The sequence below is a fragment of the Odocoileus virginianus genome, chromosome 13 (genome assembly GCF_023699985.2).
Source record: "Odocoileus virginianus isolate 20LAN1187 ecotype Illinois chromosome 13, Ovbor_1.2, whole genome shotgun sequence".
NCBI classification, from domain to species: Eukaryota; Metazoa; Chordata; class Mammalia; order Artiodactyla; family Cervidae; genus Odocoileus; species Odocoileus virginianus.
The window spans coordinates 1,437,611-1,581,789 of record NC_069686.1 but is presented as its reverse complement, the minus strand read 5'-3'; the positions used below and the strand labels follow the sequence as shown (position 1 = coordinate 1,581,789).

The window sequence follows — 144,179 nt, the reverse complement described above, 5'->3', positions numbered from 1 at the left end:
TCAAACCAGTCAATCCTAAAGGAAATCAATTCTGAATATTCATTTGAAGGACTGATGCTGAAGCTGAAGCTCCTTAGAAAAGACCCTGATGCTGGGAAACATTGAAGGCAGGAGGAGAAGCAGACAACAGAGGATGAGATAGTTGGATGGCATCACCAACTCAATGGACATGAGTTTGAACAAGCTTTGGAAGATGGTGAAGGTCAAGGAAGCCCGGTGTACTGCAATCCATGTGGTCACAAAGATTTGGACACAACTGAGCAAGAGAACTACAACAACTAAAAGGGAACTTACTGGAAAGATGCCCTATTTTACTACGTCAACTAACGGGAATCTAAAAGAAAGTAAACGAAAAATAGATGTGTATTTGTCATTTTAATTAGTATTTATTGTAAACCCTTAACCCTGGAACGTACATAGATATGTATATATGTACATACGTTACCTGTGCATATATTGGCTTTATTGTCCCTTCATAGCTTCTGAAAGTTGATATATTTATAGTTAAAACATATCAGCCTTGGGATCTGACTCTTGATAGTGTCCTAGGGTCAAAGACTAACTTAGTTTACTTTTGAAGATTTTTAAGCCTCTGAAGATCATCTGCATTTGCTGTGTCTGTTACATGTTGAATTTTATTCAGTAAACACTGCACAGCTGAGAGCAAGGGTCCGTCCGACCCATACATGCCCCTCATTCTCAAACCTCTCTGACCTCCAAGCTTAAGTACCCTATTTTTAACAAAGCCAAGGAATCAATTTGCTTCTTTCCACCTTTCTTTACCAACAACAAACAGTCCATCCTCTGCAGTGAAGCTGGCAAACCTCCCAACAAGGCAGCCAGTAGGAGGAGGGTATTCTGTCCCCATAAAAGAAGCAGTGGTTTTTCTATCCACCCTTGGCTGACAGATACGGGGGCGGGTAGGCAGTCCACCCAGAGCAGATCCACAGTGTGTGTCCCCGGATATGTGTACACACTTCTCTCTCCCCCACTCCCTCTCTGTTTCTTTTCTGGGTGGCCATTAGTCTTTAGTAATCTGGTTCATGAGGCAAAACTGATTTCAGTACAAATGAGGGAAAACCTAGTAAGTTAATGAGCTCAATTTTGATACCTAAAGAGTTTAGCCAAATGTTTCTAAATTTTCCTAGTCAATTGTACACATTACTTTTCTCTTTCATTTTTCTCAACCTAATCGTGCTGATCTTTCATATACCAGCACTTTTCGGGGGAAGAATTTCTATTATCACTGCCTCCTTGGTGAAAAGTCCACATTCTTAAGTCCAGACTTCTTTTCTTTTTTAAAGTAGACTTTATTTTTTTTTCTTTTTTTTTTTTCTTTTTTTTCCATTTATTTTTTATTAGTTGGAGGCTAATTACTTTACATCATTACAGTAGTTTTTGTCATACATTGAAATGAATTAGCCATGGATTTACATGTATCCCCCATCCAAGTCCCCCCTCCCACCTCCCTCTCCACCCGATCCCTCTGGGTCTTCCCAGTGCACCAGGCCCGAGCATAAAGTAGACTTTATTTTTAGAGCAGTTTTAGATTCACAGCAAAATTAAGCAGAAGGTACAAACATTTCCTATATACCTCTGTCCACCGCCCATACGTGCATAGTGGCCGCCATTACCTGTATACATTCCCCACAGAGTGGTATATTTGTTATAACTGATGAACCTACATTAATATATCATCACCCAAAGTCCGTAGTTTTATACTAGGGTTCACTTTTGCTGTTGTACATTCTATGAGTTTGGACAAACATACTTGACATTTTAATCCTCAGTAACTATTCAAGTTATTCACCATTACAGAGGGAAATTTTTATAAATATATACATTTTAAGAACTAATTCTTAAAACCAAGTTAATCATAATCAGATTCCTTCAACTTTTGGTGGATTCACAAAAATTCACATTGCTGTTGCCGATAACCTGTTTTCTAGTGCCTCAAATTTTTTGACAGAGTTAACTGAAAGGCTTAGTATTTATTTGGAATTTTTTTGTTTGTTTGTTTTGGCTAATTTTGTTTACATTTTTTAAGAATAAATAGTCAAACAGAATAAAATAGAATAAGACAAAACAGAATAAAATAGTCAAATTGAAATAATATTCTCCTAAATTAATCATTTACTTAGTTGAACTAATTGACCAGTTTTAATAGTGACAGTGTTATTAAACATAGTATAAAGTACCCAGATTGAAAATCAAATTTGCTCAAAATATGGAAATTCAGAAAATGTAACTACAAGTATTCATTGCCTGTGTACAGCAAAATTTGCATATCATTAATAGATCTTCATCAGACAAAAAAGTAACCATACTGCAGGAGTGTTTAAGTGACAATAGAGTGTGCTTTAAAAGCTTTGAATACATGGAACTATACAGAATAATATTTATGTTACTAGACAATGTGTAACAAGGTGTGGCTCTTGAGTGCCACATCAATTGTTACTTAGGTTCTTGAGCTTGTTCAGACATCTACCATTTCTTACAAGGATCAGGAAAGAAGCCAGACTGAGATCATGGCAGGCTGCTGTTCGGCCGGGCAGAGTGTCAAGTAGGTTGCTGTGGTTTTCAGAGCCCCCTTCCCTTTGCCTAACCTTCCCCACATGAATCTCCCACGTACGCCCCCCTCATTTCTTCTCCCTTATAATCTTCCTTGCTCTCAAACCAGCCTCCTCACCCCTCACCTATACTTCCTCCAGGAAATGATATGATAGACTCACTTTCGTGTATAAATAGCTGACAAAGCTTCAACTGTTATCATTCCTGAATTATATAATTTTAGATAACAAATAAGCAAAGAATAAAAAATGTACTTCTTGAATTTCAGGATCCTGGCAAATGAAGAAAGTATTTTTGCAGGGTGGTGGGTTGGGGAATAGGGTTGACAGAGAGTGGGCATCTTCTCAGTAAAAAGAATGGAAAAGCTTTGTAATCTCACATTATTTTCAGAATTGCAGTAAATACTCTTATGTACTTAGGTCAGGTGAAACATTTCCCCATAAACTGTGTCTGCTAGTATTTGCTTATATTAAACACCTGAGTAAGAGTCCAACCTACAGGCTGGTAACTTAAAGTATAATTATTTACATATAAGTCTCATTTTATCCTGAGTCATCCAGAATTACTGCAATCTACAGAAAAATATCTGGTTGTCCACTGCGTATGGATGTTGATTTGTCATCTTTCACGCTATCCCTGGTAACCTGTTTCACTCAGTCAACCCCGATGCCTTGGTTCATATACAAAAGAGAGGAATTCCTTTTCCTCATCCTAGTATTATTAATAGAAGGATGAAAACAGTACCTTTGTATTAGATAAGCAAGGAACAGATCAAGAGAAAAAGGGCATGAAAATATGTGACAGTTAGGAGAACTGCATGAAAGTATTGATGTCGCCTGACATGATGAGGCTGTTGGCTCAATCCTCCCAATACTTCGTGAACTACACAAAGAAATAGCAACTTCCAGAGCAGCATAATCCAAAATTCCAGTTCCTGTGTCTTGTCTCTGGCAATGGACATAGAAAATAGCGTAAGATGCATCTGTCAGGTTTGAGAGCAGCTAATAAGAGATGCTTACTGCATTTAACCTTATATGTTTCACGAGCACCAAGGGTCACTGGCATTTTAGGCTGCACTGCTGTGATATAGTTTCCTTCCTTCCGTCCTTCCTTCCTTGCTTGCCTACCTTTCTTCCTTCTTTCCTTCTATTTCAAAACTATTTTCTATTTATTGGCTTTCCACCTCAACCCAGTGGCCCTTCAGTGACCCCTACTGTGGTTCGGTTTCCCAGGAGAGGCCACATAAACAGGGCAAGAGTTTCTGGAGGCTCCCAAGAATTTATGCGGAGAGAGGAGCGTTGCCTTGGCTGGGCAGGACATTGAAAAATGAGCTGTGTGTGGAGGAGTCTAAAGGGTTCTTCCTAATCTGATGCCACTTCATTCCCACGATGGAGGCCCCACAGGTCTCAAGGTAAGAATTCAGATAAATCACACATGGGCAGATCTCCCGGATGAGGCACAGAAAGGTGTTTTTTTTTCTAACAAGCCTCAATAAATAAAAATGTAATTGCACAGACTAACAGAAACAAACAAAACGATGTTTACTAGAAGGCAGGACAGTGCAGCAGGAAGAGCTGGGGAAGCAGGAGGTAGGCTTCTGATTCCTCGAGAGTCCTGTGGCCTCAGACGTGTTGGTTACTCTGTGGCTCTGTTTTGCCAGTTTGTAAATCAGGTGCTGTGTCCCAGGATCATGGGGTTTTTTTAATTGCTTAAACATTTCATGCTACTAAGACTAGAAAAGTTGAATTAAACATCCTATGTGTATTACATTTTTATTGCTGTGTAACAAATGACCACAAATTTAGCAGCTTAAAACAACACATTTAGTATCTCATATTTTCAACAGGTCAGGGGTCAGAGCTCGGGGCTGCAATCTCGGTGTACAATCTTGATTCTCCTCTAGAAGCTTAGCTCTCATCTGGAAGCTCAGCTAGTGACCGCTTCCAAGCTCATGAGGTTTTAGCAACACCCGCTTCCTGTGGTTGTCGGACTGAGGCCCTGGCTTCTAGCTTGATGTTAGCTGGAGGCCACTGTCAGTTCCTAGAAGCCAACAATAGCTCTTTGCCACAGGGCTTTCTCCATAGGCCCTCGGATAGCATAGCAGCTTGCTTTCTCAAAGCAGGCAAAGGAGAAAGAGAGAAAGCCTTCTTATATAATGTAGTCACAGAAGTTACATCCCATCACCTTTGCCATATTTTACTGGTTAAAAGTTATTCACAGGTCCCAGCCACACTCCTATGGCTGATTCATGTTGATGTGTGGCAGAGGCCACCACAATATTGTAGAGCAATTGTCCTCCAAACATTGTACTTTGTCCTATACTTCTCAATGTTGTACAATCTTAATATTTGATAATTTTTTAAAATACGGAAAAAAACAAGCAGAAAAGTGGGGGAAGGGAATAAACAAGCACATGAACACCAAGATGCAGTGGTCAGGGAGACCATCTTAAAGTCTGTCTGCCACACTTTTGCATTTTTTAATTTTTTTTGTATTTTTCCCACTCAGTCTTTCAGCAGATTCTGTCAGTTCAACATCCAGGACATACTCCATCTGCCACTTTTCATCACCTCCGTTTCCAACTCAGCCTCCCTAGTCTATGTCATCATTTTCTCTCATTAACACTTCTGCTATAATCTCTTAAGTCGTCTCCCTCTCTGTTATTCTATTAAGTTAGAACTTTCCAGTGGACTTCCTGTTATATGCGGAATAAAACCCAAATGCCTCACTTGCATGACCTGGCCCCTGACTACTTGTGTGACCTCATTCACTTCTGTCTCCACTTTTTCTCATTCCATGTCTGCTACCACCAAGTCCATTCCCAACTCAGGAACTTTGCACATGCTTCCTTCTAACAGAAATGTTCTTCCCTAAGTCTTGACTTGGTGGTTCCTTCTCGTCATCCATTCTTCACTCAAATTCTGCTTCCTCACAGACCTTCCTAACCACGCTAATCACTACCCGAGTTAGCTTACCTTTGTCCTACTCCAGGCATTCTCTGTCCTGACACTCCACTTTCTTTTCTGCATAGAACTTACTGCCATGTGAAATATGTGTTTTAATTGTTCAAAACTTGTGTCCTTCACTTCGAATGCAATGTCCATGAGGACAAGTCATTATGTTTCCAATAGTCCCCAGTGTCATAAACACTGAATGAAGAAAACAATGAAAAAAATCCAAACTCAAATTTCAAAAATTAATTGAATAAAATTGGCTATCTGAAATTTGGACAATTTTATTGGACAATTTACTATATTGTCCTTAATTTTTGCAGTTTTCCATGAACTAATGGCAGGTTTATCAATAATTACCACCTATTCCTGTCCAAGTTTTTGGAGACCATTACATTATGACACCATCCTTAAGGCAGAAAGTGAAGAGCAACTAAAAAGCCTCTTGTTGAAGGTGAAAGAGAAGACTGAAAAAGCTGGCTTAAAACTCAACATTCAAAAAACGAAGATCATGGCATCCGGCCCCATCACTTCATGGCAAATAGATGGGGAAAGAATGGAAATAGTGACAGGCTTTATTTTCTTGGGCTCCAAAATCACTTCAGACAGTGACTGTAGCCATAAAATTAAAAGATGCTTGCTCCTTAAAAGAAAAGCCATGACAAACCTACCAGTGAACCAGCGAAGTTGCTCAGTCGTGTCCAACTCTGCGATCCCATGGACTGTAGCCTACCAGGCTCCTCCATCCATGGAATTTTCCAGGCAAGAGTACTGGAGTGGGTTGCCATTTCCTTCTCCAGGGGATCTTCCCAACTCAGGGATCAAACCCAGGTTTCCTGCACTGCAGGCAGACACCTTACCATCTGAGCTACCAGGGAAGAGCATATTAAAAAATGCCAACAAAGGTCCGTATAGTCAAAGCTATGGTTTCAGGAATCATGTATGGATGTGAGAGTTGGACCTTAAAGAAGGCCAAGCGCTGAAGAACTGATGCTTTCAAACTATGGTGTTGGAAAACACTCTTGTGAGTCCTTGGACTGCAAGGAGATCAAACCAGTTAATCCTAAAGGAAATCAGTGCTGTATATTCCTTGTAAGGACTGATGCTAAAGCTGAAGCTCCAATACTCTAGCCACCTGATGCAAAGAGCTAACTCATTGGAAAAGACCCTGATACTGAGAAAGACTGAAGGCAGGAGGAGAAGAGGACGACAGAGGATGAGATGGTTGGATGGCATCACTGACTCAGTGGACATGAGTTTGACCAAACTCTGGGAGATGGTGATGGACAGGGAGGCCTGGCATGTTGTAGTCCATGGGGTCACAAAGAGTCAGACACAAATGAGCAACTGAACAACAATAGTATTATTTTATCAACTCAATAGCAATTGTTTCCTTAAGAGAGCCCTGCACCAAGTCTAAATATCTGGTGAGTGCTTGGGAAATAGATACCTTGAGTGATAGACTGAAAAAGGATGCACAAGCTTTAGAGCAAGATGTATAGGAGGGGTCTTCCCTGGCGGTCCAGTGTCTAAGACTCCATGCTCCCAATGCACGGGGGTTCAGGTTCAATCCTTAGTCATGGAACTAGATCCCACATGCTGCAACTAGGAGTTTGCATGCTGCAACTAAAGATACCACAGGCCACAACAAGGACTCAACACAGCCAAAAAAAAAAAAAAAGGTGTACAGACAGCATACTTCCAGGCATTAGGAAGAAACATCTTTTCCTCTTGTAGGAGAAATTCCTAAAATTGGTCACTTCTACCTGTAGAGAGTAACTGAAACTGATCTGCAAAGGAGGTACGGTGGTATGGGAAAAAGAAGATTGATCCAGAAGCCAGGGGACCTGGAATCCAGACCTCATTCTGCAGCAAAAAAAACCCAATTTAGAATGTCATGTATCTGCCCTGAACCTCATTTTCCTCATCTATAAAAAGTCAGAATTCAGCTAGATTTCCAAGGTCCTCCAATATTAAAATTTTTTGAAATATATAAGTTCTATCAATCCATGAAAGCCTATAAAAGGATAGCTGCTGAGTTGAGCTATTGAGCACTAATTACAGCATCTGTAGAAAGGAAGATAAATGATCACCAACAATAACAGTTAACAGCAACCAAAGATGGTTCACCCTGTTCCTCGGAAATCATTCACATTGTCTTTCCATTAACAGTCCTATTATAGAGCTGACACTTGTCTCTCAGCCTGGTCATATGTTACCATCTCAACAATAAACACCTGAGCCAGACTTCCCTGGTGGCCCAGTGGTTAAGACTCTGCGTTTCCACTGCAGATGGTATGGGTGCAAGTCCTAGTCGGGGAACTGAGATCCTACATGCCCCATGACCCTCCCCCAGATGAAATAGAATAAAATAAAATAAACACCTGAGCCAAAGGCTAGGAGCTGTCTCAGCTCTCCACATTGTATTCTAAAAGCTCCGTACACTCCAGTTACTCAGCTTGGCATTCTGGCAGCATGGAGGAAAAGTTTCTTTTATCTAGTCCACAGAAATAACATATTAAGACACAAAAAAGATTTACCGGTTTGAAGGCCAAGAAACTAGTTGGGTGACGTAGGCATGGCTTTCTAGAAAGCTCTGGGAATCTCATTTTTCTAGTAATAATATGTGAGGGCTTCCCTGGCAGCTCAGTGGTAAAGAATCCTTCTGCCAATGGAGGAGACAGGTGTTCGATCCCTGAATCAGGAAGATCCCCTGGAGAAAGGAATGGCAACCCACTCCAGTGTTCTTGCCTGAAGAATCCCATGAACAGAGGGGCCTGGTGGGCTACAGCCCATGGGGTCACAAAAGAGTCAGATACAACTGAGTGACTAAAAATAACAACAATAATATGTGGCCTATACATTAATTCATAGCACTTCAAAGTGGTTCCAGTTGCCATGCTAATTTTGTCTGTCATTTCCTAAAATTGTACTATTTAAGGTCATTCGTAGTCCATACTAAAACATTGCATGATATTCTAATTAATAGTAAAAAGTCAATTAAAATTACTTAAGAGGAAATTCATCATTTTTTAATTTTTATGGGTTGCCTAGTAACTGAGTGAATTAAAGAAATGCTCTCCTAAAGAAGTTAATCTTCAATTTGCTTATGCTTAATTTGCTTAAGGTTAGACCAGTTATAAAAACAACCTACAGTAGTTTCCTCAAAGATAAAACTATCAATTCAGTCTTCTACTTGAAGATAGCACTGTGGTTTGACATAAATAATAGACCCTACAAAAACAAACAGGAGAGACTGACAGAGAGAGACTGACAAAATCTGGCAGACAATGCAAAACTAAAGCTTCTCAGGAAAAAGAAGAATAAACTTGCTTTTTAAAAAGCCCTTGAAAACAATAATAAAATAATAAAATAAATAATAAAAAAATAAAAATAAATAAAATAATAAAAATAAAAAAATAATATAATGAAAAGGCAACTATTTTATTTCACAGTCTCCAAATATTTCATGACTGCGTCATTGGAGTTTCTGATTCATTCCGATGCCCATCTTCCTCTGCCTCTGCCTTCATTTGTAAGGCTTCAAAGTGTGTACAGACCACTCTGGTGCGGTTGATGGTGAAGATGTGGAGGACATTGCCCTGCAGGCTGCTTCAGTCTGTCATTCATGTGCTAATGAGAAACTATGGCAAAGTATATGAGGCCTGAGAGAAAAACGCAAGAAAAATTACAAATATAACACGTTCCCGCTTCCCTGGTAGCTCAGCTGGTAAAGAATCTCCCTGCAATGCAGGAGACCCTGTTTCAATTCCTGGGTTGGGAAGATCTCCTGGGGAAGGGATAGGTTACCCACTCCAGTATTCATAGGCTTCCCTGGTGGTTCAGATGATAAAGAATCCACCTGCAATGCGGGAGACCTGGGTTCAGTCCCTGGATTGGAAGGTTCTCTGGAGGAAGGCATGGCAACCCACTCCAGTATTCTTGCGTGGAGAATTCCCATGGACAGAGGAGCCTGGTGGGCTACAGTCCACGGGGTCACAAAGAGTCGGACATGACTGAGTGACTAAGCACACATGTAACTCAGATGACAGAGAAAGAGAAGGGAATAGATGTGGGGAGAAGGCATAAACATGAGCTGACCCGGTCATAAAAGCCTGTGTTGGCAGTGAGAAGTCATGTGAAGTGTGTATGTGCTTTCATCACTACCAGGTGAGCAGATAATAGCTTCCATCCTCCTGTTCCTTCTGCCTATGTGTTCACAGGTCGGTAGCTGAAAGTGTGAGACAGATGTTCTCTTCCAGAGGATCATTTACAAATCACAGCTCATTCATTACATGGAATGATTCTAAAACACTCTAAAAGGTTATGATTTAATATCCCCAACAAATGAAAATGCTTCAGCCCTCTCCTAAGGGCATCAAGCACTCTTGCCATGGTAAAACTACTGAAGCTGGAGGTAGGGGCTCCGCTGTGATGATGTGGTTATTTAAGGCTGTAGAAATCCACTGTCATCTGTGCCCCAAATTGTCTGGGTGTTAAGATTATCTCGAAAGCTCTAGAATGTGCTGTTGTAAAACTCCCAGTCAATTTCTGCCTTCTAGATTGAAGACCTAGAATTTGTTTTTGTCCAAAAAGAACCACTCCTAAGAGTCTTTTATTCACTTAGCTGTGCGGCAGTAGGCAGAAATTTCTACCATCTTTCTCTGGGGCCTGGACTCCAAGCCATAGAGGTGCCAAGGGCCAAGGGTGAACAGGTCCCTGCTCTGTGAAGCATGCCTGAGATCGAGTCGTTTAACCAACTCTGGCTTCATGCTTTGGGGTTCATGCTTAGACCAGTGACCTGGCAGCTTGACTGTGTTTCTAAGAGAAGAGCTGAGAGAAGGAATAGCAGTGTTTCTTTTCAAGACCACAATGAGGGGGTACACAGTGTCCGAAGGACTCCTGAAGCTACTGGAGCAGTTAACCTTCACAAAGGTCATTAGTGATGAGGAAGCAACACACTGCGATGCCAAAAGGCTGAAGTGGGAGAATCTAAATTCTTACTCTGTGGCATAAGTGTTGTGGCGCTTCGGGACTCTCCCACTGGTATTTGCAGAAAGAAACCAGCTGAATATTGGACTTGGGCCAGTCACATAAGTTGAAAGTTTGTGTTGTGAAAGCCTGTATACAAAGGGGGAATTGTGATCTTACTTTAGTAACAGGTTGGAGAGACCGGGGACATATAGTCCAACATCTATATAAGTTTCTTGAGAGCAGACATCTCTGTGCCTTAGTTGATCTACAAATATGGGTAAAATGTGGGTTTGAGGATTAAATGCATGTATAATTTATAAAAACATAAATTTTATATTTAAATCATATATAAATGTATGTTATTGTGTTTATGATGTATTGTTGTTGTTCAGTCACTAAGTCATGTCCGACTCTTTGCGACCCCGTGAACTGCAGCATGCCAGGCTCCCCTGTCCTTCATTATTTCCTGCAGTTTGCTCAAACTCATATTCACTGAGTCAGTGATGCCATCCAACCATGTCATTCTCTGTTGCCCTCTTCTCCTGCCTTCAATCTTTCCCAGCATCAGTGTCTTTTCCAATGAATCGGCTACTTATAAAAAGTTTTATGTGATATGATACATATTTCTATATGAAATTAAATGACATATATATAAAATCATGAAGTATCTGGCCACAGTTAAGAGATCAAAAATAAGTAGTAGCATAAAAATGTATATATTTACCCCCATGCACAGAAGGAAAGAAGGGAGGTAGGAAGAGAAAAAGAGAGAGAAAAGAGAGGGATACAAGGATGGAAGAAGAAAGAATGAATGCATGAACAAGGGCAAATATTCCCTTGATGTGTCTAGAGAACAGTGAGAATGTGCAGGGAAATATTCTTAGCCAAATAATACAGAAAGTACACATGTAACTAAAACAGCTCCATACGACACAGATTAACCCACCTCCTATTTTGACTGTGGACAGTCCACATAACACTTTAGTGCCTACATCCGCAAAGAGTACATGACTGACAAGAGCTGCGCAACAGGAGCAGCGAGGGCACCCCAGACCAGAGGGGCTGCCTGGTCCTCTCAAGGGGGCAGGCCTGTGTTTCTAGTCTCTGATGTGGGCCCGGGAGGCAGCTAGTGGGGGAAAAGATGATGACTCTTCAACTGAAGGCTCCGTGTCACTAATCATCTGGTCAACATACTCCGAGGAACTCTCAAAAACACCCAGAAGGGAAACGAGTTTCATTTGAGCAAGCCAATGGGAGTTCAAATAATTTTGATTTCTATATTAGGAGGAAGGACAGTCACAGAAGGTGGAAAATATAAGGCACTCCAGCTGCCCTTGGGTCATCTTCAGTGTTCTTCTCAGATTCCTTCTCGATGACTCCAGAGTCACATCACGACTAAGTGTAATTTTCTAAAAGCCTGACGAATGCTAAATTTGCTAAAACCAATCTACTTTCTTTACTTGAGGAAGAGAAGATAACTATTTATAACTGGAGTCCTTACATGTTCAGTACTTCTTTGTAACCTCAGAGAATGATGGAAGGGAGCTCAGAAAGAGAAGAGAACTAACATTTACTGAGCACCTGCTAAATTCCCTGGAGAAGCAAATGGCAACCCACTCCAGTATTCTCACCTGGAGGATTCCATGAACAAAGGAACCTGGCAAGCTACAGTCCATGGGCTTACAAAGTCGGACATGACTGAGCGACTATCACTACTAGGTTTCAAGTGCTTTATAAACTTTGTCCTCATTTAATCCATAGCAATCTTCTGAAGGAGGCCTTATAAATCCTATTTTGTAGATCAAGAAATTAGGGCTCCTGTTAACTCATCTGCCCAAGATTATAGTGTTTCTCACGCTTGAGTAAAGAACTGTTGTTGTAGTTGTTGTTTAGTCACTAAGTCACGTCCGACTCTTTTGTGACTTCACGGACTGTAGCCTGCCAGGCTCCTCTGTCCATGGGATTCTCCAGGCAAGAGAGAACCTGGAGTGGGTTGCCACTTCCTACTCCAGGGGATCTTCCTGACCCAGGGATCAAACCTATGACTCCAGCGTTGCAGGCAGGTTCTTTACCACTGAGCCGCCAGGGAATCTTTAGTAAAAAATTTTTATAAGAATCATCAAGAATATGCCAAGTCCCTGGTTTAAAACATACTGATCCAAGATATGTTTTTAAAGGGCTTTTTGGTTATATATTACAACTGTGAAAAAAATATTTTACTCATGTATGGGTAAATAATAATTTTAAATGTCACCATGGAACTAAAAACACATACCACAAAATACAAGGACCTGAAAATAATGTCTTTAGACCTCTAGGTGTCCACAGATTCTTGAGAAACATTACTCTCTCTTTTACTATATTCTCATCATTTCAGACATCTATGAAAGAATTGTATGGTGCTCTATACCAGAATAAGTAGAATGTTCCATCATTAGAACTAATTTTTAGTTCTGACATAAAAATCCATATTCTTGATTTTTAATTTGCATACAAACTTGTACAATATATATTTGCCATCTCTGCAAAGCTTTGTCAAAATGAGTCAGCCTCAGAAAACCAAAGTCATGACAGCCTCATGCTGGGTAAGGCCATTATTTTTGGACCTGGTTTTCCCCAGGGTGCAACCTGCTCCTATGAGCCATGTTCAACTGGTCTGAACAACCTGAGACTCTTGCTGCCAAGTTGATCTGGCCTTTCTGCCCCTCCTGTCACAAGTCTCCTGGTTCTGGGCTCAATTTGAACAAACCAGTTATGACTGGCTCTCTATATCTCTTACTCCTGCAAAAGCAATTACATACACAAATTCCAAGGTTCAGCTCACATGTTGCAAACTTAAGTCTAAGAAAAAATGGGTCCCTTCAAGCAAGAATTTCCTTTATCCCAGAAACTGTGCCAACCACCACAGCAAAGATGTGACTTGGCCATCTTCCAGGACTCCAAGATGATCCTTTTTGGCACTGCTGGAGACAGACATCATAGCTGAAGGCGAAACATCTATGTGAACAGATAGAAAACACATCGTGTGAAACAAGCCCCAGGTCAGTGCCTTCTTAGGAATTCAGACTTTATCATCTTGAATTGCTTTATAGATATTCATTAATAACTTTTTTAAAAAAAATACCTATGAAACCTAGATGTTAAATCCCATTAAAGAGAATACAGGGAGAATAATTTCTAATTGGGAATCTGGCCCCTTTTCCATTTGAGATTTCATTTGCTCCCCTTAAGATAACTAATTCAAGTGGATTGAAGAACCTGATCTATTAGTAGACATTTGAATCACAGAGAAACTAGGTGAACTAACCTAGAGAACTATTAATAACATTTTTAACGTGCACCTATTGCCAGTTGGGGACTAATTAGACTGGACGCTTTACCTACTTATCTCATTGAATCCTCACTGGTCATGTGGGGTAGCTATTACTGCACAATCCTAAAATCTCCATTTCACCTAGACAACCAAATACTGCAGGGCAGGGGAGCTCTGGAATCTGTCTATGTGGCCTTAGGAGACACAATAGAGGGGAATTGATGGACTTGTCTTGAAACTACATAGCAAGCACAGTTCTGTTTTTGTTTTTTTAACATTTTTATTGGAGTGTATACTTGCTTTATAGTGTTGTGTTGGAGAAGGAAATGGCAACCCACTCCAGTCTTCTTGCCTGGAGAATCCCATAGACAGAGGAGCCTGGCAGGCTACAGTCCATGGGGTCACAAGAGTCGGACACAACTTAGTGACTAAACCACCAAGCAGTGTTGTGTTCGTTTCTGCTGTACAGAAAAGTAAATCAGCTATATTTATATATTCCTTGGATATTTAATTGTAGCTGGGAGAGGTGGCTTATAGTGATGTGGGAGAACTCAGTGGCCCCCTCCCCAGTCCTCCAGACTGACCTGTGAGTAGTACTACTGTCTTGTGAAACAGTGACAACCAGTGCCTGGGAGGACAGGCTCATCATGGATCTTAGGATACACATGCTAAAAATGCTGAAATACACATGCTAAAACTATAGGACACACATGCTAAAAACTGTAGGATACACATGCTAAAATACACATACTTAAACTATAGGATGAACAGTCTAAAAATGCATGGGATAACTTTTAAAAGAAAAAAAAAGGAGTTAGGAGAAAGTCTAAATTGCATTTTTCCAAAAGGAAAGAGCTGGTCGTGATACTGGAAAGACATGAGGTTTTCACCGCAGAATGGGAACTGTGGCTTACGTTCCCCAAGGGTATTTTTTTCAGTTGCTTTCCCTGCATTACCGAGCAACTTACTTTCTGACCTAGATCTTTTCCATCTAAAATGTCAAGACATACCAATTTAAAACATGGTGTCAGCAGAAAATGAAGTCCAAGCTGTCTATTTTTTTTTTTTCCTCTCACCATCAAGAGCTGAGCCAGCTGTTCTCATGTGCCCACTTTGGCAGGGAAACTGGATGCAAGTTTGTGGAAGAGAAGGATTGGTGTCAAAGTTCACATAGACCTGCAGAGGCCGTGGTGCTTTCAACTCGCTTCAATTCCCATGTGAATACTGGAAACCTCACTACTATTAAAACTACACAAAGAGTTTGGATTATACATGATTCTTGGACCTCTGTCTAGGGAAAAAAATAAACATTAAATCAGTCCTGTATGACATTTCATCTCTTGTAACGCTGGCAGAGCAATTTACAAAAAAACGCAGAGCTAATAGCTTTCTTTCTTCCCCTCCCTTCTTCCCTTGTCTCTTCCGTCTCTTCTTCCTTTCTTTGAAACAGAGTCCCAAACCATAAATGTGTTGTCCAATACCCACATACTGATTATTAAATTAGTTAAGAAAGATGAAACCGACAAGAAGTTTTTTTCCCTGAATACTGAAGTCTAGCCAGCGTCTGAGCTGTTTTCGGTTCGGGGCGTGTTTGTTTTGATAAGTGTGAGTCTGCAGTCTCTGGGACTGCGGCTGATATCTGGCATACGTCACTGGAGGTCTCAGATAGTGAGAGCCCCAAGCCCGTGGAAGGCTGAAGCGTACAAGGCCGGATCTCCTCTCCACTCTCCACCAGCCAGCTCCACTTCCTGCAATTCTTCTCTCATGTGCTTCTTTGTTATTTTGCAAGTGTTGACCAAAAATGTCCAGATTGTTTGCTATCTCAAATCCCAAAATACCCATGACCTTAAATAGAACATACATGATTTCTGAAAGGGAAATGGTAGCCTTGATGGCAAACTTTTCTATATGGTCTTTTCCTCCCACAGAATCAGAGATATCTTGAAAGAACAACTTAACAAAAATGTTATGTTTTATTGGGGAGTCAGATAATAATAATTTGAATAAGACCCAGTTAAATCAACCAACTGAAAAATATTAACTTCAAAACTGCTAGGTTGAATTAGAAATTAGATTTCTAACTTCCCGTCTCCTTTCCCCCAATAAAAAAATATGAGGCAATACATGAGCCAATTATAAAATCAGAAACTTACAAATGTTTATCATCTCAAGCAAAATCTCAACAGTTTAAACATTCACCAAAGGCAGGCAATTCTGTAGTGAGAAAGATGAAGCTGTTGCCCACTTAGAAATATTAATAAAGTAAGTTATCAGACCAGGAGCTGGTCCTAGAAATGATTTTCAAGTGTGCGTAGTTTTGTAGACTTCTTTCCCTGGGTTTCGGGTCTGTGCTTCCCACCCTCTTAACTGCAGCCCTTCCCCCCTTGGCCAGCTGCTGGGTGGTTTGCACGAGTTTCCTGCACACCGCTCAGCCCTCTCCGGAGCTGCTCCCAAGGAGGGCTCATGGAAGAAGATTTCACCACTGGGACAGTTTGAGTAAAGTTGTTAATCTCATGACGTGTGTTTTGAAGATAAGAAGAGTCTTATTTATGGAATAAAAGGCTTTTCTTTGTTAAAAGAACTTTTGGCCTCACTGTCCAGGTTTGGGATGGCGGTAGTTAGCGGGCGGAGGATTCCCTACGCTCCTGTTCAGAATGACTTCTGTTCTTAGGGAGATCCAGGCCCAGCAATGGCGATGAGTCTACAAAAACATGTCTTATACCATTTGCGTTTGAGAGAAATGTATGTGTTTAGGACACTGGTACTTTGCAAGCTTCCATTTCCCTGGCAGTGTAAAACCATCTTTTACAAACTGCCTTTTCTTTAAAACAAGGATAGTAAAGCTTTCACCAAAATGTTTTCATAGTCAGCAACCTCATAATAACCAGTAAGGCAGACAGAGCAGGTCTTGTTCACCATTCTACAGACTGGGAAATCAGTATTCAGAGAAATTTAAGACCACGGTAAGCATCAAAAGAACCCAAGGATTCTCAGGATTCTTCCCTTTGCAAGGGAACCTAAACATAAGACTCAGATTCCTGGATCCCACTTCTAAGAGGCCTGGAATCAGCCTGGGAACCCACATGACTATAAAGATTTCCCCAGTGATTCTGGTGCTCAGACAGGTTAATTAATGAGGCAATAATAAGCAGGTGGGTATGTAGAGGGAAAATGATGCAGCATGGGTCTTCTGCAGTCACTCCTTGGTCAGCTCTGTGTTCAACTGGATGGGTCTTCGACAGAGCAGACCTCAAAAGGGTAGAAGAGAGATATAAAGAAAAACAGAGAATCCAGATTTGGTGAGAGAGCAGAGAGCTGAAGATTAATTCCTATTTGTAGTCTGCAGTCCTATCTGTACAAAACATTGATTCAGATTCTCCCAGCACACCAAAGGAAGGAGTCCAGAGTTGCTATGTTGATCCTTCACACAGTACTAGGGTAGAAAACCTGGGGAAATTCCTTCCAGAAACCCTGAGAGTCACCTTGGAAAACTGAAACCCCTTCCTTCAATCCACTGCAGAGCCACTCCACATTCGGAAAGCACAAAATGCTCTCCTTCATGCCAGTGCTTTAATAAACATATAACTTCAAGTCATCTGTTGGATTGTGTTAGATTCAAAAAGTAAAAATCATCCTGAGAATAAAAGTCACTCAACAGCAGGAAGTCACCTGCAAGGTGGCTTTTTCAATCAGTTAACAGGGTGTTTTTGTCCCAAGGAGAAATCTGATGAAGAGCAAGGAACTGGGAGCCAGACTGCCCAAGTGCAAATCCCAGCCCTATTACTATTACGACTTAATAGTATGTAAACTAGAGCCGGTTACTTTACCCCTCTGACCTTCAGCTTCTTCATGTCATAGGGCCACTGTGAGGATTAAATAGGCTATTCTAGAATGAAGACAAGCACTTAGTCAACGTTATTTATTAGCTGTTACAATTACTACACCTAGTTTTAACAGGTAGTAAGAAAACAATAGAATGCTTGTTGTTTCCATTTTAATGAGACACATAATCAGCAAATCTATCACCTAGTGTTCTCCAGGTACAAACACCATAAATCTACATTGTTAACAAAAGGAAGTTTTCTGAGAACTTGGAACACATTGGAAATCACAGGATAGCTCACAGAATAGAAGGCAAATTGAAGAACCTGGTGTGAGAAAGGAGAGGACCCAGGCATTTATGGAGGTTTAGGTGCCAGGAACCAGCTGGCAGCCTCTTGGGGGCCCTGACCTTGGGATGAACGAGCCACAATCATTATTTCAGATGGTGTGTTGCTCCTTTAAGTTCCAGAGCATCTATTGGCTTAGTTGGGGTCATATGCCATTCCCTGCCTAGGAAACAATGAGACATTCTAACTAGAACTCCCACTAAGACTCCAAGGGCAAGTAAGGAAAATCAGAGTACGGTTAACCAGATGCAGAGATGCAAAGAGGACTGATATCCATCATTTTACCATCTGGTTATATTCAGAATAGTCTTTTCTACAATGGTGAGTTGGAATCTGCTTACATTTTGCTTCCCTGGTGGCTTAGATGGTAAAGAATCCCCTTGCCACACTGGAGACCTGGGTTCAACTCCTGGGTTGGGAAGATCCCCTGGAGAAAGGAATGGCTATCCACTCCAGTATTTTTGCCTGGAGAATTCCATGGACAGAGGAGCCTGGCGAGCTAAGGTCCACAGGATGGCAAAAAGTCGGACATGACTGAGTGATTAACACTTATTTTTCACTTTAGTTGGAATCTGCTAACATTTCACAACAGATACCAAGATATGTGTGATTAAGTCTTCTGGCTAGCCCCCAAAGGAAGCCGGTTTAACTTACAATGTGCCAGAAACATTAATAATATTCTTTATCAAAGCTCCACAAAGATTCTTAAAATTAAAAATTTAAGCCCTTCCCTTTCAAACCTATGTAACTATTGAGGAAAACAGGGTTAGGAGCACATAGCCCACCTGAAGGTCCTGGGTACTGGCCATATTAATTCCATATTGATGTAGCAAGGTAATAATACCCCTCAAAAAGTGTGGGCAAGGCCTGGATTCTGTGCCTCATTGGAAATAGCAATAGAAGCTTCCAAAGGGATATAAAGTTTTCAAAAAGTTAAAACTTGACTCTTATAAATAAAAAATTAATACATCTCAAAGATTTTATTCAACTCTTTAATTAATGAGAGAACTAGGAAACTGGTAAAACTGGTGCACAGAGCATTTTGAGGAAGAATGTTAGAATATGATTTCTAGTTTAAATATTAAACTGGTGAATGTCTCACAGAAAAATGATAACTTAATCACCATAATCATAGGACTGCCTTTTATACTGGACAAAAATCATTTGCATCTTTACTGGAAACAAATCTATAAATAAACATGTAGCTTCCCAAAGTCTGAGCCTTTAATCAGTAGAAGAGTGAGCTTCAAATATAGGTGCATGCCTCAAAAATAACTAGGGAATCCTTGATGTGAACGAGAGCTGGAGGAGGAGACATGTTCACTCCCCTGGATATTTTTTTTTAAAACAAGGGGATGTCAGCAGAGAAAACAAGAATTCAGTGGCAAGAAAAGTGCTCTGATTGCGGGGGTATCACAGGTAGAAAAGGTCTTTGCCCAGTGTCAGGGGACAGGAGGGGAGGCCTTTTATGTGTTATACGAGGAGTCAGGAACACATGTCAGCTGTTCTTAAAGGAAAAACCATAATGAACACTTACAACGGTGACAAGTTGTGGGTGGGTACTGTATAAATAAAGAAGACCACTGAAAGGCTTGTGTGGATTACATACTAGAATAATTGCATTATTAAAATGTTTTGTTCCCCATCCCGATCCCCCCTCCCACCTCCCTCTCCAATCGGAATGGGGAATACATGTGAATCCATGGCTGATTCATGTCAATGTATGACAAAAACCACTACAATATTGTAAAGTAATTAGCCTCCAACTAATAAAAATAAATGAAAAAAAAATGTTTTGTTGATTAAATACCGTTGCTATGTGTCTGATGCTACTCAAATTTTACTGTCTACTAATTAATTATTTAGGCTTCTGTCCCTTTCTGGGGGGGACAGAACATCGAAAGCATTTTTCTTTCTTAGCTCTTTTAGGTTTTGAAATTCCTAAAAATTAGTCTTTTGTCTTTTAAGTCCTGTAATTGAAGGACAGAGCAGCAGAATTCCAATAATATCTGCTTTAAAACTACCATTTTAGTTTTATTATCCTAGAACAGAAATATCTTAATATTTAGGAAGTCATATTTCTCAGGACATCAAAATGGAATGACTTTTTACTTTCTAGAATTGCTTTCTTCTGCTATTTGACACAAGGAATGGATTAGATGAATTCTAGGATCCTTTATGTTATTGCAGTCCCAGGGTTCTATATCAACTAAATTTCCCAAATAGCCTTATAACGCATGTCAGGGTCAGATAGTTAAAACTGTGCACTGTGGCAGATTCAAGCAATTCATCTTTAAATTTCCTGTTATCAACACATTTTTTTTCATTTATTTTTATTAGTTGGAGGCTAACTACCTTACAATATTGTAGTGGTTTTTGCCATACATTGACATGAATCAGCCATGGATTTATGTGTGTTCCACATCCCGATCCCCCTCAACACATTTAAAATATAAAATATGTGCTAAGAACATTTACCATACTTTGTCGGCTAGCATATAGGTACCTTAAGAGCTGGAATCCTGTCATCTTGTGCAAATATAAGTCTAACATGATGCTTAGTATACTGTAGGTGTTTAATATTTATTTTTAAGTGAATTAATGAATATTGCTAAATATCCAGAGATAGATATATTCATTAGAAAAATTAGTAAAATTATCACATTGCTAACAAGTGCTCAGTTGTTCCTGACTCCGAGACCCCACAGACTGTAGCCCACCAGGCTCCTCTGTCCATGGGCCTTTTCCAGGCAAGAATACTGGAGTGGGTTGCCATTTTCTTCTCCAAATTGTTATGTTAGTCTCCCCAAAATTGAAAAATCACTCTGAGAATATTGACAAAGTTCATGTTTAAAAATTTATTTTTTCCCATTTAAGACTAGTTTATATTTTAGAATATGAAAAAGAAAAGACAGAAAATAAAATCCTTTGCTATTAACTGCTACATGACCAGTAAAGCAATGACTCAAATATTATCTGTCTATATATACACATGTGGATTTCCCTATATCTCAGATGGTAAAGAATCTGCCTGCAACGCAGGAGATCCAGGTTCAATCACTGGGTCAGGAAGATCCCCTGGAGAAGGAAATGCAATCAGCTTCAGTGTTCTTGCCTGGAAAATCCCAAGGACAGAGGGGCCTGATGGGCTACAGTCCATGGGGTCACAAAGAGTCGGACATGACTAAGTGACTAATACACACATATATGCACATAACTGAATCACTTGGCTGTACACTTGAAACTAGCAGAACACTGTAAATTAACTATACTTCAATAAAAAAATTTTAAGAAAAAAATAATAAAATGGAAAAAAAAATAATAAAATGGATAAACAGTAAGATCCTCCTGTATATTCAATATCTGTAATAACCTATAATGGAAAACAACATGAATATACAGTAGGATCTTGCTGTCTATTTTATTATTTTTTTAATAGTTTATGTTTTAGAATATCTAAAAGAAAACACAGAAAATAGAATCCTTTGCTATTAATTGCCATGTTACATGTAAAGCAATGACTCAAATATTATCTGTCTTATATATATTTGCTATATGTCAGAAACTAACACAATATTGTAAATTAACTATACTTCAATAAATAAATTAATTTAAAAATAACAAAAATTTGAAAAATTTCAAAAATAAAAATAAGTTTAAAAATTACTAATAGGGTTAGACATCTACACAGTAATCTTCTCCAAGACGTTTCTTCAGCATATTTCAGAGCACCTAAACTATTTTTACTATGTTTTATCTCATTTATTCCTGGTCACTATCTGCAACTATCACAAAATTAAGAAGTTTTTTGTCTATTTTTTTCCTGTTTTTTTTTTTTTTGTTTTTTGCCTAAAAGTAGTAAAAAATTAATTTCCAACCTTCTGGGTCATCGTTCTGTGGTAAAACATTATGCTCCTCTTCTAAAGCTACCTAAGTTCTGCTTTAACAACCTTTCAATGTGCATCTTCTGGAGAGCCATTTCAAAATTAAAAGCAGATGGTGAAAAAAATTCTTTGAGACTAAACTATAAAACTTCTGGAAGTCTAACTGTGGTTAGGTAAAACAATAAAATTTCATGTTAAAAGCTGGCTTCCAGGAAAATTATTCCATTTTGTTTGGAAAATGCTGTCAGAATTCATACTGATGAACTCAGGCAGTGTATTTATAAACTATCTCTTTTCTTGCTTTTAAAGAGGGGCATAGAGCATGAAATTGGTGGGGGGGGGGGCGCGCTAGTGCACTTTTGGATCTACAGAAAATTTCCTAATTCATTCATCCAATAAACATAATTTCCATCTTCTCAGACATTGTTTCAGGTGCTGGTGATAAATAGTGAACTAGATATACAAGTGCCCAGCCCTGAAGACTTTACAGTCTAATAGCTGAGACAGATAATAAATAAGTAAACCAACAAATCAAAAAATTTAATTTTAATTGTGGAAAGTAACATGAGAGAAGTAAAAAGAGTTCATGATAAGTAATAATGGGGAAAGAGAATCACTTTAGATAGGTTCATCAGGAAAATCCTCCCTGCACAGCTATATTGATCAGAACTCTTTGTGTTCTAAATAACAACCACAAAAAAAAAAAAAGCAAAACAGAAAAAAAACTTGGCTTAAAAAGAACTTATTGCCTTGTCTGGGAATAGGCCCCATTTCCTGCAGGGTTTGGTCTAGCAGCTCAAAGTCCTTCCAGCAGATTTTCAGCCGCCTTCCATCTGTGCTGTCCTCACTGATGAGATCATCCAGAGGTCCTCACAGTCACTGCTTTCCACTCCTAACCCCAACTCTCCCCTCCTACAGGAATGCACAGATGAGCTTCCATTCCAGAGCAGAACTACTGTTCAAGAAACCAGAGGAAAAGGGGAGTCTCTTTCAAAAACTCTCAATGAATAGGAATTAAATTTTCTTTCTCAGAAACCCTAATAAACGTCTTCTCACATCTCCTTGGTTCTGACTGGGTTACAAGCCCATCCCTAAAGCTCTCATGGTGGCCCAGGTAAGGGAATATGCTTATGGACTTACACCAGTTAGGACCGCACCTGGAGCTGGCCATGGGGTCCATCCCAACTAAACCTCAAGCTTGAAAGTGGGATCAGGGTGGAACTCCAGAGGAAAATTGGGTCACTCTTTTACCAAAAGAATGATGGATGGATGTTGGGTGCAAAACAACTGATGCCTCTATAAGGAGGTAACCTTTAAACTGAAAGCTGAAGAAACCCATCATGTGCTAAGTCAATAAGGCAGGATTGCATGCACTGGAAATAACAAGTTGAAACATTCCAGGCAGAAAAGAAAGTGGCATCTTTAAGGCACAGACAAGTATAGGTACTTATAAAATATGTAAGCTAAGATACTTTGATCAAGAACTCATCTAACTACAAAAGATAACTGCTTTGAATTTGCTTTCCCATAATCAGATATTACCCCTTGTATAGTAAATAGCTTAGATGACTACTTCAATAGTACAAAACCATAATATGTCACAGAGCCTATTTGCGGCAAGATTTTTTGGTCTTTTTACTGTGATTATCAGGGCTTGCCTGGTGACTCAGACAGTAAAGAATCTGCCTGCAATGCAGACACCTGAGTTTGATCCCTGGGTTGGGAAGATCCACTGGAGCACGGAATGACAACCCACTCCGGTATTCTTGCCTGGAGAATTCTACGGACAGAGGAGCCTCGTGGGCTACAGTCAGTAGGGTCACAAAGAGTCAGACCCGACTGAGCGACTAACACTTTCACTTTCACTGTGTTATCATAAAAAGATAGATGGTAGGTAGAAAGAATACATATAAAAATGTAGTTATAAGAAGATCAAACTGTCCTATAGCTTACATTTTTTCACTTAGGAAAGCAAATATATTCCTCTATCTCAATATTCATTCATTTATTTAACAAAAATTTATTGAGCTCCTACTACATACTACATGCTATTCTGGGCACTTGAGATAACATACATTTAGATGAGTAAATCTTCATACCTAATAAAAGGAATTTTTCAAACTCAAACTGATGACTTACCTATGCCTTATGTAAACTTTGTTTTGTTGACTTTGGGAACCTGAACATTCTCACTTGATATGGGCCAGTATGGTTAGAAAAGAAAGACTTCCTTGGAGGTACAAGTATCAACAGGAATCTAACAGAATCACTGGCATTAGGTCCTCAGAAACAGTGTATTTTCTTGCATATTGCAATTCCAAGATCAAATTGATCCTGTTTTATTACCACTTTCCGCCAACTGGAGGGTCAGGGGGTATATAGGGAGGATCCATTGTAGAACCCTCAGATCAAAGGTCATAGGATTTCCTGGTCCACCTCTGAATTCTAAACACAAATAGGAGAGGAAGTACAGTATAAATTAAAACATGTAACTTCAGAGTTAGAGGAGACATAAAAACTCAGTTAGTTCCTGTCTTTTATTTTCTATATAAGGAAACCCACAAATGACGCAGAGGTCCTGACAATCTGTATTCGTGTAAGCACTTGGTTTATATTAAATTATTGAGTCATATTTCCTCACTAGACTTTATGCTTAAGATTACAAAGCATGCAAATTGGGTCCTCTGTGACAACCTAGAGGGGTGAGATGGTGTGGGAGGTAGGAGGGAAGTTCTAGAGGGAGGGGACACAATGTGTACCTACGGTGATTCATATTGATGTATGGCAGAAACCAAGACAATATTGTAAAGCAATTATCCTCCAACTAAAAAAAAATAAATTTTTAAAAATTATAGAGCATGACAACTGAGACAATATGAGGATTCCTAGCCAGATCCCTTCTTACACAATGGTGTAAGGAGGTCAGGACCTCAACCCAGACAATCCAACTCCAGAGACAAAATGCTCAATTACCACCTTCTCCACCATTCACCAATTGTGATCTTTGCAAATTTCACCTCCCTAAATCTGTTTCCACATCCCCAAAAGAATTCTTCCCTCATGGGGTTTTTTTAATTATTGATCAGACACATATAATACTTTATCTAGAACTTCAAAGAATCTGAGATTTCACCTTCCTTTCAAGTCAACAAGTTAGCCATGGAGGGTGGCAGAAACCATGAGACTCCTGAGTCAGAGCAATGAACAGCTTCTTGCTCACAGGAATAGTAGTGCCAGAATATTAGCATTTGCAAAAGTTCCCTCAGCTCTAATTCTGCAGGGACGAAGGCCAGGTGTCACTTACAAATGCAATGGGTTATGTTACAGAAAAGGAACCTCAAATACAGTGAAATGAATTATTTTACAGTGGGCAATAAACCTGATTTCTGCTCAGGTTTTTGTATTAATTCAGTTCAGTTCAGTCGCTCAGTCGTGTCCGACTCTTTGTGACCCCACGGACTTCAGTATGCCAGGCTTCCCTGTCCATCACCAACTCCCAGAGCCTACTCAAACTCATGTCCATTGAGTTGGTGATGCCATCCAACCCCCTCATCCTCTGTCATCTGCTTCTCCTCCCACATTCAATCTTTCCCAGCATCAGGGTCTTTTCCTTTGAGTCAGCTCTCCACATCAGGTGGCCAAAGTATTGGAGTTTCAGCTTCAGCATCAGTCCTTCCAATGAATATTCAGGACTGATTTCCTTTAGGATAGACTGGTTGGATCTCCTTGCAGTCAAGAAACGCTCAAGAGTCTTCTCCAACACCACAGCTCAAAAGCATCAATTCTTCGGTGCTCAGCTTTCTTTATAGTTCAACTCTCACATCCATACATGACTACTGGGAAAACCATAGCTTTGATAGACGAACCTTTGTTGACAAAGTAATGTCTCTGCTTTTTGATATGCTGTCTAGCTAGGTTGGTCATAGCTTTCTTCCAAGAAGCAAGCATCTTTTAATTTCATGGCTGCAGTTAGCATCTGCAGTGATTTTGGAGCCCAAGTCTGTCACGGTTTCCATTGTTTCCCCATCTATTTCCCATGAAGTGATGGGACCAGATGCCATGATCTTTGCTTTCTGAATGTTGAGCTTTAAGCCAACTTTTTCACTCTCCTCTTTCACTTTCATCAAGAGGCTCTTTAGTTCTCCTTTGCTTTCTTCCATAGGGGTGTTTACTCGATTCCATTTCTCTTAGGTTAAGACCTAGGGGTAGGATTGCTGGGTCACGTGGAAAGTCTATGTATAAATACCTTTGAAGATAGTCAGGAACAAAGGCAGGCAGTGCCTCTGCTTGCAAGACTTGCACAAATGTGAGAAACCAGTTAGATGGCATACAGTGAGTGTTCAATAAAGAGTATTTATTACTATAAAAAAACATCGTTGCCTAAGACTAGTAATGGACAAGCCATGAGGGCATCTATTCATTCCAGGGAAAGAATCAAGGCCCCTCAAGGGATGTTATTTCCTACCTACTTTCATTCCTTTCAGTTGAAATCATCATTCTAATGGGAGATATCCATTATGGGTAGAAAGAAAAATCTCCTAGGAGATCACAGATATAAATCAATAGATAATACCGGGTTGATGGTGGCCACTTTCCTGACATTTGATTTCTATAATACTTCCCCCACACAGAGCTACTTAGTCAAGTGACAAAGTTGAGGATGTCTCTGATTACAAGTTATAAGCTTCAGCTCAAGCCATACTCATAATCTTCTGTTCCCAGTTGCCTGCAGACAGCAAGCTTCTGCTCATGCCCGTGAAACTCCAGCCTGCTCCAACCTTCCATTTCTGCCCAACCAGTTTGGGGCATGCTTAGCCAGCCCCTGTGGTGATGTCAGTCAATTTCTTGTAAAAGTCCATATAGGTGCATATCCATGTCCATATATAAATATATACCCTGCTAGTTATGCTTCTCTGGCCAAACCCTGAATGATGCAGAACTTAGTACTAGAAATGGCTCCAGGGGAACAGAATTTCAGGAGGGGTTCTCTGAATCAGTCCTGGGTTTTCTGGAGTTGGTTCTGGAATTCTCTAATATAATTAGGTGAACGACCCTGCTACCAGTGGTAAAGTGGGCATGAGGAAAGATTAGTAAGGAGAAGGCAAGATAATTGGGCTGTTCAGGGTATGAGTTGGAAACTGGACTTTCAACTTTACACACAGACTTTCAACCAGTCCCTCAGTACTGGATTCATACCTACATTGCTCCTCATCTGGTCCCGCAAATCCAAAGTCTCCCAAAGTTTGCAGAGTGAAGCCCTCCCCACAGGAACCTGAACTGGTGAAGGACCAGGAGACTTCTAGCAGATCAGCAAGGTGGGCCTGAGGGAGCTTAGCCCCCTAGAGATGGGGGACACAAAATTCAACTGGACTGTCCCTCTGCTTGTTTAAGGTGGCATTGTCACAAATGGTAAAATGACAGTTTTAGGGTAGGCGGTAATTATATTTTTCCTCTGATGTGTATGTTTGAATTTTCCATAATGAAAATTAAATAACTTTAGTAATAATTGAAAGATGATGTATGCCTCTTGATGAGAGGGAGACAGAGCCAATGGGCCATTGTTTTGACTTGGGAAAATGATAAAACCAAAAGAAAACTTGCATGAATATACATCCATGACCCCAATTTGCCCTCTTTTAATCATAGGACTCCCTTGCTCACTCATAGTCTCTTTGTCTTTCTCTGCCCAGATTGATGGATAGAAAAATAGATTTTTAGGGTAGGCTGCATACATTACAGCCTTTTTTTCCCCTAGAAATACTATAGTTTGCATCTGGTTAAAAGAAAAAGATACTCTCTTTTATACATACCGTTCACTTAAACTATAATAAATGAAACACTGCTACAGAATTTTATCTATTCTGTCAAAATCTTGTCGGGGTACACACTAATGCCCATGAAGGTACTTTCTTTGCCATCTAGAGCAAAGCTCTCAGAATCACGGGTCAACCACAGTGCCTGGGTCACCCCCATTCCCTGAGCCCCTGAACCCCCATCCAGGCCCTAAGGGTGAGTGAGCAGGTGAGTGGCTTCCTCGGGCCACTCTCCCCACCACCCATCTTTGTCTTCAGGGATGCATTTTACTGAGTCAGCAAGAAAGCTTTCTCTTCTCCTCTGAGCAGGAAAATTTCTCTCAGAGAAATATTTCAGTGCAATTAGAGAAAATTAATTATTCCGCAAGCTACCACATGTCCTGAAGAGGTGGTCCCCAATCTCTGTTTCCCATAACCAAGGATATTTACCCTTTCTAAACTTCGTCACTCTCCTAGTACGCTCTCTTCTGTTGGTGCTGTGGTTGGGTTTTGTTTAGGGACTCTCCGAAGTTTGGGCACTGAGGAAGGAGGGAGTCTGCTTCAGCGCTTATAGTCCTGCTCTGGCCTCTCAGAGGTGACCAGGGGCTGGAAAGAGGGTTGCCCTTGGCTTAGCTCTCCCTGCCAATTCAGAAGTATGCAGACAGACAGCAGGGAACAGGAAGGATACTGGGTCTTGTTCACCCCTCTGGAACAGATGAAAAGAAACTAGTTCTCAGAGGCCCTGTTCACAGGTGACAGACCTCCCCTTTCTGCCTCACTGCAGAGAAGGTGAAAGAGCTCAGGTGAGAGGTCCAGGTGTGTGAGCATGTTCACGGTGACCTCAGCTACCCGACCACAGGATTCTCTGTACTTGGGGGGTGGGAGTCGCGGAGGGGTGAGCGTGGTCACGCCATATCCACATCTTCTTTCCTCTCTCTATCGGGAGGAGGCCAAAGAGAGGGACCAACATATTCTGGAGAAGCAATCTGTATATAGTTTCATGTAGGACTCAGCTCACTTTCCACCACTGGAGTGTGGACTGGATTCCAACCTTGATCCATAAAATTGACTCCTGTCCTGGGCCAGCTCTTCCCACCTCCTCTCCACTGCCCTACTCTGCAACAAGCCAGCCCAGCTCTGAAATTGTTCAGGGACAGGATATTTTTTCCTGAAAACTCTGGCTTCTGCATTTTAGAGCAGGTCTCCAATATTGCTGATCCCAGAGCTGTGTACACAGAGGGTAGGGGTTACGTGGCAGGCAGTATTGCTATGCTGGATCCTAGGAGCACTCAGCCTAAGATTAAGGTAAATTCACCTAAGATTCTGTCATGTCTGTTGTGTTCATCTGTCTGGGGAGCACACGTTAAATATGACAAATAGGTCTCCCTCTGAAATGAGCACCCCAGAGAAGGAAAATCCCTCTCAGGGGAAGCTCTTCAAGTTGCTTGATTTGATGACACAGTGCAAGGACTTCCCTTGGGGCTCAGATGGCAAAGGATCTGCCCGCAGTGTGGTAGACCCAGGTTTGATCCCTAGCCCGGGAATATCCCCTGGAGAAGGAAATGGTAACCCACCCAGTATTTGTGCCTGGAGAATTCCATGGACAGAGGAGCCTCGAGGGTTACAGTCTATGGGTCACAAGAGTCAGACATGACTGAGCTACTAACACTCACGCACTGCGAGGGTGAGGACATTACTCTGTAGGAGTGCTCACAGTGCAGCTTCTCTGCCTGGGGGAAAAGGAGGCAGAGAGTGAACAGATGGTTTGGAATTTAATAAATAAGGAGGAAAAAAGAAGACCAGAAAGAGGGATAATCCGAGGCTAACAGACACTGTGAGCACATTGATGTCCTCCTGGAGGAAATGTGCATGGGTTTCATCTTTGAGGGCTTCCCTGTGGCTCAGACAGTAAAGAATTTGCCTGCAATGCAGGGGACCTGGGTTCAGTCCCTGGGTTGGGAAGATACTCTGGAGAAGGGAAAAGCTACCCACTCGAGTATTCTGGCCTGGAGAATTCCATGGACAGAAGAGCCTGGCAGGCTACAGTCCATGGGTTTGCATATATGAATATTATTGTGCGTGGCATGGCCCTCTCTCCTCTCTGGAGAAGGTGGCCTTGATGTGTTCCTTCCAGTTACACTTGATGACAAAGTGCAGGGTGTGCACATAGTTTCGTCATCAGGTTTCAGGCTCTGCCTTGTGATTTTCAAGCTCTTGGTTGATTCCTGGTAGATCTCCAGAGATACCTACAGTTCACGCCGGACAGGTTAAGCCCTATTCCTTGCTCCCCAGTTTCAGCGGCTGAAAGGTTGCGTTGGGCCCCTGTTCAATGCCGTGAAGCCAAAGCAGTCAAAGGTACCAAGCAGGTCCTCATCTCCGTGCATGTCCATGTCATCTGATCGAAGCCACAGAATTCCAGAGAGTGTCTGCAGTCAAAGGAGATATCAAAGGGATGGAACCACAAAGAAGGAAGCCAAGGTGGGGCCAACGAAAGGTAGAGAGAAAGGGGCCTGTTAAGACACCCTCTATACCAACACCAAATGGAAGGCCTGGGATGAGGAGGTGGAGCAAAGTGCATCATCTTGTCTCCATCCCATCTCACCACCCCGTCCAAGCTTCCAAATCATGGGCCTAAAATAGCAACCTTTATCGTTATAGAGAGAGACAGCCTCAGAGAGGAAGTAAAGCCTACAGGGTGGCATGATTAATTCCAAGTCTTAATAATATAGCAAATAATACTGCACATCCCTCATTTTGTTTGATGCTCATAACCTGAAGTTCAGAAAGGCTGAGTTACCCAATAAGTGAAAATTGTAGTACTAGAGAAACTCAGACATGACTGATAATCTGGGAACCTTTGCCACAGATTCACAGACTAAAAACATCTAACCAAGGGCTGAGTGACTGGCCTGGGGACACATTCAAAGTCATCCTTGGACCAGATTTTTTCTTATCTGTAGTTGATACACAGGAGATGAAGCAATCAGACAGGACTGAAAAACACAGGAAGCTGGTGAGGATCTCCTAATTCTCTCTCTGCTCCTAACACTGCTGCTCCTTTCCAGGATTCCACCCCAGATGAGAAGGCAGGAAGGCAAAACTCATTAGCTGAATATTGGTGGGAGAGACGAGGAGTCATTTCTCTTTTGAAATAAAATTTACAAATACTTTGTACTCACACCTAGGTCTCGTAGTGTTGCTCAGTCCCAAGGGTCATAGGTCACTTTCTATAGAGATGCTCTCCAGATGATATTGACATAGAATACAATGGGAATGGGGCTCCCTGGAGTTCCAGATCCCAAACTATATCCCACACCTAACACAAGCCAGTCAAAATGCATGAGTGGGCTGGCAGCTTGGAATGAAGTGGCTCTGGTCTATATATACGGGGGGCAGGGTGTGTGTTTTAATGTTACAATGTGCCATAAATTTAATGGGCAAAAAATAATATGTTGGTGTTTTATAGTTCCTGTAAGTTTATTGGCCATTTATACTTTTTAATGAATTTCCTATTCATTACCTTCAGCTTATTTTTCTACAGGATTTCTTTCTTTCTTTCCTTCCTTTTTTCTTTCTTGTTTTTTTTTCCTGTTGATGGGCAAAATGATGAGAATTTTAACCTTTGTCTCTTAAATGTTCAAATATTTTCCCAGTGTTATTTGTAGTTTGTTTCAGAGGTCCTTTACCATATAGAAATTTTATATTTTTACCTACCAAGTCTGCCAAACATTACCTTTTTTCCTGTTTACTTATTTTTTAAAACTTTTAATTTTGTATTGGGATATAACTGATCAAAATCCCATGGACAGAGGAGCCTGGAGGGCTATAGTCCATAGGTTCGCAAAGAGTCAGTGACAGCTGAGTGAATGAGGAGGCCACGTGCAGGCCAATCAAACATTATCTTTTTGACATGGTTAAAATGTTAGAAGGTTTAAAAAAAAAAAAGTTAGAAGGTTTTAAATACCAGACAGATTAACACAAATAAATGAAGTGGTCCAGGACAGGGCTGGGTGAACTAGAAAGCATTACTTCTTTCTAAAAAAGAGGAATCCTCTAGATTATGGATATGGCTGATTTTCATGTGCTCCCAGAGCTCTGGCCAAGGTGCCACAGGCCTTGATGGAAAGGTAGGTGCAGTCACGCTGGGCTTGAGGATCCCCACAGCTCCCACAGCAAAAAATGCACTTTTCATAATCATAGCATTTATCACTTCAGAGGACAAGCATCTGCTTACCTGTCTACCTCTCTAACTACATCACAAAGACAGATGTCTTGTTCACTATTATATTCGCATCACCTAGCCAAGCACAAAGTAGAAGCTGACATTTATTTGGGCCTGAAGGAATAATGTGTGGACAGCTCCATGATAGGTACTGCATGTGCCTTGTGTTTTCATTCTGCACGGGAATTTAGAAGGCATGCTGGATGAAAAGTGGTCTTCCACGCTGGGCCAAGAAATGCCTTCTGCTTTGGCAGTGATTCAGCCTATGTCTTTAACAGAAATCTGAGAACGAGGAAAACAAACATGTGGTCATTTGAATCTGTATCTCCCTGTTAGCTGGGGCGGGCTCAATTTTCATTCCAGAGGATTTTACATGTTACTCCTATTGTTTATTTTGGGCTTAAAAAAAAAAAAACTTGAAAAGGAATTGAATCGTTAATATGGAACACAAACTGCTAAAAAACATCAAGGAGCGGGGGCAGGGAGGAAAAGATGGAAATAGAAAAAAGACAGTGAAAATAAACTGAATAAAACCTTGTTTCAAAGCACATTCTTCATCTGAAACAACAGGGAGCTGTCTGATGCTGGTTCTCATGATGTAAAACACTTAACAAGTTTGTTGATCTTCAAGAGAGAGAAAAAGAAAAACAGCTTCTTGATTTGAATCTGGACTTTTTCTTAGCTATCAAGTGGAAAACGAATGTTATCGTTCCTATTCCTCAGCAGGGGAAAGGAAAAGGAAGCCAAAAAGAAAAGAAAAAATTCTGACAGTTTTCATAATCCAAGGATTAGGACTGCACTATATTAACTAAACATAAATACTAGGAAACAGCAAAAGATCGGATGAACAGAATTTCAGCTTCATAATAAAAAGCAAAATTTTACCTGTTAATCTTAATGATTTTTTTTTAAGTGTTTTTAATGCTCTTAGGAAGTAAAAAAAGCTCTTTCTTCTCTGTCCCCACTGTGGAGTTACTACTAGAGGCATTTCAGGGCTATCTGTGTGACTGCCTCCTCCCACTATCTCCCTGCCCAGCTCTCCCACGGGTATACGCCTGCTTCCCGCATTGCCCCACAGGAAAGATGAACCTCAGGAACATGTGATGCTCTCTCCCTGACCACAGTTGATTGAAACAGGACCAACATCTTCCCCCACTACACCAGTCAAATATATTCTCTCAATTTGAAACAACAGGCAGATACTGACATCATTTGACTTTCATTCATCTGTCTTTACAGTTAGGATAAATCTCTGTTGCTTGAATCACTAACTTAAATACAATTCTATTGTAATATAGCAAAGAAATAAAGAGGAGGAGAGAAAGAGAGGGAGGGAAAAGAAACATACTTAGGGTTTCCATGAGTTGAGATAAATGTCCATTAACCCTAGATAGGTTCTCAAACAAAGCGATTCAATACATTTTGACCTACTGAAAGTCAAATCTCGTTATTAGGACTGAGTGTGTATAGATTCTGAACATATGTATTGCAAAGCAATTTATTAGTCTTGAAGTTTCTAAAATTTTTTTTTAGAATTCAATTTAAAAATTGTATCATTTCAGCCATTATAAAATTATTCATGAATTTTAAATTTAGATATGAAACCAGACAGAAAAAAATAATGATATGGCAGACAACTGAATTCTAGATGAGTCAACATAATTAATTATAAAATTTATACTCATTTATTTCAAAATCATTTATTGAAATCTGATATATGCCAGGCTCTCTGGTAGGCAGTGGGGAACACATCAATGAATAAAATAGATATAAATCCTTGCCAAATAAAGCTTACATTCCAGAAAGGGAAGAAAATAAAATTAATAAAATATGCACACAAACTGTTACATGGTGATAAAGGTAAATGGGGGAAAATGAAATAAATAAGCAGGTGGTCAGGGAAATCTTCAATGAAAACTTGCCTATGAATAAAGATCTGAATGAGCCTTTAAGTTTATCTACATAGCCTAAGGACTTCCCTGGTATCTCAGATGGTACAACGTCTGCCTATAAAGCAGGACACCTGGGTTCAATCCCTGGGTTGGGAAGATGCCCTGGAGAAGGAAACGGCAATCCACTCCAGTACCCTTGCCTGGAAAATCCCATGGATGGAGGAGCCTCGTAGGCTACAGTCCACGGGGTCACAAAGAGTCGGACACAACTGAGTGACTTCACTCACTCACAGAGTCTGAGCTTAAATCAAAGTGATGAACTGAAGTGATACATTTTCATGAAAACAAAAACATGAGGGCTAAGAGTAAACATTCCATTTCTAACACGAGCACACCTCCAAGGAGCTGTCACCAAGCCTTTGTCCATCTGCAAATGCCATCCAGGCCCTGACCACCAGACTCCCTCAGACAGAGTTAAGTATTCCTCCTTGTCTGAGGACTCTTCATTACATACAGACTTGTTTTCTACACTAGGCTTTCTTCTCTAATAAATCATAGTCTCCTGGAGGTCTGTTTTGGCTGTTTCCCCAACATGTGGCACAAGGACTTACTCATTACAGCTACTCATTCATTTATTTTCAGTTGGACAGATCACATGCCCCAAAGCTGACAGCAAACACAATTATAAAACAATTATAAAATTTCAGAATTGGCCAGGTTGTCACTGATTCAGAGAATAGGATATTCTGGCCTATAAATCCTTCCTGGGCCTCTCATGGCCAACAGGAAAAAGGGTCAGAGATCTTTACCAGGCACTCAAGACCTTCAGCAGCTCACCCTTGCCCACATTTCTAGCCTTATGTCCCACCAGTACCCCATACTCTCCCAACTCCAATTATGCAGACAGGCTTATCATATCTTGAAAACCATGTCTCTAAGCTTCTGCTAAGGCTGTTTTCTTTGCCTGAAGTTCTTGTTCTCCTCTTATGCCTCGTAAGTTCCTACTCATCTGAAAAATCTGTCTGAGAGGAATTCCCTGGTGGTCCAGTGGTTAGTACTTTACACGTTCGCTTCGGGGGCAATGGGTTCAATCCCTGGTCAGGGAGCTATGAGTTTTGTTCCTCTGAAAAGCTTTTCCTGATTTTCTCAGATAGAACTAGGTACTCTTTCCTCTGAGCCTCATTTTGTCTTTTTCATTCCTCAGCCACAATATTCATCACATTGTGGTATAAGTGTTTCCTTGTCTGGCTTCCCCACTTGACTGAGAAGTCTTTGAGGTTAGAGACAAGTTTTTCCCTCTCTGTTCCCTCAGTGGATAGCAACAATGTCAGGGACATAATAGTTACCTAATACAGTCTTGGTTGAGTGAATGTTGAACAGATTTCAAATACTCGCTTAAGAACATTCAGCAAGATACTGACAGAAAGAAGATAAGAAAATAAGTCCCCAGTGTACTTGTTATTATATATATATATATACACCACCCTGCATACAGAGTTGTACCTCACATTTCAAAATCATGCAATCTAAACCAGGCATATCACTCACCTCAGAAGAAAGGATCTTTGAAATAACTGATGTCAGAACATATACAAAGCATGAGCTATTTCATATAGCATCAAGACTTAAATTATATTCAAAATTAGCAACATAAACAACTAAATGGAAGACTTAAGCAAGTGGTTTTGACCGGAGACATTTAGCAATGTCTGGAGTTGGTGCAGAGGGTAAAGTGTCTGCCTACAATGCAGGAGACCTGGGTTCAATCCCTAGGTCGGGAAGATCTCCTGGAGAAGGAAATGGCAACCCACTCCAGTATTCTTGCTGTAAAATCCCATGGACAGAGGAGCCTGGTAGGCTACAGTCCATGAGATTGCAGAGTCAACACAACTGAGTGCAAGCTAAGAGGCTAAGAAAGAGAAGTAACTGGGGGCGGGGCGGTCACAATCTGGGGGTGGACCTGCTTCTAGCACCTAGTGAGTGGAGGCCAGCGATGGGGTTAAACATCCGATAAAGTACAGGACAGCTTCCCATTACAAAGAATTATCCAACCCCAAAGATCAATAGTCAGAGGTTGAAAAACTCTGATCTAACCCTTCCACCTCAAGAAATTATAATTTTTTCCTGAGTCACTATAATAACATTGAAAGTTATGATGGGCTCTTATGTAGATATGACTTCTCTCCTAGTCAACTGCTAGGAATGTATAACTTCTAAAAATAATTGTAAAACATTGTACTCTGAACTAAGAGAAACGTTGATCTCAAGGAAGAAGGAAGGGCTGCTTTTTCATGTTCCACATTTGATCAGTAGCAATTTGAACTCTGCTAAAACAATTAGACGATAATAATCACCATACTCAATCTCAGAAACATTTGGATGAAATATTAATAAACATTAATCAAAGTATTATTGCTGATAAAATGGATGATGACTTGGAAAGAACCGCTTGACTACCTAGCAACAAGATTACCAACCTTTGTAACATTTCAGCAATGCGTGGGAGACTAGAGTAGTTTAAAGATAAGGAAATACATCAAAGCAGAGCAAGACAATCTGAAAGTACTCTAAATGATGGCACCTAAGGTTAACTAGCCATCCAAACCCCAGAATTATGTCAAGAATCTGGTGAGGGTGGCACTACACCAACCCTCCCTATTTTATTCCAGTGACACAGTTGCAACGTGGTGCGAAAGAAAGTCTCTACTTCTGTCTCCAACTTCTTACTGACCATGTATTTGATTGTCTACAGGTGATCTTCACTTAGATTTCCCTTTGACAAACAAAACACAACATTTCAAAACATGAACTTGTCATTGTTCCATAACAAAATGGAAACTTCATTATTTTCAACAGCATCACCCAACTTTTGACCATCTGAACTCAATCCTGTTATCTTACATTCCACTATCTATACTTCAGGCTCATCATCCAACAATCCCCTGATTTGTATTGCACCTTGTCTTTTGAATTTGGTCCTTTTCTCCATTTATTCCCTTTTGTAAAATCTATTTTTAAATCACTGCCTTAATGCAGGTCTTTATGTATTCCTAGATTTCTGCAGCAACCTGGGCTGGTCTCTCATATTTATTGTCTCCTTGACCCATTGCTTCACATGCTATTGCAATAACAACCACCACAACAATATTGATGACAGTTCTGGGCTGCTGTAGCTTAGAGGTGTATAGCTCAAGTTTTGGAGTCAGCCTGCCAGGATTTTGAGCACTTCAGGATACTGAGATTTAATCAATCCTTGTGACAGTTCAGTGAAGCGGCTATGATTATCTTCACTTTAGAAACTGAAATGTAGAGAGTGGAAGTCAGCTGCCAAGGTCACACATCTGGTAGCACTGAGTCAGGATTTGGTCACAGTGCATGTGGCTCCATAGGCTGGGCCCTAACCTCTGTGATACCCTGCCCATCCTCCATCTGTTACTACCTAGGACTTGCTGTGCCCTCCACTCATATCAGAAGGCCACTCTTCACATATCTGTATCCTATGAACCCAGCTCATTTTGTTTTTCTGTATCACTTTTGCATGTAAGGGACTAGTCACCTTTATTTTATTTTTATTTTATTTTATTATGGTAGTGGATTGTTTTGCAATTATCCTTATATCACTCCATATGTTTATATTTTGTCTCCTCACCTGAGTTTAAGGTTTCTTAAGAACTTTCTTATTCTTTAACGTTCTTCCAAAGTACCTATTAGAACAACCATGAGTGTGTTAAAACTAACAGCCATAGTACCCACGAGCACTAAGTATTTTAAGATTAATCTGTTAATTATTTATGTGAAAACCCTTAACAAATAAAAAAAAATAATGAATGGAGGTTAATAGCTAATTCTAGGTATTATTATGAGTATTAAAATCAAGTTGGAGATTTCCTAAAAGATAATGAAAACTTTGGAGGCCCTGAAAATAGTGATGTCTTCCAGCTTCATCTGTTAATGAATGCCAAGTACAGGGGCTGAAAGACCAAAGGCTCTGCTTCTTTGTTCAGTAAAACTGGCCTCGTCATTCCAGAATACTCCCTAGCTTGGGGCATAACAGCTTCCAGTACTCTCAATCCCACATGACACTGAAAATTGCCAGCTAGATTAGAAGTCAGCAGTGGTGGCCAGTTCTTACTCTCATATAGCAACTGAACTTGATTGAGAGTCCCGGAGAGAACACAGGCTAACACCGTGTTTCCCCAAGCACCACCATCACCACTGTGGCCACCGCTCGGAAATCTTTCATGGGAACAACAGTTGCAACAAGCCTTTGGTTTGGCTTGTCCGTATTCAGAAAAGCGAGAGAGACAAGAGGCTTAGCTCACCAATCAGTCTAAGCTCAGACTTGTTCACTGCAATTCATACTTGTCTGTCTCGTGTACCTAGAACAGACCTGACTCAGAGGTACTAGATTTGTTGAATTGATGGATGGGTTTAGAACTTCACATTTGCTTTATGTAACAGTGATGAAAACAATATCTATCCTTGTTAAATTGACAGCATGGTGGTTATACACCAGCTCCCTAGAGTCAGAGTGTTTGAATCTGCAGGTCAGCTGTCTGTCCTTGGGAGAGTTACTTAATTTCTCAGGCTCCCAGTTTCTTTACCTGTAAAGTGGGCCTAATAAGAGTAACTACCGTCAGGACTTTTAAAAGGATTAAAGTAGATAATAATGTTATATACTTAGTATACTGTAGTCTTACACATTTTAAGGACTTTAAAAATTGTAGCTATTTTTGAGAGCCTGCTCTGTGTCAGGCATTCCAGGAGGGTTTCTCAAATTTTGCATGGTTGACATTTGGAGACAGATAATTCTTTGCTGTGGGGAGTTGTCCTGTGCCTTGCAGAACATTTAGCCTGTACCTGGTTTCTACACAGCAGATGCCAGCAGCATGTCCCTGGTCAGGGCAACCACAGCTGGAGAGCAAAATCAGCCCTGGTTGAGAGCCACTGCCCTAAACTGAGCTCTTTGCGGATATTTTACTGATTTCTCAAAATACTCTGACAATGCACTGTGCCAATGGAGTCTTCTCTGTTTTGTAGGTAAGAAAAGGACATCTGTCACCAACTTGCCTGGGTGGCCCAACCTGCCCAGCTTCAGCTGACTCCACAGTCTTGACTGTGCTTTATGTCTCCCAGCTGTAGTGATATTTGTCTTCATGCCCTCCCTTCGCTTTCTCACCCACGAAAGTACTTCCTGTAAGTAGAGTTCACAGCAGGACTTTTGGAGAGTAAGAGTGGAACCAAATCTCACCTTTCCAGAGTTGTGAGGTGGTCTCAGGAATCCTCATCTCGTGCCCACAACTCTTGAACCACAGTATTTCTACTCAGAGCTACAGAGTTTTGGTAAATCCCATATGGAGTAGGTAAATAACCAAGAATGGCACTCCTCAAGAATGTGAACTAGGACTTCCCTGGTGGTCCAGTGGCTGGGACTCTGCCTTCCAAGGCAAGGGATGCAGGTTTGATACCTGGTAGGGGAGTAAGATCTCACATGCCTTATGGCCAAAAAAAAACCAAAACATAAAACAGAAGCAACACTGCAACATACTCAATAAAGGCCTTTTAAAAACTGTGAAGTAAAACATTATAAGGCCTCATTTTTAATTCCTCTCTCTCTGTTTCCCTGCCAAGTCCCTCTCCAAGTAACATGCATACTTTTCTACTCCTTTGTGTTTCTATGAACTCCATCTTATTCTTGGACCTCACTAAACGCAACAGCCAAAATGCTTTAGTGGTCCTCACTGTACCGCTCCAGCTCATTCAGCGTCCTGCTGCCTGATCAATCTGCAGTAATTAACTCACCAAGTTAACTGTTCTGCTACATGCTGTGCTTAGTTGCTCAGTCATGTCCCACTCTTTGAGACCCCATGGACTGTAGCCTGCCAGGCTCCTGTCTCTGTGGGGATTCTCCAGACAAGAATACTGGAGTGAGTTGCCATGCCCTCCTCCAGGGGATCTGCCCACCCCAGGGATCGAACCCAGTCCCCTCATTGCAGGTGGATTCTTTCCTGTCTGAGCTACCGGGGAAGCCCAAGAGTACTGGAGTGGGTAGCTAGCCCTTCTGCAGTGGGCCTTCCTGACCCCAAGAATTGAACCAGGATCTCCTGCACTGCAGGCAGATTCTTAAAAAGCATGCATGAATCCTTATTTCCTAAAGTATCAGCTTTAAACTTCATTCAGTGACATTCAAGTCCCTTGAAATACTCTCTCTCTGCCCTTTGTCATGCTGTCTCCCCTCCTCCTGCCAAAATCCTTGCTATCCTACTAACTGGCCGAGGGGAACCCTGTTTCTCTGTTCCCAGAATCCTGTGGTTTCCTTACTCTCCCTTCTCTGTGCCTCTCCGTCAAAATTCTGAGCACTCTTTGAGACCCCGTTCCGGCTGAAGCCCCTTCATGAAGTGTTCTCTGACCACTATAGCCTCATCAAGACCTTTCTATTTCAAGGTGTTCTCAGCCCTAATAGTCCATCCCACACCACCTAGCACCTTAATGTAACTCACTGCTATCTGCTGAAGCCTCGTGTTTGCCCAAATGGACTACAATTCTGTGGCATTCTGGTACCGCATTTCACATTTACAGGCTGTTCTCAGAGAAGATCTCCAGTGAGTCCTTACAAGCTGACTTCTGTGGAAAGCCTTCTGCTGCTATAGAAATAGAGGCAGTTTCACAGACGTGTGTGCCCCTGACCTTACCGTGACATCTGGGGCTCCACCCTACATGAGGTCACCTCGTATGGTTCGCTGCCGCCTGGAGACACCATTGCCAGCACACCTGCTTTCTGCCGCTCATCTCCAGCCCGAGCCCCCTGTTGGCTCTTTGCTTTCAATACTCTGGGGCTCCTTTTCCTATCACACACCTTGACTTACTTCTGCAGCACAGCCTTTAACACTGACTTTCTTCCTTGGGAGTAAACCCCGATCACCATGCTGAAGTTAATCTTTATGGCCTCTTTATTGGAGTCTTGGGAAATGGAAATTATGACATTATCTAGGCCGATGATTCTAAAACAGAGGATAAGATCACTTGAGTGCTTATTAAATATTTTGACTCCTGGGCTCTGTTCCAGACCTACGACATCAGAATACCCAGGATATTGGCCTGGGAATCTGAATGCTTAAGAAGCATCCCAGGTGATTCTCATCATCTGATGAATTGAGGAGACACTGATCTTCAGCTACTGGGTAGTATTTTACCAGCTGATCTGATGAGATATTCAGGCCTAGTTGACAATCAACAATTAGGCCTCCTTGGAGAAATAATTTCAGGGACTTAGCAGTATTCTTCCTTATGAGTTTCCATTTTTTCCCAGCTATTAATATAAGGAGATATGTTCTACTAAATGGACCACTAATACAGAAACTAACAGTGTGACCTTGAAGAAGTCACTTAAGAACTCTGAGCTTCAATTTCTCATTTATAGAAAAAAGGAAAGTTAAGCCAGATCAGTAGTTCTCTTTCATGGATGAACATTAGAATCACTTTAAGAGTTTTTAGAATACACTATCCCCAGAGATTTTCATTCAATTGATCCAAGTGATTATGTGGTACAATTGAGATTAAAATAAAGTGAACTGGGTGATTTTTAAGACACTTTCCAACTCCAAAATAACTCCATGATTTAATAGTCCTGCCATTTCTAATTCTCATGTTGACTCTAGACATCATTTATTTCATGCCATATGAAAAAAAAATACATACTGGTTTTTTTATTCAATTTTTTCAGTAACATCTTTGTTAGGTATTTGATGTTCATTATGAAAGAGGCTGAATAATTTTAATATTCTTATGAGTTATTACTACCATGCAAAAATATTCAGGAGTATAATAAAGCCTTTAAAACTTGTCAGGCATAAAGAGCAAAAATCAGCTGCTAATTAAATCAAATAAGGATATATCTTTCTGTTCCTTCAGTGTTCAAAGTAATATTGATTGCTGAGTGCTATCTGTCAGCCACTGTGCTAGTTACTGGGGGTACAGCAGTGTGTGAGAAAGGGTCCGAGCCCACATGGAAAAATAAACATTGTGTAAATGTTACAAATGCGATTAGGATCACAGTGGCATACAGAGAGCTACAAGAATGCATAAAGAGGACTTAACCACTCTGTGCAGAAAGGCTTACAGTAGGAAGTGTGAGTTAAGGTGAAGCCTGATAAATGAATTGGAATTAAGAGTGCTTGCTGAGTGAATAGCAGGTTGGAAGAAACTTAGGGTAGAAAGAGCTTCCATGTACTGGAAACAGAAAGAAGACAAAAGAGGCTTGAACTAGTATGTGAAGAAAATGTGGTACAAGTGGAAGACCATATAAGAGAGTTTAGAATTTATTCTAAAATATCCAAATAGCAGAGTTTAGAATTTATCCTAAATAGCATAGAGTTTAGAATAAATTTTATTCTAAGATGCCCAATTATGAAAGCTTAGAATTTATTTATTCTAAGAGCACTGAATACTTTAACTAGGGAACTAAAGTGATCTGATGTACATATTTGAGAGTCCCCACAGTGCCTGGAGCACAGAGATGCCCACAGAGATGTGGGAGCAGAGAAAACAGGCTCCTGGAGCGTAAGATGGACTGCAGTAATGTGAGCAGAGGTGAAGGGGAGTAGATTCAAGACATCCATCTGAAGAGACTCAGACAGGCTCAGTGACTGGTGGGCTGTTCGACACGGGGGGACCTAATGAGTCAAGATTTCACTAAGAACTGGGTGGATGACCACACATTCACTGAGTTAAGGGACGCTGGAGGAGGAGAAGGTTCAGTGGGAAACAGGGGCTCAGATCAGGACACCCTGAGTGTGAAATACCTGTGGGCCAATCAAGTGCACATCTTTTTTTGGCTGCGCCACTCAGCATGTGGGATCTTAGTTGCCCAGCAAGCGGTTGGACCTGGGCCCCAGCAGTTAAAGCACCAAGTCTTAGTCACTGGACAATCAGAGAATTCCCAACCAAGGAAGGGTTGTGATCAAAGTGGGTCTGAAACCAAAACAAAAGACCTGGACTAAAGTTACAACACAAAATCACAAAAGTTGTCAACACATAGATGATACCTGAAGTCACTAGGGATGGTTGAAATCACCTGCTACATGCTGGGGACTGCAGTAGGTGCTAGGGCAGTAGAATCTTGGTGCTTAAGTAATTCACAGTCCAACAAATAGAACCACATATTAAGAAAGCCTGAATTTTAGTTCGACTGCCATGGAAATTATACTGAAACACTACACTGAAAATCCCTATTATGGTCATATCAGGTATACCCCCTTCTCTCCTTTACCCTCTGTAGGTTTATCTCCCAATTCAATCCCAAACTATAAGTTCACCTAAAAGTAGACTAGCCTATACTTTGTCCTAATAAAGTAGATTTCAAAAGCTTAAACCATTAAAAGATACCATTTAAATCTTAAAAATAAAATGGACCAGTTGAAATATCTTTACAATAATATAACATGCTTTTAAATATCATTAAACATGAAAATCCAAGGAGCAAATTGCAGATTTTGAGGTTTTGGTCATTCTCATGGCAATGTCAACTCTACAGTTTACAGGGTTATGATCACAAAGCCGAAGGTCTGTTAAACTTGTGACACATATAAACAAGTCCACAGTCTAAGGGGTTCAAGGGACACGAAAAATGTACTTTGCAGCTTAAAAGAGCACTGCAACCAACAGTTAAGGCTTCCGTCTGAAAGTTCACCCAATACCAGAAATGATTACAATGAACCTAATGGAGTTGGAGAAGGTTCAATTATCCTTTCTCTTTCTTCCTCCATTTCTTCCCTCCCTCTCTTTTTTTCATTTTAACCTCTTCCTCCCTTGTTTCCTTTTTCTTTCTCTCTTTTTTTTTCATTTTCCTTCTTTCCACAATATCTTCTGCCTAAAAACTTTTATGGAATGAGAAAAAGCATACATATATAACCTAAATGCCAGGTTCAGTTCAGTTCAGTCGCTCAGTCATGTTTGACTCCTTGCAACCCCATGAACTGCAGCACGCCAGGCTTCCCTGTCCATCACCAACTCCCGGAGTTTACAAAAGCTCATGTCCATTGAGTCGGTGATGCCATCCAGCCACCTCATCCTCTGTCGTCCCCTTCTCCTCCTGCCCTCAATCTTTCCCAACATCAGGGTCTTTCCAATGAGTCAGCTCTTCTTGTGAGGTGGCCAAAGTATTGGAGTTTCAGTTTCAGCATCAGTCCTTCCAATGAACACCCTGGGCTGATTTCCTTTAGGATGGACTGGTTGGATCTCCTTGCAGTCCAAGGGACTCTCAAGAGTCTTCTCCAACACCACAGTTCAAAAGCATCAATTCTTCTGTGCTCAGCTTTCAGTCCAACTCTCACATCCATGCATGACTACTGGAAAAACCATAGCCTTGACTAGACGGACCTTTGTTGGCAAAGTAATGTCTCTGCTTTTTAATATGCTGTCTAGGTTGGTCATAACTTTCCTTCTAAGGACTAAGCCTCTTTTAATTTCATGGCTCGCAATCACCATCTGCAGTGATTTTGGAGCCCCAAAAAATAGAGTCAGCCACTGTTTCCATTGTTTACCCATCTACTTGCCATGAAGTGATGGGACTGGATGCCATGATCTTAGTTTCTAAATGTTGAGCTTTAAGCCAACTTTTTCACTCCCCTCTTTCACTTTCATCAAGAGGCTCTTTAGTTCTTCTTCACTTTCTGCCATAAGGGTGGTATCATCTGTAGATCTGAGGTTATTGATATTGCTCCTGGCAATCTTGATTCCAGCTTGTGCTTCCTCCAGCCCAGCATTTCTCATGATGTACTCTGCATATAAGTTAAATATGCAGGTGACAATATACAGTCTTGACATACTCCTTTTCCTATTTGGAACCAGTCTGTTGTTCCATGTCCAGTTCTAACTGCTGCTTCATGACCTGCATACAGATTTCTCAAGAGGCAGGTCAGGTGGTCTGGTACTCCCATCTCTTGAAAAATTTCCCACAGTTTATTGTGATCCACACAGTCAAAGGCTTTGGTATAGTCAGTAAAGTAGAAATAGATGTTTTTCTGGAACTCTTGCTTTTTTGATGATCCAGTGGATGTTGGCAATTTGATCTTTGGTTCCTCTGCCTTTTCTAAAACCACCTTGAACATCTGGAAGTTCATGGTTCCCGTATTGCTGAAGCCTGCCTTGGTCAACTTTGAGCATTACTTTACTAGCATGTGAGATGAGTGCAGTTGTGTGGTAGTTTAAGCATTCTTTGGCATTGCCTTTCTTTGGGATTGGAATAAAAACTGAACTTTTCCAGTCCTGTGGCCCCTGCTGAGTTTTCCAAATTTGCTGACATATTGAGTGCAGCACTTTCACAGCATCATCTTTTAGGATTTGAAATAGCTCAACTGGAATTCCATCACCTCCACTAGCTTTGTTCCTAGTGATACATCCTAAGGTCCACTTGACTTCACATTCCAGGATGTCTGGCTCTAGGTGAGTGATCACATCATTGTGATTATCTGGGTCATGAAGATCTTTTTGTACAGTTCTTCAGTATATTCTTGCCACCTCTTCTTAATATCTTCTGCTTCAGTTAGGTCCATACCATTTCTGTCCTTTATTGAACCCATCTTCGCATGAAATGTTCCCTTGGTATCTCTAATTTTCTTAAAGAGATCTCTAGTCTTTCCTATTCCATTGTTTTCCTCTATTTCTTTGCATTGATTGCTGAGGAAGAATTTCTTATCTCTCCTTGCTATTCTTTGGAACTCTGCATTCAAATTTGGGGTATATCTTTCCTTTTCTCCTTCGCTTTACACATCTCTTCTTTTCACAGCTATTTGTAAGGCCTCCTCAGACAGCCAGTTTGCTTTTTGCATTTCTTTTTCTTGGGGATGGTCATGATCCCTGTCTCCTGTACAGTGTCACAAACCTCCGTCCATAATTCATCAGGCACTCTGTCTAGCAGATCTAGTCCCTTAAATCTATTTCCCACTTTCTATGTATAATCATTAGGGATTTGATTTAGGTCAACCTGAATGATCTAGCAGTTATCCCCACATTCTTCAATTTAAGTCTGAATCTGGCAATAAGGAGTTCATGATCTGAGCCACAGTCAGCTCCCGGTCTTATCTTTGGTGACTGTATAGAGCTTCTCCATCTTTGGCAGCAAAGAATATAATCAATCTGATTTTGGTGTTGACCATCTGGTGATGTCCATGTGTAGAGTCTTCTCTTGTGTTGTTGGAAGAGCGTGTTTGCTATGACCAGTGTGTTCTCTTGGCAAAACTCCATTAGCCTTTGCCCTGCTTCATTCTGTACTCCAAGGCCAAATTTGCCTGTTACTCCAGGTGTTTCTTACAACAGTGCTAAGTGGCTCCTCAATGCAAGGTGCTTGATAGAACCATAGCATTAATATCAGAAATGGAAGAAACCATTTCTCACATTAGACCACTTTATGCAATTCATTCATCTATAAATCAAGCTAAACTTCCTTGACGTTCCACTGTTGTGCTTAAGAATCATCTTAAAGTTTATTTGGCCATATCATGTTTTACTTCACACAATAATGGCAGACACTTTTTATTATTTTTTATAATTTTTATTAAGTCGGCAGACGTAGGAACTGCATTAACCAATGCAATTACTAGTTATGTGGCAATTGAGCCCTCAAAATGTGCCAAGTCATAATTGAGAAGGCTTGTAAAATATACAAAGAATTCTGAAGATAGTATGAAAAGTACCTTATTAATAATTTTGTATTGATTACACGGTGAAATGATAAAGTTTTGGGTATATATGTTAAATAAAGTATATTATTTAAATTAATTTTACCTCATTTACTTATTTTAATGTGGCTACTAGAAATTTTTATATTAAATGGCTCACAACATGGCTCACATTTGTGACTCATGTTGAACAGGACAGTTACAGAATAATAGTTGATAAATTTTTAAAAGTTCATTCACATATAAAAAAGTGGATCACATGTCCTAGAGGGCTGAGAATTTAGTGGTCCTAGCTCAACAAGGCCAAATATTTAATGAACCGTCCAAGGTCACATAGCTTATTAGTAGAGATGATACCGGAACCCAGTTTGTTTGCCAGTGGACTTTTTATCATAGGACAGTTCAATGAAAAAAGCTGAAATGGTTTTCAGTGGCTAAAAAACTGATTTCAGTTGAATCCAACAAATATTTGAATGCCTCGTCGTAGGTGTCAGGCATTGTGCTGGGCAATAATAATTGGGGGGCTTAAGTTTTATCACTTTAATGTCTGAGGAATTTCCTTTCAGTTCTAAATGAAAAGCAAAGTTACTTTCATTATGTTTTTTTCACATTCAGAACTTAAATAAGACTATCTGTGTGGGCATGTTTTCTTGCTTTTCAGATTCTAAACTGAATATTTGATCAGTGTAAAGAAGTATTAAAAATTCTCTAAAATGCAAAAATATGCTAATGATACTTATTCTGACTTAAAAGAATATACATTATAGCCATTAGCAAGATTTTTTCCCACAATAAATAGTCTTATTAATTTGGTTATAATTTAGTTAGCTTAAAACTGAAATGTACTATCTGAAATGCAATATTATTTTCTTAAATGGTCAGATTTCAATATATATTGATTTTGTTATCTGATTATGTGACTTATAAATGCTTACCTGTTACAAAATAGTAAATTTTAGCTTTTCACTATGAGCAACTCTTACAAATATCCTTGCTGAATTTAGAGTAATTACACCTTATCAAGAGTAATTGTTGGGACCTCTGGACACTGTTGCTTATTTCCATTTCTCCATTGACATCTTGGCTTCATCTATTTGTCATTTAGGTGATTAAGAAGGAAACCCACCATTTTAACCTTGAAATGAATTCCACATCGCTATGGTCTTCCAGTTCAATGATGGACTTGATTTGCTAACATTTTAATTAAATATTTGCATGTATATACATAAGTTTAGGGAACTTAACCAGGTTTTGGTATTTAACCAGGATCACTTCATAAATTAGGACTTTCCACATAATATTTTATGAATCAGACTAGTTAAAATACAGGAGTTGTCTATTTCTTCTAGGTTTGAGAGAAGAAAAATCACTCAGTTTTGGTGCCTTTTTAAATAGTATTTCTTCAATAATATTTTAAACAAATTGTTTCTATATTTACAAGTTTTTTTTTTTATTTTATTCCTTTTTTGGGGTCAATTTTGTTCATTTACATTTTATCAGAAATAGTTTTCTCTAGACTTTCAAATATATTGCCACTGAATTACAGATTATATTCTCTTTTGATTTCTTTCATGTCTGTACTCATATTCCCTTTCTAATTTCTAAATTTATATCTTCAATTTTTTTCTTTTTCTCAATCAAGCTTATTAATCTTTTCTGACAACTCAGTTTTTTATATTTTTTTAATTAATTTAAAACCTGTTTCACAATTTCAAATTTTATCTTTATCTGTTCCTATTTGCTTTTGGTTTGTTTTGTTATAAGGTATATTTGTTATTTGTGATTTATTATCTGACATCCCAGAAAAATCGTGTTGAGTAGGGAAGGAAAAATCTAGATTCCACAATCATTCAATAATGACCTGACCACTATAAAACTTGTCTCCACTCTAACATCTCTTTTCCTCCCTAGAATATATCCTCATTAATGAAGGATTAGCCTCTGGCTACTGGGGATGATGGAAGCACTCAATGTAAATATACAAAATGAAAATGAATTGCAAAGTGGTACTACTAATGGTGCAAAGCTGCAAAGTGATGCATCATAGATCATTGGAAAAGCCTTTGACTACACAGAAAATCAGCAAAACTCACTTATATCACAATAAGTGATTCAAGAGAAGATGCTTTGAATACCAAAATATTTAGAGTCAACTTTGAGAAAATGGATAAAGCACGAAGTACTCAAATATGTTTGTAAAATTGGCCATCTTTGACCAATTCAGGTAAATCAAATGTGAAATGAAAGATGTCAGGTTCTCATAAAATGTCTCATAGGGTATATTGCTACACTAGGTACATATGTGGGTGTACATTAGTCAGTAATCTGATGAATGATAAAGCAGTATTGTTCATACAAGCAAAACATTCTTTAATGATTAAGGAAACTGTGATGTGTCAATCTGGTGCCAGGTATGTAAGAAAAACAAAAATTATATGAACTACATACGTATACAGACATTGTCGGTATATGAAAAGTCTATATGGGAATAGTTTCACTTTTTAAAAGGCTGAATATAATAAAATAATTTGTGGGCATTATCTACAATTAGTCAGTTCATATATTATATGACTGTGTATGCATATACATTCATATATATGTTGTTCAGCTCAGTTCAGTCACTCAGTCAAGTCTGACTCTTTGTGACCCCATGGACTGTAGCACGCCAGACCTCCCTGTCCATTACCAACTCTTGCAACTTGCTCAAACTCATGTCCATTGAGTCGGTGATGCCATCCAACTATCTCATCCTCTGTCATCCCCTTCTCCTCCCGCCTTAAATCTTTCCTAACATCAGGGTCTTTTCCAATGGGTCCGTTCTTCACATCAAGTAGCCAAAGTATTAGAGTTTCAGCTTCAGCATCAGTCCTTCCAATGAATATTCAGGACTGATTTCCTTCAGGATTGACTGGTTTGACGTCGTCAGTCTCTCTCAGGGACTCTCAAGAGTCTTCTCCAACACCACAGTTCAAAAGCATCAATTCTTCGTCACTCAGCTTTCTTTATGGTCCAACTCTCACATCCATACATGACTACTGGAAAAATCATAACCTTGACTAGATGGACCTTTGTTGGCAAAGTAATGGGCTCTGCTTTTTAATATGCTATCTAGGTTGGTCATAACTTTCCTTCCAAGGAATAAGTGTCTTTTAATTTCATGGCTGCAGTCACCATCTGCAGTGATTTTGGAGCCCAAGAAAATAAAGTCTGTCACTGTTTCCATTGTTTCTCCATCTATTTGCCATGAAGTGATGGGACTGGATGCCACAATCTTCATTTTTTGAATGTTGAGTTTTAAACCAACTTTTTCACTCTCCTCTTTCACTTTCATCAAGAGGCTCTTTAGTTCCTCTTTGCTTTTGCGGTAATAATGGTGTCACATGCACATCTGAGGTTATTGATATTTCTCCTGGCAATCTTGATTCCAGCTTGTGCTTCACCCAGCCTGGCATTTTGTATGATTCACTCTGCATATAAGTTAAATCAGCAAGGTGATAATATACAGCCTTGATGTACTCCTTGACTACATATATATGATGTTATACTATTTAGAATATGCTCATTAAAATGCTAAATGTTCTAAGTATTAATTAAATGTATCACTACCTCTTCAAATTTTACACAAAAATTAATAGAATCATAATTCTAATCATATTTTGACAATAACTGAGCAACTATTCAGTGCTTTTGGGTTTCCCAGGTGGCTCAGTGATAATTTTGGGCTCCAAAATCACTGCAGATGGTAACTGCAGCCATGAAATTAAAAGATGCTTGCTCCTTGGAAGAAAAACTATGACCAACCTAGACAGTATATTAAAAAGCAGAGCCATTACTTTGCCAACAAAGGTCCATCTAGTCAAGGTTATGATTTTTCCAGTAGTCATGTATGGATGTGAGAGTTGGACCATAAAGAAAGCTGAGTGACGAAGAATTGATGCTTTTGAACTGTGGTGTTGGAGAAGACTCTTGAGAGTCCCTGAGAGAGACTGAGGACGTCAAACCAGTCAATCCTGAAGGAAATCAGTCCTGAATATTCATTGGAAGGACTGATGCTGAAGCTGAAACTCTAATACTTTGGCTACCTGATGTGAAGAACTGACCCATTGGAAAAGACCCTGATGTTAGGAAAGATTTAAGGCGGGAGGAGAAGGGGATGACAGAGGATGAGATAGTTGGATGGCATCACCGACTCGATGGACATGGGTTTAAGCAAGTTCCGGGAGTTGGTGATGGACAGGGAAGCCTGGCGTGCTGCAGTCCATGGGGTCACAAAGAGTTGGACACGACTGAGCGGCTGAACTGAACTGAACTGAGTGACTGCGCACATACACTTGATTCTTCGGGATATTTTTAATGCTTACAGAAATACTATTAAGTAGGAGTTATTCTGCCCATTTTCCAGAGAAGAAAACCTAGGTTAAAGAGGCTAAGAACTTGCCTAAATTCACACAGCAAGAAAGTCAAAAGGGATGTAAAATGCAGATTGAGGTCTTTTTGGTACCACAAGCCCCCTTGATTTTCTGTACCACATTGCCATGCATGCTGCTCTTTCTAAAGTTGCTGCTTTCCCATCTGCTAATATAAAGCTATAGTAACATGCTCTTCTACCAAGGTGTACATGCTCCCTTCTCTGAAAACATTATATTTACATTATGACTTTAATCTTGCCAATAAGAATTCATCATTCTGCTTTGTCACTCAGTCGTGTCCAACTCTGCAGCCCACCAGGCTCCTCCAACCATGAGGATTCTCAAGGCAAGAATACTGGAGTGGGTTGCCATGCCCTCCTCCAGGGGAGCTCCCCAACCCCGGGATCAAACCCAGGTCTCCCTGCATTGCAGGTGGATTATTGGCCATCTGAGCCACCAGAAAACCCCAAGACTATCTGAGTGGGTAGTCTATCACTTCTTCACGGGATCTTCCAGACCCAGGAATTGAACCGGGGTCTCCTGCATTGCAGGCAAATTCTTTACCAGGTGAGCTACTAGGGAAGAATTCATCATTACAGTGCTTAACTGCATTCCCTGATATGGACATTTACAAATAAAAATAAATAATTCCTCCGGAGGAAAATAAAAGATTCAGATTTCTTACTCCCTTGAAGTATTCTCTTAAATGAATCACTGAATTTTTTGAGCTATAAATTCCCTATCTATAAAACAAACAAAATAATACCCACTTCCCAGGGTTGCTGGAAACTATATGAAATGTCTTATGTTAAAATACTTATAAGCTGGAAATCATCTTACAAATAAACTAAGATTAGTACTTTAGTTTCCAAGATTATTAAATTCTATGTCTGCCAAGATCACTAAAGTTTTCTTACTCCCACAATTCAGCTCTTCAAAATAGCATTGTAGCAAGATATAAATGCAAAAGACTTCACTTAAGGTTAAAGTAGGGGTGTGTGCCTGTGGCTGATTTATGTTGATGTGTGGCAGAAAAATATTGTAGAGCAACTGTCCTCCAATAGTTGCACTTTGTTCTATACTTCTCAATATTGTACAATTATAATCTTTGCTAATTAAAAAAAAGAATTGATACCAATAAAAAAAGAAATATGTAAAGCATCAACACATATATAGTAGGTAATCAACAAATGTGAGCTCCTGTGTAAAGACTGTTTCTTTGAGAAATGACTTCTTGAATTTCAAGGAACTGACTTAAAAATTTCATTTATAAGTTGTAAAAATAAAGACGATTCAATTCCACTAGGACTGAGAAGTTTCAACTCCCATGTTAAATGTACACACCACGTGAATCATGAGCAAAGTGCCAAGTAAATCCAATACTATAGGGGGATGCATTTTATGTAAGGGATAAATTACTCAAGACCTCACATAAATCAAAACTTGTGTAACTCATGACTAATTTCCCCACTGGAATAAATACAATGTATGAAGATGCTGGCACATAAATCTTCAACCATTGTAGAATATTTCCCTTTAATGTTGCCTTTTATATCCTTGGCATTGTCCATAATATTTCATGAAGTGCTCTCCCTGAAATTAAAAGCACAATATATCACAGCAAAAAAAAAAGGGGGGGGGGGTATGTGGGGTTAAATATATAACACTAAATGAGTAATCATCAGAACTAAGATAATTTCTGGATGTAATGTGCTCTCACCTAAACAACTTTACATTTTTCTGTGACATTTTCCAATTTTTATCCTTTTATGTATGCAATTTTCACATAATTCTAGTAGCATCTCTACACTAGTCTATGTGTCTAGATATTTTGTGTATATTATAATGGCTGCTAGTGATTCACAGAAATAAAACCTTAAATCAGCTAGTCCTGACCTACAATTTAAAGTATTTTAGGCATTTTGCAACTAAAATGATTCTGCTACACATAATCTCTCTATGCATAGCTTATTGCTTCATTTTTAAATTATATCCAAATCAGAACAGTGGTGTGTCAATCATGTTTAACAATTGCCCTCTGTGCCGATGGGAAAGGGAAGGAGGTGGAATAGAGAAGTCCCCATATGTCTTATTTGCCAACTCAAGTGGTACACATATTCCAACTATGGCCAATTTCAAACTCCAGTGGGCAAAAACTGAGACAAATCAGAGCAAGAGCAATAATAAACACCAAGTAAAACTTAAGAGGTAATAACAACCTAATGAAATGAACACAAGCCAAAAAACCCCCATGCCATTTTAATATTCTTTAATTCTAGTATAGTTGATTTATAATATTATATAAATTGCAGGTGTACAACAAAGTGATTCACAATTTTTAACAATTATACACCATTTATAGTTATTATGGAACCTTGGCTATATTCCCTGTACTGTATAGTATATCTTTGTAGTGACCCTTTAATTTTTTAAATGAAAATTTATCTATAGGAAGAGTGGTGATTGAAACCAGCTTAAACTGGCTGATGGGTAAATTTTCAGGACTTTTTTAAGCTTGCTATTAAACATGACCATTATTTTGAATTAATTTACATAAATCTACAGTTAAATAAATTCTATTTTAAACAAAGGCAATAGATGGTGAAAGCTCATCGTATCCTAATTTTTTTTTTTACTATATTTTACTATTATCTATACCCTTTAGCTTTTTGCATCTATAGGGTACAACTGCATATTTCTTTTCAACTCTGCATTCAGTGATGTCATGTGGTCATTAGGAACAAGGTATTAATAAGATTTTTAAAATTTAGTATTTTAAATATTGAATTTAAGAATTTAAAGAATTGTCAATAGAGATACAGATTTTATTATTTTCCGGTGGAATGAAAAAGTGATTATGTAGATAAAGTTAGAAGATGGCAGGTGATTTTCTACTCTAACAGGACAGGCTCAGAGTTGGGTCTATGAGGAATAATATAGTAGAAGAATAGTAATAAGAAATGAGAAATGAAGTGTGACCATAATGATGTGTTCAGAAAGTAGAATCTGGTTGTTAAACTGGGAGAAAGCTAACCTGGATGCAGAGGTATTTATAGGTAACAGATTTTTTAATTGTCTGTGGTGCTGATAGCAGCAAGATGGGAAGGCCTGGGATTCTGACTGTGCCTTGTGATGCTGCGGGGTGTCCGTGAACTCAAAGGACACCATGGGATATCCTAAATTTTGAGGGAAATGCAATGGTACTGACATCTGTTGGACATGGCTTAACCGGTTGCTCAAGGTATTCTCAGTTTCAACATTAGATTGTACTACATTTATTTTGACAATGATGTCATATCTTTGCAAAGATACCTGGTGGTTTCTGAGATGAAAAAAATACCTCATGAAAATCACTGAGGAACAGAAACGAAGGTGGTGATGTTCAATCTTATTCCAAGGTTTGAGAAGCTATGCAGTGCCCAGCAGGCATACATACCCCATTAATGACTATGGTTACTTAAGAATAAAATGTAAATGTTATTTTCCATTTCAATTTTATGTGTATTATTTTTTCAAGTGGCTACTAAGTTGTTCAAATGCAAATATTTCTTAAGTTTTTGGACCTGATTACTTAGTAAAAAGAATTACTCAGAATTTTTTTGCTCATTTGTTTTTTGGGTTGTTCTCAGCTTTGGAGAGGAGAAGGCAATGGCACCCCACTCCAGTATTCTTGATTGGAAAATCCCATGGACAGAGGAGCCTGGTAGGCTACAGTCCCTGGGGTCACGAAGAGTCGGACATGACTGATCGATTTCACTTTCACTTTTCACTTTCATGCACTGGAGAAGGAAATGGCAACCCACTCCAGTGTTCTTGCCTGAGAATCCCAGGGACAGGGGAGCCTGGTGGGCTGCCGTCTATGGGGTCACACAGAGTTGGACACGACTGACGTGACTTAGCAGCAGCAGCAGCTTTGGAGACCATGAAAAAGTTGTGGGGACATTTAGGGTACTCTGAACTGAAAAAGTATGGGAATGTCTGGAGGGGGCCTCAAACTCATGAAGAAAGGATGAGTGGGATTCTGGGTGCAGAGCTCCTCAAAACATAGCCATATTAAATTCAGGAAGGAAATACTGTGTTAAACATATAAAAAGGGATTAAAGGTCAGAAGTAAGGTGCAGAAACAAGAATAATAAGTGATAAGGTATGCAGTACTACTTGTAAAAGCAAAGGAATGGAAATAACCACAAAGTCCTGAAATAGAAGGATGACTGAATCACCTAAGGGACAGCACATGATGGGGTTCTTACCGGGCAGCCGTGGATGGAAATAAGCATGCATTGCCTTACACTGTTGTGAAACCATCTCCAGGATATAATATTAGATAAGAATGTCAAAGTGCAGGAAAGCATGTACAGTATGCTACAGTTTATCTAAAAGAAGGGAAGAAAATATGAATATGCACATAAGCATTTGTTTATAAGTGAAATTTAAGTTCAATTTTAGAAAAACTAGCATTAGACTTCAAGTTCCCCTTCAGGTTATGGAAAACCTGAAAGAAAATCATTCTTCCATTTGCGATAACAAAAAATGAATGATCTGCAAAATCACAACTTTCCTTGCACACGTCGGAGAACTGAGCTCACTAGGCTGAAACGAAGGAAAGTCAGGAGCCCTCAGTGACAGTCAGGACACAAGCATTTCTTCCCTGGGTCAGACACCCGCAGATGCCAGACAAGCCAAGAGGAAAAGCTCAGCTGATGTTTTCAATGAATTGCTGAAAAGCGTGAGGATACAATGTCTGGGTGGCCATAGATACGAGGGAAATTCACAACCACTGGTGCTCACAAGTAAGATGTGAGCAAGACTTCCTTAAGGTGCAGGCCTGAGGAAGGGACAAACTCTTTGCAAGGCACAGACAAACCTCAAAAAGAAACATATAACTTGTCTTACCTCTAATAAAGAAATCGAAATAATTGTTTTTAAAACACTGTCCAACAAAGAAAATTCCAGACACAGATTACTTTGCTGGGAAATTTTACATAACATTAAGAGAAGAAATAATAATATTTATACAACCTATTTCAAAATGCAATTAGGAAGGAACACTTCCCAACTGATTTCTGAAGTCAGCATTACTCTGATGCCAAAATCAGAAGGGAAAATAAAATGCATTGCAACAAAATAAAGCTGCAGACCCACAGCTCTCATGAACCTAGATGTAAAACTTTTCAAGAAAATATTAGCAAATTGGATACAAAAAAATATTAAAATGTAATTCATCATAACCATCATAACCATAATTCATCATTCAACATTTAGAAAGCAATCAAGCTAATTTCTCCTACCAATAGACTAAACAGTGTCAGGAAGCTTAGGCAGAATGAAATTCAGAAGAAAGATCTGAGTGTAGTCAAATGCAGCCTGAAGATTTGTTTGTTGCCCCAAAGAGTCCAGCAATAAGCTCTGTAACCCAGAAACTCCTACAAATATTTCAGAGAAGGGACAACTTGTTGTACTGGATAAGCTAAAGGTCTATATAATTGCTTTGTAGTTTAACTACAGTTGGCTCTCCTAAAGAAAAATTAGGCTAGGGGATTATAATACTATTATACCAAGTCACGCAGTCATGTCCAACTCTTTGCAACCCCACGGACTGTAGCCCACCAGGCTCCTCTGTTCATGAGATTTCCCAGGGAAGAATACTGAAGTGGGTTGCCATTTCCTCCTCTTGGGATCTTCCCAACTTGGGATCAAACCCATGACTCCTGCACTGCAGGCGGATTCTTTATCACTAAGCCATCTGGGAAGCCCCAAACATTTCCAAACGTCATCTCTAATCCTCAGGATTAGAGGGGAACTTCAATAAATAGTGTTTGGGATAACCGGACAGCTATACGCAAAAGAATCAAACTGGATTACTTTCTCACACAACACAACGACAAGCTCAAAATGAATTGAAGACTTCAATGCAGGACATGAAACCATAAAACTGAGAAGGAAACAGGCACTATGTTCTTTGACATCGATCTTAGCAGTATTGTTTTTTTGGATCTGTCTCCTCAGGCAAGGGAACAGAAGCAAGAATAAATAGGACTGCATCAGACTGAAGAGGTTTTGCACAGTGAAGAAAACTCAACAAAGCAAAAACCTGCTTAATGAATGGGAAAAAATGCTTGCAGATGATATATACAATAAGGGATTATATCCTATATATATACATAAATATAAACTCATACAACTCAAAAAAAAAAAAAGTAGGCAGAGGACCTGAGAAAACAATTTTCAAAAAAAGAGATACAATGGCCAACTAACACATGGAAAAATGCTCAGCACCACTAATTACACAGAGATCAAACTCGTCCCCTGCAGTGGAACGTTGAAGTCTTAACAATTGGGCCACTGGGAAGTCACAATTTCCAAGTTTTTGTTTTCTGTTTTTTTTAACAAAATAGTCTCCCAAGAGTTCTAACTGCCCAACATCCCTCCTCCTCTCTCATTTCCTGCCTCTTCCCCTGCCCTATACGTATATTTTCTCTTCTACAAAGGCCATCCATGCCCCTTTTTTCAAGAATCGTCAGTCACACAAACTTATATTGATAACATTAGACCAGCAGTAGGTCTGGTTTTAGTCATCCAGAATATAATCTCAGCCTTCCTTGGACACTCAACATCCACCATAAAATCAAGAAGTACAGACACATACTCATGTTCTATTTTGTTTTATCTCACTAGGGCAAGCCAATAACCACTGCACTGCAGTGCTTTTAACACCAGAACAATAGGCAAATACATGCAGGGAAACTGAACAAACTTGCTTGTTTACACTGTGATAGTACAAGTGGTATTTTCCTGGCTAGTGCTTCATGAAACACAATAATAAGATACACAAAGTCACGTTGTTGCCATAAACAGATTTTGGTTAACAGCTTTGTAAAACTGCATGAGTGCTAACAATCAGAACTAGAGTAAAAATACCCAGCTATGAAAAATCCTGCATTATAATGAGGGCGTTTTTATAAAGAAAAACATTATCTAAATATACATGTTTATCACTGAGACATCTTAGCTTCAGTTGTTTTTGTTGATTCACTCAGGCGGACTCGTTTCAACAAGTTGTAAAACATCAAAATGCAAATTTGGCAACAGTAAAGGCCTAATCACTATTTGCAGCTCTTTAGACATCAAACATCCATAACTATTTCATTTAACTGACTCATGTCATTCACTGCAATCTAATGCACAGAGATGGCTATGCTTAATTCTGCCTCTCCAATAATGTAGACCAGAACTGTTAAAAATGTCCTTTGTTGTTCAGTCGCTAAGTCGTGTCCAACTCTTTGCAGCCGCCTGAACCAGCCCATGCCAGGCTTCCCTGCCCTTCACTATCTCCCTGAGCTTGCTCAACTCATGTCCGTCGAGTCGGTGATGCCATCCAACCATCTCATCCTGGGTTGCCCCTTCTCCTGCCCATGATCTTTTCCGGCATCAGGGTCTTTCCCAATGAGTCATAGTCTTTGGGAAGGTAGGTGGGCTGCGGCACTGCATGCAGAAGCTCTGGAAGCAGCTAATTTTGATCAACCTTCGACACAGCTGTCAAGCACGTGAAGATCCACCAGGCATGGGCAGCATGTGAAGCGTTTATCACTGGTGCCGTTCACAAGCCACAGTGAGCGCTGCTTTTAAGACAGACCCACCAACAATGAAGCCTCCAAATCCAGTTGGTTTAAGAGCAAGTTGGAGACTACCATGTGGTGTTTGAGGTGCCTAGGGTGAAAAATTTAAAGAGACACTCACTTGCAGGGCCCTGAGAAGGACGGCTCTTTAAATAGTACACACCCAAGGTCCTCATTTACCTCATCCTAGTCCCTATCCTGCAGAAAAGCCCCAAAGTGATGTTGTCTGTATGAGTCAGGAGCACCTGATCTCCACTTTCCATGGCTGAAGCGAACTTACGTCAGGTAGTAAAGTTTACTCATCCCCCGCCCAGTGCATGGAGGCTCAGCTATTTCCCTTGAGGGATCGACAGCAACCTGATACACTCACTTCTTCATTAGGACTAAGTCCCTGAGTCTTGCCAATGCTGTGTTTTAACGGGCTAGTGGTGGTGGTGGTTATAGTTGCTAAATCGTGTCTGACTCCCGAGATCCAGTGGCCTGTAGCCCACCAGGCTCCTCTGTCCGTGGGATTTCCCAGGTGAGAGTAATGGAGTGGGTCGCCATTTCCTTCTCCAGGGGATCTTCCCAACCCCAGGGATTGAACTTGCTGCAGCATTGGCAGTCAGATACTTCACCACTGAGCCACCAGGGAAGCCCCGTTCCACTAGTCCAGTATCTCAGGCCATCATCTCCTGACATGATTCCTGATGCAAGTCACGAGCTCAGATTGCATCACTTCTACTTTGATTTCACCTCCGTGTGCTTCGTCTCAGATCCATCCGTATTCCCACCCTACTGGATTCCAGGGCCCCTCATCTGCTGCCAGAGACTGCCCTTTGACCTGCTAGTCCAGGCTTCTTGGCATCTGTGGGTCAGTCTCCTTTCGACCAACTCCCAGTTATTTCTGCCCTCATCAGCATTAACAGAACCAATCCAAATATTGTGACAACCAAAAGTTGTATTTTGAAAAGAATTGGCTGGGGCAGTAGTAGCCCTGTCGAGAACCACAGGAAGTAGATGAAAGGGTATATCTTCAACGAGAACAGGTCAAGCATTTCAGAGCCTCGTTCTTTCCATTCCATTGACTCATAAATCTGCTTGTGTTAAAATCATCAAGGGTAACTTCTGATTTATCTATTTAATACATGCTTAGATACTGCTTAGTACATGCCTGAAACTGTTTTAAAAAAATACTCTACAACTATTAGCTCATTTAATCCCCACAACAACCATCTGAGGTAGGCATCATCATTACTCCCATTTTACAGATCAGGAAACTGGGACTTGGGAGTTTTAATGACTTACCCAAAGTTTCACATCTAATATATGTAGAGGCCGAAATTCAAACCCAGACATTCTGGTTACAGGATATATGGTAAGCACTTTGCTCTGCAAGAGACAATCATGTCCCATCCACAAAGAGTTGATTTACTAAATCTGGGGAAAGGATTGAGAAATCTATATGTAACTGAACAAACTTTCAGGTGGTTTTATATAGTAAGAAGGTCACCCATCTACTAACTGATATTTGGAAACTACAGCATTACTCCACAACTCATTTGGGAGAGACAAGACAACGGAAACTTGCATGGCTAGAAACAAATCTGTGTTAGATTAAACTGAGGAAAAACAATGTTTGGAATATTATTTATTCAAAATCTTGAAAGCCAATCTAATAATATACATCAATTTTACAAAATGGTCAATATTGAACTATGTGTTATTAAAGCAAATGAAATATATTAAGAAAGTAACATCAGAGGAAGAGTATAAATAGCATTAATAAATATGAATTATCCTATGAAGCAGGGTATACAGCAGCAATGTACTCAAGTGAAAGATGCATGAAAGAAGGAAGAACAGCCTGGCTATTTGTATCCTAGGCTCCAGACAGACAGCCCTGAACCAGTCAGGCAAGACAAATGATACCAAGTAGCCCTAAAGTATTATTTCAAGCAATACAGGAGCTATAGCAACTGAGGGGAAAGATAACAGCAATTAAATAAATGAAGAAAACAAAATAAAATGTGAAAGAACTTTGAAAATAGTTTGTCACCATACTAATATGATTACCACTGTATAGTTTAATATTACATTATCTTGGGGTGACCTCAGAAAATAAACATAACATCAGAACCAAAGCAGACCCATAAGCAACAACTCTCTCAACACCATCCCTCCCCCAAAGAGGGATGAAAAACCATAGATCAGTCAGCAGTGCTGCTGGCTACTCAATCCAGAAACAACCGTGAAAAGTGTTAGTCGCTCAGTCCCACTCTTTGCAACCCCAGCGACTGTAGCCTGCCAGGCTGCTCTGTCCACGGAATTCTCCAGGCAAGAATACTGGGGTGGGTTGCCATTCCCTTCTCCAGGGGATCTTCCCTACCCAGAGATGGAACCTGGATCTCCCACATTGCAGGCGGATTCTTTACTGTCCGAGCCACAGGAAAGCCCCTAGAAAAAACTGTAGGTCAGGGTCAATTCAAATGTTAATCAGAGCTCCCACTACGCCAGATTCTACCACAGGAGGTGAGTTACAGAGAAGACTAATACCCTGGGAAGCTCATTCTCTAAAGCTTTACACATAAGTGCTCCATCACCCCCAAACACTAATTAAGATGACATCCTTTCTTTGTCAGGAGAAGCCCCAGATAAATTGTAGTGAACCCTAAAGGTTTTGGGAAATGGAGCCAGATGCTGGGTTAAGAGAATGTCAAATTTTAGTTTTTAATTAATATACAATTTGACAATGTTTTAAAAAAAATTATTATAGGTGAATAAGACTTCACAACTGAATGTACTTTACCAAAATTTTAGCATATTTCAAAATTTCTTTTCAGAGCCTTGTATTACAAACCAAGGCAAATAAGATCCACTTTCATCAAAACGTCTCCAACTTGCTATACTTCCTCAAGTTTTGTCTTTCACTGTGCTCTTTCATATTCTGAACAAGGTGACACTTTAGGACTCTCTCCTTGCAAAACAAGACTCATTACATTACTGTGCATGCTGTCTTATTACCTCCCTTAACGTGGTCTTAGCCCAATATTAATTATAACTTTCAACCAATTTAATAACTTCTGTTTCACAGGGGACGCTGGAAGTAGATTATTGAGAGCTGTTACATGCAAGCATTTCAGCAGGTGAATAAAACTCATAAGTTCACATAACACAACTGTCTACAGCCACATACATTCCTTTCACACTTTCTGAAAGTGGCAAAAATAAATGCATACATTAACACAACTCAAAAGGATAGCCATTCTGTCACATATAAAAGAAAAAGTAAAGGTGAAAAGACAGCCCTCAGATTGGGAGAAAACAATAGCAAACGAAGCAACAGACAAAGGATTAATCTCAAAAATATACAAGCAACTCTTGCAGCTCAATTCCAGAAAAATAAATGACCCAATCAAAAAATGGGCCAAAGAACTAAACAGACATTTCTCCAAGGAAGACATACAGATGGCTAAAAGACACATGAAAAGATGCTCAACATCACTCAGTATCAGAGAAGTGCAAATCAAAACCACAATGAGGTACCATTACACGCCAGTCAGGATGGCTGCTATCCAGAAAGTCTACAAGCAATAAATGCTGGAGAGGGTGTGGACAAATGGGAACCCTCTTACACTGTTGGTGGGAATGCAAATTAGTACAGCCACTATGGAAAACAGTGTGGAAATTCCTTAAAAAGCTGGAAATAGATCTGCCATATGACCCAACAATACCACTTCTAGGCATACACACTGAGGAAACCAGAGCCGAAAGAGACCCGTGCACCCCAATGTTCATCGCAGCACTGTTTATACTAGGCAGGACATGGAAGCAACCCAGATGCCCATCAGCAGACGAATGGATGAGGAAGCTGTAGTACATATACACCATGGAATATTACTCAGCCATTACAAAGAATTCATTTGAATCAGTTCTAATGAGATGGATGAAACTGGAGCCCATTATACAGAGTGAAGTAAGCCAGAAAGATAAGGACCATTACAGTATACTAACACATATATATGGAATTTAGAAAGATGGCAACGATAACCCTATATGCAAAACAGAAAAAGAGACTCAGATGTATAGAACAGACTTCTGGACTCTGTGGGAGAAGGCGAGGGTGGGATGTTTCAAGAGAACAGCATCGAAACATGTATATCTAGGGTGAAACAGATCACCAGCCCAGGTTGGATGCATGAGACAAGTGCTCAGGCCTGGCGCACTGGGAAGACCCAGAGGGATGGGGTGGAGAGGGAGGTGGGAGGGGGGACCGGGATGGGGAATACATGTAAATCCATGGCTAATTCATTTCAATGTATGACAAAAACCACTGCAATGTTGTAAAGTAATTAGCCTCCAACTAATAAAAGTAAATGGAAAAAAAATAAATAAATAAAAGAAACAGTATATGAACTTAAAATTATGCTTTTATTAATCAATGTTTTAGAATTCAATTTTTTAAAAATCTAGTTACCAAATGATTAATCAGTAATTAATTTAATATTATCTCAGGGTTTTAAGGATTTTTGTATTATATTTAAACTTACATAGTACAAAACATAATTTCTATGGATGTAAAAAATTTGTCTTAATAACTTTAGTGAACACAAATTAACATTTTTCATAAACTTAAATATTTTCTAGCAATACTATTAGCTTAGTTAATGAGTAAATCAATGTAAGTAGTTTAAGAAGCTCAGATTAGCTGATCTCTTCCTGAGAAAACAAATCTAATGCCTTTTTGAAAATGTGTTTGTATTTATTTACTTAACATTGCTAAATCAGAGAAGAGACACAAATGCTTTTTTTTCCTTAAACCAAAATTATTAATCCAGGCTGATTTCTCCAAAGACTCACCTTAATTATATAAACTTGGGTTCTTCAAATGTTTCTAAGCTAGTACTTTTTTTTAAGCTTAGCACACCTAAAGCTTTAGAAATCCTATTTCTTTTTAATTTGGGGGATTTATGCAAGTGCATATGTTTGTCTATAGACCAATTAGATCAAAGTTCCTTTAATTTAAAAGGCTTTAGAATGGAATTTTTCAATACCCTACAGAATAGGAAAACATTTTACATTTACTCAGCAAAATATAAAGGCTGTTGTAAATTATAGACACAGACATATAGAGAACTTACAGCTTCAGTTTTACAAACTGATCCCCAGGGTGAAACTAAACAAAGAAACACAAAAGTTCACCAGCTTAGATATCAAAAAGCTGTTCATCCCAGTTGGTGTACAACATTCTTAATTAATTTGAGCTCACAAAGGACAAATGAAAAGACTAAAAACCTGGATTCTTTGTTTTCTCACTTCTAATAGAGACTAGATCTCCATCAACCAAAAATTATCACCAAATGTGTACATATGTGATCAGTCACTTGAGCCAAGTTTGACTCTTTGCAACCCTATGAACTGTAGCCCATCAGACTCCTCTGTCCATTGGATTTTCCAGGCAAGAATACTGGAGTGGGTTTCCATGCCCTTCTCCAGGGCATCTTCCTGATCCAGGGATCAAACTCTGGTCTCCTGCATTGCAGGCAGGTTCTTCACCACTGAGACACTGGTGAAGCCCTATCATAAAACGGTTAGGCTATAAAACCGAATTCCCAATCATTGTTACCAATGTGTAATAACTTAGCTAAGCATAAATTAGAAACAAAACCAAAATTTTAAAAAATCAGTAAAAAGACAAAACAGACAGTAATCTTAATTCTATAACCTCTTTGGATGTACTCTAAGAGCCAGTAAAAGATATTCTTGGGTTTAAACAACTTACTTCCTTAGCCATAAAGTTTGACTCCATCACACGGTTCACTTGGGCATCTTCATGAAAACTTAAGATATCCTATGTTAAAGTATACTTTTCAAAAACATAAAATCATTTTTACTGTACAAATATAAAATGAACATTTGTCAAAGTTTTATTCAACTCATTAATTAATGAGTTAAAAACCAAAGAGTTTATGAGAAAGTAGACATATACTGATGCTTTTGAACTGTGGTGTTGGAGAAGACTCTTGAGAGTCCCTTGGACTGCAAGGAGATCCAACCAGTCAGTCCTTAAGGAAATCAGTCCTGAATATTCATTGTAAGGACTGATGCTGAGGCTGAAACACTTTGGCCACTGATGCAAAGAACTGACTCACTGGAAAAGACTCTGATGCTGGGAAAGATTGAAGGCAGGAGGAGAAGCGGACAACAGAGGATGAGATGGTTCGATGGCATCACTGACTCGATGGACATGAGTTTGAACAAGCTCTGGGAGTTGGTGATGGATAGGGAAGCCTGGTGTGCTGCAGTCCATGGGGCTGCAAAGAGTTGGACAGGATTGAGTGACTGAACTGACTGAGACATATATTAATTTAAAAAGTAGGATAGGATTGCAGAGTTAGATGCAAAACTAATTAATATCTTGAAGAACACTAAATCACAGTTTGTGGAGTTATCTGGTCTATCAGGTAGAAATTATTTTCATATCTACCAAAAATCTACCAGTTACACCCCTCCACCACTAACAGAATATAAATGAGCCCAGTCAATAAAAAGTCAAACCTAGAAAAGCTACGAAAGAACACCTAAGTAATCTCTTGCCTATTTCCAAGTTTAGGATAACTTTTCTCATAGGGGTGAGATATTGCAAATATTGCACAGGACATACATACTAAATTTCATTCATTTATCTGAAATTCATATTTAACAGAGAATACTGCATTATCTTTTAACCCTAACAACAAACTAACATTAACTTTACCAAGTCTGTACAGGGTCATTACCAACAGTGTATTTCTTAAATCTGTGTCTGGCTTCCATATTTTTGCCTAGAAGTGGTATTTCTACTGAACTTTTATTCTTTATATTCACCACTAGGGGGCGCATATAATTTACAGTCTACTAGATGCCACAAGGTAAACAGCGCTTCAACATCCCATCCGCTAGGGTCCGTTCAGGACCCTAATCACTTGTGCGCACGCGCGCAAGTACTCCTGGCCCAGATCCGGACTGCGCAGGCGTTCCAGTGAGCACGCGGACGCCATTGACAGGACTCACCGGAAATTGAAAGGGAGGGGCTGGGGCCGCTGGGAGCGCAGACGCGCCAGGGCGACGGACGCGGAAGTGCAGGAGTGCCGCCCGGTCTCGCGCCCTGCGTGGTTGCTTCTCCGCGGAGATGCCCAGCCGAGGTGAGCGACCCGAGGACGGCGCTGGGCTCGTCCCTGCTGAGAGCTCGACCCTGCACAAGGAGGAGCTCAGCAGCAAGGTGAGCACGGGGCGAGGTAACAGGGCCCTCGGGCTGCTCCCCGCCGGAGACGAGTCGCGGTGGCCCCGCGGTCTAGTCTCGACCTTGCCCTGCTGCGCCAGGTACGGTGAAAGGGACACCTTGAAACTTGCCCCGAGGTCAGACCCAGATGGTAGTAAGGCGGAAGTTTAGTTGGTTCTGGTTTTTTTATTACCAATTTTTAACATTTTAAAAAGTATCATACCGTAAAATTTGGCTCTTTCGTTTTCTCTGTATTTAACGCGTGTATAAATTTGTGTGACCACCACCACAATTGGAATATAGACAAGTTCCACGACCCTAAAAGACTCCCTTTATAGCCATGCTTTCCCGCGCGCAGAAGCTCCGGCCGTCCCTGATCTGCTCTACATCAGGACAGTTTTATACTTCCCAGCACATCATGTAGATGAAATCACAGCTTATGCCTCTCTCCCGCTTAATGTCTTTGAGATTCATGGTTGGATTTTTTTCCTATGTACTCTTAGTTAAAACTTTTAGAAATTACCACCCACCCTAGATTGGCTGCCTGTAGTCTCAGAAAATGTCAGCACCATCCATGCAGTTGTCCATGCCAGTAACCTGGGAGCCCATCTTTGCATCCATCACGAAGTTCTATCAGTTTCACTTTTGAGGCCTCTTTGTAAGGTGTCCCGTTATCACTGTGTACACTTTTAACCATCTTAAACCCGCCCCTTGCATCTGCCATAGGGAACCCTGCAAAAGTTTCGCAGCTGGTCTCTCCTTATCCATTGTTACCTTCTTCCCGTCTGCATAGATGGGACCTATTTAGGTCATAGGTCATTTAGCTGGACCTATGCTCCTAAAAATGTTATTTCATTGTTGCTCTTTTGTTCCTCCCCCCACAAAAGGGAGCCAATATAACGCCATAAATGGAAAAAAGAAAAAAAAATTTTTTTATTTGAAATGAGGATGGCTATAATCTTTCAGGGTAATAGATGTCTGAGATAATACTTTGGTTCTGTCCCAAACTGACGCTGGCATCTTGGGCACATCTCTGATTCCTCTGTTACAATTTCCTTGTCTGAAGTATTAAAGTATACCTGCCATTCCTAAAATGAATGGGAAAGTGCTGTTCGAGGCCTTCAAAGGAAGTTGTACAAATTCAGTCTTGGAATTCAACCCAATCTCTGTAATCAGTCACTACAGTGACTGGCAGCTGGAAAGCAGAAGGGTACACATCTGTGGGGAATGAATTTTCAAACTGCGCACAGCCTGCTCTGATTACTGTCATAGCATGCCACTTACACTTACATATAACAGATCCCCCAGGCGTCAGAGGTTACAAAATAAGGCTGTTAGAGGCTCTAGTGACATTATGTAATCAGCCATGTTTGCAGATCACTATCATTACTGAAAAGAGTTTAAAAGAAATTTAGTTTCCATTTAGTTGAGCCCTCTTCTACTTAAAAAAGGTGAGACCTAGTTCAAGAGTGCCCACCCTGTGCTATCTTTTGAGATACAAAGAGGAATCAAGCAAAGATGGAAAAGTGATGAGTCATACTACTCCTGGTGGCTCAGACCATAAAGAGTCTGCCTGCAATGCCAGAGACGTGGGTTCAGTCCCTGGGTGGAGAAGATCCCCTGGAGAGTGGAGTGGCAACCCACTCCAGTATTCTTGCTTGGAGAATCCCATGGACGGAGGAGACTGGTAGTCCACATGGTCGAAGAGTCAGACATGACTGAACGACTAATACTTACTTACCCCGCATGTAGGGTACTTAACTACTACTTGCTTAGTCTGTCTGGCTATACCATTTTGTATGTAAATCATGAAAAGCATGGCTATTGGGAGGGAAAGGTCACCCACTCCTCATTCCATTTGTTTTTTTTTTGTTTTGTTTTTAATTTAAGATACAATTAAACCATTGAAAAAGTGGTATTACTTTCAGGTCTTGGTGAATTTTTTTTTTACATAATCTCTATTTTAAATAAAAGATAAAAACTTTGTTTAGTAACTGTAGTTCTTGCCTGAATATGAGTGTTGGTTATAAAGGGCCATCTAACACTTTATGTCTAATCACTTTTCCCCTCAACTTTCTGCCACCTGCATGTCCACACAGACTGCTGTTGTAAAGAGTCTGTATATTCCCAGATTGCCCATTTGGACAATCAATGCTTAGAGTCCCTTATCCTGTCTCTTTAAAAGGCTCTTATTGAGCATACATTGATCATCTCTGATTTAATAAGTTTTCTTTATTTCAATAGATTAAAGAACAAAAAGTAGTTGTGGATGAACTTTCTAACCTGAAGAAGAACAGGGTGAGTTATTAGATTTATTCTGAATACTGTGTGGGAGGGTTTGATATCAGTTGTGTAAATCTGTGTATTAATCATAGTTGCTAATAGTGTTTCCCCAACATATGCAATTGACATTACCTGTGAATCAAATGATACTAATTGTACTATGTTATCCTGGAGCTGTAGTCAATAATGGTATTTATTTTGTACTTGAATTTGGTGTATTCTCTTGACATAAATAAACTTTGAATCTATTGAGAAGAGAAGAAGCTATACAGGTGAATGTGGATAATTATTTTTTGTTTGTTCATTTTTTTAAAAAGACAAATGCTACTGCTTCCTTGCCCTACCTCCTCCTTTACTCCAAGCTTCCAAATCTTTAACATGGTTATTTAACTCCATTTTCATGAACATATTCATAAATAAGCAAATTTCTGCTTAGTGGGTCATTGTACTGCCAAACATTGTATTTTAAAGTTAAGAAATGACTTGAGCCCTCTAAAACTTTTGAAGATTATTGTATAACAAACAGGTTAGACATTTCTCATATGTAGAGTATTAGCAGTTAAGGTACAGTTGATAACAAACTTGTATAAAACAAATTGGCAAAATGTATCAAAGTCTTAAAGCTGTGTACTATTATGATCCAGCAGATCTAGTTTGATTCCTATTTATAGGAATTGATACATTAGGAAAGTATCATGGAGTGCACGGAAATTTAGTTACAAAGACATTCATCACAAGTTTGATTTATAATAGTGAAAAGTTGGCAACATCTAAATGACCAAATAAACTATATTATTGAAGAAAAATGGTATTAAGTATGTTCAGAGAAAAAAAAAGTTTTGCCTCAATGTTAATGGTAGCAATTTCTAGATTGTTGGATAATGGGTGAGTTCTTTGTTTATCTTTATCTGCCGAGGTATTGTTCTGAACATGCTACTAATGTTCAATAGTAAGCAGTTAACAGGGTTCAGAGTTTTGACATCTACCTTTTAGATCAAACCATGATATTAGCCTCACTTATGTTTTGCAGAAAGTATATAGGCAGCAACAGAACAGCAACATATTCTTTCTTGCAGAGCGAACAGAAATGCTTTCTGAAAGCAAAAGTAAGTTTTTTTGGTACATTATACAGAAACAAAAAGAAATTCTTTTGTGGGCTTTCTGTGGAAATTCATGATGGTGCCTCAATTACACTGTCTACAGCTGAATGTATAAATATGTATATCTAAAGATTGGATGGTGGTATGCCAGTTAATAAAATTAGTGGAATGGTTTGGTTTTCTTCAAGTTAGCCTTCCAATGGTGAGTTAACAGTACCAATAAAATCAAATTTAAGAACTATAAGATGTGTTAGAAAGCCACAAGAATTAATGTAAGCTTTAGAATTTTAGATATAGGTATGAAATATTATTCTGCCAATTTCTGCCTTTTTGATTTTGAGTGAATCATTTTGAGCCTGCAAAGTCTTACGGAATTTAAATAAAATGATATGTATATAAACTGTGCAGAGCTCAATGCCTGGGTCAAAATAAGCATTTAACAACAGAAACTAGATCCCTAAATAATAAATATTCTTCATCAGAAGTCTGTTGTAAATTACTATTTAAACTAGCACAGTACATATGTGGTTCAGTCTTGGAAAATAGCTTGTTTTGCCTGTTGAATTACTAGGTAAAGCTTTAAGAATTTTTATTCTTTACTGTGTCTTCTCCCCTCTCCCACAGATATATTGGATGAGCTGAGGAAAGAATATCAAGAAATAGAAAACTCAGAGAAAACCAAAATCAAGAAATAGCCAACTTGATTTTACTCAGCAATGTGTGGCATTTGTTGTGCAGTAAGCTTTTCTGCTGAGCATTTTAGCAAAGATTTGAAAGAGGATTTACTGTGTAATCTTAAACGACGGGGGCCCAATAGTAGTAAACAGTTGTTAAGGTCCAGTGTTAACTACCAGTGTTTATTCTCTGGCCATGTCCTTCACTTAAGAGGTGTGCTGACTGCCCAGCCTGTGGAAGATGAAAGAGGCAATGTATTTCTGTGGAATGGAGAAGTCTTTAGTGGGATCAAGGTTGAAGCCGAAGAGAATGATACTCAAATCATGTTTCATTATCTTTCCTCTTGTAAGAATGAATCTGATATTTTGTCACTCTTTTCAAAAGTCCAGGGTCCTTGGGCTTTTATATATTATCAAGCATCTAGCCATTCTTTATGGTTTGGTAGGGACTTTTTTGGTCGTCGTAGCTTGCTTTGGCATTTTAGTAACTTGGGCAAGAGTTTCTGCCTCTCTTCAGTTGGCACCCAAGCATCTGGAGTGGCTGATCAGTGGCAGGAAGTTCCAGCATCTGGAATTTTCAGAATTGATCTCAAGTCTGTTTCCATTTCCCAATCTGTTGTTTTAAAGTTGTATCCTTGGAAATACAATTCTGGGGGGGATGATATCAGAGAATGTGTTAATAGCCTGACTGAGATTTCAGCAGCCTTGCCAACATTTGTCTTGGTGGCAGCAAATGAAGCCAAACTGTATCTTAAAGAACCTGTTGTCCCTTTAAATATGACGTTGCCACAAGCTGCATTTGAGACCCATTGCAGCAGCATTTCCAGGAGTCCGCTGACAAGAGCGACCCTTCAGGTCTTCCTTACTGATGGACACACGAAGGAAGTAGTTCAGCAGTTCATTGATGTCCTGAGTATCGCAGTCAAGAGACGTGTCTTGTGTTTACCTAGGGATGAAAAGCTGATTCCAGGTGAAGTTTTGAAAACTAGTAATAGGAAAGCAAATGTTGCAGTTTTGTTTTCTGGAGGGATTGATTCCATGGTCATCGCGGTGCTTGCTGACCATCATATTCCTTTAGATGAACCAATTGATCTTCTCAATGTGGCTTTCATGACTAAAGAAAAGACCATACCAGTTAATTTTAACAAAAAAGGGAGAAAACAAAAAAATCATTGTGCAGTGCCCTCTGAGGAATTCTCCAGAAGCTCTGCTGCTGCTGCCGCCGCCAGCCCTGGGGAACAGTTCAGTGTACCAGATCGAGTCACAGGAAGGGCGGGACTGAAGGAACTGCAAGCTGCCAGCCCTTCGCGGATTTGGAATTTTGTTGAAATTAATGTTTCTCTTGAAGAACTGCAAAGGTTAAGAAGAACTCGAATATCGCAGTTAATCCAGCCCTTGGATACAGTCCTGGATGATAGCATTGGCTGTGCAGTCTGGTTTGCTTCCCGAGGAGCTGGTTGGTTAGTGACCCAGGATGGAGCACGGCCGTATCACAGCCGTGCAAAGGTACGACACGGCGGCTTAGGATTTCTGAGGCCTAATTTTGACCCTTAAAGCTTTTAATGCTTAAGTTGCAAGGATATAGCGTCTTTTAATTGCATTTAAACTACAACACAAAGTATATGACTTTGTAAAAATTGGGCATATTTTATTATCTTATGACTTTGCCTTGTGGATTTTTTCTGAAAATGTTATCTTTGGGATTATTATTTTTTTTAAGCTTTATTTTCCTCACTGCATAGTAGGTGATATTCTGATGTAGATTTCTTTCAACCTTTGTAGGTGGTTCTCACTGGAATTGGTGCAGATGAGCAGCTTGCGGGTTATTCTCGTCATCGGGCCCGCTTCCTGACACACGGGCTGGAAGGACTGAATGAGGAAATCGCAATGGAGCTGGGTCGAATTTCTTCTAGAAATCTTGGTCGTGATGATAGAATTATCAGTGATCATGGAAAAGAAGCAAGGTGATTCTTGTCTGTTGGAGGGTTGTTTGATGTTTTTGTCAAAGCAGTAGACTGAACCTAAAAAGGAGACTTTTAGGTTCCTTTTTCTTTGGATACTTGCTCAAATGAGTAACGGTAGCAGCAGTATCTTGGCTTTGTATTACAGCTAGTCAGAAGCATGCTGGAGAGGAACCAGAGGAACAGTTTTTCCAGAACTCATTCTCCAAGAAATGGCTTTATAGAAATTTTCAAAGGTGATACAGTGACGTGATTAAAGGCTACAGTGAAAGACTGTAAAACTCGAGGTAGTGAAATACTGAGGGGAGGTATTTCAAGGGCTCTGTTTTGTTTCAAATGTTTGCTTTCTTCCCAAGCTTCCTGCTCCAATGTGACAGAGCCTGACTTTGTAGACATTTCTTGTATGTACAGGCATACTTGGAAATCCTGCATGCTTACTTCCAGACCATTGCAACAAAGAAAGTCAAATGAATTTTTTGGTTTTCCAGTGCATACAAAAACTACCTTTATACTATGCTGTAGTCTATTAAGTATGCAGCAGCATACTTTTATTATGCTGTATTTAGATGTAAATATGTATTTAGTATTTAAAATATGTATGTATGTATTTAGACATAAATAAACATACATTTGTCTAAATATTTATATATATACCTTAATTTAAAAATACAAAACAAAAAAAAGAAAAAAATACAAAACAACAAAATAAAAAACAAAAAGCAGTCTCAGTGATAACATCGAAGATCATTGATCACATATCACCGTAACAAATAAAATCATTCTTGTTTTTGTTGTTGTTTAGTCGCTAAGTCATGTCCAGCTCTTTCTGCAACCCCATAGTTGCTCACCAGACTCCTCTGTCAGTGGGATTTCTCAGACACCAATAATGGAGTGGGTTGCCACCATTTCTTCTCCAGGGATCTGCCCGGCCCAGGGATTGAGCCCAGGTCTCCTGTACTGACAGGCAGATTCTTTACCACTGAGCCCCAAGGGAAGCCCAACAGATAGAACAAGAAAAATTTGAAATATGGAAGCACTTCCAAAAATGTCACACAGAAACATGAAGTGAGCAAATGCTGTTGGGAAAATGCCACCATTGATAGACTTTGCCTGTCACAGGTTGCCACAAACTTTTAGTTGGTTAAGAAAAAAAAAAGCAGTCTCAGTGAAGCAGAGTAAAACAAGGTACGCCTATGTAGACCCATACTGAGTCAGACGGTGGCTCCAGCGCTGAAGTCCCCTCTGTCATAGGTGCTTTGAACACAATTGAGTCATACATTCCAAATTATCGTAATAGTTTCAGAGATCAAGGCACTTACATGTGTATATTCTTTTTTAATCCTAGGGGTTTGTGTTTACCTACAGCATATTTCTGATAATAGTAAACAAATGCTTGAATACAACTTTTTGAAGCATTAAAGAAAAAGATGTGTCATTTAATTATAAAAAGTAGAACTTTGTTCAAGTAGGTTAATTTATTAAGTGGTAGTTTTATTGCAGGGGTGCAAGCATGCAAGGAGTCCAGATGAGCTTTGTGGGAGTTGGAGCATCATAATATACCAGCTCTGAGACTTCATTATTTTCTTGTCTCTAGTTTGTTATGCCTATGTTGCCAGTTCTGACATGTAAAATTAACGTAATTTTCAAAATCTTACCATAAAGAAATAAGTAACACCACAATACAAAGTGTGTAAAATGTTTTCCTTTTGAAATGTGTCTGTATATGAGAGATTAAAAAATTCAGCCTATTTCAGCTTGGTTAGAGAAAAGGAAATTTATTTTATTCAGTAAAAGCAGTTAATTCTAAAGGACCGCCCTGCCCCCCCCCCCCCATATGATACCCAGGGATAAAAATGGATATGAAGAATGTTTAAAACAGCTAGTGCAGAATTGTAATTGAATGAACACCACTATAGTGGCTAGATCTAAACCAGTTTATTAATGGATTTTGGCATACATATTAACCATACTCTATTAATTAGATTCTCATTTAAATTTGCTTTCATGATTCATTTTTATAAAATATTCTGTTTAAAGAATGCCTTTACCCTTTCCGATCTCTCTACTTAAAAGTAAAATGTAAAACACTACTGTAATTGGGGATGGGGGAGAAATTGGAGTATTTTAAACAAAAAAGAACAGAATTTGCTGGGAAATTAGGGGAGCCTAAAGAGCAGAGAGTTGTATTCCTTAAGTTCAGTTTCTTTAGACATGTAAAGAGCAGACACAGTTTGAATGATTAACTCAGGACCATGCTTGTTTTCAAGGCATTCCTGAAGATACCTTATGAAACAATTTGAAATTATTTCTTGACATCATAGGCTTAATTTGTTTATTTATTGAGGGAAAAATTTTTTACATTTTAGTATGTGTATTAAAATTAGACAAGTGTTGTGAAATAATTTTTAATGTGATTACAACTGTAAAGTTGTATAACTAGAATATTTTTAATTTAGAAAAATTGTGCCCTCAATAATTAATTTATACCTTAAATTTTAGCATATTAAATAAAATACAAACAAAATAATCACAAGAGATAACTTTTTTTTAATAGTGGTTGTACTTTCTATTTTAGATTTCCTTTCTTGGATGAAAATGTTGTCTCCTTTCTAAATTCCCTACCAGTCTGGGAAAAGGCAAACTTGACTTTACCCCGTGGAATTGGTGAAAAACTAATTTTGCGTCTTGCAGCAATGGAACTTGGTCTAACAGCCTCTGCTCTTCTGCCAAAGCGGGCCATGCAATTTGGATCCAGAATTGCAAAAATGGAAAAGAATAATGAAAAGGCATCTGATAAATGTGAAAGACTCCAAATCATCTCCTTAGAAAACCTTTCTGTTGAAAACTAGATGTTTCATCATGTAAGAACATTTACTGAATGGTGGTTTTTTTAAAAAATAAAATACTCTGCTTTATTATTGCATAATGTGGTTTTAAAGTTCATTACATGAGTTTTTATGTAACTTTGTAGAGTAGTGCAACCAATTTAATCAAATTGATACTCCAGAGAAAGAAATTACACTTGGAAGAACAACCTGGATATTTTAAATTGTGATATTAATATTGTTTTGAACTCTTACATGGTTATGTCCCACCAGCAACAGTGACAAAAGGCAGCTTTTATGGACTCTCTTCATGGTAGCTACATCCAGAAGTACTAGTAACTCAATTTGTTATCATTGTTATTTAACAGACGAGAGAACTAAGGTTTTTGAGGTTCACACTCCTGATTGATATGTGGTACATCTCTTCAGACAGCTCATTGACCTGCTCTGAGAACTTTTGAAGACTATTTTGAATATTCTCCTGTCCCACAAATCTCTGACGTCCCTCTGTTTTCCCATTGTCAGCTCGTGACCTGGGCTTTTCACAGAGAAATCAAAATGAAGCCAAGAACTACTTGATTTTCCAACACCAAAAGTCCTAACTTAACCTGTGTGTGCACCCATCCTTTTCTCCCTTCTTGCTATTAGAAAGAGAAATGTATTTAAAATGTTCTAGTATATACCAATTTAAAATGCATACCCCTGGTCCTATACCTTCCATCTCTTGGCTCCCATCCACCTTCACCCTTTAAACCTTTTCACATATCTGCTGAACTTCACTCCAACCGGACATCCACCCACAGTATGCATCTGTGACCATGATACCAAGGTCACATTTGGCATCCATCCCCATTTAGGGCTGACATCCTTTCTAAGTCTGGACATACTGTGATTCTCCTAATTATAGTGGAAAAGAAAGGTTAGGATATTAGCAGGCATGTATCAGGGCTTTCCAGCTGGCTCTAGTGGTAAAGAACCTGGCCTGCCAATGCAGGAGACATAAGAGACGTGAGTTCGATCCCTTGTCATGAAGAGCCCCTGGAGGAGGGCATGGCAACCCACTCCAGTATTCTTGCCTGGAGAATCCCATGCACAGAGGAGCCTGGTGGGCCACAGTCCATACGGTTGCACAGAGTTGGACACAACTGATGCAACTTAGCACAAGCATGTGTCAAAAGACTTTCACATGCCCTGAATTGAATTTCTTGTCAAGTGCAGTGTTCAAACCAGATTGAGATATTACCTGAATAGCTTTCAACTGAACGACTTCGTGGTCCTGAGCACTAAATTGATGCTCCTAATGGGAGTAGAAAAACTTGAGGTTTGCCCTGCAGCCTAGAGTTGAATAGTAATGATTTTTATAACAACAATATAGTTCAGTACTAAAAACATGCCAGAAACTAGTCTGAATTTTACATGTATTATTTTAATCAACTGAATCTCTAAAGGAGATCTCTAGTTCACTTGTTCTGGCAGGATACTCTGTGTGCATGTTTTTTGTTTTTTTTGGTTTTTGTTCCGTTCCCAGAGGGCTTGATTTTTTTCAACTTTTTTGATACTTAATCCCATAAACTGGAATGAAATTCTATGTTAATCCTCCAAACAAAGCAAAAATCTTTCCCAAGATCCCACATAAAACAAACCATCTGGGTACCTGAACAAAACGTTTTAGGTAGAGAAATTTACATTACTCATATGTCATAAGTGCAAACACACAACTCCTACAGAAGACAGTGATTTGACATCCCTTGCCCTGGGAAAGCAGTAACAAATATACTAATACTATCACCACAGCAGCTGAAATAATGACATTGTTGGACTAAGAGAAATTCTACCTTCAAACAGTTAACCAAAACCCTGCTGCTGCTGCTGCTGCTAAGTCGCTTCAGTCGTGTCCGACTGTGCAACCCCCATAGGTGGCAGCCCACCAGGCTCCTCTGTCCCTGGGGTTCTCCAGGCAAGAACGCTGGAGTGGGTTGCCATTTCCTTCTCCAACCAAAACCCTCTCTGTTGCTAAATTCAGTGAAAAGTTTGGGTTCTCATCTCCACCTAGAGCAGCATCCAGTGAGGTTGGCCAGTCTCTTCTCCTGGCTTCTATGACCAGACTTGGCTTTCTGCTCTCCTGACTCCTAGCTGTTTGTATTCTTTCCTGCCTCCACCCTCTCCACATGACCTTTAAATAATTAAATATCTCAGGTCTCCATCCTGGGTTCTCAATTCTCTGTTCTCTTTCATGGTGATTCCAGCCATTTCCCTGGCCTCTTTTACCCTAAGCCAGCCCAAATGTATTCCTCTAACCCAAGCTGCTGCTCTTAACTCAGACCTTTGTATCTAAGGCACATCTGACATCTCTGCTTGGTTCTCTCACAGGTAAAACTGAACTCTTTAATCTTGCCCTGATCCTGCATGTCTGACAAACTTGGGCGTCACTACATGACCACCTTCTTTTTAAACTCTCCCACTCCTCAATCTGTTATCAATCAGAGATCCTTACTTCTCAAACGCCCCTACTCAAGCCTGTACCTACCCTCTGAGCCACAAATCTAGCCCAAACTCTTGGGATAAAGTTCAAAAACTTTAAACAGCCTGTGTAGTCCAGCCCTCACTTACCTCCACATCATATTTTTGTGTCCACATGTTTCTTGTTCTCCATGCAGAGTTTTGTTCCATTGCTCAACAATTCAACTTTCTTCTCAGCTCAGTTGTCCATCACCTGTTGTTCCCTATCCCCGGAAAGCTACTTCAGCTCTCTGCTTGGATACATCTTTATCAGGCTTAGCTTAAAAGATCACTTCCTCAGGGAAGCCATTCCCAGCCCTGGTTTTAGTTAGCATCCCTTCATGTGCTGTTATTACATCATACACTCATGGCATTATTTAAATACAGCTGTGTGCTTTTTGGAGGGACTAACCTTGGGGCTTTGCGTCTGCCTGTTCCAGGGTCTCCAGTGCCTAGCTCATAACCAGCATTCTGAAAGTGTTTATTGAAAGAATGAATGACGTTAGAGGAAGGATGCCAATTCAGGACCACCTCAGAGCCCGGCACCTTGCCAACGCCACCTCTGCCTCTGTGCTTCCTCGGAGACAAATTGCCAAAGTAAGAACTGATAGAGATGGTGGCTCAGCTGGTGAAGAACCCGCCTGCAATGCAGGAGACCCAGGTTAGATTCCTAGGTCGGGAAAATCCCCTGGAGAAGGAATAGGCTACCCACTCCAGTATTCCTGGGCTTCCCTGGTGGCTCAGATGGTAAAGGATCTACCTGCAATGAGGAAGATCTGGGTTCAGTCCCTGGGTTGGGGAGATCCCCTGGAGGAGGGCATGGCAACCCACTCCACTATTCTTGCCTAGAGAATTCCATGGACAGAGGAGCCTGGCAGGCTACAGTCCATGGGGTCACAAAGAGTCAGACACGACTCAGCAACGGAACTGAACTGGACTTCGGCTCTGAGCACCATGCTGTGTGTTGTGTTCAGTCGCTCAGTCCTGTCTGGACTGCAACACGCCAGGCTTCCCTGTCCATCACCAACTCCTGGGACTTGCTCAAACTCATGTCCGTCGAATCAGTGATGCCATCCAACCATCTCATCCTCTGTCATCTCCTTCTCCTCCTCCCTTCAGTCTTTCCCAGTATCAGGGTATTTTTCAATGAGTCAGCTCTTCACATCAGGTGGCCAAAGTATTGGAGCTTCAGCTTCAGTCCTTTCAATGAATATTCAGGACTGATTTCCTTTAGTATTGACTGGTTGGATCTCCTTGCAATCCAAGGGGCTCTCCAACACCACAGTTAAAAAGCATCAATTCTTCGGTGCTCAGCTTTCTTTACTCATCCAACTCTCACATCCATACATGACTACTAGAAAAACCATAGCTTTGACTAGGTGGATCTTTGTTGGCAAAGTAATGTCTCTGCTTTTTAATATGCTGTCTAGGTTTGTCATAGCTTTCTTCCAAGGAGCAAGCATCTTTTAATTTCATGGCTGCAGTCACCATCTGCAGTGATTTTGGAGCCCAAGAAAATAAAGTCTGTCACTGTTTCCACTGTTTCCCCGTCTATTTGCCATGAAGTGATGGGACCAGATGCCATGATCTTCATTTTTCGAATGTTGAGTTTTAAGCCAACTTTCTCACTCTCCTCTTTCACTTTCATCAAGAGATTCTTTAGTTCCTCTTCACTTTATGCCATAAGGATGGTATTATCTTCATATCTCAGGTTATTGATATTTCTCCCGGCAATCTTGATTCCAGCTTGTGTTTCATCCAGCCCAGCATTTCACATGATGTACTCTGCATAGAAGTTAAATAAACAGGGTGACAGTATACAGCCTTGATGTACTCCTTTCGCTATTTGGAACCAGTCTGTTGTTCTATGTCTGGATCTAACTGTTGCTTCTTGACCTGCATACAGATTTCTCAGGAGGCAGGTCAGGTGGTCTGGTATTCCCAACTCTTTTAAGAATTGTCCAGTTTGTTGTGATCCACACAAAGTCTTTGGCGTAGTCAATAAAGCAGATTTTTTTTTTTCTGGAACTCTCTTGCTTTTCCTATGATCCAAAGGATGTTGGCAATTTGATCTCTGGTTCCTCTGCCTTTTCTAAATCCAGCTTGAACATCTGGAAGTTCACAGTTCACATACTGGTGAAGCCTCGCTTGGAGAATTTTGAGCATTACTTTGCTAGTGTGTGAGATGAGTACAATTGTGTGGTAGTTTGAACATTCTTTGGCATTGCCTTTCTTTGGGATTGGAATGAAAACTGACCTTTTCCAGTCCTGTGGCCACTGCTGAGTTTTCCAAATTTGCTGGCATGTTGAGTGCAGCACTTTCACAGCGTTATCTTTTAGGATTTGAAATAGCTCTGCTGGAATTCCATCACTTCTGCTAGCTTTGTTCGTAGTGATGCTTCCTAAGACCCACTTGACTTCGCAACCCAAGTCCAGATTGAGTTCTAAAGGGGTGGGGCGGTGGGGGGACGGTGAGGGATGAATCTTAGCCGGGATGGGCGCCCGCGGCCTCTGGAAGAGGCCCCACCCACGGGTGTACAAGAGCGCCCTCTCGCGGCGGCGCCCCGGCCGGCGGCCCCAAGCCCGAGAACCAACGGCTGTTGCCCGCGCGGGTGGCAGGACCGCAGGCGAGGCCCAGGGCTCCCAGGACCCTGCGGGGGAAGCGGGTCTCCCAGGCCTCTGCTCAGGAGAGTCCCGTCCAGTCCCTCCCTCGCTCTCGGTCACTCGGGGTTCCAGGCGGTGAATTCGGGTCCAGGCTAGAGACCCTTCGAGAAGACTGCCGTCCCTGACCCCGGGAGTACTCTGGGCACCGGTGTGGATGACGTTTCCTTTTCCTGGACACACTGTCATCGCAGAGCAGGTTGCTTCCTTTTCCTCGTCCCTTCCCTCTTCCCGCGTCTGTGTGTGCATAGGGCCTGGACTTGAGGATGGGCTTGAGGAATCAGTTCTGATTCTGAAGGTGTGAAACCTCAGGCCCATCCTCTCTTCTTCCTAGCCTGGTTTCTGCCTCTGTAGAGTTGGGCTCCCAACGCCTGTCGCGAAACTGGGTTCTCCAAGTATCCTGCCAGAACCAGCAGCATCTTTTTCAGGAATGGAAATCCTCTGGCCCCACTCCTACCCCACTCAATCTCTAGAGTAGGATCCAGCGGTCTGCCAGAACAAGACCCAGGTGATTTAAAAACAGCCTAGATTTTGAGAATCACTGTACAGAGAGACCAGTTAAATGAAAATTTTTGTGTATAAAGAGCTAGGTAAATAGATGCTCAGTAAATAGTAGTTAGGTTATTATTCCAGAAATGGAGAGGCACTGCATAGAATCCCATTTCTATTGAACAGAGATACAACATTAAGGAACTGTTTCTTGTCTTTGCTTTTTTTTTTTTTTTTTTTAAAGCAAGTCTTTGTTTTCTTGCTTTAAAAAAACAAAACAAAAACCCTGAAAAAGTTGACCTTGTGAAAACGCCTCTACAACAACAGAAGAATAGGTATGCAGCAGTATCTTCTTATATATAAACTTGTTTCTTTTTGGTATACTTCCTTGTATCTTTTTACCTCTTTTGAAAAGCATATTATGATTAATGTTAAAAGTTCTACAATTTTAATTCAGATTTCAGCTTTCTTATGCTGCAATTAGTTTAAGCCTGAAAAAGATATTACCACTGTCATGAAAGTGTTGCTCAGTCATGTCGGACTCTTTGTGACCACATGGACTGTCAACTACCAGGCTCCTCTGTCCGTGAAATTCTCCAGGCGAGAATACTGGAGTGGGTAGCCATGCCCTTCTCCAGGGGATCTTCCCCACCCAGGGATCAAAGCCAGGTCTCCCACACTGCAGGCAAATTCTTTACTGTCTGAGCCACCAGGGAAATCCATAGAACTACCATATCATCCAGTAATAACACTTATGTGTATTTATTCAATGAAAATGAAAACACTAACTCCAAAAGATATATAGACCTTCATATTTATTACAGCATTATTTACAACAGCCAAGACATAAAAACAACCTCTTGACCGATTAACGGATAAAGAAAGTGGAGCATTTATTTACACATACACAGTGAAATATTGTTTAGCCATAAAAAAGAATGAAATCTTGCCATTTGTGGCAACATGCATGGCCCTTCAAGGCATGATACTAAGTGAAATAAGTCTGACAGAGAAAGACAAATGCTATATGATCTTGCTTAATGTGGAATCTCAAAACAAACAAAAAACAAACCCAAGCATAGATAACAGAACAGTTTGGTGGTTGCCAGAGGCAGAGGGTGAGGTGGGTACAATGGGTGAAGGGCGTCAAAAGGTACAAGCTTCAGTTATAAATAAGTCATGGGGAAGTAATGTATAGCGTGGCAACTATAGTTAATAATACCAGGACTTCCCTGGTGGCACAGTGGGTAAGAATCCATCTGCTGATGTAGGAGACACAGGTTCAGTGCCTTGTTCGGGAAGATTCCACATGCAGCTGAGTCCCTGTGCCACAGCCGCTGAGCCCACGCTCCAGGGCCAGTGAGCTACAACGTCGGAAGCCCACACACCGAGAGCCTGCGCTCTGCAATAAGAGAAGCCACCGCAATTGAGAAGCCCGTATATTGCAGCGAAGAGTAGTCCCCACTCGTCACAGCTAGAGAAAGCCCTTCCAGCAACAAAGACCCAGAGCAGCCAAAAATCAATAAATGTTTATAGTTAATAATAACATATTGCATATCTGAATATTGCTAAGGGTAAATCTTTAAAGTTCTCATAAGAAAAAAATTCTGTAACTATATATGGTAACAGATGTTAACTTGATTTTTTGTGGTGATCATTTCAAAATATATACAAATATTAAGTTACTATGTTGTACACCTGAAACTAATATAATGTATGTCAATTATGTAATGGTTGACCATGAAACAATTAACCATAAAGATGAAAAGTATAGATTTATCTCTTGAGAAATTCAGCTTCATTACCATGATAAATTTTATTGCTTGTCTTTTCCTTTTCATTCATTTCATTGCAGAAACTTCAAAAAGGACACAGTAGAATTAATTAGAAATGTTAAGATTGCCCAAAAAAGGAGCACCTAGATTTGATCAAAATCAAGATGAAGAAACCTACCTGGAAAATTTAGCTGTACAGAGAAATGCTTCTGCTTTCTTTGAAAAGTATGATCGGAGTGAAGTACAAGAGTTGCTAACTACTGCACTAGTTAGCTGGCTGTCTGCCAAAGAAGATGTTCGCTCTCAACTAGACATGCCGTGTGGAATCATGAGTCAAATGAATAATGTAGGCTTCTCCACTGCAATCCTACTGACTCCTATGGACCCTACTGCCCTCTTAGACTATAGAGAAGTCCATCAGATCATAAGAGAATTGGCTGTTGGAATTTATTGCTTAAATCAAATTCCTTCAGTCAGTTTAGAAGCTAATTATGATCAGAGTTCTTCTTGTCAATTACCCCCAGCTTATTTTGATACCAGAATTGGGCAAATTCTGATCAATATTGACTATATGTTGAAAGCACTATGGCATGGAATATATATGCCCAAAGAAAAACGAGCTAGATTTTCTGAATTGTGGCGTACCATCATGGACATTGATCCAGATGGGAAGCCTCAAACAAACAAAAGTATATTTGCAGAGTTTAGTTCAGCAGGTAAGAGAATTTAACATTTTTTATTTTTATTAGAATCCTCTTTTATAAATTAAAAGTAATTGTATATGATTTGGTTTTATTTTAGCCACATTTCTTAAAAGAGATTTTTTTTAATTCCAAAGAATCTATCTTTTCAATAATTAATCTTTTTTTTTTTTCAATGTCACCTTTTGAATCTTGGTTAGAACCCAAACCACAGAAGTGTTTGTTTGCTTTTTACTACATCTGTGACTAGACTGCTGTGAAGTTCAAATGCATGTGAATAAGATTTGCTTGATGACAATGAGGCGGCCTGGCTCACCTGCTATGGGTTGGGTATCCAGATGTGTTCCAGGGTCTGTAGCTTTTTGTGTACCAGCAAGCAGTGCCATCTCTTGGAGATGGTACTTCTATGTCTGCTAATAGCTCTCATTTCCATGCGAGGTCATCAACTTCTGTTGAGAAGAGAGTCCAAGAGTAGTGAGTTTAGGCAGAAATTCTCCTACTCTGGGAGAGAATTAGTCTGTGATGTTGGTGGAATCAGCACAAATGCCACTGGATAGGTGTTTATACCCTCTACTTCTAGGACTGAAGGATCACTAGCTACTAAAAAATCATAGCCATAACTGGAAGCTAAAAATCTCTTCTTGTTCAGATCTTTGGATGATTAGGGTGAAGTAATGCAAATAACTGCCAGTAATAGCTAGCAAATTCCATTAAATTTCTGCATTGCCTTGACTAGTCTGGTAGTTCTCTCTTAAAGGGTACTGATATTTTGACATCCTATGGATACATTGTTGAAGAGAATATGGCATGGTCAAAATCTTAAAAACTTCTGTTAGCATTCACCCACAAGTTCTATCATTTCTGGTAGTTTAGGACCTTCAAGGCTAGTTCAGGTCACATAAAATATAACTGAACTAGGATATAATTTTAGTAGTCAATGACTCCTCTATCCTGGAAATTGTCTAGTAATCTATTAACTAGTCACTGGAAGACTGTAAGGAACATGGCACAAGTCAGATGGTGTTTCCGCCTGCTTGCATTGACCAAGATGTGTCTGGAAAAGTAAGTTGCATAGTTTGCCCTTCTTGATTGAGATGGTGACAGGAGCTTTGTGAAGATCTGAGCTCCATGGAGGTTATTAAGGATCAGCAGGAGTGGATGGCAGCTTTTAGCAATGTTAGAGCTTTGACAATCCTGACAAAAATTGGGTTTGCTTCTCTTCTGTTTTCACAAAAAGTATTTTGAGGCCCTCATTGGAGAAGAGGTGGGACTAAAGAACCATCATTCCCATCTGGCATGTGTCAAGCAAAGCACAGGCCAGAGATGACAGACTGGTAAGGAAACAATGACCCCTTTTTAGATTCTAGGTAGAAACTAGGTGGATATCTAGGTGGAAACTTCCATTATAGATGTCAAATTCTGGAGCATGATGAGGGTTAGAGCTGCACGTGGAGGGTTCAGTCATTCATATGTAAAAGTCACAAGAGCCTTCAGACCGCCCCGTGAGAGCATCAGTCGTAGGAAGAGACGTGATCAGGGCAGGAGGGAGCACATGCCCTGTTTTGTATCTAAGGACAGAGGGCTCCCGCCTAGTTGATGATAAAATAAAGTATATCAAGCAACTTCGCAGCCCAGCTTCGTCTATTGAATCCAGCTGCGCATCCTATCTGAGGCCACCCTCTATGAGGATTCCCTCACAGGGGTGCTCCTGGTTGCGGGGATCAGAGCCACATAGAAACATTCTAATCAAGTTGTAGGTGGAGCTGGGGAGCACCCAGAGACTGAAGTTGTCTGTCTTCCATTGTCTACATTTCCAGGGCTGATATGCAGAATTAATCATCAGTACAGCTTAAGCACTGACCAGTTAGGACAGGCATCAGTAATAATGTTGGAACTAGATCTCAGAGGCCTCCCGCTTGCCATATGTACCCTTTGCTGGATCATGAAGCTTTCTAGACTGTCCCGGGGGAGGGAGGCATTCAAAGAGCTCAGGGCTAGAGCAATACAGTTTACCAGACAATATCAAAGGTATTTTAACATTGTAGCCATATTGATAGATAGCTAAATATCAGTCCTGGACATTTCTTCTTAATTCTTTCCTGGATGAGAATTCATGTCTTGACTATTATGATCCTACCTTTAAACTATCTCAAAATCATCCACATTGGTTCATCTCAGCTACAACACACTGATACATCTTTTCTCTAGCCTTACATACTGCAACTGCCTTCTGACTGCTCTCTCTGCCTATGATCCCTTTCCACTGACAATGAATGAGGCTAGAAATCATGCAAATCCAGTCACTCTACCACCATGTGCCTTGGGAGAAATACTGTGTTACACCAAAGCACTTTGTTTTATGGGCTGCCAAGCAGGCAAAGAAGCACATCGTATGTGGACAGAGATTTTCTTCTCTGTCTACCACTGTTCAGGAGTCTGCTGAAGACCCGGCAGCACCAGCACGCCTCAGGCACTTAGCAATGGTTCAGGGCAAACGGTGGTAAAGGACTGAGCGGCTCATACACCAGGGGCTGGAGCAGTCTGCAGGGGGGAAGCTCAGCGAGATAGCAGGGGTCCGTCCAGGTTCCCATCACCCACATCAGGAGCATCCCTGTGAAATCCCGCAGCGCAAGCATCAGACTGCAGGAAAGGCAACTGGACTCTCAGGAGATGGGGCTTTTATGCTGCATGCTTAAGGATGTACAGGGTCAGATACCAGCACACAAGTGCAAAGTGGATTAGACTAGGTTGCCCCCCAAATTAGGGTCTGAAATGAGGACTTGAGTCAGGGTAGTTTATGACTCCAAGGGACAGGAGTGAGGGACAGGAAATGCATAGAAAAGGAGGAATCATCAACCCAAGGATACACTGGTGAGCTTTCACCACTTAGATAATGAGTTACGGTTTGGCTGGGACTCTGGGGAGTCACACAGAATATACTGCAGGATTGTCAGCCTGAGGGATGGAGGAGGGGAACATGTATTCCCTGGCTTCTCTCCTGCATTGCTCAAAGGTTACCTGGGAGTTAACTCTGTGTGCAGATTTGTTCATCCGTCAGAGTGACTGACTGGATTCCATCAGGAGTCACACACAGCAGTGAAGAGGAACCCCGGGGCAAAAGTAAGGGCCACATCCTGCATCTGAGGCAAGGCGTGGTCAGGTTACATCATGTGGGGCTGGTCCATGCGGCGTGGTCAGGTTACATCTGTGTGGGGCTGGTCCATGCGGTGTGATCAGGTTACATCTGTGTGGGGCTGGTCCATGCGGTGTGGTCAGGTTACATCTGTGTGGGGCTGGTCCATGCGGCGTGGTCAGGTTACATCTGTGTGGGGCTGGCCCATGCGGTGTGGTCAGGTTACATCTGTGTGGGGCTGGCCCATGCAATGAACCAGAGTGACATACAGATTGCCAGGGAACACAAGGCATCTGATAGAGTGTGACTCATGGCGACTTGGCTTTAGCCCCATGCTCCCCATTTAGTCCTGGTAGTTGCCGCTGTATAGCGGCAAGATGCTGGGAAGACTTGCTATTTCATCTTTCATGGTTGGAGAAACAGCACCTCCTCTCTTGACTGTGAGTCTGGTTTCAAACCTTGCAACTGACCGTGTGATTGCCTTAAAAACTGTGCTACAATGGATTTCCAAGGAACTCTGCAGGAAGCCAACAGTACTGGGGGGAAGGAAGGCTTTTGTGAATCAATGAGGACAAGTTCAACTTCAGCTCTCTAACGACTTTGCACAGCACAGAACCACCAGGAAACACCACCCTTAGAAAAACAGTAGCAACAGTAGTGGAGAGTACAGCACATCAAAAATCTGGTCCTATTCTCCAGTTTGCTGAGAAAGTATACTAATTAGGGCATCTCCCTTGATCTGATGACTTTATTTAATACCAAAAGCTGGTAGGATGAAATTGTTATTTTTTATTCCTTGACCTTTGTCTGGAATGCTCCTTCCCTCACCCCTCTCTTCTGCATTCCTTCCCAGGTTATTGCTACTCATTTTTTGATGCTTGATTCAGACACCACTTTTTATTGAAATTGTTGGCTTCATCTCTGTCTTCCTTAATAGATTTTCTGTGCTTGAGAACTCGAGAGCACAGAAATGTGTCTTTTTTTGTCTTTAAATTCTCATTACACCTACAGTGCTTTGTTGTTATTTAGTCACTAAGTTGTGTCCAACTCTTCAACCCCATGGACCTGCCAGGCTCCTCTTCCATGGAATTTTCCAAGCAAGAACACTTAAGTGGATTGCCATTTCCTTCTCCAGGGGATCTTCCTGACACAGGGATCAAACCTAGGTCTCCTGCATTGCAGGCAGACTCTTTACCAGTTGAGCCACAGGGGAAGCCCTTTTAGTTTGAGGAACTGATGGATAAATAGTGCTTTTAACTATGGAATGAAAGGAATGAAAGGAAAAAGAAAAGCAAATTTGGGGGAGAGGAAAAATGGATTTTGTTTGGGAATGCTTCTAGGACATTCAAGTAAAGATACTAATTCATTTTAGTTCAGTCACTCAGTCATGTCTGACTGTGATCCCGTGGACTGCAGCATGCCAGGCTTCCCTGTTCATCACCAACTCCTGGAGCTTACTCAAACTCATGTCTACTGAGTCAGTGATGCCATCCAACCATCTCATCCTCTGTTGTCCCCTTCTTCTCCCACCTTCAATCTTTCCCAGCAAGAGGGTCTTTTCAAAGGAGTCAGTTCTTGACATCAGGTGGCTGAAGTATTGGAGTTTCAGCTTCAGCATCAGTCCTTCCAATGAATATTCAGGACTGATTTCCTTTTGTAAATCACTGGGGGGCCTCTCCTCAGATGCCATTATCTTTTTTTTTTCCATTTATTTTTATTATTTGGAGGCTAATTACTTTACAACATTGCAGTGGGTTTTGTCATACATTGAAATGAATTAGCCATGGATTTACATGTATTCCCCATCCCGGTGCCCCCTCCCACCTCCCTCTCCACCTATTATTTTTTTGACTGGTCTGTTTCCTTCTGTCTCCTGCTTTGAGGAGGCAGTGAGTCTGCCGCCTGAGAAGCGGAAGGGGCTGTGGAGCTCTTCATTCCCTCTACTTCCAATATCTCAACCTTTCTGCCTCTCTGGGGTGAGAATTGACTTGCTGCATTTTGGCTCCCATCCACCCAAGCCAATGCTCTAGCTTTTATTTAGATCTATTTTAACTGTCAGAAACACTTCAGTTTCTTTTTCATCTCAATAATTTATCTTACTCTTTTGCAAAAGGGATATGAATCATAGTGGTCATCTTAAAAATCCAAGCCCATTCTTGCTTTTTAAATATGTAGATTTGAGGAAGAAAAAAAGGAAAAAGAAAGGGGGGAGGCACGCTGACGTATTATTTACATAATAAGGCACGTATGTTACAAACAAGCACCGTATTTTCTACCAAGTCATATTTTATGATTCTAAGCCATTTTCTCAAGCCTGGATTAAAGTTGTCTAAGACAATTTGACAACAAGAAATGGCAATTTCATTATAAATGGAAAGAAAATGTAAGAAATTTGTCATTTATAGTATAGAGTAAAACTAAGTTGTAATTCTTGTCTCATTATGATTTGTTAGTAGGAAAGTTATTTATTGTATATATTTAGTTTCTGTTATCAGCAAGAAGAAATGTGTATTATAGGAACTGAATAAACAAATATATTTTATGCCCAAGTAAGAAGCTGATTCTTTGCCTAAAGGAAGACCATATTTCTTGTTCTTCCATATTTTCTTTAATTAAAGATGAGACATGTTATTATGTTTCCATGGTGTTGCGTTATTCCTTCAAAGAGAATGAAAATCAATTCTTTTTAATTCCACAAGCTTCTCTCTTTCTTTACTCTGCTTAGTTACCATGTATCCATCTGCTTTTCTTCTTTGATGGTTTTAATGGTATTTCATTATTCCTTTGCTGTCATTTTGGAAGAATTTTGAAATGAAACTGTATTCAATCTATTTATCCAGAAGCCAAGTATGAAAATTTCACAATCTTAAATCTTTTTTACTGTGAAGGTTTGATTGATATTACAAAGGATCCAGACTTTGATGGAATCTATGATGAAGACATGAATGAAGATCCAACATATAATCCCAATAGCCCTGAAGAAAAAGCTGTATTTATGAAATATGCAGAAAATATCCTACTAAAGATGACATTCAGCACCACACAAGTTCAACAGTGTGAAAATGTTTTTATATTTGAAACAGCCTATTGGCTGACTAATGCTATAAAATGTAATCAGGATAATCTTGATATTTGTACCTACCAGAGATTACAGCAAAGATTATATCTTCAAAAAAAGATTATTCAAAAACACTTTGAGAAGAAAAAAGAAATCAGGAAAGGGATAGGATACCTAAAATTAATATGTTTTCTGATTCCATTTCTACTGAGCTTAAAAAAGAAGATGAAAGTTCCATATTTAAGTGGTCTGCTTCAGCCTTTTTCAGGTAAGAGTATTACCAAAATTATGTTTAAAATGTAGATATATATTGAATTTATGTTTAAATTCAATTTTGTTTATAGTATGTGAGTCCAAGCATATAACCAAGCTATAGCATGTTAAAAATAAAAAACATGTTAAGATTTGACAGAAAACAACAAAATTCTGTAAAGCAATTACAGAAAAGCAATCTGCAATTCCTTCAATTAAAATACAAATAAATAAAAAACAAAACGTGTTGTCTCCAAAGTAATTAAAAATGCCTGGTATATTCACATAGTAAAAGGTACATGTCTTTATCAATTACGAGGACGACTGAAAGACAGTGATTTCTGAGATATGTTATGTCCATGACAGGATGATGCTCTATCGTAGCTCAGGCAAAGGATGAATTCAGTGCACTTCTACTCAACATCCCTATCGTGTTTTTCAGGAAAATTAGAAATTGACCCAGATTAACATGGAGCAGTAAAAAATCATGGAGAAGGAAATGGCAACCCACTCCAGTATTCTTTCCTGGAGAATCCCATGGACAAAGGAGCCTGGTGGGCTACAGTCCATGGGGTCACAAAGAGTCAGACACGACTGAGTGACTGGCAGACACACAGACACAAAAGATCATGAATGGTCTTACATTTCTGAAAAGAGAAAGATGAAAATGTATTAAAAACTTTAGTAATATATTGATCCTATAACAAAAGAGTAGACCAGCGTAAGAGAAGAGGGAGCTGAAATAAGGTCATGTTTATATGGAATTTGACAGGAATACAGAGCAAACTATTCCTCCCACCCAGATTAGCACACAAATTGTGTATTTTCATTGGTGCTTAAACATATAGGCTTATTTACAGATGGCAGATTTTCGGTAGAAATTTTGCAAATCATTTAATGAAATTTGTGTCATGAGAATTATGATAGTGAAGCTTACAATCCATACCTGTGAACTATTTAAAAATGAACTCATGACAATCTTGACATGGACATGGACATCTCATGGACAATTGTCCAGGGATGTGTGTGCGGGGAGTGTCTTGTGTATGGAACTAATGTGCTCTTTAGAGGATGTTAGCTGTACCTGTAAATTTACTACTTAAATTTTTGGAAACAAATATGACTAAATGTTAATAATTAATTTCCATGTGGTGAGATTTGGGTGTTACAATTTTCTTTGTAATTTTCTGGACCTTTCGCATTTCTTAAAATATATACCTTATATTGATGAAACTACATTCTGCTAACAGATCAAAATACTGAATAAACCTAATCCTTGCCAGGATTTTAGAAAATTATTTTAAAAATAAATGTTATATGTGTAGCTTTCTAGAAAAATAAACTGATTATTTTTGTCATATGAGAGATACCCACCTTTTCTTTATCATGTCTCTCTTCCTTAACTAGCTCAGGTAACTTTTGTTTATTTAACTAGAGAGTCTCCATGGCACAGAGTTTCAAATCGCTTTTGATAATTGGGGGTATAATATTAGTCTTGAGCTCACACATAGTAATCAATAAGTAAATTAATGTTTTGAGTATTCTTTTGAAATGTCTGTACAAGGAAACTATCAAAAATGCCCAAAACATATGATATAAATATACATCAATATTTAAAATATACATTGAGCATAAATAATTTTATAGACTACAATTGTGAAGATTTCCATTTCACATGGATTCTTTTCACTTTATGTAAAAATGAACTGAGACCTCCAAAATATGACTGCTTATATCCTATTGTTGAACTTGTAAACAAAATTTTGTTTTCATCTTTTTGAGATGACAAAGTCAAGACAGAGCGAGAATTGCCTCCATTTATTTATGGACGAGATTTTAAATGCCAAAATTTTCACTACAAAGAGGATCAGTATTTTCATGTTCATGGAGGAATTGAATTTGATATCAGCACCCCTTCAATTGAGAATGCTTTGGAAGATTTTAAGGTTTAAATTATTGTTGTTCCTGAAATTGTTTGTCATTTCACAGCTCTTTCATCCTATTCTCCAACCAGAAGGAGTTTCTGTTTGGTACAGGCACTAGGCGGCTCTCCAAACGAGGACCTCCACAACACGCTAGTTTCTTCACATATCACACAACATACGTGAATTAAGTGCAAGTCTGTGTAAAGCCCCGTGTTAAATGTCAGAAACACAATGATCATCCTTGCAGGATTCATAGGCTGTATCTGCCCTGGAATAGTTAACCGAGTACAAAAGAAGTCCCTGAAAATTAACTACATATTCTTCCATTTTTTTCTCAAGGATTAGCACTAAAACAGAGATCCTCCAGAGTTCGAGAACAATAGTTCTTCATCTGGAAAACATAACACGTTTCAATTGTCATTGCTTTTCTACCTTCTCCACATTAATTTCTTGTAAAAAAAAAAAAATTTCCCTCAAATCCAAATTAGGGATTGTATACATTCAGTTATTATCAGGGTCTCTTGGGATATTTTATTAAAAATTTGTTATTTACATGTATAAAATTTAATCTAAAATAAGGCTTACGATTGTTTATACTTGTTTTTTTAGTAACATAATTTATATTTTAGAATAACTTAGAAAAAATACGGGATTGTGCTGTTAATACGTTTGCAGAAGACACAGGATACAAAGAATATTACTCAATACCAGTCATGAAATTGAACGGAAAAAGGTAAGGAACTGTTAGTAACTATTCACAGTATCACAACTTACTGAAAGCAGAAAACAGGAAACTGTCAAAATGCAAAGGCTAACTTCAAACTTCAGGATGGAGATGCTGGAACAATAATAACCCCCGTGAATGACTACAAACTCTCTAAAGTATTAAATGTTAGATTTATGACTTCACACACCTTGATACAGTTTCCCTGGTGGTTCAGTGGTAAAGAGTCCGCCTGCCAATGCAGGAGATTAGGGTTCGCTCCATGGATGGGAAAGACCCCCTGGAGAAGGAAACAGCAACCTACCCCAGTATTCCTGCCTGGGAAATCCCAGGGACAGAGGAGCCTGCAGTCCTCCGTAGCCTCAGGGCTACAGTCCGTGGGGTCACAAAAAGGTTGACATGACTTAGCATCTAAACAACAATAACACCTTGATACATTCTGTGCAATAATCCTTAGACATGGTCATTCGTTTCTTACAATGAACACAATGGTTAAATGGGGATGGAGGTGTTTTTGTCATAGAAAATTGTAACTGTTATAGAAAAAGTTTTGCCAGCATTCCAAGTCAGAAAAACTTGAAATTTTGTCTTTATTTTTTTTAACAGCTACTATGTGATCAGTTTTGAACTTGAAATTTTCTATCAGCAGCTGTATAAGACACAGTGGTGGGGAGCCATAAATGAAATAGTGAACAATTTGAGGCTAAAAAGACTTCCTCTGACAGATGCTCAATTACATGAACAATTCAAGAAAAAATTTGGTTTCAAGAAAGCTATGAAATGCAAGGTATTTCAGTGATTACCGCATAATTTAGTATAAGAAATTATAAATAAGTATCTCAAATTTTTATCATAGGGATAAATAATAGGTTAAGTGAAGTCTTTAATATGCAATTAAGATTCTATATTTTAGTAGCCAAAAATTCTGAGTTATACTTTTCTGGCCAAATTACAAAACAAACTGTTTATGAATGGAATTGCTATTAATCTTAATAATGGCTAATATTTATGGAGTGCTTATTTTGTATGCTAGGCACTGCTATAAATTCTTTCAACAAACTCTTTCTAGATGCTAGTACTATTGTTATCAATCTTATTTTACAAATGAGAAATTTAACTTGCAGTGAGTTGAGGGTCTTTCCCAAATCACACAGTTAGTAAATTGCAGAGTCAGGCTTCAGTTGTGGGGACTAAATCTAAGGAGCAACCCTGGCATCCTAAATCACATCTCTGTATCTGCTTCAATATGCCTTGACTTACAGCTTTTGAAACTGATAAATTAAGTGATGAGTTCACCAATTTCAAAGGGCAAATTGGCATTTATTTACCATTTATTTGTTTTAATGTGCATAAATGTTAAGTATTGATAAACTTAGTTTAATTTAAAAACATTGAGTGGTCAGAACATCTAAAAATGGGACATTTTCACCTCTCCACCTTGAGACATAAAGCAAAGAAGACTACTCTTGTAGCTGTATATTTCAAGCCTCTGGACTTCTAAGTTAGACCATTCTTAAGTTAGAGAAGGAATTTGATGCCCATTTGCTTTTTAAATATTTCAGAAGGGTATTTGTCTACCTTCCTTGAATTGTCTCCTGAAAAGAAAGATCTGCAACTCCTCCTTTATAAAAAAGAAGGAAAAAAATTTCCCCAAAATATTTTTAAAGTCCTCAGAATTTCTTTTTTTTTTTTAAGTCCTCAGAGTTTCTTATAGCCCTAACAACTTCATTGCCCAGTGGGACACTTTACACACGGATCTTGTGAAAATTCTACTGTAATCACACACCAGTCGTGTGATTACATTAACATAGTTCACTGTCCTTTTTGTCCTTTCACTAAATTTTAGGTGCATTTTGAAAACACTAATTCTGACCTTCCTCATAATTTTAGAGTATCCCATTTGGCATGAAGTCTGCTGTTGAAAGAGGATTGTATGCTGTTTTCCATACATTTAGCCGTAAAACCTCGAGCTCGACGATCAACGTTTCAGACGAGGCGGGGTATGCTATTTTCCATCACGCTGCTCTACACAACAGAGTCCCAATCATATGTCAGCTGTGCAATGCCAGCTTCAACGTCAATCAGCGACGCTTCGTTATCCTCAGCCAAGGTGCCATCGCGCTTTTCTCTCTTAAAATGTTTTTCTGTTACTTCAGCATCACAAATGCATGTTGAGTTTAACACAAGGTTAAAATTTAGTATTGGAGACTAGAGCAGAGTTGCTTCTGTTTTATTTCTCTCAGAGGGGCTCCTTTCAGTTTTCTAAGTATCAGCTGTTGCTCTCTTACAGAGTATTATTCATTTGTTTATTGTGTTTCCTTCATTGAATATAAGCTCCATGAAGGGCAAGGATTTGGCTTCCTTTGTTTGCCATGGTACGCTAGGGCCCAGAAGAAAACCTGGCCTTGGTAGATGGTTGAGAAATACTTGTTGAATGAATGGCATGATGGTGAATTCAGGGTGGTATTTAATAATCACTGACATAATTAATATACAGTGATGTACTGTAGAAATTCTGAGAAAGGGGAGATAATTAGCGATCCCGACAGAACACCCTGTTCTTATCCCAGGTTCTTAACCAGGTAATAATTTCTTCATACTACATAAACATATGTAATAACAAAAAATTCCTCTGTAATCATGATTTTAGGATTAATGACCCCTTTAAGGCTAACCTGGTTTAAACTTTAAAAAGCAAAATTTCCTGATTATTAGAATTACATACATATTTATATGTTCATTGGAATAAATTTAACCAGTATAAAAATAATAAAATTGAAAATGAAAGGAGAAGCCCTCCATAACTGAACAAGGGAGATAAGGTCTGATGCAACAATATTGGCAATAAGAAATGGTGATTTTATATTTTAACATGTTGTCTTAAGAAACTGTGTTAAATTTTCACACCAAAAATGTGCTTCTTTAATCCTATTGAATGTTGAACAATTTCGTACTCTGTCATTATAATTAAAATGTTTTGGCACTAAGATGCTTCTATTACTTAATTAAAATATTCAGTAGACAATGAACTTAGTTAAACTAGAGCAAAATTCAGTCAAAATGTAGTAGATGGCCTGTTATTTAAAGATGTGTTTTAAGAGTTTTTGATGTTAAAAAAAAAAACTTTCACTTAAAGTTTCTGTGTCATATTGTGACTACATAGATTTCCATTTGCTGAGAACTGAGTAGAGTCTGAAGTCTGGAAAATATCTAACTACTGGCAATGTCTGTGTATTATGACTTCACCAACACAAAGCTGTCCCCTGTGAATTTTGGCCAGCCACATGGAATGCAGCACCCCTGGGTCTGTCTGATGCCATATCAGGTGCATACCCATGCCTAGATAGCTTTGCCAAAAATTACACTCGGTCCTGTTTGATGTAATCCTGTCACCTGCATCTCAACATAGTCATTTTGTTCACCTTCATATGAGTCAATTTTGACTAATTTGGGAAACTGTTACATGTTAATACTCATACTTCTATATGTATTCCTTTTTAAAACAGAGTCATCAAAAGTAGACACGAAAAAAGAAAGAAATGGTAAGACTTAAGTAAAATATTTCACATTTTTAAAAGTTCACTGCATATATTAAAACTTATAGTATATAATCTTCAAAATGCTGTCACATGAGAACACAAAATGATCTTTCCATACAATTTGAAGTGTACATTTTTTCTACCTTTGATTATTTATTCACATTTTTTCAGTTTGGGCAGTAGTTCCTTTTTTAACCATGGAATTTGCAAATTATCTCTACGTATTTTTAGAAAATAAGGCCCAAAATGGGTTTTATGCCCCCCTAAATGAGCAGTTAATATGATTTAGATATACTGCCACCTAATGACAGTCACATTCTGTGCAGCCTGAGATTGCATCATTCTTGCTGACGTGAGACTTTAACCCAAGTATTGTATATGTAGAAATCAGGAAAAGTTTCAAAGGATACACCCTATATGTTTATATACATATATATATATATATATATATATATATAAGACTATACCTTCATACTCTATATAAGATAATTCAAAGAGGGTTTATTTTTAAAGAAATCATTTGCAAAGACCTGAATTTTGTAAGGGGAAGAGTGATAGTCATTCAGTCGTGTCTGACTCTTTGCAACCCTATGGACTGTAGCTCACCAGGCTTCTCTATCCATTGGATTCTGCAGGCAAGAGTACTGGAGTGGGTTGCCATTGCCTTCTCCAGGGGATCTTCCCGACCCAGGGATCAAGTCTGGGTCTCCTGCATCGCAGGCAGATTTTTATCTCATCTGAGCTGCCAGGGCAGCCTAGTGGAAGGGCAATGGTTACTGAAACCAGCCTCTTCCCGTTGATGGGAGAACAGCTAACCAGAGGTGACCAGAGAGGTTAGGGGTCCGGACCCCACCTCCTCCTCTTCCAGGCTCCCGCCAGGGCTCCCCTCTGGCAGTTACCAACAAGAAGACAAAGGGCAGGGGGTGCAAAATCTGCAGAGGCCTGCAAAATCTGAAGAGAGCAAGAAGGGTGGTGGAGGGAGGTGAGTGGCCTGGGGTGGGGGTAGGGGGGAAGGAAGCTTATCTACTGGCCCGTCTACACCGTAGGAATTTACAGCTGAGTTAAGGCTTCCCTGGTAGCTCAGATGGTAAAGAATCTGCCTGCAATGCAGGAGACCTGGGTTTGATCCCTGGGTTGGGAAAATTTTTTGGAGAAGGAAATGGCTACTGACTCCAGTATTCTTGCCTGGAGAATCCCATGGGCAGAGGAGCCTGGTGGGTTACAGATGGGGCCCCAAAGAATAGGACACGGCTGAGCAGCAAACACTTTCAGCAATGATATACCTCTGGCATTCTTGCTCTATTTTTTTATTTTTCTTTCCTAAATATTACTTATGGCTACCTTGTGTAATATTTATTTGTTTACTCTGACTCCCTGAATTGAATATAAGGTCTAGAAAGGGCAAGGATTTGGTTTACTTTGCCATGGCATCCTAGAAGAAAGCCCGGCATAGTAGGTGGTCAGGAATGGTTATTGAGTGAACACATGATGGATGAAGGCAGGGAAGTATTTCAGAATCACTGACATTATTAGTATAGAGTAATGGACTATAGAAGTTCAGGAAAGAGAGAATGAGAGAAAGGTCCCAAGAAAGCGTCTGTTCTTTAGACCAGAGTGCTTTCTTTACCTGAGAGGGGTTTCTTCAGACTGTATAACTCACTCCAGAACGTCCCTGACTCGAGCATGACCGGGATGGTGTTGCTCAGTCCCAGCACTACTGACGCGGTGGGCTTGGTGATTCTGTGATGTGAGGGCTGCCCTGAGCGCTGTGAGACGTTTAACAGCGTCCCTGGCCTCTACCCTCTGAATGCCACTAGTGACCCGCACTCCAGCTGTGCCGACCAAAAATACCACCAGACATTGCTTATGTTCGGGGGGGAGGGGGGGAGCTTTATCCCACTTTCATGGGGTAAAACTCTCAAGTGTGTAGGAATCACATGTATCTTGCTAGATGCAGACTGACTCAGCGCCTGGGTGAGAGCCGAGATCCTGCACTCCCGTTAAACATGCTTTAAAGGAGTAGGAGGGGGATGGAAGAGTATCATTCCTGCCCCTTGGTTGTGCTGAAATATTTTTTGGAAGAGGATAGAGAGGAGAAGGAGAAGATCCTGTGGCGGTGTCTGCTCCAGTAAGCTGTGGTTCTCTGTAATCTTCCTGCCTACCTCTCGAGTTTTAGGAGCAGCATTTCTACCCTGTGACCTCACTTCTCTAATGGATCTAAGAAGAGCTGTTCATTTTTCAGCTTGTTCAAGTTTCTCTTTGCTGTTAGGATGGATTGGGGAGTTTTAAGCTCCTTACATGCTAGACCAGAAACTAGAAGACTAAGCAGTAATTTTAAATAATGAGATTTGGCTCAGATGTTATGTGTTTTTAAAGGCTATGACATAGAACTTAGACTACTAAGACAGGCAGGAAGCCATTGAAATTTTCTTGAGTTGGGAGAAAAATTGCTTCACTGAGGAAATCCCATTTTGGCTGAGGAATAAATAAGATTTAGGTAGACCCCAATCACAGAAGTACTGTTTGGGAGAAGGAAGCTTTCAGATAGCAGAAATAGCCCAGAGTGATCAGATAATTCATCATCCAAATCAAGGAGTTAGAAAATGAACGGGCATTATTAATTTTATGCTGGGCAACAGGCATAGACCAGTACTTTCCTGGGAGCCTGGAATGTGTGGTCAGTCACTGTATATTCAAGGAGCTACAAGAATGAAGAGAGCAAGGTGTGTATGTTGTGTTTCTGTCCATCTATCTCACCTCTCTCTCTTTCTTCCCTTCTTTCTTCCTTTCTCTTTCTTCTTGGAGGGGAGATGGTTCAGGTTAAGCTGGAGCTAGTGCATCCTTTTTTTGTACTCATGATCAAGTGGTCTCAGGAAGCCACTAAAGAGTTTTAAACAAGAGGTTAAAAGATCAGATTTACCTTTTGAAAAGTGAATTGGGAAGGGCAAGAGCAAAGTGGGGCTATCAGTTGAGGTTCTAGAGATACTTAGACTTGGTGATATGAGTGCATGCTCAGTCACTCAGTTGTGTCCAACTCTTTACAACACCGTGGATTGCAGCCCACCAGGCTCCTCTGTCCATGGGATTATCCCAGCAAGAATACTGGAGCGGGTTGCCATTTCTTATTTTAGCAGATCTTCCCAATCCAGGGATTGAACCCGTGTCTCCTGCATTGGCAGGCGGACTTCTTACCCCTGAGCCTCTTGGGAATCCCCCAGACTTAGTAATGAGGGCTGGTTATGAAGATTAAATGAGAGGACTCATCCAGATTTCTGGTTTATAAAACTGGCTGGATGACAATATCCTTCATGAATTAGGGAACAGTGAAAGAGGATCAAGTTTGGAGGAAAAGATGGGAGCTCAATTTTGAATACGATAAGTTTGAAGTGGGGTGTGGAGATGCCTAGTGAGATAATAGATCTGGAGTTTGGAGAATAAATCAGATCTAGAGGCATAATCCTAGGAGTTATCAACTTACAGGTTGTAAATGAAGCCATTGAGGAGATAAAAGTCTTAAGGCTCGTTTTGACATCAGGACAATGAAAAGGTCCCAAAGGAGACTGCACAGTAAGTAGCCAGAGAGATTGGACAAAAATAAGAGGGTCTCATATCTCAAAAGCCAAGGGAAGAAACCATTTTAAAACTGAAGTGTTCAACTTACTGTTGAGAAGATAAGAATTGAAAAATACCCACTGGGATTTAGTGACATAGAGACCTTTTATGAGCATATATATTTTTTTAATTTTAAAGAACTTTATCATACTACAAAGCATTTGAATAAAATGGAAAATAATTTAAACAAGAAATAGTTTATAACACTGATAAGACTATTTTATATATTGACTTAATTTTTCAAATATTTAATATTTTGAGCATTATGTTTGTTCTTCGTAACTTATAAAGAAGTATTTATTTTTAATGTCAGGTATCCCGAGTTAAAGGAATATAGAGTTGCCTAAATTAATCCTTTTAGTGCTCTTCTTAGAGCTTTTATATCACACAGAACTAAGCTCTGTGGTTGGACACGATGAATAAAAAGGCATGTTTTTTAGGAATGTTAGATCCTTGAGCACTGCAGTAATTGTCTATCCATTCTAGGTCCAACACCTCTACACCTGGCAGCCCAAGTTTGCTCCTTAGAAACAACCATCTGTCTGCTCTGTTTCAAAGCTGATTACACACTTTCTGAAAAAAGAGGCTGGATGCCGATTCACTTTGCTGCTTTCTATGACAATATCTGCATCATAATTGTTCTCTGCAGGAAGGATCCTAGTTTACTAGAAGCTGAGGCAACAGCTGAGTAAGTTGTAAAAATACAAATTTCTGCTTTCATGTCTTGCCGCAAACACTGACACTAGAAGGAACAGTTGTTATGACTGGTTTGAAAGGCTATGTCAGGCTTATTTTGCTGCCTTTTCTGGTCACTATCTTCTTCTACCACTTATCTTTAGAATTTATAAAGATTGAACTTCTATTAACCTATATAAGTTTTCTGGAAGAATAAGGAGTAAGTTCTAGGAAGTTTTTCCTAACCTTTTCCCAAAGGGTGGTTCTACAGATTAGTTTATCAAGTTAACTACTTAGTGTCTTAGAAGAAACGCGAAACAAGGGAAGGAGAAAGTTGTTCTAAATTGAGCCTTAGACAACCAGGAGGCCGCTCCAGACCGAGGTGGACAGACCATGGACAACAGGAGAAATATCTAGTGGTATCCAAGACAGAAAGACAACACGAAGTGGGAAAACAACTTTGCAATAGGGAAACAGCCCAAACAATGTTCTGTTTTACAATTTAGCTAACTCGCAACCTTCAGGGTGAAGGTAAACTTCTCCTGAGGGTACTTTCTTGGCCAGTAATCTAGCTACCAGGCTATTGTTTTGATTTAGGCAGAGTTTCAGATATCTCTGAATCATCAAATAACTTGTCCATTATTACTCACTGTAGAAATAAATCCTCCCTAGGTTGGGGCAGAGCTGTGTGTGGAGAAAGCTTTCTGGAAACCAGGATCTCTGGCTAATAGATTCTCTGGCAAATAGACTCTGGAAAGAGCCAAGAGACGTGGAGATCTGAGTTCAGTTCTTAGTTCTGTCATATTTTGATGGTGTGTCTTTGAGCGCAAGTGGGGTAAAAGACTGGAAGCACTAAAAACGTCAAACAATTGAAAATCAGAAGTGGAAGTAAGAAGCTATCTGTGACCATAAGGAAGAAGCAAAGGATTTGTAGAGATCTATGTGGAGCTCAATGAGAAGTGTGACATGTGTGATATGGAGACGGATTAGGAGGGTATGACGGGGACCTGAGCGATCAGGACACAGATGGTGGTTAGCATGGGTGTTGAAGTCGCTGGTCACAGGAAGCAGGCATGCTGGCGAGGCAGCCAATACATGAGCTAGGATGGTGGAAGGGACCCACTGCAGGAGGGCAGTGGCAGTGTGGACCTGGAAAGGGTAATATAATCTGATAACCTATTTTTCAAGTGAGGGGAATCAGAGCGATGGTGTTAGAAGTATTATAGAAGAAATCTTTATTCCTAACACTGAGTAGGGGAAAGAAAGGAACAGGAAGAGAACATTCTTGTTCAAATAGAAAAGGGAGAAAATGAAGAGATGTTTACTCATAAAGGACAAGTTTTCCCTGGGCCCAGGAAAACAAGGATAGAGAGGCCTGGGCCAGCTGGATATTGGTGAGTTCAAGGACAGGCAGCAAGAGAAAGGGGTTTCATGAAGAGAAGAAGGCATGGGTGTAAGGACTAGAAAATTAATATCTGAGGCCATGTAATATGGTGAAAAAAGGAAAGGAGACTATGTATGAAGGCTGTGCTAATAAGCTGATTGTTGTGACTCTCATTCTTTTACGGACAATAAAGTAATCCAATTTGCTTAAGGTCTCATTGTTAGTCAATAGATCTGATAGTATTGTCGAGGTTGCCTTGACAAAGACAGCCCCAAGTATCTGTATTTTTAAAAAGGATAAATGTAGTTCTTTTTCGTGAAGTCTAGGTTGGTGGTCGAATGCTGGGGTAACAGGTTGGCAATATGAGAAACCCAGAGGTCCTGTTGTTGCTTCTTCTTGTGTGGTTTCCCTATTCTGGAACAAAATAACCACTTCTGCTTTCATTATTATGCCTGCATTCTAGCCTTGAGAGAAAGAGAGAGGGAAAGTAATGGCACACTCCATTTCCCTTTAAGGAATCGCCAGGTAACTCCTGCTAACACCACACAGGCCAAACTCTGTCGTGTGGCTATACCTCTTCACATGGGAAGCGAAGAAATGTGGCATTGGGCTGGCCTGTCTTGTGCCCAACCAAAAGACCTCCACTGTCTAAAAAGCAGATCCTGAGTTTTTGACAAAAACTGTCAGTTTCTGCCACACTGAGGAAGCTGGCATTTGAGAGGTGGACCTGAGTTGCAAAGAGATGGGTTGACACACTATTGGAGCCTCAGTTTCATCATTTGCAAAATGGGCTGATAATACTTGCCTTGCTTCTTCACCTACTTTCATAGACTTGTTGTGAGGAGCCAATGAGATGGCATATTCTAAGAACTCTGTACAGATTATATCAACTTCTGAACAGATTATAAGGCATGATAATTAAGCTGGGAGGGAGGTTGGGGCAAACACTAAGGACAGCTAAGGCCAGGGAGGCAAATCTATTTACCTGTGGTATATACAGAAGAATACTGTGTAAGGAAGAGAAGGTGATGTAGCAATCAGAGTTCCTCCAACAGCAGCTTGGATAGCGTTACAAAAAGTAACTCTGACACTAGATGTGTGCTCAGTTATTAGGAGGTTTTCCTCTGTTTTTAGGAATCAGTGTACGCCACTGCTTCTTGCTGCCACATCAGGAGCCCTGGACTCTATTCAATACCTGCTTTCTCTTGGTGCTAACTGGAGAAAAACAGATATTAAAGGAAATAACATCATTCATTTATCAGTGCTAACCTTTCACACAGAGGTGCTCAAGCATATAATAGAGTTAAATATTCCTGAACTCCCAGTTTGGAAAACATTGGTAGGTGAGTATGGAGTACATCCTCTCTTTATAAATAAATGTTCTTATCATTATTCAATTTAATTTTTGATACTCACTCTGAAATAGAACAAATAAACCATGCATCATATTTTGAGTTAAAACCAAAAATACTGAACTGTTTTTTTGTATGTGAAAAAGTAGTTTTATTTCTAAATTAAAATAAAAGAATAATAACCCAGATGATAATTTATACAATTACATTTATTTTTACTTTTCCAACTTTTTCCAAAAGCAACTGTCCTCTGTTCCATCAAAAAAAAAAAAAAAAGAAGAAATAGGAAATTAAAGAGTTTGAGTGGAAAATACAAGATTCATTCCTCACCTCCTAATTTTAGAAACAGTTTCAGCAACATCTTTCCTCATATTTTGATAATGTTGTATGAAAAAATTCTATTTGAGGTTCCCCCCCCCACTCAATTTTTATTTGATCTAGCCAGAAATATTACAAAGGTAAGAATTATTGGCCAACTGAATGTACACATCTAATTTTACTCCCTCCTAAGTCCCAACTAAAATTACATGGAGATTAAATAAAAGCAAACAAGCACTGAAGAGAAAACCAGAAGCAGCAATAAGATGTTGAAAGCAGACAGGCAACTCCTAGGGCTTAGCAGACCAGACAAACCCATTCCAGGTCAACTGTGGGAAAGCTGGGAACATCTCAGATTCGTGCTACAAATCCCCACTAGGCTGGCTGGAGAGCTTTCTGCAGAGGCTAACCAGGAAAGACCTACAGATCTAAAGAGGCAATTCTCTCCGACTAACTGGAAACTGGGAATCTGAACCAAGAGAAAAGCAAAGCGCAATTCAAAGATGACAGTAAAGGGAAGTCCCAGAATGGAAAGAGTGTTCCCAGACCAGCAGGAAAATGTGGGAGGGATGACCAACAAGGAAGAGAAAACTAAGCAGATGAGATAAAATAAATTATCACCTCAGGTGATACATACATATATGTTTATATATACTATCTATAGATACAGATAGAGAAATGAATGTGTTTATATGTTATATCAGCCCAAGAGATACTGGATAGGGTTTTCAATGTTTATTTGTGTGCATATATATCACTGTATATCTTTTTCTTCTCTGATTGCTGAGGCTAATACTTCTAAAACTATGTTGAATAGTAGTGGTGAGAGTGGACACCCTTGTCTTGTTCCTGACTTTAGAGGAAATGCTTTCAATTTTTCACCATTGAGGATAATATTTGCTGTGACATTGTATATATGATGCATATCTATCTATCTATCTATGTAGATAGACAGACATATATATCTATAGATATGTATATATAATATATATCTATCTAAATCTATATCTATATCTTGGCTTCCATAGTGGCTCAGCTGGTAAAGAATATGCCTGCAATGTGGGAGACCTAGGTTCAATCCCTGGGTTGGGAAGATCCCCTGGAGAAGGGAACAGCTACCCACTCCAGTATTCTGGCCTGGAGAGTTCCATGGGCAGTAGAGTCCATGGGGTTGCAGAGTCAGACATGACTAAATGACTTTCACTTACTTTCAAGTATATATATATCTATATCAGATATATAGATATGCATATATATATTTACTACCCATAGATATATATATAAATATTATATATACCTATATATAAATAGTATAAATATACCCATATCTATAGATAGTATGTATGTGTGTGTGTGTGTGTGTGTATATATATATATATATATATGAGAAACTAAGAAGAGTATCTTGTTGCTTTTGATAAAGGCTAACACATTTGAAATGCAGTGGTAAGTTGGATCATAGAAAAGCAAGAAAATTCTAGAAAAACATCTGCTTCTGCTTCATTGACTATGCTAAAGCCTTTGACTGTGTGGATCACAACAAACTGTGGGAAATTCTTAAAGAGATGGGGGATACCAGACCACCTTACCTGCCTCCTGAGAAATCTGTATGCAGGTCAAGAAGTAACAGTTAGAACCAGACAGGAAAACAGACTGGTTCGAAATTGGGAAAGGAGTACGTCAAGGCTGTATATCGTCACACTGCTTATTTAACTTATATGCAGAGTACATCATGCAAAACGCTGGGCTGGATGAAGCACAAGCTGGAATCAAGATTGCCAGGAGAAATATCAATAACCTCAGAAATGCAGATGACACCACCCTTATGGCAGAAAGTGAAGAGGAACTAGAGAGCCTCTTGGTGAAAGTGAAAGAGGAGAGTGAGAAAGCTAGCTTAAAACGCAACGTTCAAAAAATGAAAATCACGGCATCTGGTCCCATCGTGGCAGACAGATGGAAACAGTGGAAACAGCGACAGACTATTTTCTTGGGTTCCAAAATCACTGCAGATGGTGACTGCAGCCATGAAATTGAAAGATGCTTGCTCCTTGGAAGAAAGCTATGACAGACCTAGACAGCATATTAAAAAGCTGAGACATTACTTTGCAGACAAAGATCTGTATAGTCAAAGCTATGGTTTTTTCAGTACTCATGTATGGATGTGAGAGTTGGACTGTAAAGAAAGCTGAGTGCTGAAGAATTGATGCTTTTGAACTGTGGTGTTGAAGAAGGACTCCCGAGAGTCCCTTGAACAGCAAGGAGATCAAACCAGTCGATCCTAAAGGAAATCAGTCCTGAATATTCATTGGAAGGACTGATGCTGAAGCTCAAGCTCCAGTACTTTTGCACCTATTGCGAAGAACTGACTCACTGAAAAAAGACCCTGATGCTGGGAAAGATTAAAGACAGGAAGAGAAGGGGACAGCAGAGGATGAGATGGTTAGATGGCATCACTGACTCGATGGACAGGAGTTTGAGCAAGCTTCGGGAGTTGGTGATGGACAAGTAAGCCTGGTGTGCTGCAGTCCATGGCGTCGCAAAAAGTTGGACATAACTGAGCGAATGAACTGAAGACATTCTGACCGCTAACAGTAATAGCCTAATGGTACAAAAAATTCTTGACAACCGTTCCTTCTACAGCCATTGTTGGGAAGTCCTGATGATGTGAACACAGCAACAACCATGAACGTCTGGCCACTGCTTCATTGCTTCATGCTCTATAATTGCTCTCTCTCACCACACTGGCCATTTCCACTGTCAGTAAAAGAAGTAGCATTTATTAGAACTTTCCAGGATTAGCTCTTGGAGTTAATTTTACTCTTGATCTTAGCCAAAAGGCCAAGAAGCGATTGGAGTTAATTTTAAAATTAATTTTAAAAGAATTTAATCTGAATTTAGTTTAATCTCAATTTTAAAAGAAAATACCATGGAGTCAACTACCTAGGTAGGAGCTGGGACTAGATTTGTTATTATGGAGGCTGGGTGAAAAGAGATGAATGAAGTTATTTCTATGAGGCTTTGTTTGCACCAGATAAATTGTTTAGAATCATGTATATTTGTATTATTTCCCATCTGGAGTATAAGTTCATTCAAGGTTTTAAAAAGTATCTTCTTCATACTCAGGCAATGTATAAAGCTTCATATATGATTTAATGCTGGGAAAGACTGAAGGCAAGTGGAGAAAGGGGTGGCAGAGGATGAGATGTTTAGATAGCATCACTGATTCAGTGGACATGAATTTGAGCAAACTCAGGGAGATTGTGGACAGAAGAGCCTGGTGTGCTACAGTCACAAAGAGTAAGACATAACTTAGCAATTGAACAAAAACAAGAGATCTTTATTGACAGTAATGTAGTTTACTTTGCTATGCTTAAAAACCTATACTCAAATTTTATTCAACAACTGATTTCAGGCATAAGAGCTGTATTATTTTCCAGATGATTTTTGAACCATGTGACTAGCCAATCTAAGTCATTCAGGCCAAAGATAAAGAATTTTAGGTTATTTTATACGAATTATATAGATTATAGACTTCGAAGATCATGAGTGTTCAGTCTGTCTAAGCACCTCACATGCACAGAGGGAAATTTAAAGAATGCAGTTGGTGGTGATGTTGGTGATGTCAACTCATGGCTTCACTTGGCCTATACAGAAACAGAATCAATCGTTCTCTTACCTCTTGTGAAATTACAACATGTATTTTTCTGTTGAATACTTATCAGAAATGTTGCAGTGCGAAAGCTATAAACGAAGGATGATGGCTGTCATGTCTTTAGAAGTCATCTGCTTAGCAAATGATGAATACTGGAAGTGTATTTTGGATGCAGGTAATGTAAAATCTATTAACTATCTTTTACATATGCTATTTTATGTAGAGATATGTTCACTAACTTTAAGATGTATTTTTAATTGTGAAGAAAACTTTTTAGTTGATCTTAAGTTTCTATTTTTCTTTTTTCTAAGATAATTCCCTTTACCTGTAAACCTTGTATTTTCTATTTTAAGTGAAAGTGGCACAGGATCAAAAACGTATAAAGCTCATTTCTCTAAAACTTTGCAAGCTTAAAAATTATATTAAATTAATTCACCATACTACCCTTGTGTTTACTTTCACTTAAAAATTATCCCTTTTCTCTATTTGTACATTTTATTTATAAAAATAGCAGTTACAGTATCAGGCCTGGGTCTGTAACTAGCTCTGCATTTAGAACTGAGACTGATTGCTTACTTTTTTGTATGCTTCGTTTCCTCATTAATAAAATAGTTACTACCTCATAGGATTGTTTTGAGATCAGCACTACCCATTATAACTTTCTGAAATGATGGAAATATTCTATCTACACTATCCATTATGGTAGCCATTACTGTAATGTGACTATTGGGCCCAAATGAGATGCTTCAGAAATATTGGTGGATTGAATAAACGAATGAATGAAAAAGTTATAGGCAGACCCCTAACATGTTCCTAAAAACAAGTACAAAAAGTTTTTGTTCAAAAAAGTGAACCACAGATAAACAAGCCATGATGCAGGTTTCATTTAAGTGGCTAAATACACACACATATCCCTCATTATACCCGTTATATTTCCCCTGTGCAGGTGTGCCTATTAGTGATTTTCCTTGACATTGAACCTCAGTAACAAGCATCCAGCTGAAGCCATATTTTCTATGTTCACCATGCCTAGTGATTTCTATCTTTGAACCAGTTGTTTTCATTTTTCACTGCTGCTTATATAAAATATGGGTAAAATATAATAAAGTGCTCAAATAATTGCATATACCACTGCCACGCAAAGTTGATGTAATAACCAGAAGTGAACCCTACCATATGGTAGCTCAAATAATTTATTATTCAATTATCTTAAGCCAAAATTCAGTGTTTCAAAGGTGGTGTTGCCAATATGAAATGTATGATTGTGTGCTGTGTGAAAATCAAATGTGTAGACAATGAGAATCTTCCCATACTATAGACAAGACAGAAAAGTGCATTTGTGTGGTTTCAAATGAAAATTTTATAAATATTTCATCAAATTATTTGCTAATTGTTTATATGGCAATGCCCGTAAATATTAAGTCTATCATGACAAATTGACCACAAATATTTACAAACCATCCTCTTTCTTGATTTTTTCATTGTAGGCACCATTCCTGCGTTAATCAATCTATTAAAAGGCTCCAAAATTAAATTACAGTGCAAAACAGTTGGGTTACTGAGCAATATCTCAACCCACCCAAGTATAGTGCATGCTTTGGTAGAGGCGGGAGCCATTCCAGCTTTGGTTAACCTGCTGGTTTCTGAGGAGCCTGAGCTACACTCTCGATGTGCTGTCATTCTATATGATATTGCTCAACTTGGAAACAAGGATGTTGTTGCCAAACACGTAAGTTCTTTTCATAGAACATCGTTTTGACTGAGTGACTCTCTCATATGGAAGCTAGAAAGATGCTCATTTCATTCTGCAGTGGCCCTCATAAACTCCCAGGGGAGAACTCCAATCTCAGGGGGGATGCAAAGAGCAAACCAGCCACAACGCCATGAGTTCCAAAAGTGAACAAGAGCAAGAACAAGAGCTCTGCCCAGAGCAGGCACAGTGAAGGGTTGTGTGTCAAGGCTGTCCTGAAGTCCCGCTGTTTGATTTTATTTCATTTCCCCCCACCCAGTCCTACCCTCCCTGTCTGTTACTATGTTTTTGGCCTTATTTATTTTTGTGTGGACTACTGTTTGTCTTTTATATCTCTTCACATCCTTCCTGGGCTTTCCCAACTCATTTCACTGCCCCTTGTCTCAAAAACTCTTCTCTGAAAAAAAAAAACAATTCTTCTCTGAGCACTGGTGTCTCTTCTGTGCATCCTTGTTTTATAAAGGTGATTGCCTAATATAATTTTTTTCACTGATAATATCAACATCATTTTCAGTTAAAGTTTTTCTTCTACTTTGTGATATATTTTTTCCGATGAGCATTCTTTATCATAAGTTCTTCCTATTTTTTCTTATTATATTCTTATATATATTATTCTATTATATTCTTATAATATGTTTGAACAGATCCTGTTCTAGGTCCTTTTTGATCAGTACTCACCTTGAATGAGATAAGTTCTTTCTAATCTAGTTATTTGCAGGAAACTGCATGTGGGAAAGAGCCCAGGTCCATGTTTAGGCTACAAGAATATGACGTAGGTTGCAGGGTTGTATGCATGGGACCTTTCAGCTTTGTTTTCCCTTAGCTGACAGTGATATAGTACCCATCATGTAGTTTCTATTTCCTCCACAGTGGGAAAATCTGTCTCTTTCTTTTTATCTCACCAATAAGTCTACTTCTTCTAAACATCTTATCAGTATAATTCTTTATTCATCCTTGCCTTCCTTAATTTTCGACACTTTATGGCTGACTGGTCCAGGGAAGATCCTGCTGCCATCCTCCACACCCATTCCTATTGTTCCAGAGGGAATTGTGTGTGTGTGTGTGTGTGATTTCCTGTCCCTTAAAGTAGAGCCATTTACTTTAGAAAACTGTGTTCTGCCAGTATTTCCTGTAGCCAGTGGCCATGGGAGATCTCTCGTCTCTGTTGGCTACTCATAAACATTTATTATCGTTCAACATTACAGATGTCTCCTAGCTTTATTGAAAATAATGTTGGCTACTCATAAACATTTATTATTGTTCAACATTACATATGTCTCCTAGCTTTATTGAAAATAATGTTACGCTTCTGTTTCTTGTCTTGTTTAATATTCTTGCATTATTATTGCTAGTAGGGAGATATGCCATCTTTACTCCACTTAAAATTAGTAAACTATATTTACATTTAAAAATAAAATTTTGTGTTACATAAATATAACTGCCAATTAGCAGTGCAGTGTATACAATGACAGATATTTCCAAATGAGCATTGTATTCAGTTGATATTACTCAGTTGTTTCACTTTTAGATACTTAAATGTTACAGTGAACTTGCAGCCTCAAATTATTTTGGTATAAAGGAGGCTATCTGAAAATATATTTATAGAAACTTCCCTGGCTGTCCAGTGGTTAGGACTCCACACTTCCAATGCAGGTTTGATCCCTGGCTGGGGAACAAAGATCCTATAGGCTGCATGGCACAGTCAAAAAAATAAGAGAAAATATATTTATAGAATACTTACCTTAAAATTAAAGTGTAAGATATGCTCAAAGTTGTGTTAACTGTCATTTAATGTACCATATCAGTAAACGCATTTGTTTATGGGCAATTGTTCTGTCCTAAATAAGCAGATATTTGTATCAAGAAAGATTATAGACTTGAGTTTCTAAATAAAGATGGCAGACCCTTAAATAAATTTGATTATAATTAAATATTATTTTATTTTTAGAATGGAATCCCAGCTTTGATAAATCTCTTAAACTTAGACATAGAAAGCGTGCTAGTAAATGTGATGAACTGTATGCGGGTCTTATGTATGGGAAACAAAAATAATCAAAGAGCAGTGAGAGACCATAAAGGCATCCCATACCTTATTTCATTTCTGAGTTCTGATTCAGGTAAGTCTCTATTTCTATATAATTTAAAGTGACCAGATATATTAAGTGAAGCAAATAAAGGTTTGGACATGTCATTTATGAATAGATGCCCTGGATTTAATTTAGGATGGATCTAGACATGTGTAATATAACCTAACTTCTGAAACACTTAAATTTAAACTGCTGGATTTATAAAAGGAATTGATTCTCAAAGCCATTCATTTTAAAAATGTTGAACTCGTTCTACAAGCCTTGGCACCCTGGGTAGGATGAGGGGCAATGACACCTGCTCGTCTACCTCCTAGGCCTGACCCCTTGGGGTTCCTCCACCCCAGGATCACCTGACTCAGGCCCCCCCTTGCTCCTGTGCAGACTGTATACCCCATGGGCAAACACGCCATGCAGCTGTTTCCTGCCTTTGCTGGGAACTCAGGGCTCTGCCCGAATGTCCCCTCCTAAGGAAAGCCTTCCCTGGGCTCCAGGGCACCAAGTGTTTCTCCACCAGGGCCTGTTAGATCACATTTCCACCTGTGGCTGAAGCCCTGTTTAGACCAGGAGCCCCTGAAAGCAGCAAACATTTTGTTTTTGGCAGTGCTCAACATGGCATACTTTTAAAAATCCAAAGAAACATATAAAGCGTGAAGTATTATCAGCATAAACATGAAGGGGATGTTAATCAAGGGCCTGCCTGACCTCTCAGAGGATGCTTGTCCTGGTATTAAAAAAGCACATAGTATGTAAAAAAAAAAAAATAATAATGTAGTTAATATGCCCAGTTATGCCAGTAGATGTCTCCTTGGGTGAATAAGACACATATTGATCACTGGAAGCTATTTTTCAGGTTACGTAAGGACTTTAGATCTGTTGTGAGATACTGGATATCAAAATTCAAGGTAAGGAGGTAATTAGGCTAATTATCAGACTCTGAAGTGCATATAAATACCAAGAACACAGAAGCTATGAGGCAGTATCTGCAGCTACTGCAAATGGTCTCTTAGATTCTGTAAGAATTTTCTCATCCCAATGAGCATACACGTAACAGTGTAAACTTCAAGTCTATAGTTTCCTCCCACATATGGGGGAATGAAAAATTGGGAGAAAGCAGAAGGAATAAAAAATTGGGGGAAAAGCTTGTATGTTTTCCCTCCTGCTCACTTTATCATCTTTCTTTCTATTCTAGTTCTCTAACAGTGAATACAGAATAACTATGTTGGCTATAATGTAAGACAAGGTTATGGATAAGGGGTTTGTTGCAGAATGTTTTCCTTTACTTTAGTACTTCAAATTAAGCAATTATCATCTAAGAACCTCTTTCATGTAGTGAAATCATTTGAAAGTTCTTTTCCTTTGTTACAAATTCATAAAGTCATTTGGAATATACTCACCTGTCTCCTCCTTCTGCCTAATTCTCTGAGTCTATTTCTGTGTATTGGGTAGGTTGGAGAAGTGGCCTTACATAGGAGGTGTCCTATGGAGTCCAGCAGCATGCTACCCTCTGGCCATCAGACCTAGATGCTCAAAGAGGACCCTTATGTGGGCTGTATGCCCCCTCCTGTTGTAGCGGGGCCAGCTACTGTGGGCACACTGGTAGGCAAGGCTGGCCTCTGGTCTCGTTGGCTGAGAGGCCCTGCCTCGTGTGGTTGCCATGGGCAGCTGGTGGGCAGGGCAGGCTCTGATGGGTAGCAGTTGTGAGGCCTGTCGTGAACGGGTACAGGCGAGCTGGTGGGAGGGGAGGGGCAGGCCCCTAGCACCAATAGGCTAGAAGAAGGATTCCCAAATGTGCCTGCCCGCATCAGCCCAGCAGAGGCAGATCACAGAACTAGCTGTCTTGGTGTCTCATTCTCCTGTGGAGTGCCAGCTGCCTCCTGCTTCCCCTGGAGAATCTCTAAGATGAGCAAGTCGGTCTGACCCAGGCACCTTTCACACTGCTGCCTCTCTGCACTGGGCCTCGGAGCGTGTGAGATTTTGCATGCACCCTTTAAGACAGTTTCAGTGTCCTACAGACACATGAAAAGATGTTCAACATAACTAATCATCAGGGAAATGTGAATCAGAACCACAATGAGGTATCACTTCACATCTGTCCAAAGGGCTATCATCGGAAAGATAGCAAATAACAGGCGTTGGCAAGGGTGTGGAGAAAAAAGAACTCTGGTGCACTGTTGGAGGGAATGTAAATTGGTACAGCCAAGATGGAATAGAACTAACAAATGATCCAGCAAATCCACTTTTAGGTATTTACACAAGGAAAACTTAAAGGCTAATTTATAGAGATAAATTAGATGTTCCCTTATGTTCCATGTGGCTGGCCCAGCTGGTAAAGAATCTGCCTGCAATGCAGGAGACCTGGGTTCGATCCCTGGGTTGAGAAGATCCCCTGGAGAAGGGAAAGGCTACTCACTCTAGTATTCTGGCCTGGAGAATTCCATGGGGTCGCAAAGAGTCAGAGACGACTGAGCAACTTTCACTTTCATGTTCCATGCAGCATTAGTTACAATAATCAAGATATTGAAGCAACCTAAGTGCCTACTGATAGATGAATGAATAAAGAAGATGTAGTATATATACACAATGGAATAGTCACAGCCACAGAAAGAATGAAATCTTGCCATTTGTAACAATATGGATGGAACTGGAGGGTATTATGCTAAGTGACTTAAGTCAGACAAAGAAATACTGTATTCACTTATATGTGGAATCTAAAACTGAAAACAAATGAACAAACAAACCAAAAAGTAGATACAGAGAAAAAAAGTGTACTTTTTCTCCTGTAGATACAGAGAAAAAAACTGTGGTTGCCACAGGCAAAGGGGTTTGGGGGTTGTGTGAAGTAAGTGAAAGGGATTAAGAGGTACAAATTTCCAGTTATAAAATAAGTCATGAGGATGTTATATACAGGATAAGGAATATGGTCAATAATATTGAAATTACTTTGTATGGGAATAGACAGTTACTTTTTGAGGTGATAATTTCCTAATATGTTGAAATATTAAATAACCATGTTGTACATCTGAAACTAACATAATATTGTATGTCAACTATACTTCAATTTAAAAAAGAGATAAAGGGAAAAAAAGAAAATGAATCTACTGTGAATGTATTCAGTTATTCCAGTAATTCTTAGGACTGTATACTAGGGGGGAAAATATACAAACAGGAAGAGAATGTGCCAAGATTTTTCCTAAGCATTGCTTAAAACAGTGAAAAGTTAGAAATAACCCATTATTTTTTAAAATGTAAATATTTAAGGAAATGTGAGACATGCATTAATGGAATATTTAGGAGACACTGATGTTCATAAAGAATGGGAGAAATTTTTTTTACTGGTAAATTAAAATGCAGGATACTGTGTTTATAGTACAACTGTGTTAAGTACAGCAGTATCTAGAGTTTTCTATGGTTTCCCTGGTGGCTCGGATGATAAAGAATCCACTAGCAATGTAGGAGACATGGGTTCGATCCCTGGGCTGGGAAGATCCCCTGGAGGAGGGCATGGCAACCCACTCCAGTATTCTTGCCAGGTGAAGCCCATGGACAGAGGGGGCCTGGCGGGCTGCAGTCCATAAAGTCGCAAGAGGCAGACACGACTGAGTGACTAAGCACAACATTATCTATATTTACATAATATATATTATATATTTACAAAAATAGTGGATGATATTACATGGAATGTTTGTGCTTGGGTGGGAAAGTCTGAGAGTTTTAGTTCTTTTTTTCTTTATTTTCTAAATTTTCTAGACTCTATAAACTTGACTTTTAAATATGGAAAACTAGTGACAACGCCGCATGCTTATATTCCTACTTTTTAAAAGGTTTATTTAACTGGTTCTTGAATTCACTTGAAGATGTGTTGACAGCTGTATCTTCTGTGACGATTGCTGAGGTTGCTCGTGACAATAAGGAAGTCCAGGATGCTATGGCTCTGGAAGGAGCCATTCCTCCTCTGGTGGCTCTGTTTAAAGGAAAGCAGCTGAGTGTCCAAGTGAAGGGTGCCATGGCTGTGGAAGCGCTGGCAAGTTACAACCCTGCCATCCAGAGAGCGTTTCTAGAAAAATCATTAAGTAAATATCTTTTAAAGCTTCTCAAGGTAGGAATTTGATTACTCTTCATTTTTCTTAAAGTATTCAACACTGAATTTAGTTAAGGGAAAAGAAGACTAAAACCAGTTCTAGAATAAACGTTTTATTAAAGACACATTCCTGTGGTATTCAGTAAATCCTCATTGACTGAATGGAATATTTTTTTAAATAGGCGTTTCAAATAGATGTTAAGGAACAAGGAGCTGCAGCACTTTGGGCCTTGGCAGGACAAACACTAAAACAACAGAAGTATATGGCAGAACAGATCGGATACAACTTTATCATAAATATGCTTTTATCACCATCAGCTAAAATGCAGTATGTTGGTAAGTTATGTCCTGTCCATAAATCTACACAATACAGAACAGGACTTTGGAGGGTTAGACATGTTTCTTGCTTTTCTTTGTCAGGAGGTGAAGCTGTCATAGCTTTAAGTAAGGACAGCAAGATCCACCAAAATCAAATCTGTGAAGGGAATGGGATCGCACCACTGGTCCGCTTACTAAGGATTAGTAAAATAGCCGATGGCACGCTGCTGAGCGTCATCAAAGCAGTGGGATCCATCTGTATTGGTTTGTAAATTTATTCTCAGTTCTAAAAACATTAGTAAGGTACTCCTCTTCCTCCCTATCCCTACTGTTGCAGCCCTTAACCATATCTAATCTGTTATTATAATGTTTTTATTTCTCAAAGACCTTAATGAGTAAAACTGATGTAATTAAGCATAGTATATCAATTTTGCTTTGAATTCTGGTTAGAATGAGAAATGAGGACCATGAGCCTTGGCTATTTTTGACTTAAAGCAATCTCTTATTTTTAAGTTTAAGAGAAAAATATTTCTTATTTTGAATCTTAGGAACTATATGTTTTTGAAGATACAGAAGTGTTTCTAATGCTGCGGCACATTTTTCTATTCCGTTCTCCTTCCATAGTCATTCTTTGTTTATGTAGTGGCCACTAGGTCTTGTTAATTACAAAGGAATTAATCTTTCCATAAACACACATATTTCTTCACTAATTAGGCCTTTAATATCTCCCAGCAATGTCTTATCGTTTCCAATGGATAATTCTTGCGCAATATTTTGCCAATTTTATCTTAGGCATTTCATACAACATGCATGCAACACTCCCTACCTCAAATGCCTGGTGCACCAGGCATTCAATACTTGTCTGTCGAGTGAAGAATATTCATGTAATTATTGTTTGTGTACATCTCCTGGTGGCCGATGGACAAGGGGAGTAGGGAACAATGAAACACAAGTATTTCTTTGCTGCTCCTATTCCCTTAGTTGCTTCAAACTTCACTAGGTAATAATAAGTAGGTGCTTTCTCTTCATTGTTCCTAAAGGGGACCAATCTTGTACTTGTATTTAAGTATGTAAACCCACTGTATTTGCAGTGTGGCATTTATTGGTAAAAGAACAAATTTTAAGTTTTTCGTTCATGTCCACTAGAAAGATGATTTGAGTCTCTTAATTGAGTTTAGAGCTGCAATTTAAAGTAGTATGCTTAGAGGAAGTAAGATTATCTTTTTAGTATGAGTATTTAAGGAATCCAGAAATTTTAACCAGGTGATTACTCAAGTTATTTTTATAAAAACAAACTTTTAATGGAAAACAGTAGCAGTTATAAGCTGAAGTACCTTGCACATAATTATTTTTTTAAATAAACGATAGCTATTACATTATTATTCCCTGATAGTCCAGCACTTCTAATTTCTTAGTTTCGTGACTATTAGAAAACTGTTCTAACAGTAACTTTTCCAGGATTATTCGCTTTGCATTTTAAAAAGTTAATTAAGGTAAAATAGTGTCATATTAAGCATTTCCTTTGTAATTTACCAACTGTATTATGCTAGGACACATTGAGAACCAAACATATTGAGCTATGTTTGGCTTTAACATTTCCAAGATGGAAAAAACGTTATCTCATTGAGATGTGGATTCTTACAGGTGTCGCTCATACAAGCAATCCCGTTAGTCAACAATTTGTTGTAGAAGAAAATGCCTTTCCAGTACTTATTCAACTACTGAGAAGTCACCCTTCTCCTAATATTAAGGTATATACAAGACTTTTGTGTGATATAGTAAAAATTAACATAAATGATTTTTTAAAGAATAATTTTTATCTTTAGGCAAGCTCAGAAGTATAATAAAAATATCTAACCTTTTAAACAAAATCCTAATTTTTGTAAATTTATTTTTTCATTGAAGGATAATTACTTTACAGAATTGTGTTTTTTCTGCCAAACACAAAATCACAAAATCCCAGAAGTTTTAAACAAAACAGTTGCCACAGAAAGAGGTTTTGTGGATTATTTGATACTTCAAAAGAAAAAAAAAAACAAACCTGAATTCTGGGGAATTGGCTTAATTTTCTTATCTAGATTTTAAGACTAGAATTCCAAAAACAAAAATATGAAGAAAATTAAAACCCCTTATTAAAGTGAAAAAAATTGCTACAAAGATAGTAGCAAAGATATTACTAAATTTTATTAAAATATAGTTTCTTCAGATTTAACCAGAAAGTCTTAGTCTTCTGTCTTTATTTATCAAAGAAGTTTTATTCCTCAGATATTTGATTATTCATAGAATTTCTTCCCTTCTTCCTCAGATACTGGTTGCTAAACCTGGGTGGGGAAATGTGGATGTGTGATTTATGTAGCAAAATTTCTCAAATATAAATGAATCCTGTCAGTGTTTACACCATCAGAACCGTCCTACCTTCCACCAAGCAACCTGTGTTGGCTGGCAACAATACTTTTCTCAAGGGTGGACACTGCTAGGAATTACTATGAGTTGCTGAAGAGTCATTCATTCTTCCATTTACTTCTAGTTAAATGCCTTTAGTAAAATGACATTCACATCTATTAAAATCCTTTACCAAGGTTTTAGAAATTCAGGACATCTGTACTTGGCTACACAAACTGTAATGACAAAAATTTATTTTCTCTTTAAAATTTGGTAAGGGTCTGCTGGAAATCAGAAAATAAAAATAACATATGAAGAAAATATATAAGTAAATATAGCATGATTTCTTTTAAGGAAGGTGTTTGGTATTTTGTTATCAGAAAAGATGTTATAAGTTATCTGGCTTTTCTTGCCATGAAAGAGATTATGTCATTACAGAAGTTGATTAGGGAAACAAAGAGGCACATGCTAGCACTTTTTGGCTTGAATTATATGTAAAAACTGCACTGACTTTCAAAGTACAAATAAAATTTGCAAGACTAAGGAAAATGACATGTAAAATAATTTTTTATTTTAAAATGTACATTTTCATGGCAAAATAGTTTACTTCAGTTGCATCTGTCTATATTTCAGCATATATTTTCAATGAGCTGTTAAACTTATTAAAACAGAACATAAATATTTAACATTTTAATACTTTTCCTCAAATAAGATTCTATAGTAAATATTTTTGCAATAATAATCATGCTTTTCAAATTCACAATGCTTGTTATAGAAATCCATGGTGTAGTACTTAAAAATTTGTCTCCTTAGCTCAGTAATACCAAGGTTCATTAACAGTCTCCTTAAAGGGCTTCAGAATGTGCCTTAAACAACTCCAGAACCAGAAGAAAACTCTCTAGGATTCTTCTCCAATGCTTTGCTTCAGTTGAAAACATTCCATTAGAGCATTACCTCTCAATGGTCAGTAGCTAACAAGCACCATGCTAGGAAATTTTTTATTTTTTTTTTAGATGTAGAAGGAATGCAAGTATGCACTTATGATAAATTTCTTCACACGTACTGCAGGCCCTGGTTGCCTCCCGCTGTGCCCTCACATGGAGCTTTGTGGTTGCGCAGTACACAGAAAGATTATTTTCTCAGCTGTTAAAAATTGTGAAGGGAAAAAAAAAAATTGTGAAGGGAGTTTTTCCAGAAGTTGTAATTGCCACTCTCTAAATACTAGTCAGAGAAATGGAATTAATGGTATTCTATGGTATATTTGAATTGGTATATCCTATATAAAAATTTGAATGATGAAATGTGTCATTTGATAAACCATGAGTGAAAAATATATTTCTGAAAATTACATATGTAGGTTGAAGTGGCATTTTCCTTGGCATGCATTGTCCTAAGGAATGATCTCTTACAGAAGGAATTACAAGAAAATGAAGGGTTTGATTATGCTGATGTCCTTTATCTTCTTCACTCAGAAGATAAGGTAATAACTTTATGAAATGTTAGAGCTCATTTAGAAGAAAATGATTTTTAGACTACATCCTCAAAATTTCGTCTTTTTCATGCAATATTCAAATGTATTATTTAAAAAATGTAAAATATCTTTGGTTGGTTGTTAGTTTGTAATGATGTAATAATAATGTTCCATATTTTTCATAGTTGTCATATTTCATCTTTGAAATGTAGCAATTTTAATGCTTGGTGACAAGCCAGAAAACAAATCTCTTCTGTCCTGGATGCATCAAATTTCAACTTAATTTTATGACCTTTCAACCTTCAGTCATCTACTTCTTACCCAGTATTCTAGAGTGGTGGTTCTCAAACTATTTTTGATGAATGAATAGCTCTTTCCCCAGCAATCTGTTATGAGGAGATAATTTTAAAGCAACCAAACTGTAAATTTTGAATTAATTTTAGACTTTTCATAAATCTGCAAAAATAGTACAAAGTGTTCTGAAAGTACACAGCTTTCTTGGATGTCAATCAGGAAATTACCATTGATATAATACTACTAGCTAATCTGCAGAGTTCATTTAACTTTTGCCGGTTTCTCACCAATGTCCTTTTCCTATTCCAAAATCCAATCCAGGATCCCACATTGCATCTAGTTATCATGTCTCTTTAGTGTCCTTTAATCTGTGACACTCAAGTCCTTTGCCTTTCATGACTGTGATATTTTTGATGAGTCCAGGCCAGTTGTTTTCTAGAATGTCCCTCAATTTGAGTTATCTGCTGTTTCTCATGGTTAAACTGAGTTCATGCATTTTGGCTGAGAATACCATAGTCTTCACTCTCTTTCCCAGTACATCATTGCAGGGAGTACACAATGTTGATATGTCTTATAACTGGTCATGTTAACTTTGTGTGCCTGATTAAAGTGGTGTCTCCATATTTCTCCCTTTAGTTACTCTTCTTCCCTTTAAAATTAACGAGTATTTGGAGGTGAGTATCTCTGAGACTATGGAAATACTGTGTTACGCATTGTACTTTTACTCACTGGTTTTAGGATCCATTGATGCAATAATAATTACTGTGATATGCCTAATGATGATTAAAAATTTTTTTCCTTTATTATAAATTGGTATTTAACTGTGAGGAAGAGCTGTTTAAGTATTCTCAGTTTCTATAATCCTTTTGGCAATTATTTTGTGAACTCTCACTGGTCCTTGGGCCACAGTAACCCTGGAGAAACAGAGGAACTCCCAAACTATTGTTATTCTACAGTGCATTGAGCAATAAAGAGAGAACGTTGCCAATTATGTCTCAGCTCAAGGAGATTTTGAGGAAGAAAGGAGAGTGGTTAAGGGGAGAAATGAAGTCATTGTATTATTATTTTTTTAAACAGAGTTTTACTCTACTGTAGTACACAAAAAGATGAGAAGTCCTGCTGCAATGTGGGCAATCATAGGGTAGGGATTCATCTGACGGACTTTCTAAACCACATTTGCTCCGTCTCCTCTGTTCATCTACATGTTACGCTCACTGATCTGCTCCTCAGAGACACCCATGTTCTCCCTTTCCTTCTACTGCCCATTCTCCTTTCAATCGTTCTACAGTTCCTCCCAGATTGTTCCCATGTGCTCCACTCTCTGGGCCCCTTCCCTTTAGCCTAACACCTTTCTTCTTGCCTGCGATCAGGTGACTGCTTTGTAAGTTGTCGTTCAGTTGCTAAATCATGTCCAACTCTTTGCAACCCCATGGACTGCCGCACGACAGGCTTCCCTGTCCTTCACTACCTCCGTGAGTTGGCTCAAATTCATGTCCATTGAGTCGGTGATGCCATCCAACCATCTCATCCTCTGTTGACCCCTTCTCCTCCTGCCCTCAATCTTTCCCAGCATCAGGGTCTTTTCCAATGAGTCGGCTCTTCTTGTCAGGTGGCCAAAGTATTGAAGCTACTTTGTATCAGAGTACTTGGTGAGTACATACTTTTTATTATGGAAAAATTCAGACAGAAATAGAATGACAAAGTAGCATACTCACACATTCCCATGACCTGTCTTCAGCAGTTATTTATATATTCCCTCACTATCCATATATTACTTTTGAAGCAAATCTCAGGCATCATATACTTTTATCTGAGAATATTTCATATGTACCTATAGCATTTTAATATGATTAACAGTGACAGAAGAAAACTCACTAAGATTAATGTTCTCACACTGAAATTAATGGTTCTCTCTCTGTGTACCACAGTGTTCAAATAAAATACTAAAAATAGGGTTTAGTGATAAGATTCTATCTTTTGGGTCTTTCTAGAAGATCCATCATACTTGTAAATATTTGGCAAATGGACTGCCAAAGGGAAAATTGACTTTTGCTCTTTGCCCAGTCCTAGAATGTTAAAATGTGATTCTTAAAAAGGAAATCAATTTTTATTCTCCCTTAGAATACAGCAGAATTTTACAAGTAAACTTATTTTAAGAAATGAGCAGTATCATCTCAGAATGCATAAAATTCAATATATATCATGCTATACAAGAGAAATTTTAATTTTTATCAATTCTGTTTTGAAATGTTGAAATAAAAATATGATTAAAAAAGTTGAAGGTTAATAAAATTACGGAGGCTCCTATTACCATTTGGGTATCATTTACATAATCAATAATCTAACATTCCATTTAAAAATTAAAATGTTTTTCTCTTCTCTTCTCCCTGATACCACTACCTAATTCTCTGTTTTATTCGTTCAGTAACGTTCTGGGGCAACTCTACTACCCGTTTTCCCCAATAATGTCTTATTTTACTCCCAGAGATAAGAATGAAATGTATCTTAATATGCAAGAATTCAAAACCTATTGCCTTGAGTAACATGATAAATGAAGTAAGTTAAAGATAATGCATCTCTCCTATTTCCAGGATATTTGTTTAAGAGCAGGCTATGCATTAACACTTTTTGCCTTCAACAATCGCTTTCAACAATACTTAATATTGGAAAATGGAAAAATGAGCATATCAATTTTTGAACCTTTCCTTGAATCAACAATTGAAAGTGAGAAGGCAATGGCAGCATTTCAGGTATAAACTTGAGGATTAAAATTTCAAATCAATATATCTTTTTAGTGAAAACTGCAAAGTTAGAAAAAACATTGGATCTGGAAAATATTAACTGATTTTATAAAATTCACAGTGTTTTTTACACCACCGCCTTCCACCTCATAAGAATTCCATTATGTAGAATTTTACATGGTTAGGTGCTTCCCTGGGGGCTCAGTGGTAAAGAATCCACCTGGCAATGCAGGAGATGCAAGTTTGATCCCTGGGTCAGGAAGATCCCCTGGAGAGGAAATGGCGACCCACTCCAGTGTCCTTGCCTGGAAAATCCCATGGACAGAGGAGCCTGGTGGGCTACAGTCCATGGAGTCACAAAAGAATTGGACATGACTTAGCAACTAAACAACATGATGTGGGTTTTTTTGTTTTTTACAAATTAATAGGTAATTTTGCCTCATCTGATGCTTAAAACAACCCTATCAGGTTGACAGGCATGTAGTATTATTTTTATCACCCGTATTTTACAAGGCAGTAGGTAGAGAAACAAGTTTTCTAACTGCGGATCTTTAGCCGATCACCTGATTCTTCAACCATATAGACAACCATATGTTTCTAGCTTCTTCTTGATCTTAGTCTCTCTTCTTTGCCTATCTTCTGACCTTTAGGAAAGTATTTTCTGTGAACCCATACTTTACAGATGCAAAAGTTGCAAACACTGTAGAAAGAAAATGGAAGAATAATATGGCCTACGATGGTTACTCAGTAATCGGATAGGGAAGCACACCCTGGGTCCTCGCCCACAGCTTCTTTTCTTCTATTGGATCATACCAAATTGACCCTCTTACCTTCCTGAGAAGCATGCCCTCAGAAATAAAAGGCTAACTACAGAAGCTGAGTAGAAAGTGTTCAATGATTCTATGCTTTTTTTATTTTTAGATTATTGTATTAGCTAAAGTCATTATAGATGTGGACCACATTACTTTGACTGCGAGAGGTGTTACTATTTTAGTTGATAGTCTATATTCAGCTGATTCCACTACTATTGTCTTGACAGGTAAGAAATGACTAGAAGTCAATCATATCCACATAAAACTATTTTCAAAAAAGTATTTTTTTTGTAATCTGAGGAGTAATAAAATAAACTTGATACTCTGTCATGTGGTTTTAAGAATGAATTCATGTAAGTCTACGTGGAACTCCAGAGTTAAGTCTACATGGAACTTCAGAGTTAAGTCTACATGAAACCATGAAAGTCTATTCTGCACCCCAATTACAGCCTTTCTGATTTCCTAATTACTTTTTTAAACCTCTAATTAATTTTTTCAGAATGTAAAATGAGAATTCAACTATGAATTACCAACAAAAAATTTATACACTAATTTATAGTAATACTGGCAGACTTACACTGATAACCTCTGTCTGATTCCTTTTGACTAAATGTGCATATTTGGCTAATGTTTGAGTTCTCTATGTTGCTATGCAATATAGCAAAGCAGAATGGTCCAGTAGCACTCTTGACAGTTAGTGCTAATTGTGTGACTGTATCTATCCAGATCTAACTCTCCAGATGATAAATATGTTAGCTTGCTTGATCTATCACACTTAATACAACATAAAACAGTATCAAAATGACAGCCATATGGAGAGACAACTACCAAAAAATAAAGTATTTGTTTTTTAACTGAAAGGGATTATTGAACACACCAAAAAAAAAAAAAATTTCACTTGCTGCCATAAAGATACATTTGTATGGTATAAGGTAAATTCAAGCAAACAAAAATTAGCTAGAAAAAAAATACATGTTTAAAATAAGTTATTAAATATATTTTTATCTAAATAACATTCTTATAGTAATTCTATGACTCTGAAAAACAATTGTAGTGGGTTTAAATTTTACCTCATAAACTCCTCTGTGCAAGAAATGCCATATTATTTTAGCTTTCAAATATTAATTTTCCCAGGGTGGTAGATGCTGAATCTCAAAAATTATTTGGCTTCCTCTGCACTTCACCACTGGAGTTATATGCACCTCCAGAGTCATATGCATGTCTGGGATTTCTCAAGCAAAGCCAGATACTTAGATTTCAGGTATAGAGTAAAATAAATGATATGCTCAAGTCCAAGTTGGCATGGTCTCCAGAAGAGGCTCCAAACGCACAGAAATTTTACATAGACTGACGTTCCTGTCGCCAGCTGTTCACTTTTCCATGTGTACCACCTAGCCATTCTTCACGCAAAGTCCTGCTGTTTTAGTCTTAGATTTTCTGCCCTTACCCATTTCTTACTCCCTATATTTAAAGGCACCCTTTTCCCTTCCTCCCCTTCTATAAACTCAGGCTTTAGAAAATATAAGCCTGAAAGTAAGATTATCGTTAGATAATTTTTGCTCTAGACCATGCCACCCAACTCTCCTCATCCTGAGGCCATAAATACAGAAGACATTCTGGCTTTTAATGGAGGCTGGAAAAAACACAAGGAGAACAAAAACTCAGTGAACACCTCAATAAAGTATCCACCCACAAATGTAAAAATAGATGTATTGTGTTACATTTATTCTAACACAGCAACAATATTGTGAAAGAATATCACATGAAATCTCTAAAAATAAAAACACAAATTCTAATGAAACAATTTTAAGTTGGTAGCTGCACATTTATTTAATTACTGCTGCTGCTAAGTCGCTTCAGTTGTGCCCGACTTTTAGCGACCCCATGGACTGCAGCTTACCAGGCTCCTCCATCCATGGGATTTTCCAGGCAAGAGTACTGGAGGGGGTTGCCATTGCCTTCTCCGTGTTATTTAATTACTAGATCACTTTATTACTTCAATCTCAAAACACTGCTTTTATGGGAAGAACCTCAATGATCTTACATGTCAATAAGCAATGTATTGCTTGATTTTAAAAATATAATTAAGCTCTTAAAAGCCATTTGAATTGCAAAAAGGACATTAAATTTTCTTACCTAGTTCAAACATTATGTTCATAATCATTAAAAAACATAAAACCTCAAAATAAAATATATTCTGAAGCCAAGAGGAAGAAAACCTCTGATTTTTCAAAATTCTTCACACTTAAATGAAACTATTTAACTTTTACTGTTTGTGACAGAAAACCAAACCAGGATTGTGGGGAAAGTTTATATTTAAAACGCACACATTTTTCCTCAGCAGTTCTTCATTAATAGAGATGTGACTCAAGAACTTTTTAATACTTTCATATATGCAAATGAATGAAGGCACAGTATACTGCTTTATATCAATTAAATGACACATGCATTTTTTCTTGTTTAATTTATAGGGAACTTAATAGCTACCTTGGCTCATTCTAGAGCTGGTATTCCAGAAGCATTTACCACATTAGGGACAGTCCAACAACTCTGCTATCATTTGTATTCAGGACAAGAAGAGGTAAGAAAAAGTAATTCTAAAACAGACTATCCTAAAAATAATCTGCCTCTCTCTTACTTCTGTGGGCCAATTTCTCCACAGGTTGAGTGTTATAAAATATTAACAGTTCATATTACTAACTCAAAATTTTATGATTTTTCTTTGCCATTCACAATTCTGGCTCCCACAAAATATGCACATTGGTTTTAATTTCAGGCTTTAAGGTTCAGTCTATGAATAAGTACATGGATGATACAAAAATACTCATTTATAAAATATTTTATATTTTATAGTTAAAGTCACTCAGTCATTTCTGTGATTATTTGTAATGAGTGAAAGTGGAATCCATTGGGAAGTTTTCCTTACCTGCCCAACAATTAAGAGTTGAGGGTGTGTGAAGCCCAGTTGGCTATGACAGTGTGTTGCTTCTGTTTTTTTTTTTTTTTGCTTCTCCTGGAAGCAGCTTCTCCTGGAAGGGCGAAGGCAGTGTTTCTCCAACTTTAAGGCTATATCACCTGGAGGACTTGTTACACCGTAGACTGCTGGCCTCCATTCCCAAAGTTTCTGATCTAATGTATCTGGTATAGAATTAGCATTATATTTTGCATTTCTAACATGTTCCCAGAAGCTGAGGCTGCTGCTCCAGAACCACTGTGCAGGCCATGGAAGATTGGGGGCATAGACAGAAGTCGTGTGTCAATGTAAAGACCAACATGTCAGCCTTCTGGTACTCTGCATGGCCTTGGTTTACATTCATTTTTTCAACATTTCTTATGCCACCGTGAAGAGATTTTCCTAAGAACTTCCCAGGGGTGTACTTTATTATATGAACAACCTAATTACTTCAGAGTGAAATGCAGAGAGTATTTCCTTCAAAGGAAGGATTACTTTTTCTGGAGTCCCATGGCCTGGAACTTGTGCTGTTTCTTTGGTTTTGCCAGTGGATAACTGAGTTGCTTCCTCGGGTGGCTTATTTTTTACTTACTGTTATGCTATGGTTTCTTTACCTAGTTTCCTATATTATAATCACCTGTGCAGTTTGAAAAGTCCCAATGTTCAGTTCGCTGCACTTCAAAATAATTAAATCAGTTTTCAGACAATATTTTCGTAGCTATCCAGGTGATTCCAATTCACAGTGAAAACCCGAGACCTACTATCTTAGTTCAAACTCAAAGGTTCTTACTTGGGCTGCCCCTGAGAATCACCTGTGGCACTTAAAAAAAATACCTAACACCAGATTCTAAGAGAGACTGTATTTAGTTGGTGGGCTTTTTTTTTTTTTTTAAATACCAGTGATTCCAACGGAGAAGGCAATGGCACCCCACTCCAGTACTCTTGCCTGGAAAATCCCATGGACGGAGGAGCCTGGTGGGCTGCCGTCTATGGGGTTGCACAGAGTCGGACATGACTGAGCGACTTAGCAGCAGCAGCAGCAGTGATTCCAAAATGCAGCCAGGACTGAGACCAACTACTTGAAATCAATGGCAACTCACAGCCTCCCGAAAAATATGGCTATGCTTCTGTCTATAAATTGCCATCAGCTGACATACATATTTGCTGTATGATCTCTACAGAGATTTCCTATGAAATATTTAATAAGCACACTGGCTTAGATATTTTAAGAACAAAGCTCAGTGTTTAAGGGGAAATTGTGTCTTCTTCACTTAGGTTCGCATGGCTTGCTCCAGTGCTCTTGGTTACTTAACTTACAATGCAAATGCTTTCCGACTCTTATTAAAGGAATGCAGGAATAAGCCTAATCAGTTCCTTCGTATAACAAAAAATATCAGCAGAGATGCAAGTATAAACCCAGCATTTTTAAAGGAATTTGAAATGCAACAAAAAGTGGGACTTCCTTCCCTAAGGTATTATTCCTATATTTGAAGTGGCAGTAGTGAAATTACTGAGACGGATTTTTAAGGAAATTTAAGGAAGATCAAACAAGGGAACTATCCTTGATATGAATCTATGCAGTGTAACAAAGAAAGACTTCATTCTAAATGTCCATTGCCAAAGTCTCTTTTTAATTCCAATTTGGCAACAGAATTGAGAGTGCAGACAAGAATACAACTATCTTGGGGATCCTGTCTGGTCAGGGTTATTCATCCCCCTTTTCAGAAGTTTTTGGAAGATTAGTTGCTTCAAAGTTCAATTTGGGCTTCCCTGGTGGCTCAAAGGAGTAAAGAATCTGACTGCAATGCAGGAGACCAGGGTTCAATGCCTGGGTCAAGAAGATCCCCTGGAGAAGAAATTAGCTACCGGCTCCAGCATTCTTGCCTGGAGAATTCCATGGACAGAGGAGCATGGCAGGGTGATTGAGGAAGTCATATTTTGGTAGGTTTGGGGTACATTTGAGAGCTCTGAGGCAACCAGGAATGCCATTATGACCTTGGCATCAAATAGGGCTTTTACACCTGATTCAAGCTATGCCAAATTCACAGGGTATAAACAGGGCTAAATCAGACCCAGTGGCTAAAGTTATGGTAAAGTCTGCCAGGCATTTATTCAGAGGATTTTGCTTCAGTGTTGCAGTTCTACCATGAACTTAACTTTCTGTAGAAAGAGAGCAGAGGAGAATCTCCTTACAATGGGCATATTTTCTCTTCTTCTGTAATTACAGCTGAATTAAAATTCTCTGCAAATAGTGCTATTTTACACATAGGAAACAGAACTACTCAAGATATATTATTAACTCTATAATAATAGAAGACAATAGAATCCAGTAGTGTATCATGGTTCTATAAATCAATTTTAAGCATAGAGAAAAATGAGTACATCTTCAGTCAGTTTAATTTGAATTCTTTGAAAAACTGAATACCCCAAACTGATTATCTAACTTTATATAATCCAGGGAAAACTAAATTACAATTGCTTTAATTTTCTGGGTTTAAAATTTTTAATTAAAATGTTTAAAATGGTACTTATTCAAAAAATTAATTTACTTTAAATAATGGAAGTATTATTTTACACAGTCACTCCCACAGCTAGCCCATATGGCAACTTTTTGGGAATTAGAATAAGATACTCCTTCGTCAGTACACTTTACTGCCATCTACAATTACTGTGAGGTGAATGGCATCCCCTGGAGTTGTGAACTCTCAATTTTCAGGATTACAAACAATAACAAGTGGTCAGTAAACTTATGGGAATGACTACTAAGTGAGGTAGAACTGGTAAACAAATAACAATTACTCCAATAACTAATAATTCTATGCACTCTCCTTACAGTATTTATATAGATTGACTATTCCCTTTCATTTTCATAACAATCCTGCAAAGGAATTTTATTTAAATGAAACTATGGGAAATGTGCTAAAAGATTATTAATTTCCACAAAATATTCCTTGATACCACTACTGGAAACATAAAGTAGATTGATTTTGTTGGGGTCGTGACAGCATTGTTTTGGAGTATATACCGCTTATCTATTCCCACATGCTCATTCGGCCCCAAGAATGGCAGATTAGAAGAGTCTTTGGATGTGTAAATTTTGAAGTATGTAGATAAACAAAATTTTACTGTTAACTTAGACCCTATGTGAAAATAATCTGAGTCTAAAGTACTAGCCAGTTTCATGTTACTCTATACCCATACCCTATATGAAGTTGGCATACTGAACAGACTAGGGCCTGTCTTATTAAAGTTGACAAAAGCAAATGTTCCTCATCAAATTAACCAGGAACACATCTGTCATAAGCAGTTTTAATATTTAATATTTAAAATTACATTTCATCACCAGGGAAATTTTGTTAACACCATATGTTACATGTACAGGATGATTAAAATACTTCTATTAAAGCCACATCATATCAACTTAGGTATACCTTGTTATTCTTTAGCTTGAAATACTTCATTAGTATCACATTACTTTGAAAATAAAGTTTAAATTTTCTCTTATTCATGGTACACAAAATGACCTGATCCTTATTCTCCAATCTTATCTCCCATCATGTCTGCAGATAACTTTAATTCTGATCACACTAGACTACTTGGTGCCCTTTGAACATGCCATGTTGTTTTATAGTATTGTAATTTTTCATATTCTGTTCCCCATATCTGGAATACCCTCCCCCAATTCATCTGTTTAAAGACCCATTTTCTTCAAAACCTAGTTGAAGACAACCTAGTTGTCTCTTTTTCCATGAAACTTTTCCTATTCACTTCAAGCATACTGAATCTTCCACATGTTTTGGGTGTTAAGTGAATAAATGACTGACAGACTACAAAATACTAACAGGTAACACACGTAGTTAGTACAGGTAACATGTATAAATTAGACTACTAGGCACTGAATATGGTACCTGGGTATATTAAGTTTTTATATATTTCTAGTTTTTGTGATAAAAGTGTTTTCCTTTCAGTCTGGAGAAAAATGGAGGACCATCCATAATTCCTGTCTTTAAGAAAGGTAATTGATTTTTCTTTTATCTCTGAGATACTTTCTATTCTGACCTTTTATAATTGTTTTATTTCTAAGAATTCAAAATGTAGAGGCTGCCAAAATATGTTTCCCGGTAGACTTCTGCTTTTCTAGTTTTACATACCTAAAATATTTTCCCATTTACAAACCCGTGCTGTGTTAATCATTCCCTTTAAGGGTTCCCCACTTATGTCATTTGACAGAAATCCCCTTCTTACTTTGCTTTTTCTCATAAGCCATGCATAGAAATGTTATTATTGAAACAACATGGAAGTATGACTTTAATTATGATCTTGCTATTACTCTGTTTCATGTACAACTTGCCTATAAGTTCTTACAGCAGAGATGACATTCTTTCCATTGATATTATGTTCAGTTTTATAGAGCTGATAGATAAGCTTACAGAGTTGGTGGCTGAGGCCTGTGAGATCAGAATGCAGATCTCACCATGTTAGTATCCAATTCCTACTAGACCAATAATAGGGAAAATAAATCACACACTGACTTTATGCACCTGCTTAGTGCTTGATCACGGGTGCTTAGTAGGATCCAAAATCAGTCCACTTGGTGTATTACCTCACTGTAAAAGCAAAGACAGAACTTTCTGAAATCAAGATCACGTTGTTGGAGTCACAAGTGGAAAGACAGAGAATAGGAAAAGAAAAGGACAGGGAAGAACTTCATAGTATCTGAGGAAAGGTAGGTATGTGTGGGAAGCTATATTTTTGAATATCGGTAGTAGAATGGTTTCTGTATGGTCTGGTTTTTGTATAGCTTCTTTAGTGTAAGAGTAATTACCTAGAAGAATAAAGCTAGTTCCATTATTCCTTCATTTTAATATTGGTTTCTGAATAATACGTATACCAGTAATGGTCTGCAAAGTCCAGACCAGGTTTGTGATAAGACAAAAAGGAAAAAGGACAACTAGGTGTCTAATAAAGTTAATTTCATTCAAGTAAAGTCCTCCATTTTGATGATGGCTTTTACACCTTCTTTTGACATGAAGCTATCCCTTCTTTTACAAAATGATGTTTAAAGTGGCTGGCATTTGTTCTTTCATTAGTGCCAACTTGGCATGATAAAAAGTTTGCAACCATATATTGATCTCCACAGATTTTTGCATCCCAGCATCTAAAAGTCTGGAAGCTACTGATCTGTTCTCTTAGTATGTTTCAGCAATGTGAAGAAATAGAAATATATAGAATTAAAAGCAATGAGACTATTCCTAGGGCTCTTAGGCTTAAGAGACACTTAATTATGGCTTAAGAGACACTTAATTATGGCTCTCTCCTTTTTAGGGAAAGAGTACCGAAGAAAATCAAAACCCAAAATTCAACCAAGAGATTCTTTGACTTTTATACCTCCTGTAACTAACTTCATGGGACTCTTCAAAACAAGCAAAAAGAGTATGGTTTCTCATATTTTTTCCTTTTCATCTGCAATTTCATCAGATATCATAACTGTATCAAGACCAAGAATAGTGCTTTTGAACCAACTTGGGAAACATGTACAGAAAGCTAATCCGGAGCCTGCAGAAGGCTAATAAAAGCATTTTAGTGTGAAAGGATTCCTGAGCAATCTTGTAAAATTTTTTATTTTCAATTGTGCTAAAATATACATAACTGCATAATCTTTTTGAATGCAAATTCTTGATACTGTTGTTTAACAAAACTTCCTTAGCATGTCTACTGGAACTTAACATCAGGTCTGATATATGGCTCCAAAAATTAAGTAGCATTTTCTATAATAGAATGCCTGCACCTAAAATCATTAAGATACAGCAGCTGACACAAGTGACACAATTAGTGTATATTTCTCTCTCTCTCTCTCAAATGTTAGAAAGATTTTTTTACTTGGTATGCTGGGCTAAAAAGGTCTGATTCAAAGTAGCCTACATGTTAACACTGTGCTACCATAAGATATTTAATGACAGATACCACAGATGCATGAGCCTTCTAAAAATCTGAAATGTATACATTTAAAAACATTTTATTGAAAAAAATCTGAAATCACTTCCTAGCAAGCATAGAAGTATGGCTAAAAAGTATGGCCACCTCTGTTGACCAGACACCATACCTACAGAGTATCCTCGGTTTGAGGCTGGAATAGATGATATTCTCTGTGGCTTAGAATCACATGATGTCTTTGCCCAAAGAGTACTGTTTCCAGTAGGTGCAATCTTTGATGTATGTCTGAGCATGTATGTATATGATTTACAGCAGCAAGCAGATTTGACATAAAAGTTAACTGGGTTTCAGTGAATCCTTTAAAGAGTACTCCTTTTTCTTTGTCCACTTTGCTCAGTTGTCTCTACAGTCTATCTGGTCTGCAGCGGAACATATATGTTAAGTAGCAGTTATTTTCTCCAACATGCCTTCACCTAATGATGATGATGGTGATTGTGATAGTGGCTACAGGTACTTAGGGATTTCTATGTGTCACAGTCCAAAGCCTGTGCTTTTAACAACTGTACAATAAGAGACTTCTTTAATCTCCAAATTCAATTCTGAATTATCTTAGCAGTCCAGAGTCACAACTTCCTGGTGGAGAGACTAACATACAGGAATTCCAGGGGAAAATCTGGGGAGAATTTTATACTAGAAAGGGATAAATAATTCAAATGATAAAAACCAGTATCATTTAATTCAGCATTGTTAAGAATTCACATCAATGAAACATTAAGCCTCTGTAGACATTAAAAAAACAAAAAAGCCTTTAGAAGCAAAATTTGAACTTTGTCGCTGGATTGGGTGGCTTCAAAGTTGAGGATCATTATTGCATTCAATAACATAGGCATTTCCTGAGCATCTTGGCCTAGACAGACCATCCTACTATGCTTAAAACTTTCCAGTATTCCTCTTTAAGTACAAGGCCAAAATAAAGATTTTTATTACATTGCATTTTTTCTTTTTAAAAATTATATGTAAAATGAGAAAGGTCTCAATTCATCAAATTACCTGCCTCTTACCTGTGCATGCATGCTAAGTCACTTCAGTTGTGTCTGACTCTTTGTGACCCTATGGACTTTTAACAACTTGATCCAGTTATGGATGATGTAACATAAATGTCTACTAGCAAAACCTCTCAAAGGACATTAAGCAGTTAGTAGCATCATCCTTATATTCAAAGGACAGTACATTCAGTTCCTTTAATCTGGGAAGAAAAAAAGTCATGAACTGCAGTAAAAGTTCAGATTCAAAGGACATTATCAAAAAACCAAAAAAAAACCAAACCTTTTTCATCTCATATATCTTCACTGATTAAATATACTTTCTAAAATAATGAATGTAAATATATGTGGCCAACTAAAAAGTACAATACACCCTTGAGGGATTACTTGCATGTCATATTTTTTAAAATCTCAAGATGGATCTTAAGAAATGTATAGAAGTCCCATTTGCTCCAGAGAAGATACCTAATAATATATATTTTTATAATTATTAACTTACATTCTATTAGAGAAAGTCTCCTTTTGTTTTGTCCTAGAATTCTGAGTTGACATGACTTTGACCTGGCTACCTTTCTAAAACTGCTGTCTCACTAGAAAAGTCAGTGTAATGTTTCCATAGGAACTTATACTATTCTGATATGAGACAGGTGGGAAAAGATCTATGCCTGTGTTAACATGGGGCCATGATTTAGCAGAATTGCTACATTTTTTCCAAGATTTTTCTTTTCACTTGCCAATATTAGTAAATTATTTTCCTCACAAGATGTTTTATTTTGGTTTTTGATAATTAAATAGAAAAAGCCCTATACTCCCTTGTAAGACCATATTATTGTTGTCTCTCAGAAGAGCAGGTTAAACATCAAACATAAGAAAAGTAATAACAAAGAAAGTCTTGATGAACAATTAATATTATATATTTTATATACAAAAAAATAAAAACCTTTAGGGATTTTTTTAAAAGCAAAAATCAAATCTTCATCTTTAATCGTGGCACTTTTATAGCAGCTTCTCCAACTTCTTTTGATATATCTACTCCAAGAGGACATCTGCATCAAAACCAGACAAATCACATTATTTCAAATATTTGCTTACTGATCTGTCACTAGTTCTGCAAACTGTTTAGAATTCTGACAAAAAATATATGTATCTAGTGTATAACTATCATATGTGATGGTGATTCCTGAATACATATAGACTAGGACCTCAAACTAGCAAAACAGGTAAAGGAAGGCTAGAAATCGAAATTTGGCAATTTTTAAAAACCTCTTTCATTATCCTAAAAAAAAAAAAAAAAAGAACAAACAAAAGAAATCTCTTTGAGGTATAATTGACATGTTGAAAACTATACATATTTAATGTACACAATTTAGTGAGTTTGGGGTTGAGATGTTTTTCAAAGAGTTCTATTGCTCTCAAATACTGTAAGTTGAAACAAAAAATTACAAAAATGCTTTATGCTCTACAAAGTTAAAAGGCTAAAAAGTTTACCATACAGCTAAACTATCCATTCCTACTTCAGAAATTCACCAAGTTTCCACCAGCTCTTCTCTGAGGTTTTAAAAGCAGGCGTGTTCCTTTCTATGTTCCTTTGTTACTGGTGGCAGGGAGGCCTTAGATCCTACCCTCTTCCTCTGTTCTTCCCCAGTAAATAACTTTGGCCTCAGATTTCTGCTTTTTTTTACATGTTTAGCATACTGCCCTATGCTAGGCTTCAGCTGGACCCCAACCTAAAGCCATCATCTCCAGCCTCAACACTGCTATAAGAAGGCTCTGTTGGATCAGACAGTGGATTTCACCTGAGGCTAGGCCATCAACTAAAAGGATTCTTTTTGTCATTACTAACTAAAATCTGTTCATTTATGATCAGCTTTAATAGTCTACGGTTCATGTGGCTGATAGTTACATACTAATATGCTGAAAAGTTTTAAAACAGCAGATGAAACAATAATGAAAATAGAATTATGTTAGATTATGAAATATAATCATGCTTTACTATTTTTACTATTCCGGAATTAACTTAGACCAGAACTTGATAACAAATTGAAAGAAAAGCTGTGCTACTCCTAGGAACAATTTGGGGAGGGGAAATAAGGATTGCAGAAAATAAACTATCTTTTGGCACTTTCTCAGCGTCCTGTGGAGATGTATACTCACAACCCCGTCTCACACCAGAACCCTTGGGCACATTTTTGTTATTTTCAGCAAGGCAATTGGTGCTGAGATGGTCCTGACACTGCAGAAGTCCAGGTCACAGATATGGTTTCCATTCTGGTCCCAAACAAGAGAATTCATCATCCTTACCTACTCCCTGTTTCTAACCTTTAACTGGTTAACATTTGTATAATTTATTGCTATAACAAAAATATTTCCTGTAAGTTATCTACCACCTAGGTTAGAAGAAAAAACATTAATGTCATCTTTCTTCAAATACCACCAGAACGTCAATGAAAACCTTAAATATAAAAGCAAAATCCAGGCTTTGACTTTTATGGTACAACCTGCACAGAGATTATGAATGGTGCCACATACTTTGGTTCGTAGCGGATGCCTTCTGTGTTGTGTAAAATGCCCAAGCCAGCACGTAGTCTTTCAACACCATTCCTAAATAACAATCATTAAAAATAAAATAACTAGCTGAAGATTTAAAGGAAGAAAATTTAGCATGATGCAAGAGCAATTAATATTTGCATAATTATGAGTGAGTCACAAATATCCTGTGGCTTACCATGCAATCATGATGCCGTTGTCAGTGCACAGCCTGGCAGGAGGACACAGCAAAGTGCACTGGGTTGCATTTGTCACAATTTCCAGAGCTTTTCGGATATATAAGTTACTTGCAACACCTCCAGATACAACCTGAAGTTCAGAACACCGAAGTGAACAAATATCACATATGACTATGAAGTAAGCTGTGAGCTAAACCTGGGGGGAATACCAGCATTATACAATAAGACAATATCACATTTTGGTAGGTGGGTAAATGATTAAGTAGTATATCTATATAATCAACATTTGGAAAAGAAAAAAAAAAAACTTCAATATTACCATATGATCACTATCATTTTTGTACATTTTCTTCTAACCCTTTCCTTATAGTACAATCATTATACAGTATTTTAGACCCTGTAGTTTTTGCTTATAAGCATTTTTTTCATTTTACTACATAATTTTTAAACTATTACCTTTGATATTTGTTTAATATTCCATTTTGTGAACCTACTGTTTAAATATTTTCCCACTTTACAATTTTTAAAAGGATGAAGTTTAAGATACAGTTACACAGGAAATTTATCAAGCCTTTTAAGCATATTTAAAGAGATTTCATCAAAGGAACATAAATTTGAAGGAAACAGTCCATTTTTCTAAAAACAATGATAGCAGTTATACTGCATTTTGTTTCATACTGCAAACCCTCTTTTATTCAGTAAGATGCAGCCTTGAACATTTTTGCCACACAGGCTGTACCGATGTCCTAGAAAAGTGCCACACCTATACAAGAATGGCTGTTAGTTTTTATTCTACATAATCTTTTCCTGTCAGGGACAACATATGGCATAAAGATCTTTTCATCCTATGCTTATGGTCAATTAAGCTCTGGAAAGGAAAGGGACATACTGTAAAGGATGACTACCATTCTGTAATGACAGGACTTACCAGTACCGCGTTACTTGGCCGTAACAAGCCTCTCTGCTTGCAGAACAGAATAGCACGATGTGTTCTTTTTGCAATGTGGCAGGCCACGGTGTGCTGGACTGCAGCAGCAATGTCTGCAGCTGAAGACAGGATCTGCCCCTGCTCAATACCTGCAGGAATGAGCAGGTATTTTTAGGTACCATCCAGTGTTACTTATCTGTCCAACTTTACTAATTACAAATATACCTTCCTCCTTTTCCTTTCGCATTATCATCTTATCAATAACGTGTTGAAGTCCAGAAAAAGAAAAATCACAATTTTTAGCACGTTGCATGGGAGGCTGGAAATCAAAATGCATTCTATTTCCCTGTTTGGCCAAATGTTCTATAGCCTTCCCGCCACTCATGGTGGAGCACTCTGGATGTTTTATTAAGGAAAGTCTTCGTGCTACCTACCAAAAACAAACAAAACATTCTGTAACATCATGAAACTGTACATTTTGAAACCAAGGTACAAAGGAAATGATTCTTATCCTGGATGAATAAGACATGCTATACTTTTACAACTAAGGACTATACCTGGTGGTCAGTCAATACATTCATCTTGCTCCTTCTGACAAGTGATCAGTAGTAGCCAATCACTGCCTTCCTATCTACTTTTGCTCTTCTACTGGGGATGGAAACTAGGTTTGAAAATGACAATGACTGCTCAATTATGAACTTCAGAATAAGAACCTACCCTATTTCTTTTGAATTTCAGCTTGATAGAAGCAGGTTTTTTTATATAAGGAAGTCATTTTTAGAATGCTAAAACAAAGGAAAATAAATTTGCTTGTCAGTGGTATCAGCAGTTATAATATTTAATAATAAAACATTGTGTATCTTTAATGTCCTTATGTCATTTTTATATATCCTCTTCTTTCAGTTTTAAAAGGTACATTACACTTCACAAAGCACTTTCTTTCATGTTATTTGACTAAAAACATAAATGCAGTATATGCAAACTATTAGAGCCTTTATATACTGATGTAAACCTCATATCATCTTATTCAGAATGGGTAAGAAGGAATCTTTCATACAATTATGCACTGCTCTTTTTGTTTTGCTCACATAACATTTTTCAGTTTCATATATTATCCAGAAATATTTAGATGAATAGTGATAGTTCATCTATTACTATTCAGCTGAAACAAACACCTAACAAAAAGAATGGAGATATTAATTCTTAAATAATTACCTTGTCAAGCATGTCGCCTGGTGCTATGTCCAAAGACTTTCCAAGAAGAAGAAAATCTGAAACTCCTCTAACTAATGCCAAAAGACAATGACCTCCAGAAATCAAAAGAACTAAAAAAGGAAATTCTACCGTATTTGTTAACCTAATAGTAAGTGCATGAGCCTCCATATGATGAATGGGAATGAAGGGCTTTTTAAACTGGTCTACCAGTTGTAAGCTAAATGATAAACCTACGCCCAAGCTTAAGGCAAGTCCTGGCTTTATGGTAGTTGCAATTGCTGAGAGTTCACTTGGAGAGACTTCACTGGCAGAGAGAGCTTCTTGCACTATGCGTTGAATATTTTCTCTATGAAGCTGTTGAGCTACTGGAGGAATAATCCCACCTGTTCTGAAAGACATAAAAAAAACACCCAACTTTTATAAGTTTAAGATTGTAAAAATAGAGAAAGAAAAAATATGTATTATGGCTGAAAGCACGTTTTCAAATTATCATTATATAGCTAAAAACATCAGTAAGTATTTTCTAATTATGTGTGCATTATAATATGTAGTACATTATAAGAACTCAACATGCAATGATTAAGGATGTAATTTACTGTTGCTGACTTTGCAAAATTGTACACAACAAACTCCAACGGACTTATTTCCTGATAAATGAAATAACCAAAATAATTCTGAGAAGCATTCTAAGGAAGAAGTCTTGAATAAGGAAAGGATAAAATTGGGTTTTAGGAAAGGAAATCAGGATTTTGGGAAAGGAATCTATATGCAGGCAGGGAGATTTTTAAAGAGGTTATTGCAAAAGTATTTGTGTAAGGTTATTACATCTTAAACTGAGTGATCATGAGAATGGAAAGGGACCAAGAACTGAAAACTGTAATAATTTTAATTGGATATCAGGGGAAGGGGGAACCAAACCATCAAAGGTAAATCCTGAGCTCGAATGACTGGGAGAAAAGAAATCCTAACAGAAACATGAAGACAGTTTTTTGAAGAAGACGAGTTTATTTTTAAACACACTGCACTTGAGGTCATGCTAGGACAGTAGACAGCTTGCAACCCTGAAATAAAGTCTGGGAATCCAATCTTAATCCAAGAATCCAATTTTGATTTTTGGTCCATTAGGAGAAGCAGTGGACGATGACTCCAAATGTCAAGAGTAAAGAATTAGAAGGCAAAGGTTGTTAGCAAAAAAACTGCCAGCATGTGACTGATCAGAGGGCAGAGCAAAAATAGAGGGTCTGCAAGATATACCTCTGCTCTCAAAAAAAGAACTTCAAATATTTGATGATTTGATATTGTAAGATCTGTAGGCTCTATACAAATGGCATTGGATAGTTAAAATATGTATGTGTCAATCAATGAGGGTGCTATTTAAGAGGAATTACCTTATTTCAACACATTCATATTGTAATACAATTTTCCTTAATTCTTTAAAGCTACTTTTTCTTCTATATTTCTCAATTTTGTTAATGGCATCAATAACCTCCAAACTGCTTAGGTTTCAAGGCTCATCTTTATCTCCTTCCTTTCTCTCACTTTCCACATTTAATTAAGTTTATAAGTATTGATGAGGTCAGGCTGTTTGATTGTCACCACCAATTTCAAAAAGCTCTCATTAAGTCATTCTATTCAAAGCCTTCTAACTATATTTCTCCAGATACTTTCTCTGATCCTTGGAGTTGTACTATGCTGTGTTGCCAGAAAAAAAGCAGTGATGACTGGAATTTGGGAGACTTTAAATCCAAATCCTCTCCCTTCTACTTATTTTTTCCTTCCCCCACTTGCCTACACTTCCTTTCTTTCTGTGCCTCTTCTATGTATTCTAAGGATTATGCTAAGCATCAGAGATGAAAGAGATGAAAAACACAACAGCTTTATTCTCAAAGAATTAACAATGATTGCTAAAAGTCAATTAATAATCAAATAATTTTTAGACGGTATGGAAAATGGATGACTAAGGAACAAAGCTAGTAAAGAGGCATGGAAACCATTTAGCTTCAAGGCTGGAGCCAGGAGTTCAGACAAGAGACAATAAAGGTTTGAATTAAGTCAGTGGAAAGGGAGAGGAAAGTTTCCATATTTGGAAGGTACATTTACCACGACCGGATGACTGATTTGGGTACAGAGTGGTGAGGGAGAAGTCCTCCAGGTCTCTGGCTTGGAAGAAAGGAACTCCTTTCCTAAGCAGACCTCTATTACTTCACTTTACATGCTGTTTTACAACAATCTGTTTACCTGTTTGTCTTCTTCACTAATTTATAATAGAAAGAGAAGTACTCTTGTTACCAGTAATAGATGGGGTTTTTGCAGCCCTTCTTATTTGACAAGAACTACATTATATACTTTAAAAGAATTCACATTTAATCTTCACAACAATATTATGAGCTGGAAGCCATTATTATCCCCATTTCACAGATAGGGACACTGAGTCACAGAAAATGGTGCAAGGTCTCCAAGCTAGTCAGTGGCTGAATCAGAATCTAAAGCATTTTATATGGTAAGTTGTTCAGAGGAAAAAATCATATATTTGTACCCACAGTGCCTCATAGATGCTGCCTTGCAATTGTAGGTGTTCAATAAATGCTGAGATGACCTGGAATCAAACAGCCTGTATATTCTTCTCACGTGGCTTATACCCTAGCTAAACTGAAAGTTTTTTTTTTGTCCAGCACTTTCTCACCTCTTTGCCTTTGCCAAAGACACTATTTCAGTCTACAATGGTTTTTCCATCTCCATTCATTGAAGGCCTATCTGTCTCTCAAGGCCACTGACCCAAGCAACATGCCAAGTGTTGTGCCGGCCACTAGGCAGAGTGCAGTGATTAATTCAGATGCAGCCTCCATCACCTTGGAGCTTAGAGTCTATTTGGGGGAAACACTGTAAATAGGTAAACATAAAAATTACGAAAAGAACTACTAAGAAAATAAGCAGGATATGATGATATAGAATAAACTCGGTGGGAGTACCTAATTCAGATAAAAGTGGTCAGGGCAGGCTTTTCTGTGTGGTTAACATTCCTGTGTTCAGATGTCCAATAAGCCCAAAATAGTGAAAGGACTGTGAAACTGAGGTGTGGTGCTAAGTTATGGTCTGTACTACTTCTGTGATACTTACTTTATGCTGCCTTGTACTCCTAACTTTCCTTGTAGGTCCATATATCATGTCTCAAAGATTAGGTTACACTTTTTAAGGCAAGGATGTACTAGTATTTCACTGTGCCTTATTAAGGCCCACCACAGCCCCTTTCATATAATATGTAACCATTAGAGGCCTACTCTGCCCCTTCAAGTATACTATTTCTAATTATAACATTCTGTTGTTATAACTCTCATGCAGGTATTATCTTTCCTATTTTATGGATGTGAAAACAGAATCAGAAGCAACCTAGATGTCCATAGACTGATGAAGGGATAAAGCAGCTGTGGTATGCACACACACATACATATACAGTGGACTATTACTCAGCCATAAAAAGGAATGAATTTGAGTCAGTTCTAGTGAGGTGGATGAACCTAAAGCCTGTTAAACAGTCAGAAAGAGAAAAACAAATATTTATGTAAACACACATATATGGAATCTAGAAAAATGGTACCGATGAACCTATTTACAGGGCAGTAATAAAGACACAGGCATTGAGAACAGGGGAAGGAGAGAGTGAGATGAATTGAGAGAATAACACTGAAACATATACACTACCATGTGTAAAAGAGAGAGCTAGTAGGAAGCTGCTGTATATAACACAGGGAGCTCAACCTGGGGCTCTGTGACAACCTAAAGGGGTGGGGTAGGGGCAGGGACGGGCCGGCGGGGGTGGGGGTGGGGGGAGGGGAGAGTCAAGGGAGAAGGGACATATGCATACTCATGGTTGATCCATGCTGCATGGCAGAAAAGAACACAGCATTGTAAAGCAAGTATCCTCCAATTAAAAATAAATTTCAAAAGATGAATTAAAAAAAATAAAACAGATTCAGAGAGTATAAGGAACTGCCCAAAGTCAGAGCCAATACCATCTGCTAATTCATGATTCAAGTACAAGTTTATGATCTCAAAATGCCAACCTTTTTCACTACTCAGATGTTGAATATTAATGGCTTGAAGACATAGTTGTACTACACAATATTTTAATATATTGGAGCTACCTACTAAGTTTTAAAATTTGGGAGATATTACCATAACATTCTGGATTTCCATTCTCTTGAAAATTCTTATGATCAAATAACATAAGGCCTACACTCCTGTATGGCAACAACTGGCTGGAGTGGAGTAAAGACCTCCTACAGTTATTTTCTACATTATTCCCAGCCCACTTATTTATGCGATCTGCCCTCTGGAAACAGCTGAGGTTATAAACCTGGCACCATCCTGTTTTAATACGACAGTATATTATTAAGTATCGACATGACATTTATACATATTTATATTTGTGAATAGGATTTTCTTTTTCAGTGATTAACACAGGCTGTAGGTCAGGTCATACTTTCCTAGGACTTCAGTTGAGACCACGAAACATACAGCTGGACAAAAGGAAATGGCATTGCTGAAGGGAATTCATGGCTAAACCCTGAAGTTTGTTTCTTTTTGGCAACAGGATGAGCTCAGGCTGGGAAGTTACTGTGGAGGGCCTCAGAAGCCAGAGTGAAGGGTGTAAGGTTTTCTATATCAGTTATTAAGACTTTTGCACAAAAGAAGAAATTAGATCCTAAAGTTTACCTTTTATATATAATAAATTAAGATTTTATTTCATTTTATTTTTCAAAAAAAATTGGAAACTACCAAGATAATGCATACTCACTTTAAATGAACTTCAGTTTGGGAATGTATTGCTTCTCCCAAAACATTTCCAGCTTCATCCACTACAGCAGCTGCTGTATCATCACAACTGGTTTCAATTCCCAATACTAGTTTATGAAGAAATAGTTTTCCAGGATGAAAATGAAAACTTCCTAAAAATTCATAAATTTTCCTTCTTGATGGTTTAAAAAAGACTCCTGCTGTCTTATTCAATATTAGCATATTTACTGTATGGGTAATTCCTAGAAGAGAAAGAAACAAACTATTATTTGGAACTGACATTTGCCACTAGCCCATTCAGTAAAGCAAAATTCCTGAAAACTTGGTTTATTTTTCAATATATAGTTTTATAAAAATTTAGGAAAGTTTTGTTAAAAGTTGGCACAGTATTTTAAAGGCTGTAAGAAACTGTTAATATAAATAACTATGAATGAATATAATGCTCTTTAAGGGGAACATTATATAGACATAAAATTACATATAAAATTTCTGTATTACTAATACTTGTATGCTATTCTTAGCAAACGACTATTCTTACAGTACAATAGTTACATAGTCGCTTGAAAAGTGCTATTTATTTTTTTATAGCCAAAATTAAGACAAATTGTTTTAAAAAGTCAAAACAAGAAAGGCAAAGCAAAACTAATGGAAATTAATGCATTCCATTTCCCAGAAACATCTTTCAAAAGAAAAATTTAATCATGTGGTCGAAAAACAAAAGTTCACATTAAATACACAGTAAGATTCAGGCGTGTAAGTTTAGACAAAAGCATTCTCATAAAGCTCATCTTAAAAGAACACCTCAACTAAAACGACCATAACCTAATACCTATTTTATCTATTAATTACAATTTTTCGAATTAAATCTTCACTTTTGCCATAGATTTATCATACCAGTGTGTATGCTCAGTTGTGTCTCTTTGCGACCCTATGGGCTGTAGCCTGCCAGGCTCCTCTGTCCATGGGAGTTTTCAGATAAAAATACTGGAGTGGATTGCCATTTCCCCCTGCAGGGTATCTTTCCCACCCCGGTATTCTTTACCACTGAGCCACCAATAGAGATCTCCCCAAATCCTCTTCTCTCCAATAACAGCTGTCCATCATTAAAGCACTTTGTTTTTTTCACACTCCAAGTATTTAGTCTCATGTCTCCCAAATCACCTTGTTTTAGAACCTTCTAGAAATTTAGTAGATTCTTTCTCTATCACACTAGTGGACAAAATGGGGGGGAGGGGGAAGAGCGAATACTGGAACTTTCATTGTTCCACAGGAGCAGGGGGAGGTGGTCCAGGGATTGGAGATGAGCGACCTATTCAAAGAGGAGAGCTGCAGAGGATGCAGTCCCAACAGACACGCCATGATAAATTAGATTTATAGTCACTAAATCCAGCCAAAGAAGCTTGTGCGAAGCCCTTCTCGTTGGAGCCAAGCCGGATCCCAAGTGAACCTGGCATGTCTTGGGACCTGGCCAGCGCTGGTCTCTGTTCTAAGAGGGCAAGGGATTCTGACTGGAACCGCTATTCTAGCCGCACGAAAGCAACAAGCGAGAAGAGGGCTGAGCTACCTCACCCACCTTACTCGTCAACGATAGTAGCTAGTACTCATCTCCTCTCCGTGCAAAGCCGACTGAATGCCCTTTCCCAGGCGCAGGAAAGCCTGAACTTGCCACCCCGGAAGTGATGTCATCAACACGGGGCCAGCGTCCCGTCGCCAGGGTCAGCGGCTGTTTCCCTGAGGGCGTCACTTAGAGTAAATACAATCGCCAAGGCTGTCTGTTCCCTAGATGCTCTGCGTGCGCTCAAGCAATTCTCCCAGACTTGTAGGTAAGAAGACGTCTACAAGGTCACACGGCTACTGACTGATACAGCGGAGACAGAGCACAGATTCGACCACATAGCATTTAGTTCTAAACACGACGTACGCCACAGTAAAAAAAAAAAAAAAAAAAACTGCCTTAGGCTGGAATTTGGACGCCACTGTGAGAAAAGTATGGTCTTTGCTTACTCTGGAGGTAATCTTCAGCATAGTATGTACTCCTATTCTTTAACCTCCTTCAGTCTTTTTTTGTTTTTATTCGTAAGTGAACTTATTACCATTTGAATAGCTTTGTCCGAATCTATTCTTTATTCTTCCCTGAGAGGCGTTAAGATTTTACCGCAAGGTCTTTATAAATTCAAGGCTGGACAGGGCCTGGCACATATGTTTGTGCCTTTCTTGGTGTGAAGGGAAAGTCACAGTTATGGTCTAGTGGCAGATATGTAATTCATAATTACCAGGTATGAAACTTACGATTATCAGCACTTTACTAAGAATTTTTAAGGTAGAATTTAATGTTTATTTAAAAGTTCATT

The 144,179-nt window shown here is 38.8% G+C and overlaps 4 protein-coding genes and 1 long non-coding RNA gene across 16 annotated transcripts; 4 read left to right on the top strand and 1 right to left on the bottom strand.

Annotated features, from left to right (window-relative positions):
* Nucleotides 1-18,184: 18,184 nt before the first annotated feature.
* Nucleotides 18,185-22,907, top strand: LOC139037984 (uncharacterized). Its single transcript, XR_011490889.1, has 2 exons — nt 18,185-18,299; nt 22,781-22,907. It is a non-coding gene; the product is annotated as an uncharacterized lncRNA (long non-coding RNA).
* A 42,613-nt stretch (nt 22,908-65,520) lies between these two features.
* On the top strand, nt 65,521-69,807 carry ASDURF (ASNSD1 upstream open reading frame). Its single transcript, XM_020896245.2, has 4 exons — nt 65,521-65,710; nt 67,955-68,008; nt 69,024-69,099; nt 69,718-69,807. The coding sequence occupies exons 1-4, from the start codon at nt 65,621-65,623 to the stop codon at nt 69,786-69,788; spliced, it is 291 nt and encodes a 96-aa protein (XP_020751904.2). The 5' UTR covers nt 65,521-65,620; the 3' UTR covers nt 69,789-69,807.
* Nucleotides 69,808-69,809: 2 nt separating this feature from the next.
* ASNSD1 (asparagine synthetase domain containing 1) lies at nt 69,810-74,654 on the top strand. 2 transcript variants are annotated; one of them, XM_020896250.2, is made up of 3 exons: nt 69,810-71,273; nt 71,550-71,731; nt 74,304-74,654. In XM_020896250.2, exons 1-3 carry the CDS (start codon nt 69,810-69,812, stop codon nt 74,575-74,577), a joined length of 1,920 nt encoding a protein of 639 aa, XP_020751909.2. In that variant the 3' UTR covers nt 74,578-74,654. The 2 variants fall into 2 exon arrangements, with proteins under 2 accessions (XP_020751909.2, XP_070331985.1); XM_070475884.1 differs by having other exon boundaries at nt 74,283-74,654.
* Nucleotides 74,655-77,438: 2,784 nt separating this feature from the next.
* On the top strand, nt 77,439-130,782 carry ANKAR (ankyrin and armadillo repeat containing). 10 transcript variants are annotated; one of them, XM_020896252.2, is made up of 25 exons: nt 79,652-79,912; nt 80,048-80,221; nt 82,058-82,693; nt 88,700-89,137; nt 90,904-91,067; nt 91,676-91,779; nt 92,377-92,557; nt 93,661-93,880; nt 95,277-95,312; nt 99,408-99,609; nt 102,115-102,323; nt 106,373-106,477; nt 107,790-108,031; nt 110,001-110,169; nt 113,961-114,235; nt 114,400-114,553; nt 114,638-114,799; nt 116,180-116,286; nt 118,275-118,397; nt 121,274-121,432; nt 122,345-122,462; nt 124,707-124,816; nt 126,464-126,660; nt 129,157-129,203; nt 130,514-130,782. In XM_020896252.2, the coding sequence occupies exons 3-25, from the start codon at nt 82,093-82,095 to the stop codon at nt 130,756-130,758; spliced, it is 4,368 nt and encodes a 1,455-aa protein (XP_020751911.2). In that variant the 5' UTR covers nt 79,652-79,912; nt 80,048-80,221; nt 82,058-82,092; the 3' UTR covers nt 130,759-130,782. The 10 variants fall into 10 exon arrangements, with proteins under 10 accessions (XP_070331980.1, XP_070331979.1, XP_020751911.2 ...); XM_070475879.1 differs by lacking the exons at nt 79,652-79,912; nt 80,048-80,221 and adding an exon at nt 77,439-77,649; XM_070475878.1 differs by lacking the exons at nt 79,652-79,912; nt 80,048-80,221 and adding an exon at nt 77,439-77,713.
* Nucleotides 125,258-143,831, bottom strand: OSGEPL1 (O-sialoglycoprotein endopeptidase like 1). Of its 2 annotated transcripts, none has more exons than XM_070475885.1 (8): nt 143,402-143,831; nt 141,830-142,070; nt 137,269-137,422; nt 136,045-136,249; nt 135,820-135,968; nt 134,891-135,021; nt 134,695-134,766; nt 125,258-133,211 (listed from the first exon to the last, which is right to left on the bottom strand). In XM_070475885.1, the coding sequence occupies exons 2-8, from the start codon at nt 142,048-142,050 to the stop codon at nt 133,133-133,135; spliced, it is 1,011 nt and encodes a 336-aa protein (XP_070331986.1). In that variant the 5' UTR covers nt 142,051-142,070; nt 143,402-143,831; the 3' UTR covers nt 125,258-133,132. The 2 variants fall into 2 exon arrangements, with proteins under 2 accessions (XP_070331986.1, XP_020751916.2); XM_020896257.2 differs by having other exon boundaries at nt 137,035-137,422; nt 143,402-143,796.
* Nucleotides 143,832-144,179: the final 348 nt, after the last annotated feature.

Coding starts and splice junctions, on each gene's coding strand:
- ASDURF (XM_020896245.2), top strand. CDS start 65,621: ATGCCCAGCCGAGGTGAGCGACCCGAGGACGGCGCTGGGCTCGTCCCT. Junction 68,009..69,023: donor CTAACCTGAAGAAGAACAGG/GTGAGTTATTAG, acceptor TATGTTTTGCAG/AAAGTATATAGGCAGCAACA. Junction 69,100..69,717: donor AATGCTTTCTGAAAGCAAAA/GTAAGTTTTTTT, acceptor CCTCTCCCACAG/ATATATTGGATGAGCTGAGG.
- OSGEPL1 (XM_020896257.2), bottom strand. CDS start 142,050: ATGCTAATATTGAATAAGACAGCAGGAGTCTTTTTTAAACCATCAAGA. Junction 137,423..141,829: donor CAAACTGAAGTTCATTTAAA/GTGAGTATGCAT, acceptor TATGTCTTTCAG/AACAGGTGGGATTATTCCTC. Junction 135,022..135,819: donor GGCCAAGTAACGCGGTACTG/GTAAGTCCTGTC, acceptor TCTGAACTTCAG/GTTGTATCTGGAGGTGTTGC.
- ASNSD1 (XM_070475884.1), top strand. CDS start 69,810: ATGTGTGGCATTTGTTGTGCAGTAAGCTTTTCTGCTGAGCATTTTAGC. Junction 71,274..71,549: donor CGTATCACAGCCGTGCAAAG/GTACGACACGGC, acceptor CAACCTTTGTAG/GTGGTTCTCACTGGAATTGG. Junction 71,732..74,282: donor GATCATGGAAAAGAAGCAAG/GTGATTCTTGTC, acceptor TTTTTTTAATAG/TGGTTGTACTTTCTATTTTA.
- ANKAR (XM_070475879.1), top strand. CDS start 82,093: ATGTTAAGATTGCCCAAAAAAGGAGCACCTAGATTTGATCAAAATCAA. Junction 110,170..113,960: donor ATTTCTGAGTTCTGATTCAG/GTAAGTCTCTAT, acceptor ACTTTTTAAAAG/GTTTATTTAACTGGTTCTTG. Junction 114,554..114,637: donor AGCTAAAATGCAGTATGTTG/GTAAGTTATGTC, acceptor TTTCTTTGTCAG/GAGGTGAAGCTGTCATAGCT.